General features: G+C 38.8%; 8 protein-coding genes across 18 annotated transcripts; 2 read left to right on the forward strand and 6 right to left on the reverse strand.

Moving 5' to 3' along the window:
- Positions 1-2,829: 2,829 nt before the first annotated feature.
- si:ch211-14k19.8 (mucin-5AC) lies at positions 2,830-17,295 on the reverse strand. 2 transcript variants are annotated; one of them, XM_042484578.1, is made up of 7 exons: positions 17,049-17,295; positions 15,578-15,964; positions 13,131-15,083; positions 12,957-13,045; positions 12,548-12,606; positions 11,096-11,259; positions 7,962-8,122 (listed from the first exon to the last, which is right to left on the reverse strand). In XM_042484578.1, exons 1-7 carry the CDS (start codon positions 17,089-17,091, stop codon positions 8,043-8,045), a joined length of 2,775 nt encoding a protein of 924 aa, XP_042340512.1. In that variant the 5' UTR covers positions 17,092-17,295; the 3' UTR covers positions 7,962-8,042. The 2 variants fall into 2 exon arrangements, with proteins under 2 accessions (XP_042340513.1, XP_042340512.1); XM_042484579.1 differs by lacking the exons at positions 12,548-12,606; positions 12,957-13,045; positions 13,131-15,083; positions 15,578-15,964; positions 17,049-17,295 and adding exons at positions 2,830-3,209; positions 3,689-3,848; positions 4,775-4,996; positions 7,663-7,854 and having other exon boundaries at positions 7,956-8,122; positions 11,096-11,231.
- Positions 17,296-18,527: 1,232 nt separating this feature from the next.
- LOC121941732 (perforin-1-like) lies at positions 18,528-23,355 on the reverse strand. Its single transcript, XM_042484595.1, has 9 exons — positions 23,084-23,355; positions 22,914-22,993; positions 22,599-22,644; positions 22,040-22,182; positions 21,742-21,880; positions 21,565-21,645; positions 20,882-21,378; positions 20,700-20,793; positions 18,528-18,939 (listed from the first exon to the last, which is right to left on the reverse strand). Exons 1-9 carry the CDS (start codon positions 23,351-23,353, stop codon positions 18,727-18,729), a joined length of 1,563 nt encoding a protein of 520 aa, XP_042340529.1. The 5' UTR covers positions 23,354-23,355; the 3' UTR covers positions 18,528-18,726.
- A 3,542-nt stretch (positions 23,356-26,897) lies between these two features.
- On the reverse strand, positions 26,898-35,365 carry pin1 (peptidylprolyl cis/trans isomerase, NIMA-interacting 1). Its single transcript, XM_042484601.1, has 5 exons — positions 35,210-35,365; positions 33,111-33,193; positions 30,254-30,362; positions 30,053-30,163; positions 26,898-27,873 (listed from the first exon to the last, which is right to left on the reverse strand). Exons 1-5 carry the CDS (start codon positions 35,265-35,267, stop codon positions 27,764-27,766), a joined length of 471 nt encoding a protein of 156 aa, XP_042340535.1. The 5' UTR covers positions 35,268-35,365; the 3' UTR covers positions 26,898-27,763.
- Positions 35,366-41,435: 6,070 nt separating this feature from the next.
- On the reverse strand, positions 41,436-81,071 carry LOC121941726 (proto-oncogene vav-like). Of its 6 annotated transcripts, XM_042484582.1 has the most exons (32): positions 80,796-81,071; positions 77,375-77,462; positions 69,051-69,164; positions 67,906-67,967; positions 64,720-64,839; positions 64,111-64,206; positions 63,888-64,004; positions 59,611-59,727; positions 57,999-58,057; positions 57,457-57,522; positions 56,334-56,442; positions 54,995-55,090; positions 54,799-54,867; positions 54,489-54,692; positions 53,116-53,211; positions 52,164-52,232; positions 51,995-52,081; positions 51,819-51,904; positions 51,598-51,733; positions 51,401-51,510; positions 50,749-50,850; positions 50,552-50,646; positions 50,419-50,441; positions 49,233-49,269; positions 48,950-49,128; positions 47,063-47,128; positions 46,726-46,757; positions 45,454-45,564; positions 44,242-44,329; positions 43,835-43,976; positions 41,733-41,884; positions 41,436-41,645 (listed from the first exon to the last, which is right to left on the reverse strand). In XM_042484582.1, exons 6-32 carry the CDS (start codon positions 64,195-64,197, stop codon positions 41,592-41,594), a joined length of 2,589 nt encoding a protein of 862 aa, XP_042340516.1. In that variant the 5' UTR covers positions 64,198-64,206; positions 64,720-64,839; positions 67,906-67,967; positions 69,051-69,164; positions 77,375-77,462; positions 80,796-81,071; the 3' UTR covers positions 41,436-41,591. The 6 variants fall into 6 exon arrangements, with proteins under 6 accessions (XP_042340516.1, XP_042340517.1, XP_042340518.1 ...); XM_042484583.1 differs by lacking the exons at positions 67,906-67,967; positions 69,051-69,164; positions 77,375-77,462; positions 80,796-81,071 and adding an exon at positions 66,969-66,987 and having other exon boundaries at positions 54,995-55,087; XM_042484584.1 differs by lacking the exons at positions 67,906-67,967; positions 69,051-69,164; positions 77,375-77,462; positions 80,796-81,071 and adding an exon at positions 66,969-66,986 and having other exon boundaries at positions 48,950-49,086.
- Positions 66,220-88,113, forward strand: sh2d3a (SH2 domain containing 3A). Of its 4 annotated transcripts, XM_042484589.1 has the most exons (20): positions 66,220-66,610; positions 66,800-66,891; positions 67,018-67,135; positions 68,763-68,792; positions 68,880-68,938; positions 69,063-69,220; positions 75,788-75,827; positions 75,965-76,081; positions 76,827-76,970; positions 77,976-78,262; positions 78,348-78,433; positions 79,188-79,307; positions 81,819-81,976; positions 82,109-82,306; positions 82,551-82,712; positions 83,300-83,415; positions 84,474-84,645; positions 84,744-84,855; positions 86,287-86,472; positions 87,383-88,113. In XM_042484589.1, the coding sequence occupies exons 2-20, from the start codon at positions 66,802-66,804 to the stop codon at positions 87,574-87,576; spliced, it is 2,547 nt and encodes an 848-aa protein (XP_042340523.1). In that variant the 5' UTR covers positions 66,220-66,610; positions 66,800-66,801; the 3' UTR covers positions 87,577-88,113. The 4 variants fall into 4 exon arrangements, with proteins under 4 accessions (XP_042340523.1, XP_042340521.1, XP_042340522.1 ...); XM_042484587.1 differs by lacking the exons at positions 66,220-66,610; positions 66,800-66,891 and having other exon boundaries at positions 66,902-67,135; XM_042484588.1 differs by lacking the exons at positions 66,220-66,610; positions 66,800-66,891 and having other exon boundaries at positions 66,902-67,135; positions 87,386-88,113.
- A 3,196-nt stretch (positions 88,114-91,309) lies between these two features.
- On the reverse strand, positions 91,310-116,451 carry trip10b (thyroid hormone receptor interactor 10b). 2 transcript variants are annotated; one of them, XM_042484596.1, is made up of 15 exons: positions 116,141-116,451; positions 106,085-106,200; positions 105,942-105,995; positions 104,490-104,637; positions 104,307-104,369; positions 102,983-103,087; positions 102,558-102,686; positions 101,582-101,728; positions 99,980-100,141; positions 97,546-97,569; positions 95,358-95,467; positions 93,614-93,746; positions 93,431-93,498; positions 92,423-92,529; positions 91,310-92,308 (listed from the first exon to the last, which is right to left on the reverse strand). In XM_042484596.1, exons 1-15 carry the CDS (start codon positions 116,162-116,164, stop codon positions 92,163-92,165), a joined length of 1,536 nt encoding a protein of 511 aa, XP_042340530.1. In that variant the 5' UTR covers positions 116,165-116,451; the 3' UTR covers positions 91,310-92,162. The 2 variants fall into 2 exon arrangements, with proteins under 2 accessions (XP_042340530.1, XP_042340531.1); XM_042484597.1 differs by lacking the exon at positions 97,546-97,569.
- Positions 116,452-119,248: 2,797 nt separating this feature from the next.
- On the reverse strand, positions 119,249-126,176 carry LOC121942514 (microfibril-associated glycoprotein 4-like). The gene is made up of 5 exons (XM_042485736.1): positions 126,085-126,176; positions 124,086-124,283; positions 122,549-122,645; positions 121,607-121,774; positions 119,249-119,650 (listed from the first exon to the last, which is right to left on the reverse strand). The coding sequence occupies exons 1-5, from the start codon at positions 126,100-126,102 to the stop codon at positions 119,388-119,390; spliced, it is 744 nt and encodes a 247-aa protein (XP_042341670.1). The 5' UTR covers positions 126,103-126,176; the 3' UTR covers positions 119,249-119,387.
- A 2,837-nt stretch (positions 126,177-129,013) lies between these two features.
- On the forward strand, positions 129,014-132,372 carry LOC121941638 (P2Y purinoceptor 14-like). The gene is made up of 3 exons (XM_042484464.1): positions 129,014-129,142; positions 131,211-131,470; positions 131,787-132,372. Exons 1-3 carry the CDS (start codon positions 129,014-129,016, stop codon positions 132,370-132,372), a joined length of 975 nt encoding a protein of 324 aa, XP_042340398.1.
- The last annotated feature ends 10,809 nt before the right edge of the window (positions 132,373-143,181 follow it).

Raw genomic sequence — 143,181 nt, forward strand, 5'->3', positions numbered from 1 at the left:
AGACACTAAACACACACACACACACACACACACATACACACACACCAAGTATAGACCCAGGGCAGGACAACCATCCCTTTAAGAGTTCCTTTGGATGACGTCCATATAAGGAGATATTGGAGCTAGTCACATGGGGGGAAGAATGCACTGCTCAGGTCATGTGACCAGTCTGAGGAAATGAATGAATCTCCCTTTTTAAGGCTGTGTGTGTGTGTGTGTGTTGCTTCAGGTTTCATTTCTCTATTCTTCACCAGTATCCACAGAATTAAATTTAAGGAAGAAGGTATCACCAACATATTTTTTTTTATCATCTTTTAAACTTTCTACTCAGCAACCCCTCCCTAACAGATATTTCTCAATGTTTCCCCTGGACACCCAAGCCATTTCATAACTCTGTGGCGTGCGTGACTCATGCATGCATTGCAACACGCACACATGTACACACTCCCTGCATTGCTCACTCGCACAGTCAGAGGAACTCACAGGCCTGGCTCTCGGCTCTGACTAAGACCGTATATGGAAGAAGCTAGCAGGTAGCTTCTGTCCACTTTTCACTCATCCCTATCTCTAATGCTCTCTCTCTCCCTTAAACACACACTCACTCTCTTCCTCTATTCGCCACATTCCCCCTCGATCCAAATCAATCACTCCATTATTCTTTTCCCAGGATAGGGACAATTATAGGACTGCATTTAGTGTGCATTTTTGCCCATTTAGCTCAGTGATTTATGGCATCACATACCAGCTGAGGTTCATAAAGAGGAAATGTTGCTTGTGTGTGGTTGAGTGAGATGGAGAGAGGAAGTAGTGAAATACTCACTGAAATGTGATGTTAGAAGATACACATTTCGAGACACAAATTACCCCAAAAACTCCAGTGTGACAAAGAAAAAGAGAACAAATGGCACCAATTCTGAGGAATCTTTACTAGTCTTCAGTGTGTCATAAATACAGTTATATTTACTATTACCGTACACAGGTTTAGGCAGAATATGCCTCTGACAGTCTTATCATATGAGCCCTGTTGGCCTCTCAGGCAATCTGCTGTCTGTTAACCATTTCCAGAGTCCAAACTAGACAGGGAGAAGCAATATTTGATCACTACGCACCACAGAGTTTGAACTGTGGCCTGATTAGGGGGCTGAGAGGCAGAAGGTGGGGTGTCAGGTCCATAATAGTATTCAGACTAGATTTTGAGCACAAACTCTCATGCATGGGAAGAATTTTGCTTGAAAAATGTATTTTGACTTAAGTTACTTCTCTTTTTTGAAGGCATACTGTGATAACAGTAACTCAGTGTTGGACAAATTGTGGCTCTCAAACTGAAAATCACGACCATGTTTTCTGGGAATGACCAAAAATAGAGAATTACAAGGCTATACAAACCATCTTAAACAAACATATGCCACTAGATTTCACTAGATTTTTGCTCCACCCTGGAGCAAAAGGTAGCCTACTGGCGGCAGGGAAAACAGCTGTGACCAGATGATGGATGATGCATGCTCATCCTACTATAAATAACTGGACAGAAGAATCAATAGAGAGTTACATGATGGAGAACATTACTTTCTCTTTTCTCTCTCTACACATCAAGATGGATATTTTCATACAACACTGGGGAAAATGGGTGCGATATGTCAGACCTCTGAGATGTGACTTCAAGGTAATGAATTTAAGGAACATCCTTAAATTTTTGTTTTTGTCTCCTTGTAGTTTCACCATGTCCAAATACCTCAAAGCGCTTTGTGCAATTATGTTAAGCCAAACTGCAACATGCATTTTTTTAGTATTTTATATTATTGTATTTTAGCCGTCACTTCTGTGAGTGTGTTTAGTTATGTTATGGCTTCTTTTTTCATAGCCAATCCTTGAAAATGTGTATTAATGGATTATGAGATATTATATTTGTGATATGTGATTCTTTCTTACAACTGTTTCAAAAACATCTTGGTTCTAAAAAACATTTTAAACTTCTTGTACACTGATTTGTATTGACTGTGGATGGGTTCAACTCTGAATTTCAGAAGAAAACAGAAAATGATTAAATAAATTAGGTTTAAACAACAAACTGGAGCTTTTGGGCTTCAGGGCAGTTACCAACTTTGTCCAGCTGGTAATCCAGTTCTGAATGGAACAAATTTTTTTTTTATTATTTTGGAAAGATAAGGAGAAATCAGTGCCATGTGTTTTAAATGTCTTCTATGTCCTAATATGTGCTTTAATAGTTTATGCTGTGATTTCTGTAAAATGTTTTATTATTATTATGTCAGTTGTAGTCAGCTCACGGCCCACTGATCAGATAACTTTCTAATTCACCACGAAAGGAAACTGATTCATAATGGGATTTTTTTGTACTTTGAATGTAAATGCAGTGCCAGAGTACACAAAAAAGCATCAACATAGAAATTATTTACCCTAAAAAGTATGCTGGGAGGATCCCTCGGACCTCCTGACAGAGGTGTGGGCTAACCCCGAAATGTCCTGAGATCCTAGATAACCCCTGCATATGCCTAAACTGTGCAGGTTGCATGGACAGGGCTGCTGCAACTGGATTTGCCTCTTGTCAAAGATAAGTGAGAGCAGCAAACACATTTTTACCATGTTATATATATATATTATATTCGTGTCTGTTTATTTACTTGGCCTCCTGTCATTTTGCAAAAGTGGCCCCTGGGCAGAGAAAGTTCAGTATCCCTGGTGTGTATAATGTTTCACACAAATAAATGTTCCTTGCTAGGCCATAAACTTAGACACGAAAGCGCAGTATGTTTAAATGCGCGCAAACTTAATTGCCAAAAATGAAAAAAATATAATAAATACATATTCTTGCCCTGAGTAAGACTAATGTTTATTAAAGCATTATATAAGACTGCACCACAGACATTTAGGCATCCTCTTTGTTTATGTTTTTTCCATCTTTACAGTGTAGCCTACACCCTCTCAGAGTGACCATATAAGAAACAGACTGTAAATTCAAGTTGGAACGATTTAACAAAAAAATATACATTTATATACACACATTTACACTTATTGTTTTACACATTTTATCAACAAAACAAGAGCATTTGAAGCCCTGCAATGAAAACACAAGCTGCAAATACCAGTGTCAGATCAGATTTGGTGTCTTGATTGTGTCAAGCCGTCCAGCTCTTCCCCAGGTCTACCAGCTCCATGCCTTCACAGTAGGACCGTGGCCTGGACACCCTCACCTGGTTTCACAGCGAAACAACACATGAGCCAGTTATGCATACAGTGTCTCTCTCCATTTCTCTTTCTCACACACACTCACTTGGGGTTGACCGATATTGGTTTTTCAGGGCTGATACCGATACTGATTATTAGTAGTTAATAAGACCAATAAACCAACATTTGGAACTGAAACATTCAGCATAATATACAGTAAGTTCCCTACAACTTTTTTAAAATAGAGTTTGGTGAAAATCTAAATTAAAAAATGAATGAATAAAAATAGCTTCCTGAGGTTTTACAAAGTAAAAGTTCCTCCCATGCTGAATTTTTTTTGCATTTATTGCAGACTGACTTACGCACACCTTTTAATTAATTTTATCAGCGATCATAAAAATAAAACGCCTGTGCAGATAATCGGCAAAATGCAAAATATCAGCCTTGATAATCAGCCAGGCCAATAATCTGTTGACCCCTAACACTCACAGTCATAAACACTCACTGTGGGGGTCCTGTGGGAAGCCAGCTGCTGTAGAAGTGGGAAGGGAGTCCAGTGAATGGGTTCCACAGGCCAGCTACACACAGAAAGGTCACTGGCCTTCCCTGAGTCCAATACACCGTCCCCCATACTCATCTCACTTCCCCTCCAACCATACTGAGAGCTACAGGGAGTACAGAGAGCCCAGGGATTATTTACACACACAGATATATTTACAGTTTACAGAGACAGTTTAGGGAACTATAAGCAGAAAAAACTCAAGATAAATACAAGGACCAGAAATGTAGTTTTATTTGTTGATGTTGTGCTTTAATGATTTATTCAGATCTAGTTTGGGTTAAAGGTCAATATTTTAACTGCACAATCACAAAACTGCATTCATTAACTGTCTTCTGGTAAATTACAAAATAAATGTAATTGTGGTCCATTGCAGTCATTGAAAAAAAAGTATGTAATTAAATTACAGTTACTTATCAATAAATATGTTGGTAAATACAAAGGGTTAAAATGTGAATACGTTTATATGTATAATATAACATTCATTCTGTTGCTTTGCATCTTTCTGCAGTGCAGGAATATATTTTCTTCTGGTATATTTCTGGACAACACGGGTCAGCAAAGATGTTAGGACAATGCCAATAGCAACTTGATACTGAGCTAAAATGTCAACATTAACATTCAGTGCATTAAGTAAAAGAGATCACATTCACAAATGCAGTTTAAAGCATGATCAGTTTTTCTGTTAGAGTGATGTGTAAAAGTGCAGACTGCATGTTTGTCTAAACTTCATTTGTAGGTCTAATCTTTACTTGGATGTTCAATAGAACCAAACTAAACATTTCTTTGGAAGCAAAAATAGACAGTTAGCTGCTGGACAAATCTGTCTGGACAGACAGAGGCGGACGGACGGACTGACAGACAAACAGAGATGGACAGACAGACAAACTGACAGCAAGACAGACAAACTGACAGCAAGACAGACAAACTGACAATAACATTCTCACTGTTATGGATATGCACCATGCATATGTAATACTGGATTTGTGTGTGTGTGTGTGTGTGTGTGTGTGCGTGCGTGTGTTTGTATACCTGTGGGGGTAGATTGTATTGATTCGTGTTCCATGGCTGGGGCAGGTGGAGGCCAGCGACAGCGTGTCGTCGTGGTAACAGCAGGGGCGGTCGAGGGCCCGCAGGTGCAGTAACTCATCGGAGCGTGTAAAGGCTGGATTATCCAGTGAGTCTGCTGATCCTGCCCACGAACGCAACCAGAACCGTCCTGACAGCTCATCAAAATGGTTGAACTTGCGATAGCTGCACATACGACACACAATGTGGGATAAATAAATATCCAGGGCACAATATTTTTTGTTGTATTTGCTTAAGTTTTCAAGTCTTAAAAAGGAAAAAAATGCAAAAAAATCAACTTATGGGGAAACAGAGTAAACTGTGCTCTGCTGTTGACCAGGCCTGATAGAAAAAGTAAAGCTCAGAAGAGACCAACTTTCTCTGCACAGAATGCCCACTCCCTGCCGTTTTAGACACTCTGGATTTAAGGCTTAACTTCAGACTTATCATTTCCTGTCCAAACTTTCTCCCAAACATAAGAAGTTAATCTCAGCAAGAGGATAAAACTACAGAGTTTCTTAGTTATGGTGGGTAAAACTCTTCTTGAAGCAAAACTCTTTGAATTAGGTTCAGAAAGGCAACCCGCGTCTCATTTTAGCCTCTCTCTAGTGGCTCACTGTGGCTTTGACCAAAAAAACAGGAAAACATATGAATAATGGTTATTTTGAGAAATTTCAATTTTAATTTATCTGTTGTAGGACTAGAATATTCCTTAAATTTTCCAGTTGTAAAAATGTGTATCCTATACATTGAATAAAAACAATTAATTTAATTGACATTTTGTCAATTAAAATGTGCATCGTACTGTACATCGACAGCCTGGCAACTTTTCCTCTAAATTTTGCTACATCTCAAAGCGATGGGTGAGTCTCCATAGCTCAGCTAGCTACAGATTCCAAAGGAGAAAAGTGTCTAAGAAAAATAGAGAATTTAATAGAGCATGAAAAGATGTTTGTTTTCCCTGCCAACACTGCAAAGTAAAGGCTAATTTTGATCTAAAAATTGTATTTTGAGGACTGCGGGGGGGCTTGGAGTGCAGATTCCTCCACTTCACTTGGAAGATTATCCATAGTTTACAGCAATATGGATGTGACAACTAATAATAATAACAACAACAACAACAACAACAACAACAACAACAACAATAATAATAATAATAAAGCAGAAGAGCCTGATCAAGTCCAATCCCCTACACTAAAAACAATTTATAAGCCATAATATTCATATTTGGCATTTATATATTTGATTGGTGAGGCTGATCTTGCATAAACCATGTTGTTACTAGATGATACTTGTTTAATGTATTTTGTTTGAATGTCATTTTAATATTTTTTTAATATAATTAATTTTAAATTGTCTTTGCAACAAATGTACCTTTGAGTACGAATAAAGTGACCTTAAACCTTGAATCTGAACTGCAAATGTCAGTAGACCGTCCTTTGAAAACCAAGGTAATGAGGTCTGAAGTCCTGTTTATCATCACATCTTATCCCCTCGTGGCTCGGCACCCTGACAGACTTGGCGTGATGACAGTGAACTCATCAGTGCCTGCCGGTCCAGACGCCTGACATTTGGATTCATCCAGACTGCCTCCACATTTTCCACGAGTCTACGACCTTCAGCTTCAGTATGTGGTTCAGCAGCCAGACTATGACACCTAGTGGGCATCACTTTAACTACAATTACTGTTTGTGTCGTCATGCCAATCTCACTAGTTTTCCCTTCAACACATCATCTCCCCCACGTGTCGACTGTGTTCTTTCTATGGATGTCACTTTAATTCAAGTTGAAAGAGGGTAGTTATATGCACATCACATAGGTGCAAGGCTGTTGAATATCAGCTTAAAACATTATATCAAAATACTTTAAATTAAAATCCATCATAAGTCAACATCACCTACATTCAAAGTTGTATAAATGTAAGGTAGTAATCTCCAATACATACAAAAATACATCTAAAGAAACAGATCGAGTTCCAATTAAGGAAAAAAGGGGCATACTCCAATAAAGGATGATGGATTTTAATATAAAGTATTTTGATATAATTGTAATATGACCTTGACATCACTGTTTTTCTTTCCCTTTGTATTTTTTCTATGTAATTTTTGTTTCAGACAGTTAACCACACCTGCAACCATAAAGCTCGTCAGCCTATTGTATTATGCATAAATATAGGCGTTTCATCTTTCAAAACATTTGACCTGGCGTAGATCCAGGCAGGATCAAAACGTTGTGTTCAACAAACGTTGTGTGGCATGGAGTAAGTGTGCAGGCGTCACCTTTTTCCTCATGTCACTTAAATTTGAGTCATGAGGTCAAATGTATTTTTATGGTTACCATGTGTGTGTTATCATGCGTGTTTCCTGTGTTATTTTAAGTACCAACCCAAAAGCCCAAGGGACTGTTCACCTCCCACACAAGCACAGCTGACAATTTTATTCATATTTGACTAAATGAATAAAGTGTCAATTTTAGTAAAGCCTTACATTAATTCAATAAATGAACTATTTCTTATTGGTTCATCCATTTATTTTATGCTGCTTATCTGGATCCAGATTGCATTAATTTAAATCGGTTATATCATTAAGAATTATAGTCATTTACTGCTTTGAAAGTACTGAAAAATATCAATCATCCCTGCATGATTTCTATCATATTTTCTTACTTCGGCCGGTATGAGCTTGAAACAGGTATGAACATGGTATTTAAAAGGTCTTTTAAAGTCTAATATTTGACCAGGTGAACCTTGCAGAAACCCTGCTTGAGTGCACTGTGTGCATTAATCTTTGTACTGTAGGTTGTGTGTTGTAAGCTGTAATTTACTGTGTGTACATGAGTGAGTCGGTGCGCACCTGCTTCGAGTCTGATCTACTCTGGCCTGGATCAGAATGGCTCGGTAGCGTCGCACAGCCACGATAGCCAAAATGCCTATCACTGTCACCATGATGATCAAGATGGCGAGACATGCGCCCACCAGCCGTGCCCGGGTCATCCTCACGTCACACCTCTGACCCATGTACCAGAAATCCTCTCCAACAAGACAGCTTAAACACAGACAAAAATCACATGCACAAACCTTTCTTAGATAGACGGAGAGATACCAAATTAGTGTGTGCATGTTCAGTGTACATCTGTGTGTTCTTACCGGCAGACTGGAGGTTGGCCCGGGTGGTGAGTACAGATGCCGTGGTGGTGACAGTAGTCAGAGTGGCAGACAGAAGAGCAGCTATAGTTAGAAGTGCCGGGCTGAGACACACACCCTGTAGCCTGCTGGACACTGCAGTAACCAGTCACACACGTCACCCTGCAGACCTGGAGGAAAGACATGTCCATAAATAGACAAAACCCCACAATGTGTTAGTCAGTCCCAGTACTTTCAAACCTCTATACCCTGTCTGTGACGCTCGCTCCAAAGTCACCTTTTTCAGTTCCTGCAGAAGAGGTAATTCCAGGGTACAAACACAAACAACATACAAATCAAATAGTTTTGTTTGTTTTTTAAGGAAAAGTAATGTCAAAAACAATTGTAGTTTAGTATTTTGATGAAACATGTAAACCAGTGCAACAGCGAAACTAAACTAGTTTTTCACAATAGTTTCTGGCGAAGAGTAGTAGTGGGAATCACCACAGGTCCCACAAGACAATATTATCACGATACATAAGTAACGGCACAATATTAGTGGGCTATTACATGTTTTATGATATGCAGAGTAATATGAGAAAATAAAATCACGATATATTGTGATTTATTTCCTTTTTTTAAACTGTTATTTATGTCCCCAAAGAAAAAAAACGTCTTTTGTTATCCACCAAGATACATTTTTCAGTCTGTTCATCTCATTCCAGTCATTTTTATTTCAGCGAAAGGTATGTTGTGCACTGCAAAAGCAATCAATTTTATTATTCCCATAGGCTACCAAAAATTTTGCTTATATTTGTAATGTCAATCATTTATACTGTAAAAGAATCAGTACTTAGCTCCCTTGTAATGCTACAATATTTCCACAAAAATAAGCACTGAATCGATTTTTCTCCCCGACACCAAGCCAACAACAAAGCACTGTGGAAATATGACAAAATTGACAAAGGCTAAAACTTAAGATATTTCCTGTATATTGCATTTTTAAGTTTTACACAATAACTTTCTAGCTGGATTTTTTTTTCTGCAGTCAACATTTGATTTTTGTTTCATTTAACTAAAATGTTGCTTTTATACGTACTTTTACATTTTAATTAAGTTTCATTGAACCTTCCAAAGAACAAGCTATATCAGGCTTTGTGTACAAAGACAATCATTGTTAGCAGGATGGTATTGTTGATGTTGTTTTATTTTTCAAGGGGTTTGCTGACTGTAAAAAAATATAGACTATTACCAGCATTATCTTTTAAATGTGTCTGCCTGTGTTCCAATTTTAAAACAATAGCTGAAACACCTTGCAGATGATGGAACGTGTGTGCTAGTAAATTAGAAAATAAAATAAACGTAGTGACTGCTGCTTACATGCAGAGTTGGCTGACTTTCATTAACGCTGTATAACTCCCTTAACCTAAGATTTTCTCAGGCTAACATTTGCCTCTTATAACTAATTCAATATGCTGCAGGAAATGAGACCACATCAGCTCTATCCATCAACCCATTCATTTCAATATAAAATTAAGCGCTTTATATATGAAATAAACTTGAAACTTATTTTGGATACTCTGCAAACAGATGTCCCCATTGCCCCAAATAATATGCTGAAAGAGTACACATGACAGCCTAATTTGTCACCCGCAAACATGCAGCCGAAACACTTGTGAATTTGTGTAGATGGCAGACCAAAAGTGTCAAAAGTGAAAGGAGTAAAGTAAGAAGATTACATGCCACAGTAACACGTTTAATATCAAAGTAAGTCTGATGTGTTAATTTGATTTCTCATAAATGGATTGTGATCTTAACTGAGTCAGTCTAACAGAGTTATGATGTTTACATGAGTCTGCCTAAAACTGGGTTAATAAGCTAAGCAGGTTAAAGATGGAATGTAAATATAGCCACTGTGGCTAACCGCTAACCTGGCAGTTTACCTTTTGTGCCGTTAGTAGAGTCAAAAGTAGAGCGATGACAAGAAATTAGGAAAGAGGAGGAAAACAACATGCAACTCAAGGTCCCAAATCACTTTTAAGGGACGCTTCAGATTTTTTGAAATGGGGTTGTATGGGGTTCTTATCCATAGACAGTATGTTAAAAACACTAGATGTCAGTCAGCATGCCCCGAGTACGGAGAAGCAGACAGGAGTCCCACATGGAAGCTACACAGAATAATACTATGCAATAAAACATATACAAAATATATTTTTGCCACCTAAAAAAAAAATCTATATCAGTGTAACTGTACGCTATACTGAATTTTTTTTCATTTAAATTTTGTTTTCATTTTATCTTATCTTATTCTATTATTATATATATATTATTATTTTGCTAGGGTTATTGTTAATGTTTTTGTTGTTATTATTTCATTTATTTACTTACTAATATATTTTTATATTTATTTATATTGTTTATTTTTTATGATTTAAATACATATTATTGTGATTATGTGTCTTTAAAATATTTGCTCCCACTGCTGGGATGCACTGTAGGTGTTTTCATGTGTGGACCTATAATTAACTCCACCTGTGGCTTTTCTTTGTATTATTATTGAATGTTCAATCTGAAGAAGGGCGTCTGGCCCAAAACGTCGGTGTGGCAATAATAAAAAATGCTATAATCGGAGTGCTGTCCTGATTTTGACTTCAGCAAATTTTGTGTTTAAAAGGGTTAGTTTGGATTCACCAAAGTCACAATAGCACAAACTAACTGACTGATCGAAGCAGCAGTAGACCAGCGGCTCCTGTGTTCAGCAAGGTAAAATTACTGTTTTTCTCAAAGGAGTCTGGTGGCTTTGAAGCGAAAATAGATGGGGAACTAACAGCTTCTCCATCAAAACAGACTGACTGAAAGGTAAAGTGGTGAAAATACTCTCAGTATAGTGTACACTTAAACTGATAATGATGTTTTGTTGCTGACACCCATCCCCAACACTTCATAGCTGAGCTTCTGTGTTGGACTCCAGCCTGCTTCTGCAAACTGGGGGCGAGCCAGCTGATATCTGCTGTATGTAAAACACTGACTTTGGATAAGTAATCCATACAACCCCACATTTAAAAAATGTGTACTACCCCTTTAAACCACAAACCTTGAGGATGCCAAAAAGTTCGTAATCTGGAATCAACTGTCTGTAGGTGGTCATCTGGACCCAGGCTTACCTCCCAGTGTGATGTTGGTGATCTTGGATGATCTGAAGCTTCTCCCATCCCAGACAGCCTGAGACAGTCCTGTTTGTTCCAGTAATGAAGTGGGTCCGGTCATACCGAGCCACTGCAGAGCCCCACTGGTTTTAAACTCCACCAGACTCTGAACTGCATGTCCACTGGAACAACAGTACATTCAACTTTTGTACCTGTTTTCACACAACCTCCTGAAACCTAAACCCAGTTTGTACTCTTGTATTACCAATACATTCAGGTCAGAGCAAGGCACACAATTTTCTTTTCTTTTCTTTTCTTTTCTTTTTTTAAATGACCTTTTTGCCTTTATTTGATAAGACAGGTGTAACGTCAAAGCGTGGAGAAAGAGGATAACATGCAGCATAAAATCTGCAGCTGCTGCAGCAAGGACACAGCGTTTATACATGGATGCCCACTCTACCAGGCACCCAGTTTTCTAAAAAAATACCTACCTGATCCTCTTTGTTAAATCTACAAGGCTGTTTAACACTTAAGCAACATTACACAAGAGGATGTCCTGTAACAACATTTTTGGCACCACAGTGATGTGGTCAGGACCGAGACGATTGTGCTGATGGTTAGGTTTTTGTGTTCTTAAAACTCCAATATCACTTTTTGTCTGTATTATTATGAAAAGTGCAGTCAACTCACTGACGGTGTAAACTACTCAAACTAACACAAAGTTGACAATAACCAGCATAAACCACCATGTTCTGAGCAGACACATTAAAGTCAGCTGAATTTGACTTTAAGCTTTTCTTTCTTAACTTACATGCAGTGATATTACTCTGAACAATTTTTGTCCCCCATCTGATGAACATGACAATGATCGTAGATTTTCTGCAACTGCTGCAGCGGTCAACAAATGGCAGAGTATTATTTTTAGTGATGAGGAAGGTATGCTGTCATGCTGACTTGAGCACAGTTTAAATGTCTTGTTGACCAACCAGATTGCTTGGTCAGAACTACCTGTTATATAATTATAGCTGTCCTGATGGTATATCCACAATTTAAATGGTAATACGTGAGACAGGGTTCCCACAGCTTAAAGAAAAAAAGGATTTAAGACTTTTAAAGACCCCTTTAATGCCCCTTGTAATGAAACTTAAGATAAATTTTACAGTGGCCAAAACTGAAGGAAAAAAATCATGAACTGACATCGTTTTAAAGTTACCCATTATTTTGAGCTTTCTCAGTGCAGGGTCATAAAACATATCCTCAAAATCCTGCTTCCTATGTCTTACCATTTTTAAGAATTGAAAGACTAATTTAAGAAATTTTAATACCAATAAGGGCCTTATTTTTTGATTAATGGATCCAATGCCTTTTAAAAGTTTTCAAGGATCCACAGGAACCCTGTGTGAAGCACAAACTGGGGCTAACTGCAGCTCATTGTAGCTACTCTACACATTTGTAGTGTTTAGACCTCACCTGCTCCAGACTCCCAGCAGCCTGCTGAACCCCGGGGCTCTCTGAAGGTACGGCTCCACCTGAAAGAAGCAGCAGGTGAGAACTTTGTATCAGCTACCAGAATGTCTGTCAATTTCTCATGTCTCATGTCATGTCTTTTTCCAACCTGAGGAAAATGACATTTCTATCTCAAATTGCTTAAAAAATAGTGCATATAGCTGCCATAAATGGGGAAAAATCCCAGTGGGAGCATATCACCCACCTACGTTTAAGAATGTTTTCAACTGGCACTGCGTCTTGCAGCTACTAAATAAAAATCTAAAGCTGTCATATAAAAACATGATTTATTAGTGCTTTTCTCTGTGCAAATGTGTGTGTGTGTGTGTGTGTGTGTGTGTGTGTGTGTGTGTGTGTGCGTATAATCTCTCACCCAGGCAACAGTGTCTTCCTCCAAACCAGAAGTGAAAGCCGATCTGGACTCCTCTACAACAATCTGCAGCAGCAGCTCAATCGACTCCACTGGACAGAATAAGCAAGTAATTATATCACAACAGGCCCGGACACAATATACACACAAATAATTACACACAAATATGTGCAGTACCTCTGATGGCTGCAGGCTGGTCGGGCACAATGTAGAACTTGGGTGTCTGAGTTGTGTAGCTCATAGTTGAGGTTAAAGCAGAAGGTGTGATTGCCAAGTGGTTCTCCTGGGTGGGATGTGTGGTTGGCGCTCCAGCTGTGGGAGTTTGTGCAGTTGTGCTGCTGGGAAACCGCTGCCAGGACTCGTCCTCTTTCTCTGCCTCTTTATCTTCAAGTTCATAATCTGATTTTGCAGTTGTGAGTGAGAGCAAAGGAGTGTGTGTCTGGGTATTATAGTTGTGGGGCTGTGTGTGTGTAAGTGGGACATTTGTAGAAGAAGGCAGAGGCAGGTTTCTCTGTGTGTGAGGTGTGTGTGACTTGACTGTCTGTGAGGGTATAGATGTTATTTTGTGGTCAATGAGGGGTGTGTGTGTAGAGGATTCAGTGGTAGTTGAAGGCAAAGGCAGGAGTGTGTGAGTGAAGCGTGAACTACCAGGAGATGTAGTGTGTGTCTTGAGCGTGTATGAAGGTGTGGATGAATGCAAAACAGGAGCAGGAGTCGGTGAATTTGTGGGCCAGTTGTTGTCTAAGAGTGTGTAAGTAGGACGCAGTGTGTAGGTTTCGGTGGTGATTCCTGTGGCAGTTGAAATGTGGAGTACATCCCCCAGTGTCAGCGCTGCTCTGGGTGTAGAAGAAAAACCTGTGAAACTCAGAGTCGGCTCTTCAACTGTGTTAACATTAGGCAAAGAGGAAACAGTTTCAGTTGTCATGTATGCTTTAGAAAGATTTCTGTCTGTACTTTGTGTTGCTGTTTGCCGCTCTTCCTTGCTCGTCTGAGTGAGCAGAGGGGATGTGTGAGGAGGTGTGAGGCTCTCTGTGCTTTGCGGAGAGTTCGTTTGAGTCTGTGTGGCAGAGGTGTGAAGCGTTTCCGTGTTTTCAGAAGTATCGGAGGTCTCAAACGCTGCAGTTTGATTGGTAGCATCTGAGGCGGCTGGAACAGATGAGTCAGTTTGACTAATGTTTAAATGAGACGAAGCAGCCTCCACAGTACCAACAGGGGTGTCGAGCCCTATGAGGTGGGCGGTGGATGGATGAGTCCTGCTGGGATTCTGTGAGGATGACGCTGTGGGTTCAGTGTCAGCGTGTGTGCTGATTGTGCCATCCTGCTGAGGGTCTGTGGGGGATTTTAAAGGATCAGAGGTGAAGGCGGAGCTCAGATCCAAGTTAAGTCTGTTTGTGCTTCGATGGCTCCTCCAGGAATGGGGTAGTTTCACTCCAGATACTGCACTAACAGCTCCACCATGTGGGATTAAGGTGGTACCACCTTCCAATGTTGTTAGGGAAGGTCGCTCAGGGGGAGAAGAGGTGAGAGGTGGGAGGCTGGAGCTGGATGAAGTGGGGTGAGCTTGTGTTTTTACAGATATTTCAGACGTCTGAGTGGCTGTATTTATGTGTTTATCTGTGCCATGCAAGGTGCTGGAGCTACTTTCATGTTTAAGTGCCATCTGGGTTTGAGGGGGCTCGTTTCTTGTGTTTGTTTGTGTGTTTGCTGTGTGAAACAGTGTATCTGTGTGGAGTGTATGCTGAAAATAGGGGTGTGTTCTTGCTCTGGCAGACAATTCAGCATCAGCGAGGTGAGCAGCTCCAGATGTATCCGCTCCATTGTTTGGTCTTTCCTCAGGAAGAGGGAGAGTTTCCCTATCGGCCCTCTCAGCCACACTGAGTCCCTGCAGGGGGGAGGTGGGGAGCAGCAGACCCTGGTCCTGAGAGGAGGGACTAGACGCAGACTGAGCCGCAGAACTTTGCTCTAGACCTTCGTAGAGGCGACCTGTGCCCCTCTCGGTCCCTCTCACTGCCTCTTGACCAACAAGAGCTGTGCCTGTAAAGCTGGTTCCTGTCTGAGACCAACGCAACAGGTCCTGGCCTGAATGTGGGCTGGTGTGGTCCTCCGAGGAATTCCTCTCATCTTCCTGGACTGTATGACCAGGAACAAACACAAAAACAGAGAGGGTGAGGAGCGACACAGTGGAAATCACAGCAACATAACATCGATCGGTCAAACTTTCCGACGGACAGATTTACAGCTCAGAGCACAGTTTGAACACATTTCCACAATATGTTTCCCACAGTTACACACTTCACAGCCACAGTGACCATAATATCCTTCTACTGTAAACAAAAAGTAATTTTCATTTATTCATTCAGCTAAAAAAAAACATAATAAAATATGAAGCCCCAAAAGGGACATGGGGGAGAAAAAAATAGATAATGGGAAAAAAAAACAATGATTTTTTTAAAACATTTTATTCACCACCTATATTTTCTCCTCCATGTCCCTTACAGGGCTCTGTACCAAAAAAAGTCAGATCTAAGTGTCATTAGTAAAATTAGATTAAACTCCCGTGATCAGGAAAGTGGGCCATCCTCGCTTAATAAGTCAAACAAGATAATCGAGTCATGGTTTCTCACCATAATAGAACAGCTGAATCACATGTGAGGAGTGTTTTGCTCCTGTCCAGGTGAAGGTGGCTTTGTTTCCATCGCAGCCAGAGAGCAGAGTCGCCCCCTCACTCTCCAGGATCTGATCTTTATCTTTCCAAACACAACGCACTGATACACCCGAGCCGCTTTCCAACCATGCTGACTCTAAAATTACGGTCTGACCCTGAGGAAGACTTAACGTCCAAGTGCAAACTGAAAGCAGTGGGGTTTCAACAGACTGGTTGTTCGTGAGGTTGAGTGTGTTGTTGATGTCAGTAAAAAGTCCAGGTAGAGTGAGATTGATGTGACCAGCAGGCTCTTTGTCCAGGCTGACATTTCCACCACAGTGGGGGAGCGACAAGGCCAAGGTTTTATCTGCGGAAAGACCAAAAAATGCTGTTACAGTTACAGTTTAACCTGTGTACCTTCAGTGTGCCCTATTAATTAAGATAGCAGATAAAAGACTAACAATAGCCACTTTGCCTGGGTAATACTGCCCGTTGTAAAGTCTGTTTTCCACCACTTTGGCCCAGACTCAATGATCTCAACTACAACAGGATGAACTTCTATGAAATCTGGTACAGAAATGCACTGAATAAAAATGATGAATATGACTGTAAAAGTCACCTGGTCCTTTTATCCTCTGCTGATAGTTCAGCTCCTGATAAACCTCCCTATCATTGAACACTGACAGGGAGAGATTTCAGATGGTTGTTATTGGTGGCAATCTGCAAATGTGATATAGAAGTGAGCCCTATGTGAGTATGTTATCTCCCCAACTGTAGATGACAACTATATTTCTGACCATTCCTTCAGATGGAGGTCCCTGCGGCAAAATCTTGTCATATGGGGTTATGTGACCTGATGTGTACAAATTTAGGGGTGCTTGACATGGAAAAGGTTGAGAGGCACTGTTCTTTAACATCAGTTAAGATTTATCATTTTTATCTTTACGTGTGTATACTCCATGACTAAAAATCAACACTGTGGTCATCATAAGAAAGTATGTGATTAAAAAATGTAAAATCTGTGGCTGTAACATCACTTCCAGAGGCATGGCACACCATATTGAATAACCTTACATTGAAAGCAAAATGACATTGCACTCTGAGGTAATTCTTTTAAGGTTATTAAAAATCATATTTCTTTTAAAATGTTTCTTTCTTTTTCCCTCTTCTTCTTCTTCTTCTTAGTATATTAGAGCTTTAAGGGCTAAGCTATTCGGGTCATAATTAAAGACTTATTAATGGATTTCGATCTGAAGGCGTTCACTATACCACAAAACTACATAAACCTGGCTACCCACTAATGCTTCTCATATTGACAAAAGAGCAGTGGGCTATTATTAAGCAGCAGATAATGATTTAGCTCGTTCAGGTAAAGCGTGAGTCCAATACAAGGTGATACTGAAAGGAGACTCAATAAATTCCAGTTTCCAGGGGCTGGCAGATTTGCTTACCTGTTGTGATAATAAAAAGCAACAGCCAGGCGTGGAGCTGCATTTCCAATCCTGAGACATTTCAGTGTCGGAGACCCTGTTATTCCCAAATCCATACAGATTTTCAGATTTACAGTATCTGTGCCGAGGATGAGCAAACAGAAAAGGAGAGAAATGATGTCCAGGTTTCCTGCGGGCAGTCCCGACCAAACGGAGAGGCGTCAGAAACTTTCCTTCTCCATCATTTCCTTCTAGCGGAAACCACCGTGCTGTCAGGAGCGCACAGGCACCAAATGAGACACACGTGTGTTAGACGCTGTGTCCTGTAATGTGGGTGGACTGAGAGGCAGCAGGGGAGAGGTTTTTTATGTTATTTATTTATTTATTTTTACACCGCCTGCAGGCTGTTCCGTGCACTCGTTTGAATAAATCATCATTTCCAAAGATGAGAGGAAGGAATCCAGCGGTCGCGGCAGGAGCTGGTTTTTACACACATGCTCAAACGCAACACAGGAAACCTTTACCACAGGAGGCATGAAGACATGACAGGGCGGGGGCAGGTCATTAGTGCCTTTACATTTACACCCCACTGTGTGTCAGACAGGCAGGGTGGAAGGAGTATTCAGTTAATAGTGTGAAACAGTGTAAAAATACCTTGTTACAAGTAAAAGTCCTGCAATTAAAGTCTTACTCAGAGGGGCACACCACCTGAATTAAGAATTGCAATATGCTGTTTCCATGGAAGTTTAAATATATTTGTGAACCTGAGCAACACTTTCTTAAAGCCAGAAACCAAAGTCTCAAAATTGTGATCCGGTATAAAGTCTGGAGCTGCTCCATAAACAATGAATGAGAGACAGGGAGCCATCACCGCAGGATGTTTGTATTTTTTTTTTTAGTATGGATACTGTTGTATTCTACAAATTAGCTAATTATCTTTATTCTATTGTTGTGTTTTCAGTTCTGAAAAAACGTCAACCCCCAAGGTTGAAAAATGAAGCTAACACAGAGGTGCCAAAAACTGCAGTTCATCGATTGTCCACTTGAGGCTGGCTCCAAAACAGAGTTAATCCACACAGATCCTCATGTTAAGCTTCACAGAAGAAACATATTTACTAATTAATTTCACTTTACCCACCAGTGGTTTGCTTGAAGAAGCACAATGGCATCATTGCTCCTATGGTGCTCGCCAAATAAAATAAAACAAGACTATGAAGATTTACGGACCTTGCCCAGATTATACTGAGCTCTCCAGTTAAGGCTGTTTGGTTTCCATCCTTTAAATGCCCTAAGTCGTCAGTTTGTGGCCGTAAAGTGTCATGAGGCAGCATCATCATACATTAATACAATTGGACTCACTGAATTCACAAGAGACTAAACTCTCCTCTGATACATGATTTATGCAACTGAAAGACTGTTTAGGCACTGTGAGAGGGCAGAAATATCCAAACACACAGCCATGTTTGTTTCTTGTATTAAAAGGATTGTATACAACAGGTTTTTCAGGAAAGTATTGTTGATTTGGAAGACATGGAGGTCACAGAAAGTCGTGTCTAACATGATACAAACGGCATTATGAATTTTAAACAGATAATGACTTAAATTTAGACTACAAATGTGATGAGTAAATGTGATTTCAGTTGTACTTTTCGGAGAAGTGAACAACATTTGTGAATAGCGTGGCCCCAAAATACATTTCTCACTGTGGAGATGGTTTGTAACGGTTACACCTGTCTCCGGTTAGGTGACGGTCGCAGGTCAGAGTGTATTGGACCTCAAAGCCGCCTCTCTTGGCCCAACAGGTGAACCTGTGTGTCCCCTGCGACAGGTTCTTTGTACATGATCCCAGACGGTCATCGTATTTCAAATCCTCGTCCCAGACCTCAACCTTCAAACCAAGGTGTGTGTCCACCTTCAGTAAAAAAGATAAAAAAAAATATATCAATACCATTAAAAAAATATCATTATTGTATTTGTATTGTACTTTTTTTTTGATCCATTGGTATGTTCTTATAAAAAGTGTTTGTCAGTAAGAACAAAATCTTTGAGTGGTCAAGTCGTAGAATCATTCGATTGGCTCCTCTAGACTTCACAAATGTTAATCAGCTAGAAACCTTATTTCAGGTGAGCATCTTTATTGGAATTAATAGACTCCGTCTTGGCACGTTAGCTTCCAGGTTTACTTCCACGGTAGTGTCTCTAGCTATCGTGCATGCGCACCTACACTTTAGGAATCCACACTGATAACTCAAGTTATTGTGTATCTCATACTGGATTTATTATTGTGCAATTTGGAATTACTTTGTATAGTTCAAGATATAAGCATCGATCACTTTAATTGTGGTTGTTGTGTGTTTGTGCCTGCTTCTGCATTGCACAGTGCGTATTGTTTGCACAAGTAACTTGCTCACTGGTGGTTTCTGTTGGCATATTAATCAGGGAGAGGAGTTCTGAGTTATCTAAATGTACAGTGAAAAACAAAAGTGACATGAATTGTAAAACACATGAATGTTGCAGCTATTAAAGCTAAATCCTTTAATGGATCAACTTCAGTTTTCTTGTGCTGCATTCAGAGGCTATGTTACCCTTTTGCTGTGTTTTGTGCTCTTGTGTCCTTTTGATAAATGTCACAAATTACACTAAACAAAGCTGGTTCTGCGCACGTTACCACTCTTTACATTGTGATATTATCACATATTTTTAAAATGCTTTTGTCAGCTTGAGTAAAGTTTTACAAATATAAAACCATGGATCAAACATTCAAAATATAAAGAGTCATAATTGACCTTGTTTGCAGTTTGAAGTGTATGGTCAACAGTTTTACAGTCATCTCTTTTATAATGGAGGCCTATTAGGAAAAGCCATTTTTTTGATTTACAGGATTTTTTTGCTGCAATACCACAAGTGGCCACTGGGAAAAATTGGCTGCAGCAGAATAGCAATGAAACAAAACTTTGATTTCTTGTCTAAGGATAGCTTAAGTCTCTCTCAGCTTTAGGGGTGATGACAAATTGAAAGCAATTACCCTTATTGTAGTAGAAAATAAAGTGAATAATCCTATATTTTTACTTTTTGACCACTTTGGCTACACACAGATGGTGGAATAGTATCTCTACAGCCTGCATCAGACATAGATTTCTCTGAGGCTGAATAATGCTTTTAAAGTTTTTTTTTCTGTGTGTGTGAAGTGTGCTGCTCTGTTGAGCTGGTCTTTAAAGTCGGTGTAAAGTGAATTCAGAGATTTGTTTCATTATAAATGTTGGAAACTGATTGCTGAAAACATGTTACAAAGAAACTTTACTATATTTTTTCACCATTTTCCTGTTTTAAGTTTTTTTTGGGCGGGCCTAAAACCATAGCTGATGACACACTGGAGCTATACTCAGCATAATCCCGCCCCTGACAATATAGCTGTATAAAAACGAGAAGGACAATTAGCATAGTCCCGTGTCTGGGCGTGGCGTCCACTCCCCCAGTAGACACGCCACAGCATTTCAGATCAGGGAATACTGTGCACTTTTTCATGATTTTGAGACCTTCTTCTACATACTTGGCGATTTTTTTGGTCATTTGGTCAACCTGGTCAGGTGTTTAATAGCACATCTTTCTGTGATGTGACAAACACATTTTAATTATCACTTTACATGGACATTAAGGCGAAGATTTACTGACCTTGCCCAGATTATAACGTGCGTTCCACCAGGGATAGTTTGACCGGATCATATGAGTCCTGCGATAGAACGATCCGTACCACATCTTAGCATAGCTGTAACCAGGAGGAAACACAAAAACAGATGAATTAATATTGTTACATTCGACACCATCAATCAATCCCTGACCCTCACTCTACTCACCTCTCTGTCTGTCCAGTTAAATCTCCTTTCAGATCCCAGCCTCGGACAATGGTCACCACCAGTGTCCCCCTCCAGGCGTTCAGAGGACAGCAGTTGGAAGCCAGGTTAGGTGTGTGCGACCCGCAGTTGGGTTCTTTGGGTGACTTCGTCACAGCGTTTTCCTCCAAGTACTGCTCTATGGCCGCCTTCATCCCTGCCTTCTGTGACTCATTTGGCACCAGCTCATACAATGGTCTAAGGGAGTACGAAACAACATCTGGATGGTGCTTCAGGGTCTTCAGCCAATTCATGTAGCCGAGGGAGTCATTATGAGTGAGTGAAAACTCCCCCAACCAACCAGTGCCTCCTGCCACCTCTGTGACGTGCTGGTGGAGACCAGAGCTGTACGAGGTGGAGAGGTCCTGGTTCTGTAGGACCTTGTTGCAAGACTGTCTGTTACTAGATAATTTCACCCTCCCCAGGCCTACAGAGACACCCAGTGATAAGCAGGTGTGGAGCTGGAGGACAGGAGGAGAAAGGTGATGATATTTATAGTCAATGGTCGATGGACTGCATATACTATAAGTATTGTCTTCATACTGACAGCAGTAATTAATTCAGACGCTCACACACACATTCATACTACAGTGTTGGATAAGACCCGGTCACTGTGTGTACTGGCCTGTGTGTGCAGGCTTGTGTACCTCATTTGAGGAGAGCCCATTCAGTGAGGACAAACAGGTCCGTGCCGCTGTGACTCGCCTGAGTCGCCCCCCGAGGTAAACCTGACATGAAGTACAATGTTGTTGAGACAAAGAAATGTTTTTGTTTTTTCTTTTTAATTTTGTAAAGTAAGTGTGTCTGTGTGTGCGTTTTTTTACCTGGCGAATGTAGTGTGTGCCATAGATGTGTATGAGCTCACTGTACTGAGCCCTGGTGGAGGAGTTGTAGAAAGTCGGCAGCCTTTCCAAATCCTCACTGAACTCGGAGCTGAGGGGCGGTTTGACTGATACACGGTAACTAGAGGCAGGGCGACAAATCTGTAAATTATTTTAAAATAATATTTTATCCACACAATTTCCAATCTGGATATCAACTACTCAAATGTTATGTTGAATTTGTGACAAAAACCTGACTGAAAAAAACATCTGCAGTGACGTGTGGGTCTTCACATCCTACCCATAGTGGCTGCAGGTGACCCTGTGAGTGCTGAAGACATAGCGGTCCTCTCTGGTCCTTTCTGTAGCAAATTTATACGCAGTGGAGCGTGTTCCTCCCACCTCCAGCTTGGCAGACACAACCTTATCTAAATCTAAGCCAACCTGGAAAAAAAAGAAAGAAAATGAATAAACACGGCTAAATGTTCACCCACAATGACCATGACACAGTGTATTAAATATCACAATTTATCTATAAAACTACTGATTTAAAAACTTACTGGTACTGATTCTGTTAGCATTAAGGACTCACATTAAGGATAACAGACTTAAAAGTAATGAGCCATAAAACTGTAAATACTGTATGTGTTTGGGTTGCAACTTGCTTGTAAATCAGAACAGAAAATGCGGTCAACGGTTTATGATTACTGTGATGTCTTTGTTTATTTAAAGCAAATTAAGGACAAAAGGTGACACTCCAATGGTAAAATAAGCAAAAGCATCTACACATAGATCAAGTACAATTTGAATATTAAGAAATTGAAGCTTCAAGTCAACAATAGCTATGATAAGTTTCCTACCTTCCAGTCGTTAGTGTCGTGGGAAGTGTAAGTGTTAATCAGTGAGCTGTGGACACAATTTACAGGAAAGAATTACTATAAACTCCTTCATTTCAAAGGTCAGCTTTGTTTCACAGGAAATGTTTGGACTGGTGAGGTGACGTTAACATAAAATGTGATCTGTGGAGAGTAAATAGGGAGCTGAGTTCAAGGAGCTGCAAGATACATTGTTGAGCTTTAGAGGCATAAGAAAAGATCAGAGGAGAAATTATTCACAAGAATTTAATGACCCATCTCGAGTGACAATGAAATTTAAAAATCGCTGATACACAATACCTCACAGAGGTGTGCACACTGCTGTAGAGGTCTGCACTGCATCGGCTGAATGAGCGCCAGTCCACAGCAGAGACTGGCAGCTGAAAATGAAGAGGAATACACTGTGGTTAACACGCACAAATGAAGCTGTGTAACTGTTACAGCTGAGTCAGTATTTTTGTATTAGTTACTTTCTGCAGGATGTTGCCTTGAAGAGGATTGGCGCAGAGAGTACAGGTGTCATCTGGGGTCAGGTAGGTCTTCATGTCAACCACGTAGGCTCCTTTTCGCTGCAGGGTGACCACATCAAATCCCTCCCCCGCCAGGTTGTGGCCTGGCACAAAGGAAGCAGACTGACACTCACTGCTGTCCCCGATCCGGCAGCAGAGAGCAGGTGAGTGGCTCGACAGAAAGAGCAGGAGACTCAGGTGGAGAAGGGGTGCCGCTGAGAAGGAGAGCATGGCTGGAGTCAAAGAGACACTGAAATAATTTAGAGCAGAAAAAGGAAATCATTGAGTATCATTTAAGATATACTATGCAGAGAGACTGGCTTTATTATAGTAAAACACAACAAACAAACAAACAAACAAAAACAGCACAAACCACAAATTTAAATATTTATGGGAAACTCAGTGTCATGAAATATGCTCAGAATGATACCTGACCTGTTTTTAAAGGTTAAAATGTTCAGTGGAATTCAATAAACTTGGAGATTAGTGCTGCAGACAGAGTAAGGAGGATGGAAAGCATTAAAAGACGGACTAATTTTGGTCTTTCGTCAGATCTTGCACAAAGTGGACCTCATGAAAGAAACGATACACGAACGAAAATTTATTTACTTATTTTTGCTTGTATCCAGGATTTGTTCGTATTTTGTTAGTACCCATTGATTTTTGAGTTTTTTTTTATTTTAGTTTTGCTCTTCTGTTAGGTAAGAGAAAATTGGTTGAGAGCACTCATACCAAGATAAGGGAAATACATATTTGCTTTCACAGTCCACAAATTGCTGTTCAACACAAGGCAAAGAGTTTTATACTTGAGGAATGTTTAAAAAAGCACATGAATATCATTTTACTAAATTTAGATGAGGATTCAGAGTATTTATAATGACCAGAGCCGGAATGTAACTAAGTACATTTACTTACTGTCTGAAGTACATATTTGAGGTTATTTTTCATTACTTGGGCATTTTAATCTTATGCCACTTTCTACTTCTATGCCACTTAACGTCAGACAAACGTTTGACTTTTTACTCCACCAGTATTATTACATATTTTAGCACACAAACCAAAAATATGAAAATATAAAAGTGCAACTGGAAAAAAATGGTCAGTTAATTTAAAAAAAATAACTGGAAACTATTTATATCATCATGTAAGTCATTTTTCATGCAAATAATACATTTTATAGTTCCAGCTTCTCATACATACTGTATGCTTTTAATTATTTTGATTTATTAAATTTATTTAAACCCTAGTACATGCGTACTTTTACTTTTAATACTTCAATACATTTCCCTGAAATCACATTTGCTTTAAGTTTATTTAACAGTATGTCAGTTTCACTACTGCATAAGTTCTTTGTCTTTCAGTCTTTTTTGGTGTAATGCAGTATTTGCACACAGTACCACACCTGCCCTTGTATAGTGTTAAGGGGGTGTTACCTATGCTAATATGTGAATTATAATCAGGTGAGATTCAGCATTGAGCACGCCTTGGTGAGAGCAAATTTGGGTGGTTAAGAATGTTTGCTACAGTTGGAGTTGACTTCTCTTATATTTTCTCCCACCGGAAAATTAAGAGAAAATCGAATTTAAGAAATTTAAGAGAATGTTGCTGCTTGAGGCCCAAAATATAAAATAGCCTTTACCCTCAGAGCTGTGGCTTTTGCTATGTGTACGTATTTAATCGTGATTATGGTGTTTATCATCCTGACTGATTCAGAAACTTGACAGCTGTTACTGTCTGGGGAAGTAATGGCTCACTAAGTAACTGCTCGTTAATGTTTAACACATTTTACAAATGATAACATGTTGTATAAATACACAATTTTATGAGCACTTTTCTAGAAAGACTGCCCAGATGAAGAATTTGATTAGTATGGTGATGAAGTTTTGTTGCTATTTCCTGGCATTGACACACCTCATCAACTGTATCTGCACACGGTGTTTATTATAATTGTTGTCTCATGTTGTGAGTTAGAATTGTTCTACTATTGGCACTGGATGGATAACAGAGTATAAAAATACATTTATAGCAACATTTTAAGCTCTAAGACCACAGTGGAGATAATTGTAGCACCTTTGTGGACTGTTGAACATGTCAAGCGCAAGATATTTTGGAAGTATGATCACTTAAAGAAATGTGTTTTTTTTTTTAATGTTAATTCATTCAGAAAAACATAATGCAGGATTATTGTCGACTGCTGTCATTCTGTTTCTATCCTGAAGCACTATGTTGCTGACTTTGATAAAGCTGTTATAACCACGCAGCCTCAGAATAATTTACAGATGCTGGCCTGCTTCAGGTATGATTTTCACGTAAGTGGATCCAAGTGAATATAAAATCACACTCTGTAGACACACACACCTGTCATCTGCATGATCCTGACTTAACAGGAGGGAGGCGCAACTTGAGAAAATTACGCACGACATATAAACTGTGATTACAACACTGGGCCCACTTTGCTACTGTACAAGACGTTCATACAGTTACAACTTTTACAACCTGGGAGCTTCAAAAGATTTAACAGTAGAGATCTTTAAAGGGTTCAGCATCACTAATAATCTTGCAAATCCATACAATCCCAAGACACAATAAAGTAAGGCTTTTTTCATATTACAGCTTTGACCTTTGAAATACAAGAGTCGGAGGAGCAAAAAAGCAGAAAAAGAAACCCGAGTGCTAAAAAGGGATAAATTATTATATACACATTAGATAGAACAAAAGTAAAATAATATAAAAACAATATACATTTTTCACTTAAACAAATACTGTATATCCAAAAGTAATAGTTGCACATCTGAAATACTCACATGGTACGTAGTGTATTTCCTGTAAAGACATAGAAATAAGTGGTCAAATATTGCACAGTAGGATGATACACAGGCATGTTACACAGTATAAATGTTTAAAAAATATGAAAATGTACATTTATATGTGAATATTTATGACTACGAATTAATAGAATAGAAATATAACCTGGGGTGGAAGTAGTGTCACGCTGATCGCTGATGGAGACAGAGACAACAACAGTGTTACATGAAGGTATGCCGTCTCGTTAAAGACCCTGACTGCTGCTGGACTAAAGGACCTGCTGTAACTTGCTCTGTAAACTTTATTAAGTTTTCATCTTCTGCTCTTTCTACTGTATCATGCAGTGATGCATTTTTTAAAATCAATTCTCAGTCTGATCTATTAAAAACTGTGAAATGTAAACTGTTTTCTACCTGTTGAGGTTTCTTCTCCTCTTCTAGGCGTCAAAATCAGAACCGGTGAGACAAAAAGCCTTTGTTCTGTGATGAGAAATTAACGGAGGATGAAGCCTTTTATCCTCTATCTCAATGGGGCTTATAAGGAAATAAAGGAAAAAATAGAGTAACAAACCAAAAGAGATAAGGATAGTAAAAACGGAGAGGGGAATGGCCCTCACGTCCAGGTTGAAGGAAATGACCTTGAGGTGAATTTGTGGGATATAAAAACAACACAGAGGAAAAACACGCTCACAATAATGAATCAAAAGAAAAATGCTAACATCAGAAATCACTGGTTTCAAAAAATGCATAGTTGAGTTTGGAAATTACGACTTGAATATTATTTTGAAACATCTGGAGGATTTTTTGTACCATTATTCTTCTGACCAGAATACACTTAGTGATTTTAGGTTGTTGCATCTGTGTATTTACACATGAAGCACTTTGAGCTGCACAACTTAACAGAACCATTTCACACAATGACTCCGCCCATCAATTCATTCTGTTCGAAACAAGACCCAAAACAACAGAGTTACAAAAAAAAAAGGAGATTTTTATTGACGAAAGAAAAACTCAGATCACACAACAGTGTAATAGTTCATCTGAACTTTGATGCTTTTAAAAGCTGCAGAGCTGATTGTTAAAACCTGGAAGTTTTTTATCCGTGCCATCTTTGCATATCCTATGGAAAGGGAAACATGCACTTTATAAAGTGTATTATGAAAACAAATGATTCTATGTTACTGGATATCTGCAAACGACCATCCCATGAAATCAGAGCTAAACACAGAGAACTCAGAACAGCGGTGCTTTCTTTAACTTTAGCTGTCAGTAATTGCTCGAAAAGCCTTTTAAACTTCCATTTTCCAAAACCAGATGGAGTATCTGCTTTGGCACACATACAGCAGAAATGATAAAGGTTGCAGGGAAACATACAGTAAATGGTCCTTCTGAAGACATGCACATACAAAAACAAGCTTTTATAGACGCATTCTCAAACTTTGCTCTTCGTGTGAAACTGTTTCCACTCCAACAGATTCACAGGCACTCATGTTTCTACGTGATGGCATCGCCACGGTTAATAAAAGCTTGAGGTCTAACAGGAAAAATCTGCAATACTCTTTAATGTTCAGTGTGATTTCAGTATTCATACACGTTAAATAGTGCTTGGAATAAAATGATCCCACTTAAAATAACGCAATTCAGCTCATAAGCTTTGTTTATTGGGTGCTGCGTGTCATTAAAATAAATTCAGGTCTGGTTGGGTTGGACTGTGTACGCATGTGTGTGTGTGTGTGTGTGTGTGTGTGTGTGTGTGTGTGTGTGTATGTGTGTGTGTGTGTGTATGTGTGTGTGAGTGAAGACATAAGCGGAGAGTACAGTGTGTGGCTTCTTCCTTTCAACCAGTACGAAGGATGATGTGGACTCCAGAGTCAGTAAAAACAGGACCGCTCATGTCTCCCACTTTGAGAGCAAAGGAGGCATCTTCAAAAGGCTTCTGCATTTGACCTAAAACATAAACACAAATGTTGTACATTAAACTAATAACACGATTATCCACATTCAAATAACCACTCGCACATAGAAAATGTTGTTCATTATCATCTGTGACCTGCATGTCCCATGTTTTCTTTTTTTTTTTAAATCTTTTTTTTATGTTGTTTGTCCCATTCTCGTGAACCTGATGCCCCATTAAACCCACTGAGGGATTTTCTTCTAATGTGGCACAAACGTACACTTGTACTCCACTGACTGAGGCCACTGTGACCTCATCATTTGTGATATAAATCACAAGAAGGTCTAGAAGCAATCAAACAAATTTTATTCATACAGCAGCTTTCAAACACTTCGAATGCAAATTCAAAGTGCTTTATGGTTTGATTGAGAAAACAAAAACAAGAACTACTTATGAAAAAAGCAAAAACAGATCTTAAAAAACAAAACGTGCAATAATAATAAACAATACGTAAAAACCATAACATTTTGATACTAAGACACTACATAAAATCCAGACTAAAAAGATTATTAGTTTACATTTAAAAGTATCAATATTTACAGCTCCTCTTATAATATCCTAAAATTTGGCACAAACTCTCTCTTGGATGAATTAATTAACAAACTTTCACTTTAACTGATGAAAATTTGGTGGTTAAAGTTCGCTGTGACTCACAAAACATGTTTTTGTCTGTAACTCAAGAATCCATGCGCTAATTATTACAAAATTTCGCACAAATGTCTAACAGAGTGAGATGATGACGTTTCAGATCCAAAAAGGTCAAAGGTCAAACTCACTGTGACATCATTATATTCTGCAGAAACACTGGCCATTATTTTGTATCACAGAAGGGGAGACATTTGGTCAGTTACTGAAATGGTGACACTAACATTCGTGATTGTAACTTCTGTGTCGCTGGGCTGAAAGTGTGTGTGAAGCTTCCACGTGCTCGAATCAGGGTTCCCACATTTTTTCACAAACAAAATTTCAAAACTTTTCCATGAGTTCTCAAGGACTTGTAGTATTTTTTTTTTCCTGCCACACTTGCTTAGCATTTTTAAAATGATCAGAATCAGTCTTTTTAGACATAATTTCAGCTGGAGTCCACACATGAAAAGAGACATATCGCAGGAAAAAACAAGAAACATACATGATGATGGCGAACAAGCTGTCACACATCGACACATATTAAAGCTACGTTGCACCGTCAGCTCCAGAAAATAAATTAATTTTTACGTTACTTTACGATGAAGGTTATTAATGAAATTTTCATTACACACACTACAAAATTCCATGACTTTTACAAAATTTTCAATAATTTTTTTTTTCTAATTCTATGACTTCTCCAGGCCTGGAAAATGTGCTTGGGAAATAGGGAATTTTCCAGGTTTTATCTATGACCATGGGAACCCTGTATGATGTGTAACTTCTTTGCAGCAACATTTCTTATTGAAAAATGTCGTCTGTCGTGGGTACGAGAGTCTGCACAGACGTGGATGTAAACTTAAGCTGCAACTTGACGAGTTGGTGGAGGCATACAACCGCGCAGTGATAACTCTAGTTATTTTATCATTATTATCTTTCACCATACTTACAGTCGCACTATACAAAGACTAACATTGATTCTAATTATTCATTTACTATAGTTTATAAGCTTTCACTTTCATCTGTGGCTGTGTCACATGGGCATGGCAGTAATGACTGTTAAGTTGGGAGCTTGCCAGCGCAGTGCTGGGAAATAAGAGCAACGCTGCCAGAAATGACAACGCAATAAAAGAAAAACAAATAGGAACTGATCAACACTGAAACTCTGTGCATGCACAGAAAGCACTGACCTTTACAGAATGCTCATGAACCTCATGATACTGCATATTTGCATATTTTTGTTCTTAATTCTTTGCTTATGTTAATAACTACAAGTGCCATGAAAATAACAAAACCAACATTAGTCAACACACTAAATCATTTCCAGCTTCCCTCCCTAGCTTCAAATTAGCACACGACATGTTTGGCATTTCCATTTCTTATGCAACAGTGTTTATCTGCGTTATCATGGTAACTCAATTAATAACAACAACAACATATTAACACACACACATATTTAGTAACCTATGGCACATGTGTACAACTCCTGTGTTTGGGTTTTCATGAATAGGAAGTTATGTGAGTTTGTGCATGTGTGTGAGTGTGTACCTCTGCCAAATAATCCCAGATCGCCACCGTTCTTAGCTGAGCTGCAGTCGCTGAACTGTGAAGCCAGAGACTCAAACTTGTCCTCTCCAGACTTGATCTCTTCTATGTACTCTGCACAGAACAGAGAAATTAGGAACAAACTAAAGATGCTGATCTGACCTGATCGCACCACGTCCCCTCTCTCCCTGATGCCTTACGTACTCTGAATGAGCTCCAGGGCCTCGTCTTTAGTTCGTGTGATAATCTGTTCCCGCCAAGAAGATGGACGACGTGACTGATTATGTTTCACGAGCAGGTGAGAGCAGCGTACCTGAGTGAGTGCAGAAACAAACGGATCAGAATCAATGAGACTTGTCTATTTCACTTCAATTTGTTTTATAAGAACACACATTAATCAACATTTCTGTACATGTGCCAGTGTCAGCCAGCTGGCAAATGATAAAATTCACATAACAATGGCAGCAAGACATTATAAAGACAGAAACAGCTACAACAAACAGGAACACCCAAGACTGAACACAAGTCACGCAAACCAACAAGAAATAGCAGAACAGTACAAAACAACACCACCACCAACATATATATGCCAGTGTCAGCCAGCTGGCAAATGATAAAATTCACATAACAATGGCAGCAAGACATTATAAAGACAGTATTTAACATAAGCCAGACTGCTGTCTAATAAAACATATAATGTTCAAAACATATAATTTGTAAGTAATGCGTTATCATTGTTGATAAATTATTAAAATAAAATTTGGGGTTTCTATTATTTATTTTATTCAAGTCAAAAACGTTATTCTTTATGGTTTACTAACACAACTTTAAACTTTATGCGTCACTGGAAAGTAAATTAATTATTAATGAATCATTTTGAGATTCTTACTCCAGTTGTAAAAGTAAAGTTGTTAACCCCTTAAACCTCACAGATTCCCCTATACAGTAAAATAATGATGCATAATATTATATTTTTTAATTGACAGAGTGAACACGTAAAAAAACATCAACCCTAAGTTGAAATATTCTTCTTATTTTGCACAACGAATGATTATTACATACACTGAAAATCAGTTTATGTCTCCATCTGCTGGCGGGTCATCACAATGAGAGTATGCATTTTAATTCCACTACTGAAGAGACTTGATGGTCATTTGAATTCGGTGGGAAAAAAAGGATATACTTTTATTGTTTATTGGCCAAAACAGTTGTTTTATATAACTGCATATCAGATATCGTCAAAAAACAAAATCAAAAAGGTTCTTACAGTCGATCACTCCCTGTTTCTGCATTTACAGACTCATTGCTTTGCATGATGCTTGTTGCCATGGTTACCATTCTGTACATTGGCTGTACGGTATACTGAACATTCAGGCAGATAACAGCACAGGAAAAAAAAGACTGAATTTAGGGTCTCATCTTACCCAGTATCTCACTGTGCTCAGTACATTTAGAGGCATTTCTATTTATTGTCATTGTGAATTTGCACCTTCAGCTCTGAAAAATTGAAATAAGATGATGTAGCAATGTCAAGTACACAAACAGGCAGTAAACTGACAAATGTTTACTAAATTAAGAAAAACAGACAACCAGCAATGTTAGAAGTGACGGACTTTTGTTAAAAAAAAACAAAAACCCATCAACGACAACAACAATAACACAACCATACAAGGCCAAAAAGTGACTGCATCATTTTATCTCACTGTATTCATGTACAAGTAAGAGAAGCGTCTGTTTACGTCGGGGAGGATGTGCCGTGTTTAATACTGTACTGAAAACAAGAACAGTCACGAAGCTGAGTTTTCAGAAAATGAAACTGAAAGTTCATTAAAACTGAAATCTTAACATTTTTCAGACAAATTCCAATAACACGTTTATTTTTAAGATCCGAGTCCTGACAGCCTGTCTGATCACATGTAAAGACAAATTCTACAAATAACAAGAAGTCCTGGATATCCACGTGCCATTTTAAATACTTTCACTTTTTCTGCGTTTAAACACGTGAGCCGATGGTTTCTGATAATATGAGGGGTGAAAGATTATGAAAAAGATGTGATCATCACAGTGTGTGCCAACAACATTAGTACTCGTCATTAATGCCACAGGCTGTTAGTAACACAGGCTTCACACAGGGCTGGGCTCTGTGGCCTATAAATAACACTACAATATTTTCGGCTATATTGTGATGCACAATATATTTGTCTGTATTTTGAGATCTTCTCCTACTGTAGACTAATATGTTAAACTACTAAATACACTTCTGTTACAGTAAAGTTAAATAAAGGACTGAAACCACAGTGTAAAATCAGCAGTGTTGTGGTAATTTGACTCAGCACATTAAACCGGCTGCTATTATTTCTGAAAACCGCCCAATGTCACTGTTCCTTCTTTTCCCAGAGCTTTATAAAGGCCCCGTCCACCAATTACCAGTTTTAATCATCACATCATTAAAAAATTAAAAATATGTTGTTGTTATGTTCTGTAAATGCTCTTTTTACACTTCCTACTTTGACCCTCAAAACTACAAATCTCTTTTATTTTAACTCAGATATACCGTACATATCTTATAGTATTTTTCAGATATTGTTATTATAATTTTATTCTACTCTGTAGTTATGTTTCTTGACCTTTGCAACACCATTTTTTTTCTTTTTTTAAGTTTTTGTTTTTCTCACCATGAGTGCATTTACGTGGACACGAATAACCCATCTCTGATAAGGTTTTTGGAGCATCCTGTGTATGTGTTTGAGCATGTAAACACCATATTCTGTTTATGAGAAACCCAAATATACTAGCTAGAGTAACCAGGATGTAAAAATCTCCGTATTAATGTAGGAACTGTATACTGAATATGATCATGACAAGGACAAACCTCATAACTGGGTTATTCACGTCCATGTAATCACATTATTATTTATTTTGTGCAACAAAACACCAAAGCAAATTCCTTAGATGTGAAAACCTACTTGGCAATACAATGGATTCTGATTCTTATAAGAGTTTAGAGTTGTAATGAAAATTAATAAATAAATAAAACATTTAAAATATTTAACATAATAACCTTGTCTGGCTCTCCGCGGCCATCTCCCACCGGACGCTCCCACTGGCTGCTATTGGTTTTGTGGTTGAAGTAGTATACTTTGCCTGGAGGGCAAAGAGAGCAAAGTCATTAAAACAGCACGATTTCTGCAATCATTTGAATTAATTTAGTCACAGTGAGCAGCCAACTCAATATTAGCGCACAGCAGCAATCTCTGGCCTCATAACAGCTCGACATAAAAAGTGATTCCACTAAGTTTTACATGGTGAGATGTACAGAATTTAAATACGGGGAGAGGAGAGGGTTGGTATTTGGCGGAGCTTGAGTTGAGGTATCAGAACCAAACTAAAGTCCAAAATTTACTCTCCTTTAGCAGATCAGAGTGGAACAAAATGGATTTCTACACTGAGAAAAAAAATCTGATCTGTGTCACATTAAGAGCAAAAAAACTTGGGCCACATATGCTAATGTGAATGTACGAGCCAATCCTCGCACATTAGACACCATCATTTAAAGCTTTTTAGCAGTTTGAAGGTATTGATAAGGATCTTTAGAGATAGGCCACATTGTGAGGTGGAATGGAACTAAGTATATTTGTTCAAGTACAAATTTGAGGTATTTTTACTTTACTTGACAATTTCCATTTTATGCAACTTTAAACATCTACCCTACTTCTTCAGGTTCAATGGTGGAGTATTTATAGTGGCATTTAGCTATGAGGCTGCACAACTGAAGCATTTACATGTGCCAAGTGTGCAGAACTATGGTGGTCTACACAAAAACACAAACTGCTCTAACTAGAGACAGAGTTTAAGGTGTCCGTACTGGACTACTGTAGAACAACATGGCAAACCTGCTCTGTATGTAGATATGGTATATATAAATGGCTCAGTCTAAGGTAACAAAAACAAAACTTATTTTCAAGTGACTTCAAAGTAATGAAAACATAGTTATGAAGATTACAAACAATTTCTACAAACAGATTTAAATTGAACTTATTTCGATTTGATAGGGATGATGCAATTTAACATAGTTCCTATAAAGAGTATAAAACTGATGTGTTGCATAAGAGTGTTTAGCTATTGTCTTTCGTTTCAGTTGGTAATGTGCTGCAGAGTTGACAGCCCTTTATAGAAAAAGCTGAAATTAAGCCAAATTTAGATTTACAATATGTCATTTCACAACTGCCATTCACGCTACTCCTAGTTTCTCTGTTACTGTCTTGTTTTTGGATAACTCTGGAATGATCTAGAGCTAGACTGTGAATGCATTTGAAAACTATTTTAAAAAAAAAATAAAGCTGTCAAAGCTGAGAAGGCTTTATTGTTCTAATATTTGACAGTGATGCCATCTGACAGGCTTTTTGTCCATTATTGCCTGATTATATAATGATGCGAGGTGCCTGATTGTAGATGGTGATGCTTGAGCCCATACTGTCATGCAATATCAAAAAATAACAGTAAAACACTGACAGGGAACATTTTTCTGCAGAATGAAGTGTGTCAGCTTATTTCTCTTTTCTATCCTTCTGTGTGTGTTGTTTTGTTTGTTTGTTTTGTAGCTGTAAAGTCACCATTGTTTAAATTCTGCATAACTAAAAACAAAAAAACCCCTAAGGTTTTAATGCAGGACTTTTACTCGCAGTGGCTTTTTTCCACAGTGTGGTATTAGTGCTTTGACCTAAATGATCTAAATACTTCTCCCACTACTGCTGTGCTGCGACTTATAGGCCATAGTTGAGTGGAAGAAAAGTAAACTTAAAAAGATCTGTGTTTTAACTAAATAATAAATTAGTAAAATCCTGCTGAGGCTGCACGTGAGGCTCTGGAGCAGAATGACGTCAGGCAGGGCCCTTCAGCAGATCAGCTCTGGCGCGCGATCATCTAATAATAAACATAATAACAGCTATTAATCGCATTTAACAAAACACACCATCAACACCGAGCTACCATCACTAATTTTAGCATTTCTCCATTAAAGTTAGGCCTCTACCGCCCTCATTTCGAGAGTAATCCACGATGCTGGGCTGCTAGCTGCTGAGCTAAGTTTACTTACATTTCACCATCTAGCTAGGTAGCTAACGTTAGTGTCAGTCTGCTCTTGGGGTTTTGTTTATTTACCTGAATTGCGACTCATTCTTTTCTCCCACCCCGGCGGTAACTTCTCCTCGTCTGCCATTATTTTGTTCTGCTGCAGCGTTTCACAAATTTAATTTCAATGAAGCTACCGTGTGACAGGTCTGGCTGCAGCTTAGGCAAACCGCGACAGATAGCACGGTGTTTACGGCACGCGTTGTTTTCAGAATCAAGTTCCGCCTCGGACTGTCCTGTGATAGGCTGATTCGGACTGTCAATCACCGCTGCTCGCATCTGATTGGTCGAGACGCTAATAACACAAGCAGCATCAGCAGGACGCAGAGCCTTCCAGAAAATATTACTGAAAATATTCGTTATTCTGTCGTCAAGTCCCAGGTATGGATGTCACATTAAACTCCCAGTTATTGTAGATGGAATTTAAAGCTCGGTATTTTCAAGAGGGGATGTTGGTTTACGCGTGTGCTTTGTAACATTATCGGTCTCTACAATAATGTATGTAGCGGCGTTGTGAGTGCTAGCTAGCTGTTAGCCAACAAAGCAACATGTGTGATTTTAACTGATTCAAAAGCTCTGTTTCTGCTGTGTGGCACACTGAATAATCCACATTAGCTCTCAACTAGCTGTAATGTACTAGTATCAACGCCCTGAGCTGTGTGGATCACGGTTTAGAGCGATTCCACATACACACACACACACACACACACACACACACCCGGTGTTCTACCTCTGATATGTTGTCTTGTGCTGTCAGGAGCTGAAGATGATCGAGGTGGTCTGCAATGATCGTCTGGGCAAGAAAGTCCGCGTCAAGTGCAAGTATCCTTCACTGAAACTGTGGAAATAACCCTCATAATGCGTCCTGACACACGTGTAACACTTGGGCCCACGTACGTTACTGTAAAAGTAGAGTTTACAGTGTCGTGCACAAGGGACTGTTCGTTATTTATGCGAAGGGAGAGGGTGCTGCAAAACGGGGGAGGTATGTCAAATAATTTATAAGCACTGGGAAGGAGTTGTTATTTTTTTCAGCTTAGGTGAGGGACATACAACTTTAAATGGTTTTATTTAGCATTTATTTTGAACATTCTCTGAACTAAGGGTGGACACTATGACCCCAAATAATATCACTATATTTAAGGGTATTTTTTGCAGTAAGATATTCTTTATTATGTGACAAAATACTGAAAAATATAATCAATGTTTTTGTACTACTAATTACGAGAACTTTTTATCATTGTCAACCTGGTATCTCCACATTGCACTTTTACATAAATGAATTGTATTGGTTCCCTTCTACGTCTATCAGTGGGTTTTACCATTTCTCAACTAATGAAATGTGTTATTTCTAATTCCTGAAAAATAGCAAAATTTCTGTCATTTATTTCGTTTGTAAAGAACAACAGTGACCAGCAGCCAACTTGCCCTCAGCCATGCTTGTTGCTGCCATGTGTAACGATATGACATCATTATGTGAACAAGTTTAAATATTACTATTATCACGATGTTGATTGTTTTATCATATTAACAATTATACTGATATTATCATGAATGATTTGCACTGAGCCCCAGATCCCTCTAGCAGGATTGAATGACATGTTTATTAAAAAAAAAAGAAGAAAGAAATCGACAAAATTATACCAATGTGTCATAACCAGAATCGTCATATTTTCAAATTTCTGACAGCCTTGGGGAGGACTTGTAGTTTGCTTAAGAAATATGTTGTTGATGGATATCACTCCAGTGCTGTTTGCTTGTTACATTGGCTTCAATACTACCTACATATCGTGTTAATATAAAAAAAAAAAAAAAAATAATATATATATATATATATATATATATATATATATGTTTTGTTTTTTTTCTGAGTTACCACGTTGTTACTTCCTTAACCCCCATGTTTCAGCTCTGGGGATACAATCGGAGATCTAAAGAAGCTGATTGCTGCCCAGACAGGAACGCGATGTGACAAGATTGTATTAAAGAAATGGTAAGTTGTTTGTTTGAAATACTAACTGTAAAAAGTGTATCTGTCACTGTCCACTATTAGCAGCTAACTGTTCCTCCTCTGTTCCCACAGGTATACCATATTCAAGGACCACATATCTCTGGAAGACTGTATCCTTTAAACAATCGTTTCATCTGTTCTCTCACTGTCACTAACAAGCATCAGATAGAAATGCCATTAATATAAATTTATCTGTCAGTGACATTATTACAGACTTTTTTCTGTTATCAGAAAATTTCTAAGACATGGGAAGTAGGATATGATTTTTTTTTCAAATGTTGCATTGTAAAATCTCAATAACTTATTTTTAAAAATAATTTACCGAATGTCACTTGCATTACTGTCACAGGATAAAGGAACAAAGTTTTCAATTTTTTTTCAACATTTGAAGTAGATCCTCCAACTTTAACTTGACCAAAAAGGTCATGCTTTATGTTACAGAAATATTTGGTTAAATTGTCCCTAAGACAATGACATAAAATACATCAGTAAATAAATACTGGAAAAAAGAAAGGGGAGAAATGAGACTACAGAACATCGTCACATCGAACCGTGCCGAACCTTACAGCCTCCGAGCCGAGTGGTGGCAGCACCGCTGTGGTGTAGTTCTTTAATAACTTACCATTAGCTTTGTACTTCCGGCTTCCAAAATCCTGAAAGTGGAGTTCATTTGTGAAGATTATCATGCTGAACAAAACGTGTAAATTTTGTCAACCACAGAGTTTATTCCCTGGAATAATCAAAAATCCATTGAAAAAAAATCCCACAAGCTTTTTGACGAGGGCGCCAGGGCGAGCTAACGTCCTGGTCATTCTGCAGAAACATGTCATCCCTGGAGCACTCTGGCCCATCAACATGTTTACAGCCTGGACCAAAAACAGTTTTGGTCTCTTTAGCTAATTTCAACATTCATGACAACTGTACATGGGGTGAATATCTATATAACTAGTTTGATTTTGGCTTCATTGGGCAATAATCCCGTGTTAAACTTCAGGTGGAAACAAGACTTGTGCGCCTCTTTGCTCAGGCTTCAGAAACTATCCTGATCTGTTGAACTTAACCACAAACTCTGCAGATGAAATCCACGACGGGATGAATCTGGAGCTGTACTACCAGTAGACCAGAGCAGGACCACAGGCCAGCTCCACACAGATGACCCTCGTCCCCGTTAAGACACACACGCAGACGGGATCTCTCGTGAAAAACCACCATGATCACACAACACAGTCAAAAGAGAGGAGTGCTATCTCCAGAGCAGAAAACAGAAATTACATTGCCCTTAGTTTTATCTTATGAGTTTTGCCCAAAACTATGTGAAAGAGATGTTGTTGTTCTACAGTTATTGTTTTGATATTTTGGAATTAAAGCAGATATTTACCTACCTACAAGGCTGAGTGTTGGTCATTGTTGTCCATTAGTTGTGTTTTTTTTACTCATGCAGGAAGGGACTGAAGTAACTCCTGTATGTGTAACACTTCTTCAATGGACTTTTTTCTCAACATTTAGATTCGTCATAGTGGGAAAAGCAGAGTAAATTTCCCAGTTAGCCAGCATGGAGAATGCCAGGGTCTCCTCTTAAGTGGAATGCTGCTATTATAATTTTATATTTTTATCTTACATACTAGTTTTTTTATGTATTGCTTTGTAGCATTAGGCGCAGTTTTACATTTTACACATTTTACACACCCAGCACATTATCCATATTATCATTTAAATTGTCACATATTAGTGCTAATTGTCTAGTACTGTGTTTTTTACGTTTATATTTTTACATACTCAGCATATTATACATTATTTTATATATTGAAAATTTATATACTGTGCTAATTGTTTACTCTTACGTATTTATATTTTAGATTTTAATACACTAATCTGACATGTCAAAATGTCTGCTGTAAGAAAGGTCTGTTAATGTCAGTAACATCCATGTTATCTGTACAAGCAGGTAATTGAAAACTGTTCATACATTTCACTTTATTTTCACGTCTTCCACTGGTCCAGGATGAGGTAAGTCTTTGCTTTCTAGTTTTGGAGAAGATTGCCATGTGCAAAAACATTTGTTTTTTAACCCTTTGAAACCTGGAACGGTTTTCTTGTGCTACATTCAGATGCAATTCACTTGTATTTAAATCTGTGAACTCTGATTTGTTTGTCTTTTGAAAAGACAAAAAAAAAAAAACTCCCAAAAGCAAATTTCAAGAAATTAGTAGATTTAGAAAATTATTTTAAAAAAGAAAACTATATTTAAAAAAACTATAAACTATATTTAGCTATATTTTTTAATATATTGATTATTATTATTATGCCAATTTCCAAGTAATTTTCTTGTACTTTTTTTCTAATGTCTTGCTAATTTCTGGGTAATTTTTAGCGCATTGCCATGATTTCTTCCAATGTTTTGAAAGAAATCATGGCAATGCGCTCAAGTTTCAAAGGGTTAATTCTGCCAAACTACAGAAATAACATCTGAATTAAATTTAAAGGGTCGAAGTATGTTGACAACGCTGTCAGCACATGATTTTATACTTTTGTTCTCAGTGGTGGAAAGTAAATATATTAATCACGTATTTACCGCACAAACTTGATACTATAATTATTCTTCTACTCCACTACATTTCAAAGAGGGAAATTTTAATCTTGATGCCCCACTATACGTATCTGACAGCTGATACACGTGACTTGACAGGTTAAGATTTTTCATGCAAAAGATTAGTTTTTTAAAACAAATACACCGTTACAAACTGCCCGGCAGCATGTAAAGCTGTTAAAAGCTTTGCATCAACCAGCTTTAACACTTCAGGCCTGCATACATGTCACTGTATTAATAATAATAATAATACAGTATACAAAACTGCTGATGGCTACTTTTAGTTAAACATTTGAAACCTGGAATGACAGTTTTCTTGTGCTGTGCATTTTATCATTTGAAACCCAATTTTGTGTCTTTGTTTGTTTTTGACAGCATGGCTGTCGAGCAACTTGGCAAGAAATGTCTCACAAATAGCAAGAAATTAGGAAGAGAATATGGCCTGAAAATGTGTTTTCATAAAAGACAGCTGGATAGATAAATTATTGGAAGATAACTAAAAAACTAGGAAAATGTCCACAAAACTATATTCATAATTATTATTACTATAAGTATTATTAACTATTTTACCTATATATTTTAGTTTTTGTTAGTTTTCTACCTTTTGTGTTTTACATTCTTGTCATTTTTGCTAAATTTTAGGTTATTTTCTGGCAATTTCATCCCATGTTTTTGAAAGAAATCCAGCCAGTTTTGAAGTTTGAATGATCTACTTGTATTGTGGTATTGATTCCTTTACTTACAGCAGTGTTTTCAAACCTCTCTTCGAGGATCACTGGTCCTGCACGTTTCAGATCTCTGCTGCAAAACAGCTGATTGAAATGATCAGTCTGTTATCAAGCTGCTTCAGAAGCTCATAACGAGCCGATCATTTCAATCAGCTGCAGCAGGAAGAGAGCTGAAACATGTAGGACCAGTGATCCTCCAAGGACAGGTCTGAGAAGCTGCCTCACAGTCAGTGAAGGCTGTGAACAGTGACACCAGAGACAGAAGGATGCTCCCAACTTTGGGGCAACAGTCTGGAGAAGACCTTTAATAAAAGTATTTGAAATTTATCCAAAATGTCCCAAAAACCATATTCATAATGCCACTAGTTTTATTATAAGAAAACATTTTATAAATAATATTACCAAATGCCAAATGTAATAAAAAACAATATATCTATCTATCTATTGCTTATTTTCAAGCAATTTTCTTTTGAACCTTTTTTTGCTATTTTTTGGGCCTTGTCTTTAGTTGCTGTCTTCTCCCCATGTTTTTGGAAAAACAAACATTTCTTCCACGTTTCAAAGGGTTAAGTCACCAGACTGTTTGCTCTGGAGAGCAAGAGACTTGAAATGATTTTCCCAATATGCCGTGCAAGAGCTTGACCGCACTACAGAGCCCCGACCTCAGCCCCATCCAGCATCTTTGGGATGAATTAAAACAGAAACTATGAGCCAGGCCTCATCACCCAGCCTCAGTTACAATCTCACTGATGCTCTAGAGCAAATTCCTGCAGCCAGGTTCCAAAATGTTGTGGAAATCCCTCCTAGAAGAGTGGAGCAGCAGACTAATGCACATATTTTTGAAAACAGAAATTTAAGAAGCGGATACCGGTGCATATTTGATATTTGCTCCCAGTTAGTTCTACAGATATGAACCAGACATCCATCAGGTCGGCTGGACAAAAGTTTTATTCACATCACTAGACAGTCATTGGATCACAAGTAACAGCATCGTTCTCACACGCACACAGCCACACTCGTGCATATGGGTTAATGCAATCGCACAGACCTCCAAAAATGGGTCTACACATCTCCTCAGGAGCCACGTCAGCAGTAGTCAGAGTAGTCCTCCTCCACATAGTTGGCTGGAAAGAACCCCACCTGGAGACACAAGAGCAGAGCAGGTTAGACGAGACGCCTTAAAACCTGTAAATGTAGCTCTTTTAATAACGTTTCCAAATTCCTCACCCGGCCGTACACCTCTCCTTTCCACCAGCCACTGTGACCTTTCTTGGAGAGGATCTTGATGGTGTCTCCTTCCCGCAGCGACAGCTCGGAGCGGTCTCTGGCTGAGAAGTCATACCTGGCCCTCACTACGCCGAAACTCCTCATGCTGCCTCCTGTCAGACAGGACCAATGGAGCGACATGGATAAGTCCCAAAGAAGTCATTTTAGGAAATTAGCATATTCATTTTCTTTCCGAGAGTTTGGTGAGGAGATACCAGTCTCATTGAGAGCCTGGGTCTGTTCATAGGTGACAAAAATCCTCATGACCCCACTTCACCCCACAACTAGTCATTTTTATGCTTCAGTTTTGACAGCTTTACAGGTGCTGGTGGGAGGATTTTTTATGAGCAGCTCTATGAATAGTAATGTCCATCTGTCCGTGTTTGGCTGGTCGACCGTTTTAGTCCAGACTGAATATATGTTTCAACAACTATTTCATGGACTGCCATTATTTTTTATAAAGACATTCTTGTTGCCTGATGAATCCTGCTGACTTTGTTGACCTCTGACCTCTCCTCTAGCGCCACCATGAGGTGGACCTGTGTGGTTTTAAAGGTGGAGTTTGAGATTCTGATTTGAAGATTGTTGATATTTGAACTCAACACCCAGACAAATACGCCGTGCACATGCACAAAAGCCTTTCTCTTTAAACATCCATGGCCGGCCCCCTGCCCTGTGCACGAGCACCAGCACCCTGGTTGTGTTCAAAAAACGTATAATTCATACATTTTTTGGAAGTCTCATGTTTTGCTATCCAGGATAAGCTGGTCCATCTCACTTTTGCACAAGTCTGATTAGATCACCCGCAAACAGGTACACAAATGACTAAAATGACCAAATCTGGATAATCAGTGCTCTAACTGGGACTACATATCACAATGTAGGCTGCCAGCTCTGTAAAGAAGACCGTAGTTTAAAACAGCTTTAAGATAAAGTCACGAATTAAAGTTAAAATTCAAGGAATTTTCTCAAAAATTTTCATGTAAATGAATGTCTATTAAGTTACTGTCACCAAATGAGGTTACACGTTAGTCATTTAATAATAATGACCCACTGATGAAAGCCTGTGCATTTGCAGTATCAGGAGCTGGATTTAAAATAATCACCGGACTTAGTTTTCTAACAAACACACTACATTTGCCACCTATTGCCATAGGTGCCACCAAAGAGAAAGAGAGTGATATCTTCTTTATTGTAACTTTAAATCATTCTTGTTAAATATTGACAGCTATCTGGAGATTATTTATGGGGAGCAGATACTTTATTTTTTTATATTCACCTCTCTGAAGGGCTTAATAGGCAGCCTAATGTCTACTTTATCTTCTTTATCACTGTAAACAAATCAAGTGTAAAATACATATTAATGTGTATATATCTCACCAATTTGAAAGTTTTGTATCATTTTGTCACTGAAATCCACCCTGAATCCACCCTGCTCCTGGGATCAGGATAATCATGATTTTTTCTGGATTATAGATATCTCACTAAAAGTTTTAAAAAACATAAACTGAAAGTTTGATGTCAAGCTTTACAGCAGAAATAAACATGCAGCTCGGTATAAAAGGGTTTTGGTCTTTATAGCTGATCTCCTCTTTCATGACAGCTGTTTGGGGGGTTCATTTTTATAAAACTCACCCATTTACATTTTTATTAAGGCTTAAAGTGACTCATAATTAAGGATGGGGCCACTTTGCCGGACAGGCTGTCTGCTGATAGTGTCCTTGGACTCATTCAGATTTAACCTCTGCTTCTGCAAAGCACCAGCCTCTCACCCAAATTTGGATGCTTCTGGCTCCAAAAAAATCAAGATGGTGAAATGCCGAACTAAAGGCTTCAAAACAGCAGTCAACAAACCAATGGGTAACCTCATGTGGGCTACATGAATTATTTTATACATTTTATGTTTGTGACCAAATACTTGCACAACAAAGTTCCATGTAGCCTCAGTTGTACTGAGCGGTGTTTAGCGGTAAGAAGCGAATGAGCACATTTCCAAAAATGTTGAAGTATTCCTTCAGTAAAGATCATAATAAAGAGTATGCAGTGACAGAGATGTACTGTACCTGGTGTGGTATTCGGCGTGGTGTTTGGCGTGTTGTTTGGCGAGTTGCTTTGCTCAGGTTGTTTGTATGGCGTACACAGCGTGGTGTCCACATCCTTGAAATACTCCTTCAGAGAGTTCTGCTGATAAAACTGAATCATCTCCTAACGAGAGAAGAAGGACGACAACAGGAGAAGGAGAGTGTTACGGACATGCGAGACAAATGTTGGATGTGGACTGACTTGAGGAAACGACTTACTTGCAACGTAAAGGGCAGTTTCAGTGTATTTTTTCCGGTCAGAGATGTTTGTTAAACTCAGTTTGTTAGGTTTGGCAAGTTGGCGGCACACAGGGACACAATGGCTTTGAGCTTTATCTCATATATATCTCATAGTTTTTATACAGTAGCAACAAAGAAACTTGACTTACAATTAAACCCTTGAACGCTTTCTTGTCATTAATGCGGTACAGGCCGTCAGTGGACGTGATCTTAATGTGTCTGATGTCCATGTTGAACCTGGAAAATCAGACAGAGTGCTATGGATGAAACAGATAACAGAAAAACAAGACGATCAGTGTTTTTATAATAACATTTTAATAACACTGATGGGAAAGTTCAGTGAAGAGGTTACTTTCATAAAGAGGTTAAAAGTTGACCTCGGTCTTGCTTAATCAGACTTTTCCACTTCTGCAAAGATCAGTGTCATATGACCATGGTTTTATGGATGATGTACTTGTCCTTTGTTAGAGAAGACGTGTTTTCCTGTTTCAGAGACGAAGCGATATCTGAGCTCAGAGAAATCCAGCTCTTTATCAAAGTTTAGCAAAGCTCGCTGTTCAACATATCTGAGCCAGCATGAGTTTGGTCATTGACTGTAGGGCTGCACAATATGCAAACAAAATCTTATCACTGTTTTTTGACAGATATTGTGGAGTGAGTCAGAAAATTAGTAGAAATGGTCATTTTTGCATTTTGTTTTCATTTTAAAAAATGATGATGTGATTTTTGTTGAGGTCTGTAACAAACAATCTTGTACCCTTACATGTGGAGTTTGATTTGAATGAATTAAATGATTAATCAGTCATCAAAATAGTTGCTAGATTTTCTGACAGTCAATCAATCATAGTTATACACAGCAACAGCTTCAAATGAATTTCAATGACTACGACCTGCTTCAAACTGAAATATTAAAACAATATATAATGCTATATACAATAATACTGAATATAACCACATCTAAATAACCTTTAATTTTAACCAAATTTATCCCAGCTTTAACAGAACAATCTAGTATCTTTTGACCTGCACATGAACAAATAAGCGTTTACTAGGAGGCCATCTTCAATATGTACACTTAAAGTAAAATAAACTATACATTTTTCCTGATAAAAATTCTCTTTTAAGGCGCCTGTTGGGTCAGTGGATAGAGCGGCACACCATATACAGAGGTTGTATCCTCGCCGCAGCGGCCGCTGGTTTGATTCCAGTCTCTACCCTTTGCTGCATGTCGCCCCCTCTCTCTCCCTCTCTCTCTCCCCCTTTCACGCTTAAACTGTCCTGTCCATTAAAGGCATTAAAAACCAAAAAAAATAATCTTAAAAAAAATAAATCTCTTTAATGAGTTATCTGCGAAGGCTTACTTGATGCTGATAGCAAACTCTCCTCCGTCTTTCTGCCGCACAAGGAACGTCCCATCAGACCGGGACATCAGCAGGTTTTTGGCAGCCGTTCTGTCCATATTTCCCGCGAACCTTCAAGCACAGTGAAAATCAGAACCTGACTCTTTGCTTAAAGCAAGACTGTAAATACTTTTGAAACAACACAAGGCAAAAGTGTGGGTTTCAATAAGTTACAACATGTTGCTTTAGAGTTGCTTGAACATTTTAAGTACTCTTATTTAGAATTTATAAGCAATATACAATAATATATTTGCAAATTTCTTTATCATTTCTTTATCAACTCTAATGCAGCTGTACTCGGATGAGAGGATATCAAGTGTTTATTAATGTACAGTATTTGTCAGCAGCTATACCTTCCACTATTTATTAAATGTTTATTTAAAAGGGACACAGCATATTAATGAACATCAGTATAAAACAGAAATGTTAATATGCCCGTGTAAGCAGGACTGCAAAGTGCAAAATTCAACACGTGTTGGTTGTGTGCATGAAAGTAAGGACGAGGAGCTATATTGCATATTTCATATTATTACTACAGTATAATGCTGTATCCATCATTAATTATCTATTTATACACTAACCTCCACTTAGGGTTGGAAGAATCATAGTTTTGACATTAACACATATATCTGCTTACAACTGTGTTATAGTGTGTTGTAAATCATGTATTAAATGTTTTTGTATGGCTATAAATGCAAATGGGGGGGGCAAGTAAGCTGTCAACAAAACAGGTTTTATTTACGACTGCTGCGCATTTCAAATTACTCTGGTGATGTAAGTTTTTGTTTGCAGAAAAATCTGGGTGTAAATTGGTGCAGTCTGAGGGCATCTTGTGTTGTTTCATTTCACAATGTCATACTTGATGATACCACCAGGTGACACCAAAGGAAATCATTTAGATCCTGCATGGTGACTTAGAGGACAACACCTGTGTTTTTACATGCTGGTTTTATTTATTCATGAGAGCAGCAATTTCATGACCAGCAACTAATATCTAAAGGTTAATTTATATTTTGCATTCAATGGTGTGAGGTGATAGATCCAATCAGTGTCACAATGATAGTTTTATTTTTTCCCAAAAGAAATCTGCTGGAGGGGGGCTATAAATAATGTTATTTTCCATCACCTTTGATGTGTTAATCAGTGTCTGTCACAACGCAGTACAATACAATATGATATAAAGCTATGAGGTTGGTGACCGACTGATTAAACATAGTTGCTGCTGATACTCACCAGCTGAAGCCAGACAGGTCAGAGGTCGGCCTCTGGAAAAAGGTGAAATCACACAGAGGTTAGGTGTAAGACTTTGCAAAGGTCCGTGGTCTTGGTGGTGACTGTTCTTCAGTTCTCATTACTGCTAATGTTGGTTTGAGCAAATGGTGTAAGCTGACACAAACCACTGAACTTAACGGAACATGTCAAGTTTGTTTTCTTGTGCTCAGATATCTCTTAAAAAGTATTTGAAAACTTATCAAAAAACACACATCAAAATACATTTTGAAAAGTATGTCATTTTTGTGGAGGGTGTGTGTTGTTTTGGAGCTCATGTTGGCCAGTGGATTGTACTCACAGAGATGTACGGCTGAACTTTTTGGCAGGGGAACCATCCCATCTGACCAACAGTTAGGTTTCTTCCCTGAGTGACACACACAACAACAAATCACATGGACTGGGCAGACTAACCAGTCATTGCAACACAGAAATGAATCATCAGATCAACATGAAGAAGTAACTTGGAAACAAACCACCACCCTAAAACAAATGGCTCATATGCAGCAGATATTGATCTGGGGCAATTCACACCATATTTGTATTCTGAGGAAGTCTCCCAGAGCTTTAGACAACTAATATGATGATTTATGGCTAGAAAAAGGCTTAATTAAATATTGTGGATCCACCAGTTCCAGAGTGTGGCTGATTAAAGCACAAAGCCAGTATTTCTCAAGCTTTAGCCCTTTTACTAACAAGACTTCAACATTACACAACAGTGTGTAAGATTTAGTGGCATCTAATGGTGAGGACTGCAGATTGTAACGCACCGAACCTTCTCCTGTGTGTCAGTCATGAACTCCTGGTTAAGATTCTTTCAGTGTTTTTTGTTCAGGAGGTTTTAAATTATCTGCAGAGGTCTCTTCCTCTCCAACACAAATAGAGAAGGCAGTACAGGCAGTTTCATGCTACAAATCAATGTTTCTCAGACGTTGTGCAGCATGTTGGAGACAGAGGGCTAGCCTAGCATCTGCAAATCTTCACTCACTTTTTTCCCCTAATAACTTAAGATCCGGACGCTTATTAAGTTTTTACCGGGAGCCGAATTGTCCGTAGAGGTCTCTGTCTCTCCAAAACAAATGGACCTGATGGACTGGTAAAAACACTGAATAAAAGTTTTAAACATCAGGGTTTTTATGAAGCTGGTTAGCTTGTCGCAAAGGGCCTGCTTACTACTGTGGCGGACATGAAGATATGAATGGCCCCATCTAGGCCAGTGTTTTGTTTTCCCATTCTGGGCTACCGTAGAAACATGGCGGTGCAACATGGATGAGGACCTGCTCCCTCTGTAGATAAATATGACTCATTCTAAAGCAACAAAACATAACAAATCTTATTTTCAGGTTATTATACACCCAAGAAAACATACTTCTTATTTCATATGCATTTCTACAAATATATCCTCCTAAATCCTACACACCGGACATTTAAGACAAATGTCTTTACTACCCTCGAAATATGTTCATTTAAAATAAACTTCACTCGTCAACTTTAAATAATCACAGCAAGCAATAAAGAAATAAAATAACTTTTGCTTATTGTTGTGAATGACACTTCTGTGAATCCAAAATTGTGGACAAGTTTCCCACAAACAATCCACCGAGTCAACAAAATCTAAACTGCTTTGTCATGCAACAATAACAGAACTGAAATATAAAGTGTGAGAAGTAGTAAAACATTCACTCACCAACCTACAAACTATGGTTTGCTTTGTAAAATTGATCAGCAACAGGGTAAGTTTCACTTGATAGGTCTTTTCTCAGCAGATTTGTCATTGTAGGAAAAGCACAGGTGTGACTTATAACAGTAACTATCGCTCCGTTCCAATCAGATATCCCAGTGGACCGTGACAGTGTGAAAATGAGCCGGCATGCACAATAACCCTAACCCTGAAACTAAAGCAGCTAAATGGTATTCAGCCACTGAGTGTGATTTATTTTTCAAATCAAAACCTTGTACATGAATCACATATTGGAGGTGTGCTGGTTGACGCAAGGGAGGAAGCAGAATGAGATACAGAGAGGAAAATTAGAAAAGAGACTCAAGGAGACCAAAGCACCTCACACCCACTCATTAACCACATGAAGTAAAGCTTGAAATGCAACAGAATAATGTGTGACCCCCCCCCCCAGCCTTACACAGTACACAGTACACAGTGTGTATACTTCTGTTTGTTTTTTAACGCTACCTCCCACCATGGCAGGTCGACATCTGCCCGGGTCAGCTCAACGATGTCCCCTTTGGAGAGGTTAAGTGGCTGGCCAAAGCCCACTGGGGGCGGAGGCAAGCCATAATACTCTTGACAAACCTCCATCTTAGGAAATCCTGAAGCCGAGAGCGAGGAGGAGATGTTTTGAGGAGGGAGATCTGACAGGCAATTCAAAAACTTTTATTCCATCAAATATTTCATTAATTCCTAAACATTTAGGAGGTTGTTTTGGGAAAATGTGCTGTTTAAAGATATTTCTTACCAACGTTGGAATGTCCGGAGGACCTCTGTGTTTTAGTCTGAAGGAACAAAAGAAAAAAAAAACTAGAGCAACTGCACTTTTCTATTTACACAAGTTAAAGGCTCTGTATGTAACTTTCAGAAAATCCTTGTTATTAGTGACACCTCTCTCTAAGGCTGCTCAGTGAACTGCATCCTTTGTAACCACGAGCGAGCACCTGTGTCGACCACAATGGTGACAAACAAGAGACTGACTGTGATCAACCAGCTTCATGTTGATAAAATTCTGTAAAATAAATTGTCATCATATTTAGAATAACATTACTATCTGTGTGTTTCTGTGTTTAATTTGAACCATTGACACCATGAGACTAAGAGGCTTGCTGATTGGTACTTACTTCATCATATAACCTAAACTTAGGATACAGTCAGCCTTACCTATAACCAGTCTATGGCTGTACCTCAGCTTCACTAGATTTGCCATTCAATGCTTCATAGCAAAGCTGCCCCAGGAGTCTGGATGAATTAGTTCACATTAATCACTCGATACAGTACTTTGCTAGCTGGAAATTCCTCTGCATTTCAAAGCGAGCCAATGTTGGGTAACATCCGCCAGCTAAAACCACAATATCGCAAAATATTTCAGTCAGTTTTTTCTTCAGGGTTACTGTTGTTACTGTTTGTTTGTCATACCCCACAAATGAGAGACCCCCCCCCCCGAGGAACGTAGACAGCAACTCTGGGGACAGACCTTCAGTCAGCGGCTAAAAAGCTCAAATTCAACCAGCGCAAACCTCAGCTGTAAGTACAAGTCCATCTCCGGGCTGCTGCTGCAGATGCAGCTCGCCATTAGGAGACATTTGCCACTAGGGCTTTCTGCCAGAAAGGGATTTTTTGGTTAAGGTTCATCACATTCTTCACATTCTTTACATAGAGGTCAGTCCACAGGCTGTTACAAGCAACTGACAAAGTCGGGGGAGGTCTCAGCTTTTAATTTACTGTGACAATCCCTTCACCCACTGGCTATTAAAAAATAAATAAACACGTAATTCATACATTTAAAAAAATACATACAGAATCTTTAGATATAAATGTCAAAAAATTACATATAGTATACAGACAGAGGAAAAGATCCAACAGAGGCTTATTTACCTTGACAGAAATAATATAAAACATAGCCACAGTGTCAAAGGTAAATGCAGACTTACCTTCCTTACAGTACCAGCATGATCTGTAATTTGAAGAGCACAATCAATGTGAGAAATGAGAATTACACTAATTCATGATAATTTACCAATATGAAAGTAATATGTAAACACATGCGCACACACGTAAACAGACCTGAGTTTCGACCACAAGCAGAGACTCTGCCTAAACACTCTTTATGTGCTGCCATTTTACAGCGAGTGCAGCGATAGCCCTGGAAAAATATTCCTCTGCAGACGACAGATGGAGAGATTCAGCTTCAGAGGAAAAACCTTTTTTAAAATTGGAGCTGAGAGATGAAATGGAGAGAAACAGCCACTGAGACAAAGTACCTCAACAGCATCGAGCAGGCCTTGCAGGAGGTGGTTTCCTCGAAGCAGTGCATCTGGAAGTCATGGTTGTTGGCCGTGGAGTTATCTGGACACATATTCGACCTACAACCGTGATGTGCAGATATTTAGACATTGCTTGGCTAACAAGCATTTACAGAGTAGGTCTTCACTAGAAGGTAGTTTGACTTCAGAGAAAGTAAAAAACTTGCTGTTGCCCTCTGCCCAGAGACCATCTGTTTGGTATTCCTGAGACTGAAGAAACCCACAGCAGCAGCAGCCAGTGCAGAATGCAAATAACATAATCAACGAATCATGTTCATATCCTACAAGGCTGAGCAATCGGCAAAACTGCGACACAAAACAAATAATGACAATTGGCTGCAGCTTAACTTGTAAGTCAGTGTCTGTCAACAGAGTCAGTTCTGTTTCTCTTCTCGTGTTTTACATGAAACAGTTTACTTTTCTAAATATTGCCTGCACACAAAGTTTCTCTTTTTAGCTATGTTTCTGACATAATGACACAGCTTTCAAACTCCTAAGATGCTTCTATTACCTCTACTCTCATCTTTGGCAAGAATTTATTGTGTGTGTTTCCATGTATTATATGTGCACGTGAGTGTGTGTGTGTGTGTGTGTGTGTGTGGTAACTCACAGTGCCATCTCAAACTGTTCCAGCCATTTCTTCTTCAGCTCTCTGGTTTTGAAGAATAAATCGTATCCACACCTCCCATAGCAGTCCAGCAGAAGGAACAAATAGGACCACTGTTCACATACACACACCGTTAGCTTTATGTACACCTAATAGATGTACTGTCTGGTATCATTTGTGCTACAGATTAGCTGAAAGACCTTCTTATTGTCCTTTTCTCCTGTGGTTTCGTCTCGTATCTGGTAGTGCTGTAGTTCAATGATCTCCTTTAGCTCAAATGTCTCTCCGCTCTTCTTCTTACAGATAAACATGGCCTTATCGAAGAGGAATGCATACCTGACAAACAGCCACAGATACAACACAACTTTGCATACATGGTGTTGATGCATGAAAGTAACATTGAGACAGAATCAAAACACACCTGTCCTGTTTAGACTTTTTCTCTGGGCTGCAGATCTTCAGCTCACCGTCGATCTTCGGGCGACCGTAAAAAGCTAGAGACTGAGTCTTTAGAGCAGAGGAGAGTGAGGATGACCAGTGAAGAGAAGAAAAAAATTGAAATCCAAACAATAAATTCCAATTGAAACATGACCTCACCATGTTTTCTATGGACAACTGGAAGGTGGTGATCTGTCTGATGATCTCATTGTCTCGCTTCACCTCATTCACACACTGCGCCAAGTCCTGTAAACACACACAGACGGATTAATGAATGTTTAAATACACTACATTTAAGTTAGTGATTGACATAAACACACACACTTACTCTCATGGCATCAAGACCTGAACGAAGATTGTCCTTCTCTGCAGGGTCTGTGGTGTGCTTCACCAGCTCCTGCAGGCATATACAGAAAACATCAGGGGCAAACTGGTAACATTAACATGCAGAGGTGTAATGCAACTCAGTGGTGGAAGAAGTTCTTTACTTCCTTTTATGAAGTAACAGTACTAATACCTGGCTATAGAAAAACTTTGTTACCAGTAAAAGTCCTGGATTGAAAATGTGATTAAAGTAAAACTATGTAAGAAAAAACAGGAAAATGATGTTCTTAAAGCATTTAAAGTAAAAGTACTCAATGCAACTAAGTGAGTATTTCTATTATGAATTATTGTGCTTATTATGTTCTCAATTATTCAATAGATTTTCTGGTTTGTAAAACTTCTGAAAATAGTGAGAAACACCTCCAACAAGTCCAAAGTTACACAATTTTGATAAACCAAAATGCTTGTTTTGAACAACCAATGGTCTAAATCTCAAAACGATTCAATAAATTAAAAGTATTAAAACAATTAAAAGGAAAAGCAGCAAATCCATTATTTTTTTCATAAAATAGTTGTCAAAATAGTTGCCAATTAATTTTCTGTCAATAAACTTATTGCCATATGCTGTACTTGAATAATATAATAATAATAATAAAACAATAATAATAATATTAGCACTTCGTGCACTTTGAATGCAAAAAAAAACCCCACAATATGTAAAGGTACTTAAGTTGTAAAATACACGTAGTGGACTAAAAAGTACAATATTTGTGTGTGATGGAGTATGAAGAAGAATAAATAGAAAATACTCTACCTCTAGAAGTACCTCCAACTTGTGCTTTAGTGAAATACTTTGAGTGTAAACGTACTTAGTTACATTCCAACACACACACACACACACACACACACACACACACACACACACTCATATTAAACACACACCTGTGCAAACATACCTGCAACAGTAGGTGATATTTGAGGACCCTCTGCATAGGAACCATGAGTAAATCTCTGAGAGAAAAACGCCCACTATTTGCTCTGTTCGAACACTCCTGAAAGAAAAGGAAGCAAAAATCTGCAGTTAACTATAAATGAGTGAAGAGGATCCTGCGTGGAAGACTTCAGCCTTCCGGCCAGTTGTCCTTTGCGGCAAAATGCGGTACTAAAACCTTTTGGCCAGAAAGTATTTCCCATTTAGACCATCATTAAGAAAGTCTGGTAAAGCACAGATGGGACACCTAAAACCAGGGGCGGACTGGCAACAAAAAGCAGCTTGGGAATATGCTGTCATGCGGCTCCAATTTGATACCCCAAATACAAACACAGAACATGTTTGTCTATCAACTAATCATAGTGCTGAAAGAAAACACAATCTGCCAATTTGTATTGCTTGTGTTAGGTGTATATGTAAAATAATTTAACTACTTTTCCAAGGTCTTCCTCCCTATGGTTGTGAGCACAGAAAGAAAAATTTCAAAGCTGAATCATACAACATCAATAAATCGACATCAATAAAGCAGATCAGCAAAGTCGGCAGCCAACTGGCTAAATGAAATTATTAAATAAATATTAAATAATTAAACTTAACAGTGTAATAGTAATGAAAATATAATAAAATACTGTTTTGAACAGACACATTTTAAGGAGTGATTTAAAATATATAAACATGATATAGAATATCAAATTTACACATGTAAGCATCAAAGCACCTGCTCCCTGCTCACTTCTCTTTGATATTTATGCTTCTTCGTCCCTGTCCTCGTCATCACCTGTAGACCGCTTTAGTAAATGTGTTATCTTTGCACCTAACTGTATGCAACGACAGCCAGCAAAGACCCTTTTCTTGTTTTTGGCACATCTTCTCTGCACTGCCGAGCATTGGCTTCTCTCGTACTAATTTGGCAATGAGTGCTAGACTTAAAACAAGTGCTAGATAGGCCTGCTAACTGACTAAGTGATACTTGCAGTTTCTTTTGTAATCGCAATTGCTTTCTCGGATTGCATCAGCCATGTTTCTAAGACCTTTTGTGTATTAATTATGCATTTAATCTTATATATCACACATATATATATATGTAGGGTTCTTGTACATGATGTCATCTCAACATACACTGAATCTACCTTCAGTTCCATACTGAAATTTCAACCTTGAAATAACCAAAACTACTTCATTCCTTTCTCCAAAAAAACCCTCCCACACAAACAAATACATAACAAAATACTTCTGCTCACTTTGTGCACATTATAATACATCTATAAATAATTACTGTTCACTGTAAAATCACACATCTCCTGTGCTCCTGTGTTTTAACGAGTGTGTCTTCCTCACCTCCAGTTTCATTCTGATGTCCTCCCTTGTATTTGAAAGCTTGTCCAGGTGTTTTGTCGCCGTTTCCACCTGACTGCAGTAACGACCGTACAGTAAGAGCTTCTCCTTGTAGCTCAGAAACACCTGGTACAGGTTCTTGGCTCCGTAATCTAGGATAGAACTCCGAACCTCTTCTAACAAACTACGATGAATGATGGCCAACTCCTACGAATAAACATAGACAGAAAACACGTAAACAAGGCGAGATACATAAAGGTATATATGAACTGCACACGGTTGGGATCGGTTGGGAGATCACCTCCTTCCGTACCTCTACGTTGATGAAGATACTCTCTATGTCTTGAGGCTGGAGAAACTTTTGAAGAGGCTTCATAAAGTGCTGCACAAAAAAAGTTGTTAATCTCTCTTTGAATGTGCACATAATTAATTGTCTTTTTTTTGTGTGTCTGTGTGTGAGTGACTTTTCCATGTGTGATTAATGTGTGAGATTACAAAGGTGTGCACACCTGTAATATAGATTCCAGTGTATCAGTGTATTTCTCTTCTGTCTGTCTGATCTCCTGCAGGCAGCACTCCCGTTTGTCTACCCCGGTCTTCTGCTGCTGCAGAAACGCACACAAAAAAGGTCAAATTAAGCATAAAGAGATCACACAAGAGGATATTTAAGATTTGTTTAAACTTTAATCTTAGTGCCAAACTGAACATTAGAGGCAGATTTTCTAGAAAAATATCTATTAAGTACTTTTTTTAATTTCTTGATTACCAGTCTGTTGGCAATCCTCCTCCTTCTACAGTGGAAACAGTGGGCCAATTGACGCACAAATATTTGCCCAAAACATTATAGAAAGAACAGGATAATGCAGCACTTTTCTAAAAAGCAATGCAGAGACTCAAATAAAAGTAATCCCTCTTAATCATCATTTATGATCCACTAGATGTGTGTTGCAGCATATTCTTCTACAGAGATTCCTTCTTCTGTATTTTCTTTTTTTTGCTGTGTTTGGGATATTCCAGGGCACCGCATGCAGGTAAGGTTGGGAATTTAAAAAAAGGTAGCACTCAGTTAGGAGCGGCATGTAAACAGAGCACAGAAAAAACACAAATGTAAGAAAGGGAAAGATCAAGCGGAGTGAATCTGGGGCTGGCCTTCAGTTTCACGTGCAATAGTGTTTACAAACATTAAACCAAAAAATGTATACTGCATAGTTCACATTTAAATACAACAGCTTTTCATTTTTTACTGTCATTTTCTGAACATTTCTGTGTCATTTTTCCCTTGACGCCCTATTAATTTCTAACCCTGACTCTCCTGAAGCCTCATTCACACCAGCTGGTGTCGTGTCTCATAGCCAGACTGTGCTTTTATGAATTATGTAGCTGGGTGACATTTACTCATAATGCAGGATGGGTCTGCTGTCTGAAGTTAAAATGGCTCCAGTCTGCAAATGGAGACACATTGCAAAAATCTCTGCACAACTTTGGGTGGTTTGGATCACTGGTTCTCAAACTGGGGGTCATAACACACACAAAATAAATCTGAGAAGATTTAGAGATATAGGAAAGCAGAAATCTACTGCACCAAACCGTGTTTATTTTTTCAGACTGTCTTCTACACTTTGCTTTCCTCTGGCAAATTACTGAATAATTTTTCCTACTAAGGCATCTAAATGCAACCAGTGACAAGAGGTCTCAAGTAAAAATTGTTTCGCTTTAGGGATCCACTGGTTTTGATGATCAAACAGAGACTTTGACCTTGAATTCTGAACTCCCGTGGTCAAACACAGACCTTCAAAGCTTCCAGGTTACCAAAAGGCACAGCTTCCTTTTTGTTTGCGGTCCACTCACAGTTTCAGGTTGTTCATCCGTCCTCATCAGGTCTTCATAGATCTCGTCTCCTTCGTTCTCCTCATCCTCCACAAAGTCGTACAAGTCATCATCCTCGTCCACTGTGTCACTGATACACACACACACACACACACACACACACACACACACACACACACACACACACACACACACACACACCACTGTTATCATCAGAATTTTTGCCTTGTCTTCAACATCACTTTCTCGCTTCACAAAGAGGTCAGAGGTCACAGTGTGTAGGTGGTGGAGATTCACTATGTTGCTTGAGGATAAATAAAGCATGATGGATACTTGGAGTGCTGAAATGATTCTGTTTTTCTTTTTTGGCTGACAAATGTGCTCCATAATATATAACAAACTATAGATTAATACTTAGTGTGGGCAGAGTGTTGCCATGTTTAAATTCTGATGAGGAGTTTAGGAGAATATAGTTAAAATTATTAAATGATATTCAAAATTACTCTTTCCTTCATTTTATTGCTTAAATAGGAAATTGCGTGGTAAATCTATTTACTAAACTCATCTACGAAAGGAATATATTTCTCCATGTGCATTTATAGAAAAAGTAACATTTGGTGCATTAACAGCTGCAGCTTCATATTTGCATTAGTATCCAGATATGATTCAATTTTAAGTTCAGTGGGTCCCAATTATATATTTTTTTCTTTTAAATATTTAAGATTCCATAAGATTTGCATTCATTTGAAACCGCTTCTTAGAAATTATGCTGGCAAACTAAATTTATTTTTAGTCAACACATCTGCTGTCATTTGTAGATATATTGGCCTCAGCTGGGTACAAACAAATTATAAAGATAGACTGGTATGATGGGTGCTTTCTCTAATTGTAGGTGCAGCTGTCATTTTTTTTTTTTTTTTTTTTTTTAACATGGAGTCTTTAAATGAAAGGGTTAAACAAGAGGTTTAAAGGCCTTGATGCTGAAAATGCAGACCAAAAGGAGAAATTGCTATTGACCTGTGCTCCAATTTGTTTAAACCAACAAAACAATAAAACATTGATAAGAACAAACAGGGCACTTTTTAAAACCGCCTCTCCTTATTGTCAACAATATTATTTTTAAATGACTGAAAAAAAGACTTACTCTATCTGGTCAGACAGGCCACTGTAGATCTCATCATCCGGAGCGCATCCACCCAAAGGAAAAGGCCTGGAGATGGGGAGGTGCATTTGTAGGTGATGGTGTAAAAAGGAAGAAAAGTGCAGGGAGAATGAAAATTACATGAATGTTGTAATCAATTAATTGATGTTCTTATAGATAAAGCTGGGTTGTAGGCAGAAGCAGACAAGCCACCATTACTGTAATGAATGTAAAGTATTTCACTTTTTGAGCGCCTTTGCCAAGAAGATAGTCATGGTGAAAATATAGTCATCATTAAAATTATGGTTAGAAACCAAATATTTTAAACTTTTTAGCAGTTTTAACAGACAGACGTCTTTTCTGCTGTTACCAGCTCCTCCAGCTTTGGGACAAACAAACACATTCTCTGCTGCATGAAAACAGTTTTACTTTAAAAATTTCTAATAAATCTTCTTTTATTTAATGTTTAAATGCTGTGTGTAACTGATAAAAAAGTGAACTGCATTAACACTTTAAATATGCAACAGAGGAAGGATGTTACTTACTGGAGTCTTCCTTGTGTAGCAATGGGTGAATGGGAGAGAATGGACAAAGTGTCTATAACCTGTGGCACACAGGGACACAGTTTAAAGTTAGTACTTCCTTTACAGAAAGAGAGACAGAATCTGGCAGAGAAACAGCAAGAGCTGTTTCACACTTTAATCACTGACACTGAATAATTCTCTCTGACCTGGTTTCACCCAGGACTGCGGTATCATGATGAGTGATCTCAGAGAACCAATTTCATGAGAGATGTGACCAGATACAAACTCAGAGATTTTTTTTCTGATTATGCAATAAAGTGCTTCAGTGAGGTCTAATATCACTGCCTAACTGGACTTGGTTGTTGTGTTAATGTTTCATAACGTATTCTCCCTCTCCAAAATTACCCTTGACTTTTGTTGCATTTGAAAACATTCTCCAAAGTTGCAGCGAGAGACAAATAAAAATTCAACAGCTGCTTCCTGAACTAAGGTTGTTCTCTTTCAGAGAGAAAAAGAAAGAAAGAAAATGGGCCTGTCATGACACTTGTGGTGATATAAAATAAAAATACTGTCCAAATAAGGAGTGTATCTCTCAGTCAATACTGCTGAACCATTATTTTTACTGTCATTCAAGATAGAGAGAAGAAGCTGTGACAAGAAGTGAAAGTCTGAATGAGAATTAAAAAAAAAACCCAAAACATTTGAATGGACCGATTTACAATCATAATAATCAGCATATCTTCAATAAGACTTATAAGGAAGATTTTTGGGAAACACACTTATAGTTTCCTTGGCAAGAATCAGATGACAGGATCAGTACCGGTCTCAGTTCTGCACAGTAAATATGAAGCTACAGCCAGCCTTTGTGTCTGTGGTAGTGGGCATATGAAAATGCAGAAGAATAATCTGTAGTTTGAGCAACAGCTGTAGAGCCAGTGAATCTTTCAGATATTCGAAAGATGAGCAAGGATATCTAGGTGCAGGTAAGACTGCAGTAAGTTTACAACGCTTTTATACATACTACCCACATTGTTATGATACAAGCTGGTTGAACATCTGTAAGTATCCCTTTACGTAAAGCTTCTGAATACTTCTTACAACACTGTAAATCACACTCTTCTGATAACACTGCACCTGTGCATTTTATGTACTTTATTGCACAGGTTGACTGACTCGAAGCAGTAAAGTGAAACGAAAAGCTCAGTGACGGTAACACTCTGTAAACAAAAAGGACAAATATTGTAAAAGGACCCCACAGTCAGGTTGGTGTCCAGCTCCTGCTGCCTCATTTAATTTTCTTCCTCTTAACTTTGTACATACTAATCAGAAAAGTGCACATTTCAATCCCCTGCTGTTCAAACTAAAGTGCTGTGGCTGCACTGCACTGAAAGTGAAAGAGAACTGTGAAATACTGCATTCGTTCTCTCAGCCGCTTCAATTATAAAATTACCAAACTACTTCCTGTTAGAGCTGTGTGGGTGTCTGCAAGCTGCAGTAAGGAGTCAGGGCTCTTCACGCTTCTGACTTCAACCATTATGACAGGAGTATGAGTGCACAATCTCTCTCTTACTGTACTGTACTGAATAAGATAGATAGATAGAAAGATAGGTAGATGGATGTGGTGGGGTGATACCTTTCCGAAGTCTCGGACATCAAACAGGTCAAAGGCCTCAAACAGTTCACTCTTTTTGAGATGAAACTTCTCCTGACAAACTCCCAGAAACGTCCGGATATTCTTCAGGCACAGGAACTAAAAACAAACACGAATGTTACTTTACTTCTACTGAAACGATTAGTTTATCATTTGATGACCAGAACATTTAACAACTACGATTCTGATAATCTATTTACAGTTATGTGGTTTTTCAAAGAACAAGCCTCTACAGCCACACCAGAGGTTCAATTATCAGCATGCATGAAAGCATGACAATTTTAAAGAGACAGTTCACTTTAAACTCAAAAATACATATTTCTCCTACCTGTAGTACTATTTATCAATCTAGACTGTTTTGGTGTGAGTTGCTGAGTGTTGGAGATATCAGCCGTGGGGATGTCTGCCTTCTCTCCAACATAATGGATCTAGATGGTGCTCTGCTCTTGGTGCTCAAAGCACAAAAAAAAAATACATTTTAAAAGCCAATAGTGACGTCTTTTTCCAGAAATCCTGACCCCCCAGAATCCTTACTAAAGATACTCCTTAGACCATGCTGTGAGCAGTTTTATGTAAGAACTATTTTTTATCTAACTATCAACTGAATCATCCCGTAGAAGGAAGCGGGCATCTAGTCATGGGCCCTTTTTACACAGAGACTGCCCTACAGGGTCACTACACAGTCACTTCTTTATGCCTCCTTTGCATGTTTACACAGAACCCAACTACAGCAGAATTATTCCTCTCCAGTGTGTGATTGACTGAAAAACTGCATCCTGGCAGCAAAGCAGGTGTTTTCAGAGCTACTGTCTCAAGCACTAAGCTTCTAGTCCATGAGCAGTTGCATGCTTCCTTCTGCATAGTGATACAGTTGGTGGGTGTGGTGTTTTTGGGTTTTTTTTGTTGCTTTGAGCGAGTGCCTAGTTCAATAAAATTTGAGAGAAAGCAGACATCTCCATGGCTGATATCTACAACAATGGGTAACTCACACCAAAACAATTGAAACTGATAAATAACACTATAGGTAAGAGAAAAATAATATTCTTGTTTTTAGGATGAACTGTCCCTTTAACTGTGTTTAGCAGGTTTCACCAAGTGTCAGCCTTTTAGTGCAGCTTGTCAGCATTCTAACTTTCATTAAATCTGGAGGTATTTGGTCTTATTTTTGTGCCAATTCATCCAGCAGATGTTGACATTTTTCACAGGATGGTGGCACTAGAGGAAAAGTCATGTGATTATCAAATTGATTCATCCTCAGGGGAAGATGGATGTGTGACATCAAGACAAGACATTTAATTTTAAAAAATCTGTCATAATATTTCTGTATGTACCGAAATGGTGGTTCAATCAACATGTCACTGGTATAGCTAGAAAAAAACACCAAAAAAGGGAGGGAACAAGGCTGAACCAAAACCTGTAGCAAGATAGACCATAAACAAAACCCTTAAAAACCCTAAAATCTACAAATAAGACAAAACGTTTCAAAGACAAAACAAAGCAGGCTTACAAACATAGAATATCAATATAACACATAATAAATACATTTGTAAGCACATACAGTGTTACACATCATACATTTCAAACAGACTTTAAAATTCAAACTGCATATCATGTTGGCTCTGCTGTTTGTCTAATGAGCTTTTCACACTTAGTGACACCAAATAAACTTGCACTTTATTTTAAAGTGAATGTAAATTTTGCTCATGCAGCCACATGGACCACATGAACACGAAGAGCAGTGAACCAACACAAAGACATGTCTGATGCTAAAATAATCAGTACGAAAGGGCATAACTAAAATATAACTACAAAAGAAACCAGTGAGAGCGCTGTGCACAGTATGGCTGACATGGTGGTCAGACATATGCCGTTTTACATAACTTCCTGAACCTGCTGCTCTTGTTCGCTCTTTGTGTGTCTCTGTCTGTTCAGCAGTGGGAAATGAGGAACTCTAATTTGAGAAAAAGGGGAAATGTTGAGTTTGAACTGATACTGCTGCACACATCACATCACTCTGTCAGGAGAGTACACAGACATACATATGTGCATCCCTGCAGCAGTAACTCATAGCGTAGCATTGCAAGAGTCCAGAGAAGATCCTCCACTTTTGTAATATCAACTGCTGCGTGTGTGTGTGTGTGTGTGTGTGTGTGTGTGTGTGTGTGCATGTGTCTACACGTCAAAGTGGACTCTCATATTCTGTTAATCACCGGATGTTTCTTAACCACTCTTGACCTCATAGGATTTCCCAAGGTTTCACATGCACGTGTCGAAGCACATTAACCCCTGCATACACACACACACACACACACACACACACACACACACACACACAAACTTTAAAACATCACGGTGAGTCCTGTCTGAGGTGATCAAGGACTTCCCTTGAGACACTTAGCTCAACCTTGTGATAGCCTGTCTCCTCTTCTCTGTCATACTCTCACAGTCCCCGTCTTTCTCACGTCTTCATCTTAAATTTCTCTAACATTCAGTTTATTTGAGCACATGAGAAAAGGTTTCATGAGAGATGATTCATGATCCAAGTTTTTAGAGTGGATCTGGATCAAGGGGAACCCAGGAATTTTCAGAAAAGATTTCTTAGATGAGAAGATCGATGCCACTCTTTAGTTTGTACTGTAAATATGTTGGAGCCAGCAGCCAGTTAGGTTAACTTAGTTTAAAGTCTCCACGAAATATAAAATACATTTTTCCAGTTTTAATCCTGTGTCCCTTTGTTACCTGATCATTTATCTCTTTTTGTAATGCAAAATGTATTTTCACAAATCTATATTAGAGTATTTTTACAAAACAAAACAAAATCCCTTCTTCTTTCTGTAAAACGGTTTTAAATGCTGTGATGAATAATCTTGCACTCAACCACGTTTACAAATGATCATGCAATCACATGTGATTTAAGAAACTAGCTAGCCAAAGTGGTCACATAAAACCACACTTTATCATTTATGAGTGGTAGTGGCTGACTGACAGAGCTATATGGAGAAAGACATTAGGCATGCATTTGGATATCAGTGAGCAAAACCTTTATGTTTTTATTTCCAATATGTGGCTTAAGGTCACAGTCATTCATCTCTCCCTCGTTCTCCTCTTGATGTAATGCAAGGGAAGTGTGTGAGGAGCCAACACTCTGCTGTAGCCCCGTGTAATGCTAAACTCTAAGCCAAACAGATTTTCAGCAGTGGAATCAATTTTAATTTTAAATCCTTCTTGTAAACTGTAAACTAAAATATTCCATTTCACTGAGAAACATGTAAAAGTCCTGAAGCTAAAGATGCTATAATCTCAGTTTCATGGGAACTTAAAAGACTGTGAAAAAGGGAAGCAGTTATCTTGGTTCTGTCCATGCGATTTATCTCATTTGTGTAATCCATACAAAAACCAAAATGTAAATATGACAAACTGCTTGTTTCACTGGGAGTTATGTGTTGGGCTTTATCTTAGCTAAGTAGTTGCCAGGCAGAAACAACAGAACATCGCTGCTTGCAGAGAAGAAATACACCGGAAACGACGTTACTGTAGGCACCATTATATCAGTATTGTTAGTCCCGTTGTACCCCGTGCTATAGCACTCCTCTGTGCAATTTCTCAAATGTGCAATCTCCGTCCAACTCTTGAATGTAGGCTACATTTAACATGATAAACATTACATACTTTACTTTTAAATATTCAAACATTTACATACGGTGCTAATTGTTAACTCTATATTTCTCTGTATTTCTATTTTATATTTTCATATACTTGCCCTGGTACTTATTTGACTTGCTATAATTCTTCATGCTGGCATCAGAGTGACTGTGACGAACCACAATTTCCCCCTGGGGATCAGTAAATATTTCTGATTCTTACAACAGATATAATGTGTAAAGCAGTCAGCTTTAGAGGTGCCGGTTGGCAGATTTTGTTAGCTTTCAACAGAGCCGGGCTAGCTGTTTTCCATTTTTACCAGTCTTAATACCAAAGTAAGTTAAAACATAAAATCTTACTGCACAAACAGATTTTCTTTTTGTAAAACAAGACATTTAGAGTTCAATAAAAGAGTGAGTACTCTAATCGTTTCTCTCTGTCTGTTCTTCATAATCATCATCCCCTCCACTCTCTGTACCCTCTTTCCCGACGTGACCAGATACAGATCACAGTATTTCCCTATCGGAAAGCCTCGGGGCTTCAGTGATGCCTCCTGGTTGTGATGAAAATGGCTTATGGAAATGGATCAGGAAAAGGTGTGTGCGTATGTGTGTTACCTGGGACATCTGTGGACGCAGGTTGATTTCTCTCAGGTTGACGGCCTGAGGCAGCAGGTTGTTGAGCAACTGGCAGAGCAGCACGCCATCTCTCAAAGCCTGAGCCAGGTCGCACACCTGGCACAGCAAATACACACACACACACAAAATCAGGCTGAGGAACCAAGACACGGTGAGTGCTAATGTGCAGGAGTGTGTATTGCATGTGACAAAGCTGATTTACCTGTGCCCCCTCCCATGTGACCCGGTGGTTCTCGGGAAGAACTCGACAGTCGATTAACCACATCGCACACTGCCGCCACAACTCCATCTTTGTTTTCTGATAGACAGACAGAGAGATCAATGGGTAAATTAATAGATGGAAGCATCCAGTAACAGTAAAATCAAATTTTAAGTTGACCCTTTCCAGTCCAATCAGAGAGGAGTTAGCTTAACAAAGAGTTGGGAGCAAAGTTTTCTAGATTATCTGTGAAATTTACACTGAATTGAAATGAAATGTATATTCATCGTCTGAAATCACACAAAAAAATCCTGAATCATGATATAAATAAACCAGCTCTGAATCTCACGGTCAAAATCTACCTTCTGTTTTTTGAAGTACAATAAAACCTGGATTTTGAAAGTTCTGAAGAATGAGACTTAGACCAAATCAGTAGCAAATCTGTCGGCCTACAGCAAACAATGAGCAGTCACTCTAACTTTGTCCATTCAGTGAAATATTGGCCTTCTTGAAACCCAGAAAATGAACATAAAAAGCCACCACTCCTCTCAAAAACTTAATAAATTTCTAACTGCATATCAGTGTGGGATGAGTATTACAATCAGCTCTCACCTTCAGTTTCTCCCGGCAGCTCCGTGTCTTCTTTCTCAATGTTCTCCTCCTTTCATTATCTTATTGCCAAACTTCAGCGCTCTTGTTCAGCCTTTCTTCCGTGGTGGGTGTTCTGCAGAGCTGCACCGTGTCAAAGACTTTTAACTTCATGCCGCAACTTCCTTTTTCCTCTGACGCACCCTCATAGTCGCATTCACACTTGCAGAAGCACACACACACACACACACACACACACACACACACACACACACACACACACACACAGTCACACACACACACACACACAGCTGCACACACACACACACACACACACACACACACACACACACACACACACGCGAAGCTGCTGCTGCTGCTGCTATGAGTGATACAAGTTGATAAAAGCCAAGTATGATCTCTGTGTGAAATGTGTATTATATATGTACAACAGATCAGAAGGGGAGTGAGTGTGCATACTGTAAATGTGTTACAGAACACAAGTTTATCAAAAGATAAATGTGCTGCAAGCACAACATATTTTAAACAGAGCCCTAAAACTTTTAATGTGGTAAAATTACCTCATTAGGGAGATGTAGTCCATGCATATGCAAGTTTTATTGAAGTTTGTGGGGCTTATTTGCACAATTTAGACGAAGCAAGGTGAACATTTCTGTACAAAGATCCCCTTTTATGTCTCTAAAATGATGTAAGAATGAAAAACAGAAGACCTTTTACTCTATTTGGGGGGGGGGGCAAAAATAAAAATCCTATATTTATACAGTACTGAACAGCTCATATTTAATGTGTGAAGTCAGTCTTAAAGCTGGGGAGTAAAGAGACAGACTGTCATGATATCATTAAACGAAAATTCCTGGAGCCGCTCTATGAATAATGGAGCAGCGGCTCGGACACTGACAGCACCCAGTGGTGATTTACTTGGAGGTGGGCACATAATTGGATTCACAGCAGAGAATCTCTACAATCAAACCGTCTTCACATGTAACAACTCAAACTAAATCTCTGTAAGTCACATGTGTCACTGAATCAACAAAGGTATTGCGATCAGTTATTCCAGTCATCAAGCTGTTGTCTCAGAAGAAGGCTTTTTTCTAGAATGCATCAATCTCAAAAAATGCTTGATCCTACATTTCCCCTAATGCTTCAAAGGCATCCTCTGTTAGAAGCTCCCAGCCTACTAAACACCAACATCTTTTAAACTCAATACCCCTAGTTTGTCATCAAGATATAACACAACTTAACACAGGCCAAGCTGTAGTTGTCATGACTTAACTGATCTATATGTGTAAAATTGGCGGCATACCCCTTTAAATCACCCTCAGAGAAAAGGCCTGTGTCAGTTTGTACTTCAGCACTAGGTGTCAGCCTTATACACATCACCATTTCTCCCGCAGATACTGTATCTTCTGATGTAGTGCTTGGACAGACAGGTTGCCAAACACACCACCGAGCATGCATGCCTGTCTCTGACTTGACATGTTGACAGCTGCCTAACAGTCTTACATTTTTATAACCCCTCTTCTTGTTTTTCTGAACTCTATCTCTCTCTCATGGCATGCCCTGACCTGCGCTCTCCACCTCCTAGGAGATCATGCTAATTCCTGCGCTGTGATTTGCTGTTTTCTGTGGGGCGCTGTGTGTCCACTGTACGATCTGATTGGCTTTTTGAGGGACCCTGCAGGTTTGAGGGGGAGCGGGCTTCCACTGTTCCCACAAAGAAAAAGTGAGAGACGGATTTAATGACAGAGGTTACAACTCTGATGAGAGCAGCTGCAAAGAAGGGAAAGGGGACAGAGGGGAAGTGAGAGCTGATAGAGGCATTATGAGATAGAAATATTACAAGGGGAGGGAGAGAATTAATATCCCAGAGTGCTTCGGTGGACACTGCAGACAGGTAGGTGTTACATACTGTAACTGCTGCAAGGCAAACAACACAAGAGCTCTCTGCTGGTGTGATTTCTAAAAGTAAGCTGATGTCACTTTGCTCTTTCATTAGTACTTTTTACAGAAACTTCTTGAGAAAAAAAACATGTACAAGCATGTATGTGTATGTAATCACTATCTCTTCTGCTTTGCTGTTCAGACATGAATAATCGCTCCATCGCCTGGTGGCTGAGACAAATCGGCCTGCCCCAGTACACCAAGACTCTTGAGAGTGAATATTATGGTCTGGAGGTAGGTGAATATATGAAAATCATCTGCATGTTCTTGTTGATATCTTGTCTTTTGATCTGTGCATCAATCTACATTACCCGAAACTACTCTTTGTTACATTCTCACCATCCTTGTCTTTGTGTCCAGGGTTTGTTGAGTGTAACGGATGGCGAGCTGAAGGATGCAGGGATAGAGGATGCAACACACAGAGAAACAATCCTTAATCAGCTGTCAAGACACCGACAAAAACTGGACCCACACTCTGGTGACCCTCACAAGCTAAATGCAAACACACATGCACACAGAGGCTGGACAACAATATCTATATTCTATCACTATAAAAAATATTCTAATTAAATGTTTGCCATGTGCAAACATATTGTATTGTATTGTATACAAAGCCTATGAAATTGCAACCAGCCTAAAAAAAAGTTATTGAAGGTTTTGTTTTAAAGATATAAAGAATTTTGTCTAATGTTTGAGGTTTTCATATATTCGCAATATTGTGATATATACTGAAGTCCTGGCCTGAGATCTACCTGCAATCCTATTCTTACATTTTGTGTCTAGCAAAACTAAAATATCTGAATTTTGATAGACACCAAATCAATACTTAAATGGATACCTTTTAGAAAATATTAGCATGTTTTTGACAAATTCAGCAGCTAGTTATGGATGGCAACTTGTTGATCCAGCACTTTGGTCCAGAATTAAATATCTCAACAAATATTGGATGACATTTTATGATATTTTATAAAAGCATGCAGGTTTCCCACGATCTGAATTTAAATTAACTTTAATGATCCCCCAAGTTTTCCTTCACCTCTATCATGAAGTCAGAATCGCACATTGTCCAATTCTTTCCTTTATGACTGCAAAACTAATGGCATTCCCATCAGCCCCAGCTGTACTTTATTTGTAGAGATAATTGGCAAACTAAAATGGTAAACAAGGATAAACATTACACCTGCAGCATTTAGCTCCTCTACACCCTTTAGAGAGTTGCGTGCATAGAGACTGTTGTGTTTCCATTACCTTAGAATGAGCCCTTTATATCTACTGCACTGGTCCTTGTCCACACAGTCCTCCATGTTGTCCTACAGTAGCCCAGAACAGAAAAACCAAACACTGGCTTTAGATAGTGCCATTAACGTTTTGGTCAACCACCATAGTACCTGCACCCCTGACACACAGAAGTTTCAGTTCTGCAATCTCACCGTGAGATGCCACTAAGTTTTTCACACTGGTCTTTCAGTCTAAAATTTGCACTGATGATTTAGAATAAGAACTAAGAATGAGTAAACAAGTGTGAATCCAACCAGATGTTTAATACCAGCTCTCAGTATGTGATACTTCAACATACAACCACATTTCAGTCAGTAATACAGACAGACACCGATTGCATGCTCATCTTGGGTATTTGATAACTCAAACTGTTTATGTGTTCAAGTCTGTTATGAAAAAAGCCTTAAAATGAACTGTCTCTTAACTTTTAATCATCCTTCTCAACTTGCAAAGAACAGTATCTGTTAAAATCATTCATGCTTTATACATGCATGTTTGCATGCATCAAGTGAAAGCGGTCTACACTAAAATGTATTTGTCATGTTTACTGGCTTGTTCCTGCTAAGTGTAATTTCAAAAAGTCAAAAGTGAAAATCTAGGGAGCATGAATAATGATGACACAAGTTAGCAATGTCTTGCAGATAGGCGTATTTTGTTTATATCTATCCATGCAGACCAATTAATGAAATAGTTCAACATTTTGGGAAAAAAAAAGAAGCTTATTAGCTGTGTGGCTAGAAACAGGTCGATACAGCAAGCTAAGTGAAAAAAAACTATCAACACTTCTAAAGCCCACTTATTAAGAAGTTACATCTTTTTTGTTTCAGTTTCATATTTACCGGACAAGCATGAGAGTGGTAATAATCTTCTCTTTTAAGACAGAAAATATATATATTTTCCAAAATATTGAACTACTCCTGTGAAGTTTACTTTTGTCTACTCAGGTGTGAAAGTGGAGCGCAGGGTGAGCCGAAAGTATTCCCTGGGATCGTCTTTGGATCTGGTGAGAAAACCAAGTTCACACTACATAGCATCACAAAACAGTAGACTTCACCTGTAACTCCTCCAGCCCCCTTTTTTTAATAAGATGATGTAACTAGCATCTCACGTCATACCATTTCCTGCAGGTGAAGCCAAGCAAGGATTTGTTTCGTCAGAGTGTCCTGCCCCGCCTCCAGCGCGCTGATAAGAAACAACGCCTCTCCGCCTCCTGCTCCCAGCTACGTCCCCTGAACGAGAACAACACTGTCAGTGAGGCGGAGCGCTGCGAGGACAGCAAACACAGGTAAGATGACCCCCAATGAGTGGTGTGTGTCTGTGTGTGTGTGTGTGTGTGTGAGTGTGAAAGATTATGACTGTGTGTGTGTGTGTGTGTGTGTGTGTGTGTGTGTGCATGTGTGAGAGATCAACTTTCTCCAGGTTGGCTAATAATTAACTAGTGCACCATACAATGTATGTCGGAGTTTAAAAGGTGAAACAGGTATATTCAACAATCAGTCATCTATAAACAGGCTTAAAAGATAACAGGAATAAAACCCCCTTGAGGATATAAAATAACATCATGATCTTTACTTTAATTATTTCGTTCAATCAGGAGAACAGCTGCATTTGATGACTAACTTAGTAAACAACACACCTTGGGACTTTGATATTTCGGTCACACTTCCCCCCCAGTGAGCGGTCAAGGACTGAGTGACAAATACCAGCGTGTGTTTGTAAGATGTTAATCCTGAAGTGTGGGAGTAAAGAAGATGCTTTCATGCTGGTTCACTTTCAGCATTAAAGGACCAGTTCATCTACATTATAAAAGGTCATGCTCATTTCTACTTTACCCCTAGTGCTATGAAACCATGAGCTTTGGTTTTATGTGCTTATCCAGACTTCAGGTTACTGCTGCCACAAGAATAAAATGGGAGTGAATGGAATTCAGTTTGTGGTCCTGAAAACACTGAGAATTTACATTTGAAAACCTCAACAGAAACTCGACTATCCAGAAACAATGTTTCGCTTCCACTGTCTTCTTTAGTCTTACTAAGACAGAAAAGCCTAAAAATGTTAGTTTACTATGACAGTGGATACAGAAAAGCGCAAATCCTCAGAATTTTTGATGCTAGTACAAGGTAGTATTTGGTATTTTTGCTTAAAAAATTACCCAAACAATGTTCTTACAGTTGTTTCTTTAAATAATTTTGCAGCTCTACAAAATACAATACAGAGGTCTTCACTGTTTTTCAGGCCAAGTACCCTTAGCTGAAAAAAGAGACAGAGCAGGGACCCCCTACGACATATATTGTATAAAACTGTGTTGCACATAGCGGGCAAATGGAGGTTGTCTGGTGGGCCAATGAGCCTCAGGCTACAGTCTTGACCTGCGTTTGCTTTACAAGTAGGTTAGGAAGGAAACTCTACCTTCACAAAGATAAGTTGTTGCAAAAGGCAAAATATGTTAGATTTATGTTAATGCGTATTTTAGGCATATTTTAATTTTTGTTGACACAAATACGTCAAAAAAATTATCTGAGGACCCCTGTTGAAGTCCCAGGCTATAGGCCATTATATAAAAACATCAAAAAAGACAATATATATTTTCTTAATGCAGAGAAATTTAACTGCCAAACACATTTAAAATGTTACTGAAGCCTGAGTAAGTATATACGTATGTAGCTTGGCAACCGGCGTCACTGTGGGGCAGCCTGCCACATTGTGATGCCATGGACAGACCAAAACAAGCCTCCAGACATTTCGATATTGCACTCTGTATTCTATTGCTTGCATTATGGTTAAAAGTAGTTGGATTTTTTTCAATGTTACTTTTTTATTGTACATTAAAACCAAAACTATAGTCATGACGAAGAGGTAAGAGGGGTAATACTGGTGGTTTTCTTAAATTGGGCAAACCTGCCATTTAATCTTGTTTTAACTGTTGTTTCCTTTCATACATAATTGAGTTATACTGCTGACAAGCACTGTAAGTGTATAAATGGAGGGTGGCTGTCATGTTCAGGCACATCTCTGTTCACCGGTCAGAAAGTGCTGAAAGTGAAAAGCCCCAGAGGTTGTGAACCAAACATCTCAACAGATACATATTAATATGCAATATATAAATATTAATACACTTACCCTAAGTTGCATGTGCAAGCTCCAATAATCTTAATGGGAGAAAACATTTAGAAATTATCAAAGTAATTATTTTAGACTGATCAAATTATTTAAAGATTAGGCCTAATCAGTGGTGGAAAATAACTAAATACATTTACTTAAGTGCTGTACTTAAGCACAAATTTGTATTTTAATTGAATATGTTCTTTCATGACACTTTATACTTTACTCTGCTACATTTGGGGACTATTTTACTTTTTACTTCACTACATTTATCTGACAGCTGAAGTTACCAGTAAATTTAAAGATTAAAAATCTTGCATAAAAAAACACGAGAATAGTGTGTGAAATATGATGTGTTGTTATTAATGAAACCACCCAGCAGTTGTATAAAAGTACATCTGAAGTGATTAGTTGATTAATCAATTAGCTGACTGACAGAAAATGAACCCTAACTATTGTGATAGCAAATAAAGTAACCCCCCCCAGCAACTATAGAGTGCTCCATTAATAATGTTTTTCTGTAGGCCAACCCAGAGGCCAAAAGCATATGGCATTTTTACATTGGATTTTAGATTACTGCAGAAAATAAGCTCCGTGGTTAACAAACATTTATGATACTTTAACAATTTGTTCAGGAAGGTAATCTCCCCAAATTAATACCACTTTTGGGATTTCTGAAGCCTATATGTAATCACCAGAAGTAAAAAGCCAATGTCAGGCGCGCCTGTATGAGCCTGTGAAACCGCATTGGGCGTGATGACAATCTGTTGTCTCATATAGTCACTTGTTATCAACCACCTTTCACAAGACACATAAAAGCTTCAAAGTTTGCAAGTGGGGTATTTACGGATGTATTTTATGTTGTAGAACCAACTTAAAGAGTTAAGCTTGTGTTAACCACAGACCTTATTGAAGTCTTCAAAACAAAACAAACCATTGACTTAGCGAATCAGAGGTGCTAAATTGCTAATTCATTTCCGAGGTTTAGGACTCATTGCTGGGGTACTTAATTTCGAAAAACATTTATGTCATTTTCTTTTTTTTTAATTATTTTTGAGTTTTTGACTGTTTTTTTTTCTAAATTTCTTTCTTTTTTATAGGGTTTTACCGGCTTTTTTGAATGTATATGTTTGTGTGTGTGTGTTTATGTGTCTTTAACATTTTTTTCTTTTTAAATAGTTTTGTAGTATAGTTTTTTTTTCTTTTTTTATTGGGTTCTTTTACTTTTCATAGGCCTACTTGAAGATTTAACATTTTCATGATTATACTTAATTACTATTACTTACTAGTAACATTTTCAATGTAGGACTTTTACTACTAATACTAATACTAGTACTAATACCACACTAACGTAAAGAAACTGGGTTGAACTGGTGAGAATTTGAGTGGCTGCTGCAGACTAACCTGTTCTGACCTGACGACAGCTTGTGTTTGGCAATAACTTTAAGTTTGCGTGATAAAAAGTCAAATCGACATGTCAAAATAGACCGAATTAAGACCATATGTTGGATTCATAGTCACATACCACTCTGTTCAGCTACCTACCATGTAACGCTGACAGCAGCCAGGTGATGTGTTAGCTCGGCTTGTGTCGGTATCCGAGGAATGCCGGCCAGATAGCGGCGTCTCAGCACCTGGGGCCTGGGGCGGGGGGAGAGGGAGAGCTCCGGAGAACTTGTGGGAACTCGTCCGAAACTGCGCAGGGAGGAGGGCGAAGAGGAGAAAGGGGGGCTGGGAGGGACCGGCGCGGACACGGCTTCAACATTACGACTCCTCAGCTGTTGTCTTGCGGCGTAAGTTTGGACCACCGACCGTAAAACATGTCCGGGACAACCGGGCTGTGAAGCGGATTGTCAGGTAGGACCGTTGGCCGAACGAGAACAGAACGTTTTTAAAACAACGGTTAAGTTTAACTAACGCGAGACTTCCGAGGCTGTTCATACTGACGGTTTCAGAGTTGATTTAACTTTTAGTGTGCAGCGCTTTCTAAACATGTATTACTAGTTATGGCATTAAGCTGTCAAAATCTCAATTTTTAGTCTTTTTGGAACAGGAACGTCGAGAGTGGTTGCTTTGATTATGACTTTGCTATTACATACCTGTGGCAGTTTCACGTCAACTACCTGTTGCACAATCTTGACTCAGAAGACTTCATGCTCATGTTAGAACAAACATCAATTTAAAGAAGCTATCAGTTTTTAGGTTATCAGATTACACAGAGGAATCCCAGTAGGATGCTGAAGCTTAATAAAATAGTTTAAAACATGTGGTGTCAGGTTGCATGTCTCAATAGTGGTTCTGCAGCACATTGCACAGGTGTTTCTGTTGTTTAGCCTACCTGCTGGGCCAACGCCCCTCAAACAGGATGTTGCCCACTCTTACCTCATAAAAATCTTTTAGCTGTGATTTATCTGGGTGTCTGTGCATTTATATGTGTCTGTTAGGGTGTATGTTGTTGCTGCCATGTTTGGTTTTGATTTTTTTAAATGTGAATAGGCTACAGCAATGCTTGCTATTTTATTAGGCACACCAAGCTTTACCTGCCTAGTCTAGTGATGGATTAAATACTCAGAATTTGTAGATAAGTAGCCTAAAAGTTGCAACATGACAGAGTAAAAGATACTTTTTTTGCAAGTAAGATATACATACATGGTTTTACGCAAGTAAAACGTAGATTACAAAATGATAAGCATCAAAATAAATACTAAAAGTAAAAGTACCCGTTATGTATAATGATTTATTTCAGAATAACAAATAGCTTGTTGTTTATTGTTATATTATTGGATTATCTAGGCCAGATTATTGACGCATTAATGTGTTCATCACTTTAATGTTGAGGCTGGTAAAGGTGGAGATAATTTCAACCACTTATGCAGTGTACCCTTCTTTTATCTGGTGGGTAGCATGTGCTATTCCCCCTGGGAGTCAATAAATTTATCTTAATCTATAATATTAGCCTACATAATGATTCATTGTTTGATCACATGTTGCATTGTTAATCTGAATCTACAAAGTAACTAGTAACTAAAATGAACAAATACATGTAATGTAATGTTGTGGAGTAGTGTATAAAGAGTGTACAGTATAAAGAAGCTTAACAGAAAATGGGAATAATCAAGTTAAGTACAAGAACCTCAAAATGTCTTATTCAGTTTGACACAATGCCAGCGCTTTATAAAGGTTGTAATGTTGAGTTTTAGTTGGACATGTTTTAAAGAGGTGTTGTTTCAGAGCTTATGGTCATTTTAGATGCTATAGTTTGTAGTTGTTTTGACTTCTTTTTAATGTTTTATCCACCCTGTTAATGTCAAGTGCAGACTAACTATTGGAGGCACTTGTCAATATAACACACATTTAATTATAATAATGCTTTTAATTCATAGTGCTTTTTTAGATACTTCAGGTAACAAGGTCGGTCACTACACAATATGGTACAAGCACAGAATACTAGTACAGAGCAGAGCTGGAATGATTAAGTCAATAATCATTTAGGCCATCAACAAAGAATGAATTGGCTAATAATTTAATAACATCTTTTTTTCAGGCACAAAGGCCAAATGTTGCCTTGTTCCAGCCTCACAGTTGTGAGACTTTGCTGTTTTACTTTGTCTTGTGTGAGATTATCTGTATATTTGTGCTTTGGGGAGTTTGTCAGACAAAACATGCAATTTGAAGACACAACCATTGCTACAATACCACAGAAGACACCGAGGTCCTTGCCTTGTTTTCTCTGAGTTTGAAGTTCGAAGGTTTTAACAACCTTGGGGGCATTTTACAGTTAAAATCTCACATGTGTTTTTTGGACTGAATTTTTAGACCTTATGTTAGAAAAGATTCAGTATTTCACCACTAAAATATATTCCTGGCAGCTTTGAAAGAGCATTTAGACATTTATGTTGGGAAACAAGATGGTCTTATGCCTAAAAACAAGTTTATAGACGATATCTGATATCCAGATAACACTGAAAGAACTACTCCAAGTCTTCCATAAAATGGAATTGACTGCAAACTTAATAAATGGCATGAAAAACAAAAAACGAAAAATTTAAAAAATGAGTCACTGGTTTCTAAAATCCTAGTACAACCTGTTTGTGTGGTAACATGTGGCCTGGTTATGAATGGAACTGAAAATGAAGACATTCATTTTAACAATAAGTTACGGCCTCTGAAACTAATTTCTTAAACAGTTTCAACAAAATCTAAACATTAGAGCCTATATTAAAATAAGATTTATTGAAGAGCTGTTATATTTGACTCAGTTAGTTCTAACTGAGTGTACCTACAAAAATGGCAAATACGGAAGTATCAGAGTTTGTATTGTTCTTCAGTGGATGCTAATAGTTGTATTCAGCGTCACATAAACAAGTGAGCGTCACACAGCACATCCCTTCGGCACTCCCAACACACACATGATGTGCTCCACATTGTTAACCCACATCCATACACAGATGCAGATTTTCTAGACTAACAGTTCATGAGATGACTGGGTGTTATCCCTGAGCTCATCTGTACGCCGTGTGTTTACAGAGGCAGGAAGGTGGAAGCTTTGGGAGGAAGGAAGGAGGAAAAAGAGGCAGGCTATTAAAAGTCCCTCAGTTTTTGTGTGGTGTTAATGACAGATCCAGACCTTGGCAGCGGCCTTCCATCCTTGTACTGTTTATGTTCAAAGGAAAAACATGGCACAGTCCTCTGTGGCTCCCTGGGGTTGAGTTAAGTAGCTCCAAATCACCTCTTCTCTCTTGTTTTTCAGCAAGAGGAGAAGTGTCAGCGCATACCTCAGCCAGCTGAAGGTAAGAGGTTAAGCACACAGCTCTCTTTATAGCTGCCCTCTTTTTCTCCAGATTTTCCTTCATAACCTCATACATACTAAAAAGTGAGCGCCGAAAACATGCAGAATAACTAAGGTCACTGCATGGCTGTGTTTTAGGTGTTTGGTGGTCGGAGTAACATGGACTCATTAAAGAAGGAGCTGGAGGAGGAGCTGAAGCTCAGCACAGATGACCCGACGAGCCATGCGTGGTACCACGGACCACTAGGCAGAGAGGTGCTCAATGGACCATACTACTTTAGCTGTATTTATGCTTAAATTAAATATGCTGCGCAGGATCTTATGATATTTTTAGCATATTTATGATACACTAGAAGTGTGTGGTGGTGTATTCTTCTGCAGAGACTCTGCCTTCTGCCTGTATTCTCTTATTTTCTTTTTATTTTCTGTATTGAAGACGTTTTGGCCTTGTACGCCCACAGCGCTCAGGTGAGGTCAGGGCTTTACAAAAAGGTAGCAATCAGGTGCCAGACCGTAAGCAGCATGCATCCAGGAGACAAAGTACACACAGACATGCGAATATAAACAAAGAATATAAACAAAAACGCCTACAAAACTAGAGTTTATCTGGGGTTGGCTTTTACTTTTACTTCACCGGTAAGTGTGTTTACAAAGTATTCCTTTAAATGAATTGATAGTTGAGGCTACCATACATATGTATCTTGCCCAAGGATACTTTGACATGTTACCAGGAGGAGCTGGGGATTGAACTGCTGATCTCCTGATTAGAGGACGACCCGCTCTACCTCTGAGCCACAACCGTGATGTTTCCCCTCATATCCAGTATTATTGCAAAGCTAAGCTAACCAGCTGGTGACACTAGTTTCATACAGTCAGTTGCTAGTTTATGAGGTACACACAGCTAAAGCTTCTGCAGCCTAATACCACTGTCTTGCAATAAATCTTTACTTTGTAAAAAGGTTATAATGTTGATCAACATAGCCTGCTGACTTGTCTCCAGGCTGCCGAGTCTCTGTTTGAGAGGGACGGAGACTTCTTGGTCCGAGACTCGAGCTCTGCCCCTGGTGACTACGTTTTGAGCTGCCACTGGAAAGACGGGCCCATGCACTTTAAGATCATACGAGTGATCCTTCGTCCTAAAAAGGTGCGTCTATGTTATGTGTGTTCATGTGCGGCAAGCAAGGGTTAATCTATGAATTGTTCAAATAATTTATGAAGCGACAGTGCCAAACATTCACAGGTCTCAGCTTTCTAAATATGATGTTTTTTTAAATTTCCTCTGTTTTATGAGTGTGATTACATGGACCTGAATAACACATTTATGAGAATTATGCTGGTCACTGACTATCACTGTTAACTTAATCTTTTGGGGTTTTTGAGTGTTGGTCTGGCAAAACACAACAAACATTTTGAAGAGGTCACCTTTGCCCCTAACTTTTTCTAGGATCAGTCAGATTTCTGGAAAATTTAGCCTAGATAAATATACTGTAACATTTTCAGCGCAGATCATCTAACCAAAAAAAATTATTGTGTTTATTAAACACTCACCTCCTGTAGGTTGCTCTGAAGTTTGTATCTTGGCAGCTGTAGTCAGCTTTGATTGACACCAGTTATGACGACTGACTCCAACAAAAACCTAAAACAAACAAAAAAAAAAAACGTAAAAAAACATCAGCATCAAACAAAACTTCTCATATCACAAGTAGAGTATAACCCACTTCTCCGCCATTTATCCTTATGTTCAGTGTGCTCCATATACTCACAAATTCAAAATACACACGACACATGTTCTGTTTCTGTGTTGCACTACTGTCCACTCATCACTCTGAAATTCAGGCAGAAATATTTAGCAATTCATTGACAAAGTGATGATTGTTCGGAGCACATACAGATCAGCAGTAGATAATTGTATTATGCTTTAAGATTGGTATGAAATTTTTCAATTCACTTTGACACTTTTTTGACATTTTCTGCTGACTCTGGGTCACTGTTGTATCAGCTTTGAATCTAAGCTGATCTAGGCTGAGCTGCAAGCTAAAATAGCCACCTCTGTAGCCTCTTGAGGATGAGGATCTGAAAATATTTTTGTCGTATTATTCCTTTAATGTCTGCTTGATTTATAATGTGCGTGCCTCCATCTGTGTGACAGGGCTACTCTCGGGAGCTGTTCCAGTTTGAGGAGGATCGCTTTGACAATGTTCCCGCTCTGATCCGATTCTATGTGGGCGGGCGTCAACCCATTTCCAAGGCCTCGGGCGCCGTGATCTTTCACCCTATCAATCGGACCCTTCCTTTGCGAGTCATCAGTGAGCGTCACACAGAGTCCACAAGCAGCAGCAGAGGTGCGGGGAGAGAAAAACAAAATGAGGCCAACAAAAGACGCAGCTTCAGCTCTGCACATGCAGACACACTGCAGGTCATCAATCCACTGCTGAGGTGGGAGGAAGTCTGTTGAAATGTAGTGCTGAAACACACAACACAAATACAAATAAACTCATAAATGTTATTTTATGTGTGGCAGAAGTGGAAGTCAGCCTGCTAACTTGGAGAACGTTGGACGCAGGCCTTCGCTTCAGTCTGCACAGTCTGACAGTAACCTACGAACAGGTACATCGCATGTCTGTCCCTGCTAACCGCTAATGTCCACAGTTCTGCCGCCGCAGCTGGAAACAGTCCGCTGTCATTCCTGTCACAGTGCTGTCATGTAGCAGAGCGTCTTGCTTGCATACATATCCAATTATCTGTATTTACGCCCCAGGTCTATTTTTGTCAGAGCAGCTCGTGCCCCTGAAGCGTGAAATTCACTTATTAATGTATAGAAATGCTAATATTTACTGGCAGTTGACATTAAATGAATATTCAATGATGCATTTTCTTTTTTTGTCTTTGTCAATATGTACATACAGCAAAACTGGTTTTCCTTCTGCTAATATGAACTATTTGGGAGGAAACAAAAAAATTAAAATAAGTGACTGTGCTGTGTCTGGTTGTTTAAACGAGTTAAATACAGCCACAAAGAATCTGTTGCCACATTGATTATAAATTAGCTGCAAAGTTGTTTTCCATATGCTTGTAAAACACCAAATATATCAACAAAAAACTTGAAACAATATTAGATATGTGGCTGCCGAAAAGTTCCAATAGACACCTTAATGGCGACAGAGACATGATTGAGCTGTTGTGCAACTGGAAGACACACTAGATGGACATTTGTGGTCAGTGAAGTCTTTGTCCTTCATAGTCAATCGATATAGTTTCTCCAGAACTGATTTAAGGAAGAGATAGGTAGAAAAACAGAATCCTTGGCAAGACACCATGTTGTTTATTGTTTAACTTCTTCCTGTCTTTCTCTTTTTTCCAGGTGTCCCACAGAAGATTCAGTCAGAGGACACTGGCCACGCCCCCATCTCTCCAGTGTTTCGCACAGGCAGCGAACCCCTGCTGAGCCCCCGACCACGACACACACGGCCCTCCCATCCAGGTGATACACACAGAGCCTGTTTATGCCTGGTATTAACATGTCTTTTGGGTGATCTGATCACTAGTGGACAGCACTATATTCAGTTGTATACGACTTCCAATTGGGAGGTGGTCAGGGACACATTTGACCACTTATGTTTTTATATGTAAACTATAATGCATCCCTAACAAGGACTACGTTATCAGCTCTGGACGTAGTGGTTGTTCTGGTGACAGCTCACTAAATGCTCTAAATTGTGCCTTTTTTCTGACATGTTGGACGAAGCATCATGTGACCGTTCTCCTTTTTGCCCTAAAACATGCTGAATTCTGCTGACAGCTGCACTGACACTTGACTTACGAGCATGCAAGCAGCAAGTGAGTGTGGACGTCACAACTGTGCGAGGCCCTTTGATCTTGTAAGGGACGCGGGCAGTAACAAAATCTAACCACATAAGCACTCAGTTTTGACTGTCCACTTGTGTTCGGATCACCAAAACACATGTTGATACCAGGTGTTAGCCTCACATACACACTTTAAAACTTAAATGTATGGTCAGATTTAGACTACTGAACAGCAGAAATATCTGTCTGGGCTCCCTGCTCTGTTATAATATGCACAGTTTGTGGATTTTAGTGATGTGATGGAAGTTTTCACTGTGCAGGAAAAATGTAATAGCATTTTTGTACCCATTTCGCCACTAGAATTTTAATTCTGGCAGCTTGGGAAAGGATTTTTAAGCAACATTTTGACCTTCATGTTGGGAAATGAAACAATGAAATCTACATTATGGTAGGCCACTCAACAACAATGTGACTGGATTGTCACGGTGAGCCGCTCTGACACATCCGGAAATAAATAGGCCAGATCTGGTTGACGAGAAAACGTTTGGCGGACATGCGAAAATAAAGAGTGCATGTCTTTGTCCAGCATTTGTTGGACCAAAAGATAATCACCCTGTAGCTCCCTTATTTGGTTCAGTGAACGCATTTACCACTACTTTTACTTGCATTCCCATTGTCTTCAGTTAATTCACTGATTTCATCAAACCCCTCAAAATGCAAAAAGATACAAAGAAGCACAATTATACAAAACAAACTATAAGAAGGACAGTCTACTATCCGAGGAGAATGCAACCTTTCGCTGAAGCATAAATTGAAAATGTGGGGCCGTTCTTTTATTTTTGGCAAGCGACATTCATCACAAGTGTCGGGTGCCTTACCATAAATCAGCCTTAATGCTTCATTTTAAAGGTCTGTCACTTCAGAATAATTTCCTGTTGATATCTGGCACTATTTACAAGTTAAATAGAGACAAAGTTCTGGGACAGATATTTTACTTCATTTAGTTTATAGGTAGGTGTTAGTTTTCAGAGGAATTTCTTTGAAAGAAGAGTTCGATTTTAATGAAACTCTATATAACTGAACAGCTAACTATAAGAAATGTCTTTTATGTGTTTAAGATCCAGGTTACAGCCTTTATGTTTTTGATACAGAGGGGAGTACTCACACATCAGAGCGAAACTTGCTGACTGTGGTGATGTCTTGAGAGGTCGGGAGCTTTTCTCTCGGAGCTTTGGAGGCGTGGGTGAAGAAAATGAAGACAGTCAAACTTTGCTTTCCGACTTAAAATCAGTGTATTCAGTCTTCTTTAACAAGTGAACTTATTTCTTGCAGACAGAAGTTAAACAAAACAAAATCAAATATTTAAATCAAAATACTAATTCACTGTATTGGTAATATAACTAAAAAGTCATTGTTTTTCTCAGGACACCTCAATCATTGTATCTCCTTCACATGCACTAGTGCAATCAGCTGATCTGTTTCAGCTGGGAATCAACCATTGTCCTGACTGCCCTGATTGCTTACTATGGGCCTTGTAGTCTTTTACTGGATGCCATTATGGTGTGTAGTCCTTGCTGCAAGGTGTGTCTCCCCTCAATGTGTCTACCTCTCATGACATCACACTGTGAAATCTGACACTTTATTTTAAACCTTTCTGGGACTCTACTTGTGTCTAAGAATGAACTGGCAGCTCAAGGTTTTAAGTCCAGTAGCACCTGAAACAGTGATACTCCTCGGAAGGCCAGCGGCCCTATCTGGCCCCTGATAGGTTGCCAGGTGGCCCCCCAACCACTTTGTAATTTACAATTAAGAAAAAAAAACATCATTCAACACCAGTATATATACCAGAGTGCGGCCCTAAAATACTAGAAACATCCTTAAATCCTAGAAATGTGCTGAAATACTAGAAGCATCCTTAAATCCGAGAACTGTTCTAAAATCCCAGAAAAAGCCCTAAAATCCTAAAAACTTTCCAAAGTCCCAGAAACATCCTAAAATCCTAGAAACATCCTAAAACCGGAGAAATTACCTAAAATCTTAGAAACGTGTTAAAATCCTAGAAATATGAATGGGACTGCTGTTATTTTGGAAGAGTGGCCCCCAGTCAAAGCAAGTTGTGTATCCCTGTCCTCGAAATATCAGGGCTGCCAGTGACACAGACACATAACTCCCTCCTCTCTCCCTGCAGGTGGTGGTGTAACATTGCGAGGTTCAGATGGACAGCTGCACCCGAGAGCTCCTCCTAAACCTCTCAGGGTCTCTGCGGTCTTCCCTAACGCCGTCCCTCCCCCACCCACAGATCAGGACGTTGACCCCTCGTCTTTCTACGATGAGCTGGTCGTCCAGGTGATGAACTCATCTCAGCTCAGATAGTCTTGTTTCTTCTGTCATCTCTCTTTGTATCTGAGGAACAGACGAAGACTTTAGCAGTTAAATACTGCATGGAGAGCTTATGTCCTCTTGCTGTTGTGTGTCCAGGTGCCACAGTCTCGACGGAAAGGTCATGTGGACCGACTGCGTGCGGAGGAGAAGTGGCAGAGTCGTGCCCGCCTGACAGAGACTTCCTTCGGCTTTCTGGAGGCACAGGAGAAGAGCGAAGCGTCATCACAGCTGCCACTGCTGCCCCAGAAGAAGGCGGCACTGGAAGCTGAAGACTGGCATTTTGAAAAGCCACATGTTTGTATAAATTATCTATTTGTCACAGGTTACAGTTTTCACATTTGCTTCTCTTTTAATAAACAAAAATGTTATATAATGTTTTTAAGGACTACACCAGTGTTTTGCAAGAATTAGCCCATTTTCACTTGAATAGTGCAACATAAAGTTTTTTTTCTGTTTTTCTTTTAGTATCACATTATGCATCAGCAAAGAGGGTCAGCTGTGCAGTAATGCTGCAATATCTGTTTTACTCTTAACACAGGTGGAGTCAGTCTCCTGTTTCCAGCTGGATCAGTTTGAGTCTCTGCTCTTGCCGGAGAACAACCGACCTCTTGATCCCAGCATACTGCTGACACTCAAAGAGCTCTTCAACCGCTCAAATGCAGAAAGCACCGCTCTGCACATGCTCAGTGTTGACTGCCAGGTAGCTCCCATTTCAGACTTCAGAATCAATGTTTCATTTTTTTATTTTTGCACACCTGATAAATGCACGTCAAAAGAAAAGCATAACATCCTATCAGGTGTTCAGATCAAATGCATTTTGGATGATTCATATTGCTTCATATTATTCATCTTAAACAATGATATTTGTATTTTCAGTCCAGAAGTCTCAGGTTAGTGAGTCAGGATGTTGAGGAGTGATCTCCACGGGTTCCAGTTTATCTGAGAGGACACAAAAAATCTTGTCAAACTTCTCGTAGCGCTCCTCTCTGTCTGCTGTTGCCCCTGACTGACCCCAGAACAGCCGCAGGAGTATTTTTAAGTCAGAGGAAATTTCATTAACATCTTTTGTCCTCATGTTTTTGAGTATAAGTGGGAATGTGTACTTTTCACTTTAGTCCAATATTTCCTTGTTAGTAATTTAATAAATATGACCCCAAGTTTATGACATTCAGTAAAGTCAGCAAACCAAATTCCCACAAATCATGAGTAGCGTGAATAATCACTCACTAATGAACTGGATGTAACCCCTGTCTGGCCATTGATCTGTCATTTGTTATGGTGCTGCAGGTCGCACGCATCGTCGGCGTGACTGATGAGCAGAAGAGGCTTATGGGAGTGGGATCAGGGCTGGAGCTTGTCACTTTGCCACACGGACACCAGTTACGGCAAGATTTGTTAGAAAGGTACATGCAGCTGACACAGACAGATTAAAGGTGCATTATGTAAGCTCCAGTCAACCAGTCCAAAACGAATGGGGGGCAGTATTTCACCCTTGAAATGATTGTAAGCCCACAGTTTTTTTTTTTACACATTTTTTTACTCTCCAAGAGCTGTCTCCAGCATTGGAAAGCCACACCAACATTTACTTTCATTTTGTTTCTTCTTACATCACTTGTTTTCTTTGCTGTGGAACGTTGTTTCTTTTCGGTAGATGCTTGTTATGGTGATAATGGTTGTTTTTCTGGAGCTTCTGCCATTCCTGTGTTTCTTACACAGTAACTAATTCACTGAAGCTGTAAACTCAATGCTTTTCGATGGACTCTACGCTCCGGCAGGCTCAACTTCTTCATCGTCTCCTGCGGCACACTAGAGGCTACAATGACTCACTATTGCCTCTCAGGCCAGGATGTATTATTACAGAAGGGACGGCCAGTCCTCGGCTGTCAAGCAGTGTATACGTATCTCTGCAATACAATACATTGACATCTTGGACATAACATAAAAGGTGTTACTTCTTCACACCCTGTTGATAGGGTTAGTTCATTTTTGAATTTTTTAAACCAAAATTATGTCCAGATCTTACATAATGCACCTTTAAAGCATTGGTTCACCCAAACTATGAAAAAAACATTTCCACACTTATGTAGCCATACAGATATCTTGCTGACATCACCACAAACAATGCACGTGAATGAAATTTCGTGTGTGCTGCAGAAAGCATCACGAAGTTAATGTGACAGCAACATCTTTTTCTGGGCTCAGTGTTGTCGCCACTGTGGATAATACACATGAAACACTGTTAACAGTTTTCAGGGGGAACTATAGTTTTGTGGATTATCCAGAGTAGCTGGGATGCTGTGGAGAAAAATGTTGCTGCTTTTTTACATGTCAATTTTAAATTCCATTCTCCTCTATGTCTGGGTGAGGAGATGCCGCTAGTGGGAAGTGATGAAACTGTCTCTCAACATATTCAATATTCTGTCTACTCACCTCTCTAATCCATTAATCTTTCATTTTTTAGGCACCATCTAATAGCATTGGGAGTTGCAGTGGACATCCTGGGCTGCACAGGGACTGTGAGCCAGAGAGCAACCGTTTTACATAAATTAATCTTATTGGCTCAGGCCCTGAAAGAACACGCCCACAACCTCTACTCCTTCTCCGCTGTGATGAAGGCCCTGGAGATGCCTCAGGTGGTGTAACTGTGACACTTGTATGCTTGCTAGAAGCCCACTAAGGCAAAGTGGAAACTGTTTAAGGTTTTCTTACACTTTTTTTTATGCGCCTACAGATAATGCGACTTGAGATGACATGGCGAGCACTGAGGAGGAACCACACAGAGACTGCAGTCTTATTTGAGAAGAAACTCAAACCCTTCATGAACATGCTGAACGAGGGGGACGGTGAGTGGTGGGGTCAAGAGTGAAACGTTACATCACATTAGTCATTTGGCAGATTTGTCCAATGTGACCTTTTAAACTCAGATGTTATTTGAAATTGGAAGTGCAGCTCTTCCAAATAAACAGCTAAAAGTGTCTAACTGTGGAAGTGCTTAGGGCTTCTTCTTTTTTTCTTTTTCTTAACAAATGAAGTAACTGCTATCAATGGCTGTGTACTTGGTATAGACAAAAAGTGAAGCGCCAAACAACTGATTGGAGCTGCAGTCAGTTTGTTTGTCACTTGAGAGACAATTTATCAGACCTTCTGCAGCTCCCTCAAGAGCCTCAAAAAGTGGGAATACCTCATTTGCCCCGTGTATAAATGCTGTGTCCTTGCTGCAGTGGCTACAAATTCAACTGCAACTTGTGTCCCTTCGCTGCATGTCATCCCCTCTCTCTCTGCTTTCAGGCTTACTAATCTGTCCTGTCTTATAAAAGCAAAAGCCCACAAAATCTTGAAAAAAAAGAGCCACAAAAGGCTCTGTGCATCTTTTTTCACCTACTGTAAGTGGTCGTACTTCTAGCCCTATAAACATACTTGATAGTTTAGCACCCTTCTCTTTAAATTGAGTGAAGCTTTCTGCAAAAAAGCACCTGTTACTCGAGACAGGTTAAAACAAGTGCTAAATAAATACCTTTATGACCCACTTTTTAAAGAGGACCTATTTTGCAAATTTTCAGATACCTACTTGTTCTAATAGAAACCCAACATGCATGTTTACATGCTTCGGTGTTAAAAATTTTTTTTTTAAATTTTCCTCATACTGTCTGTGCTGGAGCACCCGCATCCACCCTCTGTGGCACATTTCTGTTTAAGCCTCACTCCCGAAAAAGTCCAGTCTGCTCTGATGGGTCTCCATTTTGGGGTCTTCTGTACCTCTGCATCGCTACAACATTAGTGCAGTAAGGGAATGACTTTTTCACTAACAAATTACCAGTAAAATCTTTGAAACCAAAATCAGACATGTTCAAACACAAATATGATCTGAAATTGATGAGTAATCAGCATTTTGTCTCTTTAATATTGTGTCTGCTTTTATGTTGATGATGTAAGGTGACCTTGGGTGTCAAGAAAGGCGCCTATAAATAAAATGCATTATTATTATTATTAATTCTTGCAACTCATATTACATGTTTTTCTGAAGTTAGCATGTAGCTACATGCCGCAGTGTAGGCTGCATATTGAAAATTCATGCAGTAGCGTGTGTGGAGCAGAGGACCAAATACAAAAATTGCTCTTGAGCTGAAGTCATTTCACTCAAAATTAGAAGAACATTAGAACTGGAGTATTCAGAGCAGTCTAAAGCCTGAGTTTTTTTCTCACAGGGATTACATTTATCTACCTCATTATTTGAAATGTTAGCCACATTTGATATGTTATATGTCTTTCTGTAGACTCTGTAGTCCACGGTCCTATCGCTGTGCCACACCTGGTTCCCCTGCTAATGGCGATGGAGGGTGACGACCCCGTGGAGAACAGTGAGCGAGGCTGTCAGCTTCTCTTCGATGTCCTTCAATCAGCTCGCAGTGCCGCGCTTCATGCACAAGATTATCAGCAGCATGCACACACTCTGCTCACAGGTACACACATGCATGTAAAGTAATATCCTCTCTTAACAAAGCTACAGATGATAGGCCTCATGCAAGCATATTACCCTCCTCTTTATCCAAAACCTCTCAATTTGTCTGTGAGGTTTGTTGATATTAATGTTTCATGTCAGATTCACCAAACACTCAAATTAGGTCTGGGAGATATGGAGAAATTAAATAGAGAAATTTTGACCAAATAGCTCGATATTGTGACGATACTGTGGGTTTGACTATTGGTGCTTCCATCAATATTTTATTATTAGTAATGTGGATATAATGACTAAGTGGGTGAAATGTAGACATCCAGAACAGTCTGGTAAGATCAGAAAATTACACCACTTAACTGAAATGTGGCCTTCAAAACCAAGAAAAGACAACACTAACAATATAACGATGTCTAGTCTCTTTTAATACCAATATCTTGCCCAGTGCAAACTTGTCGTAAATCGCAGATAATGTCACCTGTTCATGTCACTGTTCATGTGGAGGTGTGAGTTAGGGAGATTTGATAAGTAGCATTAAAGACAGCCCAAAATTGTTGTAAAAGGCAAACTCTTCTGCTTCGTTTGTGGTCAAATTGCTCACAAATGTTTTTACCAACAACATTTTTTACTGAGTAAAAACTTGATTTTCCAAACAATTACTGATTATAAGATGCCATGTCAAAACATGCCAATAACGTGATAGAAATCTGAGAAAAAAAGCCAAACATTGAATTGACAACTGAAAAATGATATATTGATCAGAATATTAAAAGACATAGTATGCAGGATTTCCCTAAAAAACAACAAAAAAAAAACAATGTACTCTGGACATTTATGTCCAGTGTGCATTGTGAAAGTGAAGTGACGATACATCTACCGTGGTGACTGATCTGATGTCTGTCACACTGTTTCAACAGCAGGCTGGGAGCCCGTCCCTGAGTTGCTGGAGGCTTTCCGGACAGAGTTCGCCCTGCGGCTGTTCTGGGGTCAGTCAGGGGCGACAGCAGACAGAGAGGAGCGCTACGAGAAGTTTGACAAGATTCTTTGTGTCCTCTCAGATAAACTGGAACCCGTGGAGATCACTCCTCAACATCCTGACTCACTAACCTGAACCTCAGGGCCTGTTTCACTAAGCGGAAGGTGAAGTCAGCACTTTCTTCACAAGGAAATAAAGGTTAAAGGTTAAATGTTTTTAGCTGAGCCTTGGTGAGCTGCGGCAGCCAAGGCAGAGATCTCCCCCGAGATCACACAGACATAAAGAAAAGGTTATTGTTGAGATGAGGGCGACTTTCAAGTTTGTTGAGAGACAACTTAACTTAAAAAAATGTGGAATGCGTCTGCTGTCCTTTATTGTGAAAAGGGCTATGCTGTATTAATTATCAGGAAATCTGAAACCGTTTACCCAAAAACTAGAATCTGTTTACTTGTTCAAATGTGCATTTCTGATAGACGCTGTTTTATTCATTGACACTGATTGTTTGATACTTGAGATTTCAAAGGACCAATATGAACGTTGTTAAAACTGAGTTAGTCCCCTTTGTACATAAACTGCTGCTGTAAGGGACCACAGTGGAAATTGTATTTTTAATGTCAGTGTTTTCTAAAGCAAAATGTGTAAATGTTCAGTTTTTACATTAAACATTTCTCATAAATGATGCTGCAAAGAAACAAAAAAGACAAGAAATGTTTTTTTCTTTATACTTTATGACTCAAATAATACACGTAAATACATACTTTTCTTTTTAAAATTGGATCATACAATAATACCCCTTAAATGTTAAGAAAACTAGTGCAGGACAGAGTGGTAGAGAAAGAGATGGTAAACCTTGTGTGGCTCAGTGAAAGATTTTCCCCATACACTCAAAATATGTTTTGACTATTGTTGCCTCTTTTGGATGTTTGAACTTCACAGTGCAGTGATGTTTTTACAGAGTTTGACACAAGAAGTCTGATGTATCTGCTGAAAGAAGAGCGGTTCTCTGTGCTCATTTTTAATCTGAGTTTAAGGCATGTGCTAGTCAATGTCCTCTCAGTGGGGCGAGGTGTGGTTCAAAATATTGATAAATGTACCCTAATACCGTAAATGATAAAAATATCCTTAAAATGATTCCGACACTTCATTCAATATTTATCATTTGAATAGAGTGGCGTACAGTACAGCCGCACTTTTGAAAGTTTTGATGGCATCTTGGCACACTGAACTGCAAACTCCATCAATTACACACCGCTCGACTGATTACCACCGCTCGACACCACGAAACAGATTGTGGATTGTAGCTACTGCTGCAGGAATGTGAGCTTAACGTTAGGGGCAGTCGTGACAGTCTTGGGTTGCGTTGTGTTATTTAGCAGTTATAAATGAGTTTAATGACAAAGTCGAGCCGTTTCGTTATCGGTGTGAGTTTGTTATGACTGTGTTGGATGTTATACGTTGCATCTGTGTTAGCTCGTGCTAAACAGGCAAACGCTGAGCAGACCATTTGCCAGGAAGAGAGCAGCAACTGAGATACTGGATAAGTCTGGACAGTACTTGGTACTGGGGTATTTTGGTCAATACCTTTAAGTTGTCATGTACCAAAACTCAGCCCTAACAAAGTGATGTGAATCTTGAAGCCTCACGTGCACATTCACTGAAAATGACTTTTAAAAAGCATATTTATAGACTGCAAGAGGGAGTAGAAGTCATTTTAAGAATTTTTCACCATGTAACTGATTGACAAAATTATTTTTTGAAGAAAGCGCTATTGTGTGTCTTAAAATATGTCTTGAATGGGTCTCTCACCCTCCAATCAGATTTAAGAGTACTTAAACATGCCAAGAGGTCATCACTCTTGGCAGTGATGCAGTGAGACTCTGAATCATGAAACTGCCTCTTTCTTCCACTGAATCCTGACGTCATTATTCTTTGGAAATTTGTTTGAACAGGTCATCTGGATTTCATTTCAGAATAATGATGTTGATGATTCAGAGGATTTGAGAGGGCTCATAAGAGTGAGATTCAGAGGACTGGGGACTCGGAATATGAAAACAGGTGGTTAAACCATGTAAAATGAACCAGTAAACTAGAAACAGAAAAACCATCAAGAAGAACCAGTTGAAGACAAGAATTGAAACCGCTCTGCCACATTTGTGCACAGTTGGAATTCGAAAGGGAAGAAAACGAGTTTATAATTGCTTGTCATTGACTTTTGCACATATTGTTTTCTGACATCAGTGCTATGTGATGATCTCTGAAGCAGCAACCTCAAACACAGGCAATTCACCAAGTATTTGTGCCAGGAATTATAACATGGCAAATGCTGTATTTTTTTACTTACTGCCACTGTGCTTTTTTTTTTGGTTTTTACCAACAATGTCTTGAATTTACATGAAACATTGCAAAGCAAGTTTCCTTGCAAATTTCGCTATAGTGGAGAAACTAAGATTTATCATATGGCTTTAAAATATTACGTTCATATTTTTTTCCAAAGTTTCAAAACATTACGCACATGCTCATATGTACATTAAAGCAGTTTTTGCTTGCTGTAATTATTCCTCATGTTCATTCTGGACATTCAAAAATCCATCACAATAGTGCTTCTAATGTACGTTATGGGCGACAAAACCTGTAGCCACAGACAGACTCAAGTCACTTATATCAAGAGTAAATCTTTAAACATTTCAGTCTTTTTAGTATTGTTTGTGTTTTCCCAAACAGTGATTCCCTGCGTAGCTGCAGCAGGGAGACAGTAACGACAAGACAGAAGAGTAAGACAGAATTTCATTTTTGATTTGTTAATTTGTTTTTAAAAAAAGAAGCTTGCTTCATTAGCCTAGATAACTTAAAGGAATATTTCACACACATAATGTCTATTTGTCGCTCACTAAGTCATACTTTCAATTTGTGAAGAAAACTCACCTTCACAGAAAACAGTGGACATATTGATATATTGATTGTTTGGGGACCACAACAGCAAAACTATCACAAAACACCTGTTTAAAAATTCACACATCTCTTGCAGTAAAATTCAAGTCTCATTAATCCAGCCACATGCAAATCACTTCTGAAACACATGCATTTCTGCAAAAACCTTATTATTCAAAAATGAACTAAAAGTGAAACTTGCTACTATCACACCAAACACAACCCGGCTCACATGACACTTTTACTCTCTTTGAACACTCATACAGGGCTTCCCGGGCTTGGCTGCCTGAACATATAGAAAAGTGAGTGTTCAACTGCCAGTCTAAAGGTGAAGGGATGTGGGCCTACCTGTTACCTTGCTGTCTCGGCCATCACTCAGTCAGCTCGCTCTCCGTGATCCAACACGTCAGCACTCCGCTGACAGTTTATTTGTAGACATTAAACGCACACACAAAAGAAAACAAAACTTCTTGGGAAAAGAGGAAACTCCAGCACTCTGTCTTCCTCATGGAGAACAGAAAACATCTCATCTCCACTGCGACTTCACACCTGGTCTGAATAATTTCTCTTAATTACTTCTGCCCGCCCCCTTTCAGACTTACACAGGCTCTAATTCTGGGTAAACCCACCCTCCCTGACAGCCATGCAGGACAGCCAAAAAGGACAGTGTGCTGTGACACTGCTCTCTTCAAAGCCTGACTCTGGTACATTTTTAATGAAAATGAATGTGTTTGGGAAGTACTAAGCATATAACTGGATAAATGAGACTCAGATTATACTGCACAAGGTGTGTGAGAGTTTTTGAACAAAAGTTTTGATATAATTCTGCTCTTGAACATGGTCCTCAATCAATCAATATGTTCATCAATATTTTTGTGGGGGCGTGCAAAAAAGTTTTCTTTACAAAATAAAAGTAGCACAGCATGACTAACTGATTTATAAATGACCAATTTGTGTGTGAAGTACTCCTTTAAATTGCGAAAAAGGCTCATTTTAGTTTCAGAAAAACTTGAGATGTTCCATCATCGCTTACATAAAAAGCACATTATGAAGGGTCCTCTCAGGTGCAGTATGAACAAGAGGAATTATCACAGCAAGCAAAACCTATTTCAATAACCATATGGGCATCTGACTAGTGTTTTAAAGCAGACATAAAAAAAATGGGAACCTGTGCTTTACCAAGAACCTCCACTGAAAAAAATATTATCTGTTTTGTGCACTCCCTTTAGAGTAGTGGTTTTCATCCAGTTATAAGTCTTAAAACATCAATATGATAAAAAAACAACTCACATTATTCTGTCAGGAAAGAGGTTTTAGCAGAGAGCCAAAAAGGAAAGATTCAGCAGGTTATTGGAGAGGGCAGTGGGAAAGTCAAGTGAATGGATATATATGAACATAAAGCAATGTAGCGTTTAAGCTACTATGATGCTGAATATGTTACATGAGTCGTCACTTAACACTGTGACAAAAGAAAGTTCAGGTATACATTCATAAAGTTTGTATTTAAAAGAGCTGAAATATATAGAGATGAGACGGTCTGCCTCTCTGTCTGCAGCGAGCGGAGAAAGCGACTGTATGATATTGCAATCAGCCTCGATAACAAGCTTTCTAATCGCTCACTTTCATCTCACTATACACGTCACTGGCTGAGATAAAAGATGTAGAGAACAGCTCCAATTATCGAGGATGACTTTGTATTCACCTTTGGCTCTTAACTTGCTTTCCATCACAAGATTTTTTTTTTTTGTGTGTGTGTGTGTGTGTGTGTGTGTGTGTGTGTGTGTATGTGTATGTTACGGGGTGAGTTTGACATAGGATGAAGGTATATAGCCTTCTTCTCCAGAGGCTCTAAGGACTCTCATCCATCCATCTCCTTTATCCTCTTCCATTACACTCAACAGCTCTCCCTCCGTAATGGAAATGGTGCCCTCGCTGTTGCCTGCACACAGACACACACAAACACACGCACACACACTAAAGTGAGACACATGAAAAGACTAAAACAAGAAATACTTTGGGGCAGTGTGAATATAGTTTGAATATAACAACATACCCTCGAATGAGTACAGAGCCGTGCACTGGCCAACAGGAGTTTCTATGTCGTCAAACTCGTCTTCAAACTCTGTGTAGATGTTCTGACACTGTTCGGCTGCTACAACACTGCAAATATCCAAAAACAAAACTTAGGATGTGTCATTTCCTCAGTGTATTCTGCTAAACACATTCACATTAAAAGAAATAGTGTGAATCTTGGGAAGTTTTATTTGCAGAGTTTAGATGATTTGATTGACACCGCTCATCTGTGCAAAAATAAAGCTAAATCCAGCAACTGGTTATTTTAGCATAAAGACTGGAAACAGGGGGATATGGCAAGCTTGACTCTGTCCAAAGGAAACAAAACCTGCCCCTAATAGGCACTAATTAACATTGATTTGATCCATACACTGAAGTGTAAAAATGACAAGATGTTTATCATGGATGTATAAAGAGAACTGGATACGGCGTTGGAGGCAGGGCCCCATTTATTCATATGAAAGTTGCTCAGGGGCGCATGAGGCCAAAAACGTTTGTCTTTGATGTGTAAAATGACCAGGATCTTCTGCCTCATTGGGCCAAAAGAGAAAGCACGCTCTGACTTCACCAGCCGAGCAGATAACTTCCGGTTATTTTTTCCCAAACACTTACATTTTTTTTTTTTTTTTTAAAGATTATTTTTGGGCTTTATGCCTCTACTTGATAGGGCAGCTTAAGCGTGAAAGTGTGAGAGAGAGGGGATGCCATGCAGCAAAGGGACAAAGCTAGAAACAAACAAGGACGTAGCCTCGGTACATGGAGCGCCCGCTCTACCAACTGAGCTACTAGGTGCCGTGATTTCCATGGTTAAAGAGATATCTGTCAATCAATGGATACATTTTTGTGAGCGTCAAAATGCCTACCAAAAGTAAATTTGTTTTACAGGGGTTTATCATCTCTTTTTTTCAAAACTCCAGGCAAGAAATAAATTAGCATAGTTCCTTAAATGTCGAACTACTCCTTTAAATACAGTAAATACAGATCTTACCCATGTTGAGTATTATTGTTGATGGCGTTGGAGGATTCCTCTCCTCCCACTGCTTCTGACAGCCACGCCTGTGATGAACCAACAGTAGATGTTATTGCACAAATAAATACTGTAATCTGATCTGACATGCACACAATATTAGCGTGTGTGTGTGTGTGTGAGAGAGAGAGAGAGAGAGATAACCTCATATTTGGCGAGCTCCCCCTTCAGGCGTCCAATATTCTGGGCAGTTTCTGAGATCTGAGGCTCCAGACTGCTGGGGTCTCCCATCTGTGGATTGTGTTCATACACACCCTTCATCTTCTCCAGTGCTTCACTGAGGTCGGACGGAGGAAGAAAAGTGTCATTGTTTTGGAAATGTTAGCACTCATTAAGGAAGTTTCTCGCCTGTGCAGCAGTGCTGATAAGGACAGGAGAGATGGGCAGACGTTCTTTTAGAAGTTGGGAGACGTGCTGTAGATACATGACGCACTGCTGAACATGACAGTAGTGAGGTCGGACGACGATGATGGGTGAAAAAGCCTCGCTCGCAGTTACATTTCAGGTGATGGATGGGGTTTGGAGGGGTATTGTCATATTACAGCAGGAATTAGGAGAATCTGTTGTCTAAAAGTGTTACAGCTTTCAAACTGAAACCAAGAACAAATCATGAACAACAGCCCCGAACATAGGAACAAATGTGACAGAATCAATTCATTAAATTTATTTGATCACTTAAAAATATATGTGCGTATGTGCCTGTTGCACACACGCAAAAATCATACAAGGATATCACAATAAAGCAATATCCACAAAGGAGTTTTCGTCCACAGAGTCCGCTATGTTTCTACAGTAGCCCAGCCAAGGTAGTAGCAGCCCTTCAGCAATGAGCCAAACAGCAAAGCATTGAAAAAACACTGATTTTTAACATGAAACTGCTTTTTCAATGTTTTTAACAGTTTAAACTATCTAGATTGTTTGCTTTGGAGAGGGAGAGACCTCTGCGGATGATTTGGCTACTGAAAGAAAAACCTCCTGAACGTCTGGATCTTAAGTTATCAAAGAAAAAAGTTGAGCAAAGTAGCAGGTGCTCAGCTAGCAGCCTGTCTTCAACATACTGAGCATTGGAGAAACACTGATTTGTAAGGTTAAACCGTTTTATCCATTGCTTTTTTTTTTTAACCTATTCCAATCATCTAGTCTGTTTGTTTTGGAGAGGAAGAGACCTCTGTGGATAATTTCGCTCCCGGTAAAAACCTCCTGAACAATGAACACTGCAGGAATTGTAACATGGATTTCATGCTGGACAGATGGGAGAAGTTTCAGCTCTTTGAAATCTTCAGTCCTTACAGCTTGAAGCCACTGAATCGTACACAGTGCTCCTCTAAAGCCTTGAAAACCAATTTTATCAATCAGATTTTCAATATAGGCAGTGGAGTCCTATACTGACACGCACTTTTCTGCCAAAGTTGAAACTAATTTGGTTATTTCCCATGAGATGTGTATATCTGTGTCCTTATCTGGACTCTTTTATTACAGATTTTAATACAGTCCTCGGGTTGCTTGCTTATATAGCCAAATTACTGTCAATCAAATCTGAACAAACCACACCCACACAATCCTGATGAAGCAGATTAGCTCAGTGTTAAAATCTTGATAAAAAATAATGAAGGTATTTTTTCTCACACTTTTACCACGACTACATGGGCAGAAATGAAGTTGTTCAGTGTTGAATAGAAATGCTTCAGGGTCTTCTCACATATGCAGGCTGAGCTAACCAGGAGATTTACTGATATTTAAAACACATACAAGTTCAAAAAAAGGACAAAGGTATTGTTGCAGTTTTAAACTTGCCATAGGAGAAAGAGGTTGTTTCTTAACACCTTCACCTGCACCTGATAATATTTTCAAAGTAAATGTGAAAGCTTGCAATTGATGATTTTGTCACCTTTGGTCCTGCTCCCTCTGCAGGTCTTTGTTGATGTCATCAATCTTCGACTGCAGCCTCTTCTTCCTTTGCTCAGGAGGAAGGTGAGAGAAATCTTCCGCAGGAGGCGGCTACACACACAATATGAAGATACACACATACACACACATTAACCATCATAAGCATCATGTACACGCCAACCTTATCACCACCAGATGTCACTCCTCCCTGTTTCTATCTCTCCTTCCCACTGATCATAAGACGTCCACACACAGAAAGAAACCTAACAAGAGACACACATGATTATTCTGTGTTAAGAAAACAAACTGTGTCCCGGGTATTCAAGTAGTAATGGGAAAAAAGACAAAACATGCATGGTTATGGACAGAGAGAGTGAGGAGGAGGACTGTTTGGAGCCGTATTACATCCTGTGAGAATACCGCTGTTTTGGATTGATGCAGTCTTTCTCCTGTGATGCCATGCAAATGCACATTTAGGTCAGTGCAAGAATTAAATTTGATTTACAAATGATCATTCAAATATAAAATCCATATAAAAGGAAAACTATAACAAGTGAAAATAAGATTTAATTCACAATGTTAAAAAAAAGAAGTAATTTAGGCTCTCTGAGATTTTGAGACAGGTTCCTTATCTGAGACGTAAAAATGCAAAAAGCAAAATAAGCTCTTGAATCACCATCTCTGACCCCTAAACTGCTAAAACATTTTGGTTATGTTAAAAGCCTCGCTGCAGACTTCTGGACCAGTTTGAGTGGCGCTCACGTCGACTGACTGAGGTAGATAAGCAAGGTGTGACATCAGAAAAGCATGGGTGATTTTCTCAAATCTTCAGTTCAAAAAAAGAGCCTAGTTTTTTTCTCTCCACAGAGACAAAGTTAAACAACAATATGAGATTACAGAGTTAAGAGGACATCTTCTGAATGACAACAAATTATGACTATTTCTTGAAGAGACAGACAGAAAACTGTTCACAGTATGTTTGTTTAGATACTGCGTTGACACTTCTGCTGAAAGGAAATGTTACTCTTGAACTGTTTTTTAAAAAGCCAAGTTTCCTCCACCATTCTTCTCCATTACAGGTCTAAATAGCGTTTTTCCATGGCTAGATACCATTGGAGGTAAGGAGGAAATATTTGTTTTTTCATAATTTGGGTAAACTTACCACTTACCACAAAAGATAATATTACTTTCTGCATATAGTGACGTTGTTATCGGAGTTATTTTCTAGTTAAGATGGTAGTGGCTCTGCTTACAAATAAAATAAATATGTTAGACATTGCATGTGTGCATTTGCAAAATCAGTCTTGCTTTTAAAAGTTAGTTTGGCATCACAGAATAAAGTCATCATTCTTTGATATTTAGTTTAGAGAGAAAGTTAATGATGTTTCCCTCATGTGTTATGTCTGTGTTATGACAACAAGGTATTCAATTTTGTAAATTAAAGAGTAACTGCACCCAGAAAAGTAATCCTGCTTGAAGAGCCAACGTGTGGTGAGAACATGCACTTTCAAAACACTATGAAGCATCACAGCTGGTTCAAGCACATTAGACCTCAATGGACCACATCCAGCTGTGATCAAAGGTTTGGTCATGTGAAACGCGGTCACACCTGCATTTAAAAACGGCAAAATGTTGCGGCAAAATCAGCTAATTTTAGTGGAACTGATGCGATCAGTGCAGCACAGAAAATCTGCATGAATTACTTGCATCAAGTTTAACTTAAGTGAATGCGAGAGATACAAATTTGTACTGTTGACCAACTTCCAACTGTTTCGACAGTGCTGACTTTTAAGTAAATGGAGAGCAGAAGGGTCCAAACTGGAGGAAGCTTGCTTAGGTTTTATTTAACCTCTGCTAATAGAAATTAAATGCCATAGTACAGAGAAAATAGAACAACCTCCTGTTATGCTGGCGTGTTCCTGACTGGCTAACCAAACAAACTAGTTGCTTACCCTGCGATGTGACTAACCTGTGACGTTTTCTCAAAGACGCGTTGATGAATTTCAGTGCGTGTGTTTCTGGTGTGACCGGGTCTTTATACCTTTTTACCTACAGAGGTCAGTGCAGCAGAACTCAGTGTGGAGTTACTCTTTAATCAGTATTTCCCCTTCAGAAGAATCCAGCACCAAAAACACTGTTATTTGAGCACCTTTTAAGTCTGCCCTCTATGTAACGTTAATAAGTGTTACCATTTGCTTTTCGGCGTGCGATGTCTGGACAGAGAGAGATGAGCATGAGTTAGGTGTACAGCAAACACACCACGTAGGAAACACACTTTCACAATAACAAGCTTGGCAAGACCAGGTACAACAGCTTATTTAGATGAATATGAGACATAAAGGGGGACACGTTCACAGACAGCGAGGGGGAGGACCTGTGCAGATGTCGTCACTCACCGAGTGCTGTTTGTGTAATATCTTTAAGGTGGAAATCCTGGGTTTGATAGAGCGATTAAACTCTCTGAGGCAGACAGAGAGAGGGGAGTGCTGCAGCTTGGAGAGGGGGAGGGAGGGGGGGCGGCTGGCCGGTGGGAACGGGGACGGGGGAGAGAAAGACGGCGGAATAAACTGAGGAAGGGGAAGAAGAGACAAGGGAGCAGAGGAAGAAGAGGAAAGGAGGGAGAAAATGACACTGGTGAAGAGAGGAAAAGAAGAGAAGAAGAGAGGGGAGAGAGTCAAAAAGATGGAGAAGTTTTTGTAATAAAGTGGACACAGAGTTAAAGAGAGAGAGAGGGGCGTTTTGGGGCAAGTCTGTGCAGCAGACTGGAATTAGAATTGGCCCCCGAGGGCAACAGGGTGGTGGAGTGAGACATGAGAGGAATGTGAGTTGAGTTTTGTGTGTTTTTGTTTGTAATGCATTGTTACGAGACCATGTGAGCATCATTTTGCACTCCTAAAATGGTCAACAAGAGGGAAATAAGAAGAGATTTAACTGGGGGGTTTTAAGCACTCTCATGGGGCATTTCCACAGCAGGTTGTTACGGTTTTAGTTCAGTTCGGTACGCATTTTTTTGCGTTTCCATTATGAAAAGTTGTGGATGGTACCTTTGGAACTGTCATTTTTCTGCTTAGGTTACCTAGCGCACAGATCTGGTACTAAAAGGTGGAGCTACGAAGAAACCCTGTAGTCCGTTCAATGGTCAGTAGAGAATCAACTCTCTGTGCTCAGGGCTGAGCTGTGGTTGGTTTAACCACTGTTCATTCACGTTTTTTATTCATTTGTAAACTATTAATATAAAATGAAAGGATGTTTGCAGCCTTCAGCAGCAGCTGCAGACTGAAAAAAAATTCATTCAATGGGCCGACTGCCGGCAACTTTTAAGGTGCATTGTTTACTTGCAATGTTACTCAATGCATGAGACGATGCCGTGAATCCATCAACACACCTTTAATTTCAACAAGACAACTTTGTGGATCTTCAAGTGTTTAAAAAAAAGTATATTCATTTTTGACAGGATTATATGAACTGCATATATTTTAATCCTTACTTGGAGAAAAAACTTTGCACAAAACAACTGCACACATTTATTTATTTATAAATATCCCATAGAGAGGCAGTGGGTGACAACAACCCTGTTCACATTTAAAGTACTGACTGCAGTGGAAACGCTTAACTGATCTAGGATCTAGGTTCGTCTTCGTAGGTTTTACTTTTGGTCAAGCCTGTCATGCCTCTTTTGATTGCAGGATGCTGCAATGCAGAGTTGGTTCTGTGTAAAAATTAAAGGGTGGTATAAAATAGGGACTTTGTTGCGGTCCTATAGTATCATCTCTGTGTAAAAATCGCCTATGGTTATCACACAGCGATCTGCATGAACTACAGGTCCTTGTCTAAAAAAATCTAACATTGTTTGGATGAAGCATTAGATCCTTTTAGTTTAATCAGAAAGAGCCCCAAAATCATTGTCGATAAACCTTCATTTAAATAAACTGTCATTTTAGCGTGTGTAAGGACAGCATTTTTTTAAACTTCTAACTGGGTAAATAAGGGGTTTATTATACATAACAATAAGATGCAATCAAATACAACTCAACTTTGGGAGAGCATCTATCAAATGTGCATGTATTAAAATGTATTAAATGCATTTGCATCATGTAATGCATTTTTAATTTAGGTAAGTTTATAACTATGACATAAATCTGACTGATGATTAATCTCTGTTATTTTTGTAAATATAATTTGTTTTAACATAGATTTTGTCGGGGTTAGGGTTAGGGTTTCATGAATTAAAAACATTAATGCTACAAATTAAAACTGTGAAAGTCTCTTTGATCAGAACTTAAATATTTGGGAGCTCATTATTGTCCCCAGTCCCTACTCATGTTGCCTGTATTTCAAAATAAGAGCATGCAGTGTTTGAAGACATACATTATCCCTCTTAACTGAGTTCAAGGAACCAAGTTTTGAACATGACAGGACAATTTTAGCCTGACAACAACTTGTTAGCCCGGATTAGTTGAGCCATGTTTGAAGAACAGGACAGGGAGGATTTTCAGGTTATCAAATGCAAAAGCAGGTGAAGCAGAGAGGGAAGAGGCAGTGAATATCTTGTCCTTGAGACGCTGTGCTTGTCATGCAAACTCTGAGAGAAACAAAGCTAATGTGAACAGAGTGCAGATTCACCTTGTGCTTCTTGCTGAAAGGCCAGAGCTTGGCGCGCACTTTGGGGGGGTTGAGGCTGGAGTCAGAGGTTGCTGGTTTGATTCCATGGCTGTAGTCTTCAAACTCAACATCTGCAGGTCGCTCAAAACCAGACTTGTGCTGCTCTATGAACAGTATCGAGTCCTGCAGGGGGACACACAGGTTCACACTCGATTTTTTAGGTTGGTAGGTAGGTTTTTTTTTTTTTTTTTTTTTTTACATGAACACATCATCACTTAAAAAGTTGTACTCAACAGGAAATTTTACAGCTAAAAACAAACTCAAAGGACCCATGTGTAGGATTTAGGGGGCTATATTGGCAAAAAATAAAATATAATATAATATGTTTTCTTTGTTGTATAATCACCTGAAAATAAGAGTTGTTGTTTTAATTACCTTAGAATGAGCAGTTTATTTCTACGTAAGGAGTGGATGCTCATCTACGAAGTCTGCCATGTTGCACCGCCATGTTTATACAGTAACCCTGAACAGACAAATCAAACACTAGCTCTAGATTGGGACTTTTCCGTTTCTGCCTCCGCCACCGTAGTTAGCAGCCCTCCGCAATGAGCAGCACGGAAAAAACACTGAATTTTTTAAACCTGAAATTGCTTTATTCAGTTTACAGGTTTTATTCACTGCTCTGTTTTTTTCAGAGAGGAAGAGACCTCTGCAAACATTTCGGCTCTCTGTAAAAATCTCCTGAACAATGAACACTGAAGGCATCCTAACTGGGAGTAGTTTTAGCTGGTTGTTATTTGCAATCGACACCACAAGATTTCACATGTGCATTTTTAAATTCAGAGAATGTGACCTTTAATGTTCCCTATGGAGTTTTAACATGCCAAGAAATGCAGCAGTTTGCCAAAACAGACGGGGATGATAAACATAGATGTAAACAATGCAAGGTTCAAAATGTTTTTTCTTTAATCGCCTAAGGAAATGTATTCACCAGATTTGTTAGATCTCATGGCCAATTGTTTGACAAATTAAGAACTAAGTTGATCCGCTTTCTTGTCAAAGGTTAGATGAGAAGACAGATACCACTCGGATCTCTGTATAGTACAAATATCGCCTATGTTTCTGTTACTTCAGTCACTGTAGTTGGCTGACATTTCAACCTCCCCTTTTGCTATGTAGGCAACATGGTGGCTGAGGGTGAGAAGTGTCCAATGTTCCACGCTCTTTGACCGTTGTGAGCGTGTCCGGATACTAATAGCGCACTGCATTTTGCCATTCTCCTCAATATGAACACACATACGCACTCAGTTCATACTTGCTACTCATACTAGTGAGTATTAGTAGGCCTACAGAAGTATCCAAATTGAGACACAGCACAGGTGATTAGCTTAACATTAAGACTAAAAACAGGGGGAAACGGGCGAGCCTGGCTCTTCTCCAGAGGAAACAGTCAGGGGTTATGTGGGGAACATTTTCTTGGCCAGGTGGAGTGATTTCCTGGAGTCTATGCTTGACAAGACCTCAGGAAGTGGATTGTGGGAGGTATGTTTTTCTTGTTTGTACTAATCAAGGGGAGAATTCAAAACTTTGACGTGTATAATCTAACAAACTTCTAACATTCACCTGTTTCTCATCGATTTTCATCCCTGCTGCAGAAATTCCCTCTAAACATTTGGAGATGATGGGCAGCACCTTCTTCTCAATGTCTGAAAACTGACAGTAGCCGTTCGCCAGCCGCCGAATCCTCCGCTCATCCATGTCCTGCATTTTCTGTTCAACACGCAAACACACAACCTTAAATTTCATTTTATATTCACAGTGTCTGTGGTTATAAACTGCATATTCAATTTTGTATAAAAACACTGGAGAAGGATTAATCTAATCTGATGTAGTTTGTTAATTGGGGGTGGGGGTGGGGGGGGTGCAAAGAGGGGAAGGCATGTAAAAAATGTTTTGAGCACAGGGGAGGGGAACACAATTTTTTTTGGATTTATTTTAAAGACAATAATTAAAGACACCATGCAAAAAAACTTCCAAAATTACACCATTTATTAAAGCTACAAATTGTGAAAAAAAAAAAAAAAAAAGGAATTTAATTTAATTTAATTTCCAACAGCCCTGGACACATCATGTGCCACAAACTCTTCCATTAGAAGAAATATAACCAAATCTAAGCTTAATATTGGGATATTTCATCAAAATGACTTTATTCCACATGTCTCATTTAAAATATGGCCAAAAATAAACTGTCTGCATGATTTAAAAATCATGCACGACATGCAACAGTGAAAAACTGATGTTTTTTCCAACTCCAGAATTTTTCTTCAACTTTTCACTTCAAAACATCAAAGGGTACGTTTTTTCAAAATCTAATAACTACTTTATGGCGGAGGGAGGGTCATGTGTTTTCCACTAGTCATTCAGGCAAGCTCATGGAAAAATATTTGTAGCTTCAGGGAGGGTACAAAATAATGTCTAACCCCAGCCATCCCTCTCCTCTGAAAAGTAAAAAATAGTCCCTAACATCCCCTAAGCAGGAGTATGAGCTCTGCCCAGCTGCAATGCAATGTGTGTGTGTTTATGTGTGTCTTTGTCTCACATTGAAGATCTGCGGTATCTCTGTGTAGTAGAAGAAGTTTTGTTCCTTGTTGTATTTCTGGAGCTGTGCTGCATAGTCGCTCCTGCACTCCTCTGCCGTGTGTGTGCGGGCATGGGCGTGTTGCTTGGCCTTTAGAGCGAGAGATAGGTGGAGCGATGGAGGAGACAGGGAGGGAAACATTAAAGGATGCAAGAAGAGGGTGAGATGATGCAAAACAAAATGCAAAGTGGGAACGATGCACGAACAGACGCAGGGAAGAGGTGGAGGGAGGAGAAACAAGGAGAGAGACCAGAAAAGTTGAAGGATTTCTTTTTTTAACTGAAAAATTGAAAAATCAAAGGTTAAAAAAATCTGCACTCAGATGCTGGTGTTAAAGTGTGTGTGTGTGTGTGTGTGTGTGTGTGTGTGTGTGTGTGTGTGTTTACTTTCTCGACATCGAGTTTGGTAGCATTGAGGTCGCTCTCTGTTTTCTCTGCTTGTTGTGTGGCTTTTTCAGCCTCCGCCCACTCCTTGGCAAAGCGCTTCTTAGTCTGCAGACACACACACACACACACACACACACACACACACACACACACACACACAAAAACACTTTAAATGAACAGAGCTTCGTATTAACAATGCATAAGTCCCACTTCTGTCCCACTAAAGATGCTAAAATGCAAGTGGACTTTCCACCAAATAAAGCACATTATGTTTCTGTATGTTAAAGGGTCAGTTAACACAATTTAGAAACAATATATACATTAACTCATAAAGCTTTGCTGGTATTAAATGCAGACAGATTTACTTTAATTTGGCCTGGCTTTGAGATGTCTGTCTCAGAGATTCTTTCGGTCAATCCCAAAGTTGTTTTAAATTATGGCCCACAAGGGATCCTTATAAATTTATAAACTGAATAACTACCTAATAATTAATACATACATTTAAGAAAGAGTGACCTATGAGACAGAGGTACCAAAATTGCATTTAAAATATTCAGCAGCAACAGACCTTGCTGTGAATTCTTTGCACTGGATTTACTTTCTGCTAAAGAAAGAAATAAAAGATGTTGCTGTTCAATTTCTTTAGTATTTTTTAATTGTTTTTTTTCCCTCAGTATCTAAAAACGCACCTCCATTCATCTCTTTGTACCGTTAACGGGTCTGAAATCTCAGAGGCATATAATACGAAACCTAAAGATAAAAATAAGTAACATTCATTTACAGATCAGCAAATTTCCAATAATTTTCTAAGTTAGAGTTGAAGCAAGAGCCATATACCGGTAACTGGTTAAATCTATGTTAAAACAAAGAGTGTTTAGTTTCTTGAAAATTTCCTGGGAATGTTTAATTTAGTGGAAAACACAGCCCAGCTCAACTTTTGTTGAGTTCAGAATCAGTTTTTGACTGAGAAACGTCATTGACAAGAAATTCAAGGAAACATTTCTTTATCATTAATTTATAGTTGAAGACCTTATTTTTCATATATGATGATTTGAATGTTTGCCTTTAAAAAACTGCACATTTTTGCACGCTCAGCCAAGCTGCTGTGCAAGGACTACAAGACTCTAAGTTTAGCTGGTTTAACAAATATTTGGAATTAATTAATTGGAGTGTCAGAAATTAAGTGTAAGAACTGGCGGGAAATGATCACACCTGTTTAAAATAAGCTTTTAAACTAAAACAAAACTTCTGCATGACCACAAGAGGCAAGTGACATTTTTTCTCCTAATTTATGCAAGTTGTAAACAAACAACACATCACTTACACTTTCTAGATGTTTAAAGCTGCTCTCTAAATTCTGCTGGGCCTTCTTGATGTCAGACAGGTGCTGGGAAAGAAAGATTGTTCAGTTTATGTGCTGCAGTTTGTGATGATTACACCAAGTCAATCTGCAAAACGTCCAACTTCCCTCCTTCCCTCCCCCACGTGATCTTCCTCCCTCTCTCACTGTTTTGCGTTCCTGTTTGATATCCTGAAGGTACTTGGTGAGCTCCACACAGATGCCGGTCATCATGTTTTCAGCGATGAGCTCCCGCTGGCCGGCGTAATCGTTCAGCTCGTTCAGGATCTCCTGGAATGATGCGTGGTTGCTGAACCTGCAGCATGGAGGGAGAAACAATTTAGAAAATATTCACAGCTGGAGAGACCAATATTTTATTAACCCATCACTGAACCCCACCCCCCAAACAGAAATTGTTCAATTATATCTTCGCAACTATAACTAAGTGGACAGGCCTTTTCTCCACAAGCATCATAGATGGTGTGCTACTATGTATAAAACATGAGCAAAAGTGAAAGGAATAAATAACTGTGTTTATCTGCAAAAGTTTCAAACATGAGCATTGTCCTCCTAACTAGATTACCTACTGAAGTAAAAACCTAGAATTATTTTCAAGATGTTTAAGTTATGTAGTGGGGTTCCAGGTTTTTTTTTGAAAAATGTCTTTTCAGGACTGTAACATCCACCTTGTGGGAGCCAAAACGCTCCTTCAAAGTTTAAAGCTTAAAGTTCAGAATGTGGCAGCTCTGTCCTCCTCTTTTTATGGACTGGGGAAATTGTCATTGTTTGTTCCTCATCCTTAAAACATTTTCTCTTGTATAAGTGAAGCATACGTCAGCGGCAGATATATATATATATATGATTGATATGAGATAATTGATTGATTCAGGTTGTCTGCACACAGTTTTCAAATAGGTGAAAGGTGGCTGAGCTGGCAGCTAGCAGTGGTATAGTGTCAACGGTGCTGAGAGAGCTAACAGCATTAACCTGGGGGGGGACTGGTGGATTGGCGCCATGCTTCTGCGACAATGTTGTGGGTTGGGACGGTGTTATCAGGGACAACTGCTGTATGAGTTCAGTGCAGTGGGATGGGATTCACACACAGGACTCACATGCACTAATATGGGTCTACACACTCGGCTGGACAGGCTACCATAACAAAGAACAGAGAAGCTCTGATTACAACACACACAGAGGGAGCGTGAGCGAGGGACTTCATTTTTAGATCAGGATGCCATTACTCCACTACGTCTTCACATAGCGAATAGTTGTTTGCTGCTATATTTTAAACTAGATTTTCAATGACTCACAGTGAATTTTGGTGTTAATGTTACCTTGTGCTTCTAAGCTACACTTCTCATTTCAGCGGAGAAAATGTGGTTGTGAGCATGAAATAAGAAGCTGCTTTTGTTAACATCAGTGTGAAATCAAATGCCTTTTGTTTCAAAATTTTCTGCAAATGCTGAGTATTGACTCTATCATACCTACTGCATATGTGTGGTGCAAGAATGTAAAGCTTGAGAGGCTAAAAGCAACTAATGTGGTTTTGTGAAGATTTGATTGTCATTTTTAAATATGCAAAATAAAAGCAGGAAACTGGGAATTTTTTTATTCTCTTACTTGCAGTCTTGCTCCTCTTTGCTCCCTCGTTTGGCATATTTCTTTGATAGACTCCTGTTAGAAGAAGCAGTGTGGCTATTACACACATGCATAAATGCACAAAGACACATGAATAAAAAAGCTCATATAAACCAAAAGCACACCTGAGTTGTTTGGCGTAGCTCTGCTCTATCTCTGTCCGTTCCTTTACGAACTTGATGTAACGCTCCACCAGGTCGAGGCCCGACTGCGTGTGCTTGTCGATGTGATCACACTGGTCCTAAGAGAGAAACAGCACAGAGCAACACATGTTTTCATACATGCACATATGTGCAATGCGCTGCAGGCATCTGCTGAGAAACACACAGCTGACACAGTGCAGTCTACAGGGTTTTTGGACAGTGACACATTTTTCATTATTTTGGCTCTGTGCTAGTTGCTAGATCAGTGTCACAATCACTATAGTGCATGGTCCAAATTCAAGACAATTCAGCAGGACATTGACCCTACATATACACACAGAAAGACAGAGATTGTTTTTTTTTGTTGCTGCTGTTTTTTAAAGGTCAAAAGGTGAAATGTTCTGGACTGGCTGAGTCAGTCATGTGTTTCAGCCAGACTGAAAGCGAAAAACCCCTGAAACAAGAAGTGAAGGCGGCTGAAGTCCAGCCTCTATAGGAAGCACAGCAAGTTTTCGTAAATGTCAGTGAGACTTCAAACTAGAGCTAAAACACTTGCTTGATTAATCAAAGAGCTGACTGATTGAAAATGAATCTGCTATTTTTGATTAATCATTTAAATATTTTTTTCCAGCACTGTTGTGTATCCACTAAAATGTGATGATTTATTCTTTGCCACATGTAAAATTTAACAACATACTTTGGGTTTTAGACAATTGGAAGATATCACCTTGTGTTTGCAGGATACTGTGATGAACACTTTTTTTTTAATATATATATATTTTCTGACATTTCATTGACCAAACTATAAATCATGATAATAATCAGAACATTAATCGGAAATTATCTTCAGGGAGACAGGCACTGTCTGGAACATTTATTTCAATCCATCCTCTGCATTTTATCTCCCCTAAGCCACACATGCATCACTAAATGCGACAACCAGGCCAAGGCCCAGGGACCCAAAGTGTCAGGGGCCACCCTGGCATTCACCTGCAAAATGTCACTGGAAGAGACACATACTGATTAGGAACAGACTCAAAATGACCACCAAAAATGATGCTAAAGAACTACACACAAAATACACAGACACACAAAACACAGACACAAAATAATGACAAAAGGGGCTATAACAACCACATACAGACACAAAACTAACAAAAAAAGACACAGAATGACCTCAAAGAGACAAAAGACAACAAAAAAGAGAGGCAAAACAACAAACTATGTGTTTTCTGGTCCTATAGGTGGGGTGGTGGGGTTGTTTGTATATCTGTGTCCACGGGCCGATTGTCTCATAACCTGCTCATGCCTATAACTGGAGAACTGTATACAAAAGGCCACAATTCCTAAATTGTTGTACTGTATGTTCTTCTGTTGAAATTCCTGGTTTTGTGCTCCATCAATCACAACTTTCTCTTTGTTAACCTTTTACTATTTTGTCAATGAAGATGAATAGATGTATCTGCTTCCATGATATCTGAGTCTCCTACAGTAGGGTGTCTGTCAGTGGGTGATAGAGAAAAAGAGACATACTTCAGGACAGCAACTCGTCATCATTTTCATTAAAAGATTAATCTGCTGATTATATTCTGTCAATGAACCATCAGAGAAGTTGAAAAAAAAAACATCACTACATCCCAAAGCCCAAGGTGATGTCATTAAATTGCCTGTTGACCAGTCCAAAACTCAAAAAGGTTCAGTTCACAATCACATTGAAAGTTTTCACAATCAGAAGCTTGAATTAGCTCATTTAGCATTTTTTTGCTTCAAAAGAAACATAAATGATTAATGCATCATTGCATTTTTAATGCGCTGTCTGACATCTGTAGACACTGAGAACAGCCCTGTGTTGGGTTTAGGCCTGCAAGTAACAATTATTTTCAAGTTCCCTGAACCTATACTGACCTCTAAAAAAATGCCATATTGTCTGACATAGACATATGAGCATAGGCATAGATCTACATGACAACTTGATGCAGAAAAGGCACACATTGGTGCAAAAAAAATGTTGAGACTAAACCTGAAAATATTCACATTTGTGCAGCAGGAACCAGGGAGTTTTTGCCATTTGTAAGAAATTGATCAATTATTTATAAAGTTGCCGAATAATGTTCAATAGTCGATTGACTATTTCATCAGGTTGTGGATCTGACACAAATGGAAAGTGGAAGTCTAAGAATAACCCTACTCACACACACACACATGCGCACACACACACACACACACACACACACACAGAGTAACCTCACTCCTTTCAATTTCTATCACATACAGAAAGCACAAAGGCGTAGCAGAGAATAAAGGCAAACTCTCCTTTCAACATTCCTCTCTCTTTACACACATCTATGCCTCCACACACACACACACACACACACACACACACACACACACACACAGCCAAACCAGTCGGACAGGTAACATTTACGCTACACAGAGTCATGACTTACAGTAGAGGGCTCACTGAAGGCAAACGTGAAAATGAAAACAAAGACAGACTCCACTTTTTGGTTGTTCAATATTTGTGTGTGTGTGTGTGTGTGTGTGTGTGTGTGTGTGTGTGTGTGTGTGTGTGTGCAGTGGCTGCTGGGTCTTTTGGAGCCAGAGACATAGATATTGGAGTCCTCAGAGGAGGGGGAAGCTAAATGGAGATCACACAGTAACACAGATAGCAATGTCCTGGATACGCGAGGGCTGGGAAGCAGGAAGGAGGAAGGAACAGCATCAGAAAATATCGGAGGACGATTGAGTGAATCAGATGGACGAGAAACAAACTGCTACGATGAGGTTTAAGAGTGTGTGAAGAATCTTTGATACATTCCTGCATGCATTTCACCACTTTTGTTGCTACGCCCCATTACTTTACTGTAACACATCTGCATGTTTGTGCGAGAGGAGGAAATACTGATAGTCAGCCGGAGAGGGTTCAGGAATGAGATAATCATTAGCTCAGTGCGAACCTCCGCCCTGTGACTGACGGTCCCAGGGGCCTCTACAAACCCTGAAACCAGTCGGACTAGTCCCACCCCTCACTGTGACGACACACATATGTTTTCTGATCCAGGCTGATCTGAGGTCAGACTCAAGCTCACCTCAGTCATAATGTAAGCTGTAAAACTGGCTGCAGTGGCTATCAAGTTCTTATTAACTACTGTTTCAAACTAGTGATTTACTAAATCAGATTGCACTATCAATAAATGCCAGTAAAGACTTAAGTAGTGTGTGTTGGTGGTTTCTAGGAAACATCTGTAGCCCTAAAACCATCAAGCATGCAAACAAGAAGCATTGCAACCTTGAGCATATCGTCTAAAAAATCCTTTATAAATATGGGATTTACTTTGTTTTCTTATATGCATAGAGAGAGAAATGTGATTCAGAGTTAGAAATATATAATTTATCTGCTGATCATTTAGCAAAACATTATTGCCATGTTTTGTTTTGTTTTTTTAACTGAGGTATGCTGTGGTTTATTTTTCTGTTAAATGTGATTTTAAGCCTTCCTTCTTTTTGAGCTGCCTTTTATTGACACCGCTTAAGCCCTGACAGGACCCCCCGTACTACTATGGCTGACTATTGAATTCATTTGTATTTCATTATTCTCTTATTATCACCTACACTTTAATTACTGTTTCAGTATATGTTATTGTTATTATTATTTTTATTATTATTATTATTATTACTGATAAAAGTACATTTATTAATATTAACATTTAATTTATTTGTTTTTCTCTCAATTTTTTCCATTCTTTGGTAACTGTATTAAATAACAATAACTGAAAAATGTTAATAACATATCATACATATCATAATAGCTATTTTTTATATATATATCTGTGTTTGGTTTGTGCCTGTAAAGTCACCGCTTTATTGATTTTGCACCAACACATTTTATTTTAAAAATGAATTAACAGCTTTATTTCAAGTGTCAGGTCTGACCAAATTATCTCTCTTTTACTTTTTAATCTAAACATTTTACTTATTTACATAAGCCAACCTATCAAGTCATTTAGCAAAAAAGTTGTAGCTGTAACTTTTTGATGCTGAATTTTCAGTATTTCCATGTCCTGAAACTTCAGACTTATACTCCACCACATCAACCAACAAACAGAACTTCCCAAAGTTTCTAAAGATGCCACATATGTCGGGCAGAATAGTGCACTAGAATAAACAGTCATAAAAATAATCTAATCCAATCTAACCATCTAATTTTAGAATAATCTCTTAAAGGGCTCTGGGACAGAATTTTGGGGAAATGTGTCTTAACTGATGCAGTGAAAACCATAAAGTATTGTTGTAATTTCACTTTGTATGAACAGTAGCTGCATATCACGCTGATATATCATAAACAGTGAGACATTGTGGGATGACAGGATTATTTAACCTTAAAGATACAAAAGAGGAAAAATGTATGATATTTAACTGGGGTTAAATGAGGACATGATTCACTTCACGTTTCACTTTATCAAATCATCTTTCGTTTGTGTACAACACGCCGTCTGCTTATCAGGAGACAGCTGAGATCTCTACTAACAAAATAAGAGTTCTCATCAGGAGCATCTTGCGAGGAGGGAGAACCTGTTTCAGAGGGGGGACCAAGCCACAAGTAAGTCTCCAGTCTTTACACTAGGTCTCAAGTCAAGACAGGCAAGCACCGAATCAAGTCCTTAGTCCACACTGACAAGGTCCAAGTCAAGTCCCAAGTCCTAAACGTCGACTTTTGAGTTTACAATTTATAAAAATCATAATGCTTCATACAACTTGTCTGTATTAGTTAAATGCAGGTTGTTAAAGGTTGTTGCATCCCTGTCTTTAATTTTCAGCTGACTCTATTTGCATACTGCAGTCCATTTTTTGGTTGACCATCATGTAGTTTTTGTACACGAATGAAATTAACTTTGGTATCATATTTTTCCAGGTGACGCTCAGTAATAAAACGCTAGCTCCTCATTGTTCTTCCCAACACGCTCCATTCATTGTTTTACATGTAAGCCTCAAAAATTACTGACTGATTATTAAAATAGTTGCTCACATAGTTGAAGCATTTTTTTATGATGAACTTTTTTGATAACAGAATAATTATTTATCAGTCAAAATTACCAGAAATTCACTGGTTCCAGCTTCTCAAATGAGAGCATTTTCAGTTTTTATTTGTCCGATGTGATCATAAACTGAATATCTTCAGGTTTTGAACTGCTGGTCAAACAAAATAAACAATTTTATGACATCACTTTGGGTTTGGGAGAGTGCAATGGACTTTTTTTCTCAGATTTTAAGAAAATAGTTGCAAGTGAAAATAAACATTGGCTTTTTTCATTTTCTGACAACTGACTAATCAGTTAATTAATAGCTTAAGCTCTAGGTATGATTAACACACCCCCGAATAAAGTCTGAATAAATCACCGTTTATCCGATGCCATCAAACAACAGCACACGCAGCAGCAGTTGAATGATTTTGAACTTGCTGGTGTTAAACAGCCTCACCCAGTCTGTTTTTCATGGTGGAATAATCTCAGAGGCATGGACTCTGAACAGTCACAGCAGGATTAAGGAAAATTAGTTGCGTTTACGCTCAACCGCCAGCTATTAAACCAACCATCGTAAACAGGGCGTTTTGTTTGAGCCAAGACACATTCTGTACATAGCATGCGTTTTCCTCAGGTCATCTTCCACATCAATCTGTCTGTGATCAGCTATTCGGACAATTGATTAACCTTTTATGAGGCAAAAATGCCAAACATTCTCTAGTTTCTCAAATGTGAGGATTTCCTGCCTTTCTGTGGGCAGTAAACAGGATGCGTTTGGATTTTGGACTGCTGGTTGGTCACAATAACTGCTCTTGAAGACATAATCTTCTCTTATTTTGTATTTTTTTTGTTACTTATTTCTGGTGTTTTCTTAACCAAATGGTTGATTGAGAAACCAGGAGACTAACAAAAAGGAAAATAATTGTTACTTTCTGCTAGGGCTGGGCAATAAATCAATACTATGACATGTGACTAGATATTAGGAGTGGGGAAGAAAAATTGGCATAGTTTCAAAATATTTTTTGTGAAAATATTTTATCAATACACGGATGCCAAATATCAATTTTTCATTGTATAAATTATTATTATTGCAAACACAAATACAACTTTGGGTAGACTACTAGAACAATAAAATCAATTGCTTTGTCAGTCCATTAGAAATATTTTTTTGCAATAAGAACAATTTTCTGGGAGACAAAACAAATACTAACAAAGTTTTCCCTTGAGGAAAATATGCATTTGAAAAAAAGGTACTACATCTTAATATATACTGCATTATCATATAAGAGAGAAAGGTGACGGACTCTTGGGTTGGACAGATGTTAAATTTTGGTTGGAATGAAAATATGAGTGACGATATTTTACACGTCTAACAATTTCAGTATTTCACGTTTTCTGGAAATTAACATTATAACCTTTAAAGACGGTGGGTTTTGTTCTTGATACCTTCCAACTAATTATTGTCATTCAGTGTCATGATAACACTGGCATGAGGCGTCTGGATGTTGGATTTTGGTTACTTAACAACACAACTTAAAACCAGACTGCATAAAAACGGACGTAGCTACAGTGACAAAGCCAGCGGTTTGTGGGCTGCCGTCTAGTTTGCCATTTCAGCCATGCCATCTTGGTGTTTTTGTAGCCAGAACTAACCATATTTGAGTGAGAGGCTGGCATTGTGGAGGAGCACAGGGTGGATCTGACTCAGAAGCTGAGGACACTATCAGCAGACAGCCTGTAACTTAAAGCGGCCCACCCTATGCTTAACTTTGAGCCTTAATAAAATGTAAACGGGTGAGTTATTAAAAAAAAATTCAACCCATGTACATTTGTTATGAAGGGAGAATTTGGCGATATAGACTGAAACTGTTCTTTGTACCAGGCTGTAAACATGTTTATTTCTGCTGTAAAGCTGGGCATCATTTTAACATAGGGGTCTTTGGGGATTGAGTCACTTCTGGAGCCAGCCTCCAGTGGCCATTAGAGGAAGTGCAGTTTTTGGTACTTCTGCGCTGGCTTCATTTTCCAGGGTCTGAGGCTGCTGCGTGATCACTCCCCAATTCGTTGTTGTTACAAAAAAGGAACTTTGTGTTCCAGGTTATGCGTCTGTAGGCTTTCAAGGTTGCTGAGCAGTAGCAACAAGCAACAGTTTGCAGATTATACAGACAAAGACGGGTCAAAACATCCATAAAAACTTCTCGTAAAGAATGAATAATTCAATTTACACTCTTCACCTAATGGATCCAAACAGTCATACATTAGCTAAACACTTTAAAATCATTAAATGTAATAATATATTGAATTAAGGGACACACAGCGTGGAATCTGCATCCTGAGCACTCTTTTGAACAAATATTGTATTGTGACTTAAGTACTGTATTGTGGGGAATCTGGTGATTCCCATGCCTACTATACATCTATTGTCTTAGATTTTGGATATCATTAGGGTTGTTTTTTTCTAGTTTTAAAGGCTGCATTTAAATAAGGTGATGTAATTTTGACTGTTCTAGCCTAGCTGTTCTGTTCACCATATCATCGTCTATGGATTTTGAGGTTTGACTTTTTTTCCCCTCAGATTCCTATCATCTTATTGCCATATTTTGGCAATGCAACTTACACAAATCAGTAATTGCTAGGAAAATAAATCTGAGCGAATGGACCACAAACAGAGGATAATAGTTAGCCTTATGCAGCTATAGGGCTGTCATCTGTGCTAATTATCAGATCTCACTAACTCAGCCCTCCACATGAACAGGTGACATTTATCTGGTTAAAATAAACAATTTACAACAACTTCACTGATATTATATCTGTATGATGACATGAAACTAGATATGGTGATATCATTGGTGAGTGTTATCTTTCCCAGGTTTTGAAGGCTGCGCTACAGTAAGTGATTTAATTTTCTGAACTTATAAGACTGTTATAGCTGCTCTATTATCGCTCTATTATTTACTTTTATCCTCTTAGTCATGGTGTTCACTTTAGTGATGAGTATTTATCATAATAATAATAATAATTATAATAATAACTTTACAAAGCAAAGGCAGGAGCTCTGGGAATAATAAAATAAATATCAACAAATATACCAAACAGAGAAAGGTCTAAAAAAGTAGGACAAAATGACAAGAACAAAATACGTATACAAAAGGTCAACAAAAATAAAGCAAATAAAAGGAATGAAACAGGCAGATCCTGAAAGGCAATCAAAGTATTACATGAATAAAGTTTTAGAAAATATTGAAATAAATGCCATCAAAGATGCTAAAAATAATATAAGAGGACGACATGACATCAGTGGGGATCAAACAAAAGAAAGAAGATAAAAGCAGATGAATGAGAGATTAGATAAACAAGTAAATAAATAAAAAAATAAAGAGATGGTAAAAACAGGACATTAGAAGGATAAGGAACAGATAATTGGAGTAAGAGCATCAAAATGAATAGAGAAGGAGAGATAAAAAAAATGAATAGGTAAAGGTGACATCACATAAAAGCAAGTCTGTAAAAAGGAGTGATTTAACCCTTTGAAACCTGAACAAATTAGCTTGAGTTCCTTCAAAAACATGAGGAAAAGGCAATGACTAGCTTAGGAAGAATGTTTCAAAAATTTGCCGAAAAAATACAAGAAAATAAGGACATGATTTTAAAAGTGCTTAAAAATAATAACTCTGTAAAAACAATTTTAAATATATAATTAGGTAAATTATAAATATGGTTGTGAGGACATTTTTCTCGAGCTTTTTTTTTTTTTTTTTTTTAATTGCAAGACAGTTCTTGCCAAGTTGAAAATTTACCTTTTTCCCATGTTTTTAAAAGAAAGCAAAGCTCAGATTTTGACAATTTAAATACTTGTAAAGGCATCTAAATGTAGCACATGAAAAGTGATGTCAATCCAGGTTTCAAAGGGTTAAAAGATGTATCTGATTTTGCACCCTGAGCACCCTTTTTTGTTCTCATTGTGTAAATATTAGGGGTCCACAGATTAACGGCCTGGCCGATTATTGGGCTGCTATTTGGCATTTTGACGATTATCGGTTTTGGCAATTTATTTTAATGACTGCAGATAAAATGAATAAATAAAAAAGCGCAAAGAAAGTGTCAGCATGGGAGGAACTTCTACTTTGTGAAACCTCAGGGAGCTATTTTTATTTATTAATTTTTTATTAAAATTTTCAGTTAAAAAAAAAGCATTTACCAAAGCTTTGTGTTGCAGTTTGTTATATTCAAATTCTAAATATTGACAGAAACATTTTCATTTTTTATTCATATCGGTTCTAAATGTTAGTTATCGGTCTCATTAACTACTAATAAAAAGCATTGGTACTGGTCGTGAAAAACAAATATTGGTCGACTCTTTGTAAATATTTAAGAGCACCAAGTGTCAACCCTACAATATCATTGTAATATTAATATCAAGGTTTTCAGGTAAAAATATTGTGATATTTGATTTTCTCCATGTCACCATCAGAGGCCATCAGAGGCCACTCCAGCTGAGTCCCTTTGACTCCACACAGGGTCCTGGAGTGATGATGAGGTTATCTGACCTGATGAGTCTCACCCAGTGATCCCGGCTGAGAGAGGGACACTGACCAGATGCAGTGACAAGACACGCAAATGAGCTCTCAACACTTCCTGAGAGGTGTTGTCACAAAAGCAGAGCACAAGTCTGAGCTTGAGGGAGGAGAAACAAGGTGGCTGAATACACCTTTAGCCCACAGTGTGCAGATAAGGCTGGCTAAAAAAAAAAAAAAAAAAAAAAAAGAGAGTTATAAACATCTCCTCTCCCCTCTGCTTATGATAAGGTATGCAGGGAGCAGGGGTTGCGAAATCCTCTGGCTGCAGGGTTTACAGATAGACTCCTGCGGTTGTCTCAAGATTACTTAACCCAGGCCTGCCGTGGAAAAACAGGAGTCCCGTGTACATATCGTGTCGAAAACAACAGCAGGGCAGCTTACTCTTTAGGTATTTTTTGTAATGACCCAGAGGGCTCTACTTGTGTCAGCTGTCAACTTACCCAAAGATCTGTTCCCCAGTCCATGTCTGCAAAAAAGCTCAAATGTTTGAGGAAGAACAGGAATCCTTTTCAAAGAAAGAAACAACCAGGTGGTGCAAGGAGGAGGAAAAGCCAGATAAAAACTCCTCTTGGTAGAAAAGAGTCCTCAAAACTTTGAGTCTCGAAAGCGGAGATGGCGGAGGAAATGTTTGGAGGAAGTCTACGCCTTCTCCTTGGCACGGACACGGTCGTCCTGTTTCTTCCAGCCAGCGAGAGAAAAAAATATGTTCAGGCGCTTTTTCCTGAAACAAGTTTGGGTCCCTGAGAGAGACAGAGGAGGGGGGGAGCAGAGGAGGAGGAGGAGGAGCGGTGGGAAACCCTTCCAGCAGCGTCTGTTTGTTTTATCTTAAAGGAGCAGCTTGAGGGGATTTTCCTCATAAATTTGCGCCGGAATTTTTCAAAAAATATATCGCACCTAAGAAGATAAACTAATGTTAATAATTAACTATGTCGCACAATTGTCGTGGATAAATCAACGCCCTCTAAAATATTTGTAACCCCCTGCTGATGTCTACTCGACTCAGCTGTAGTGTGTCTATTAAAACCAATGCACACCTATTAAGTAGTTCCGGTGAAAGGGTTGACTCACCGTTCTAAATCAGTGCGCTAGCTATGAGTAACCAGGGCAACACGGAAACCTTTTTTTTTTACTATTTTTTTAACTTTTTTTTTTTTTTTTTTATATCTATATATGAATAACAATGGATTTTTGGTTTTATTTAAATTATCATTTTTTTTCTATTACTGTAATGTCACTCATGATTTTATCCTTATATATATTATTATCGTTATTATTATTATTGTTATTATCATGAAACCAAGACACAAATATTTGAACTGTTTAGCCTATTTTAATTTTTATTTTGATAGGGGGATTCTTCTTCCATTAAAAAAACAAAAAAACAAATAGGACTACAACCCGATTTTTCTTCTGCTTTTCTTAATTGATTTCAGTTTAACCCTTTCCTCTCTTGCTCTTACAAATAACAAAAAAGCAACAGATTTTCAGACTAAGAACACAAAATGCAAAATGACTATGGCTTACTTGGCGAACCCCCCAGATGTGATATGCATATTAATTTGTTTTGTTTGTTTGGTTTTGTTTCTGTCAATGTTCATTCTTTTAACATATTTTTTTATTTTTAGACTTTTATTAATTTCTGTTTAATATTATGGTCTTTTATCATTATTAATATTAATTATATTATTTTTCTGTGCTGTCATTATGTACTGTGTAGAATTTTTAAATTTTACCATTTATAATATAGTGAAAATACCACATAAAATATGCAAGTATGAAACAAAACAACAACAACACTAATAATAATAAAGTATAAACTAAAGCTAAAAAAAAACCCCTCCAAAACAGTCAGAGAAAGGAGGAATTCAAAACAAACAAAAAAAGGGTGTGTTTTGCATTGTGCTGTCTTTGTGTTGAATACAATTTAAAATAAATAATTTAAAAAAACTTAATTTGACATTTTGATATCAACCATTTGAAACTTGAGCAAATAAGCTTGATTTTTTTTTAAAAAAAATTAAAAGTTAAAAATTAAATCAAATTAAAAATATGTTCATTTCTGTAACATTTTTTAAAGATATAATTTGCACTTGACTTTTCCCTAGGGTTTTTGCTTGTTGATTTGGTTTTTTTTTTTTGAGAATCTTTTAATTTTCTTTTTCTTATTTCTTACAGAACATTTCTTGTCAACTTGCTCATTGACTTTTCCCCCCATGTTTTCTAAAAAATCCAACCAGTTTGTTCAGGCTTCAAAGGTTTAAATCTTTGCAAAATGCATCTGAACGCAGCACAAGAAAACTGATGTCGATCTTGGTTTCAAAGGGTTAATGAATCACTCCCACTGATTTAGCTTTCATGTAGCGCCATCAGGAGGTCAGAATCATCTCTTATCCAGTCAAATATCATTATTTATACAATATAAATTGGCATAAAATTTGGTACAGACGTTCATATTCCAGACAAGATGAATCTTAACTCTGGTGAAAGCCACTGGTGGAAAAATCTTGAAAATCTTTTTAACACTTACCACTGATTTGAAGCGATTCCCTAGGTCCTTTTGCAAGTTTTTTTTTTTTTTTACAATCTAAATTAGCAAAATAAATCGTCTGTTGCATGATCAAGAAATCAAACATGAATGCTTTATTTTGTGAAAAAATAAAAAATTTTGCAAAGAAACATCAGTTGAATATATAACTGTGGATAAAATGTCTAATTTTGATTCAGACTGAAAAACTTATCTCCTAATCGAGACCCCAAATAAACAATCTATCATAAATCGATATTATATATATATATATATATATATATATATATACATTTTATATTATTGTATATCCTTTTTTAAAATTGTATTTTATTTTTTACTGATATTACATTTAAGTGGTGTCAAAGCTTATATGAAAAATGTGCAATAGTCTAATAATAAAATGTTTGTATTGTAAGTATTAATTAAGTATTTGGAATATGGCAATGTCTTGCTCAAGTCCAGTATGTCCTCAACTTTATGCACCACTGTCACTCCATATAAGATGACGTCAGCCTACCTGTTGAGACCACATCCGTCCTTCCCATGAAGTTGTGCAGCACAATGGCGACACCATGCATCCACTTAGTATGCGTCCTGTCTGTTATTAACTTAACAGGCTCAATAGTCTAACGTTTAACACTTTAACTGCATAAACAATGTGACGGAGTATATTCATCTGCATAGGTTCATTACTGTTATTATGCATGTAGCTGTCCCCAAAACATATAAACAAGAAAGTCTGTTTTTTTTTTTTCTAACTTTGTCGATGTCATTCTGTAGTATATTTTTAATTGCCTTCTACTTTCTTCTTCCACTCTACTACATTTCAGGGGGAAATATTGTACTTTTGACTGACTTCACTAGATTTATTTGACAGCTGTAGTCACTAGTTGCATTACAATTCACACATTGGCATGCAAAACAAATGAAGAGTTTATAAAATGTGTTTTTTTATGAACTACCCAAGAAAAATACAGATGAAAAGATTAGTTTATTAAAATTATTATTAAAATACATTTTCTTTAAAGACTACTTTTATTTATAATACTTAAAGTACATTTTCCTGCTTATCGTTACATACATAATATTTCACATGCAGGGCTTTTATCTGTAATGGAACATTTTTTACAGTGTGGTACAGCTACCTACAGCTGATCAGTTTAATTTGTGCATGCACATGCAGAGGCTGGTCTGATCTTCATGGCAACAGTTTTGAGAGGCGAGCTCCTGTACGTGTTCCAAATTATCTGGGTGCTGTCATATGGGATGACATGAGGTGCGAACATGCCGTTGGGGTTAGCATTGTGGCAGTTGTTGTACCAGAATGCACCGAGATAATGCCGAGCGCAGTTTTTATCCCACCCGTCCTGGTCTTTGTCAAACGTGGTGAACATCATTTTGTTGTGGTGTGCCAAAGCATCTCCTGAAATAAAGACAAACACAATGTTAGTTGATGTTTGAAAGTCTAACGCTTCTTCTACTGCTCTTGTGTTATAATTTTGGTAGTGGATGATCTCATTTACCCTGTGTGCACTTTACAGCAGTAAAATGTAACAAAGTTAATTTACCCAAGTATTGTATGCTACTACAATATGTCGCACTAGGACTTTATTTGAGTCTTCCACTATATGCAACATTACACTACATTGTAGCGTAACTCTCCATATTTTACATTAAAACATAAAAACATGCTTTACAAACATCTTCCCCCTGGCAGCACAGAAGATCTATTCAATCAGCCCAATTTCAAAGTGGGACACCAAAGATTAGACTCAAAAATTCAAAATCCGACCAAAAGTTTCCCCTTCTGTTCCTGAGATATGATGTTGAATAATAGTCAGAAAAGTGTTTTTGCAGGACATTATGATGCCACGGTGAAGTTGACCAACAGATCATAAATCAGTTTATTCTTGAGTCAAAGTGGACATTTGTTTCAAATTTGAGGAAACTCCCTTCAGTCTTTGACATAATGTATTCACGAGAATGAGACTGACACAAGGTCATAGTGATGTTGAGCTTTGACCATCAAAATTTAAATCAGCTCATTGTAGGGCTGGTCAAATAATATTTTTTAAAATTGTGATTAATCACAGAATTTCTGTAGTTAATCATGATTAATTGCATTTTTTAATCATGTTTTCAGTCTCATTATTTTGTGTTACAAAACAGTTCCATATTGACAAGGTGAAGCAATTCTTACAAGACTGTCTTTATAAGGAATCAAATGCCAGCAAAGAAATGCACTGGGACTGGTGTAAAGTGGGCATGTCCGTACAGAACCCATTTTCATTTAACTATCTTGAGGTCAGAGGTCATGGGACCCTTGTTACATGGCCATGTCAAAAATTTTGCCTAACGTTGAAGCATTATTTCACCCGCTTACTTAGAAACTAACATATGATATGCTGAATACCACAGATTCCCAAAGTCCTCTCATTTCATGTAATACCTGTATCATCACTTTAACTTAAAAACTCAGCCTGGCACGGCCTCTTAAAGACGAAAACGTCAGCTGGCAGTTAATGTGATTTAAAAAAAATGAACGCGTTAATTATGGACCTTTATCGCATCGCTATCGCCGGCACGGAGGCCTAAAAAGGTGTGTCTAATTTTGATTTAAAATGATGAGTGTTCGCGTAGGACTTAAGTCCTTAAGAGAGTTTTTTTAAGTAACCACCTATCAGTTTCACAGTCTTCCATGGTTTTTGTGCTGTTTACTCTGTTTTTGGCCAGTCTGTGACATCAAACATAACACAGGAGAAAATAAATAGATAAAAACAGAAAGACATACGCATCTGCTGAATGGCTGTGAACACAGCTCTGTTCTACTGGCAATGGGAAAGGAGTCTATCACCTGTTTTTGTGTGTTTAAAAAACCCACACATGCTTATTTGGGTGGGGAAATGGTACAAGATTTAACTTCCCCACACTAATTTCTGCACAGACCTTTACCAGGAGACCACTCTTACTATCCTCTTGCTTAATAAATAAAGCTAAACAAGGTGTCTCCAAATGAATGAGCATGATAGGCATATTGTATGAAAAACATCTTTTTTTCTTCACTGAAAGAGCATTAATGTTTCATTTTTCATGAATCTGGCAGCAGTTATATTTGTCTCTGGAGAGACAATTTTCACTCTTACCTAAAAAAAAAAAAAATCAATGTGAGTTGTCATTATGGTTTTCTAGACTGCTAGTCCACAGGATTACATCCAGCAATTCAAAACTCTAGTTGGAAAATAAATGATTTAAAAGACCCATTTTCAGTCATGATTGTAAGAAAAAGGGATAAAGAACCAACACTCGTTCATTCATCAAAACATTTCACTCATCCATATGCCTTAACATGCAAACCTTAACTTCACAAAGTAATTCTCACCTGCAGATCCACCATTATATGCGCCCAGGTGAAGCTGATAACCAGTGCTATCAGGACCAACTGAGAAGGAGGCGTATTGGGCAAAGGCCTTATCTAGTTGCCAGTCCTCCATGTCAACCCGCAGCATATTCTTCTTCCTCACAGTCAGCAGGAAGATGTTCTCCAGGCCTGAGAAGGTGCACAAAAATCTGTTTCATTTCAGCCCCCGCATCAAGGCCCTACATCATTCTCTGCATTTCGTAAAGTGCCTTTGAAACCTGAAAAACATGCACGATTCCTCTCAAAACCATGAGCAACGGAGGAGGAAATGACCCCAAAACTAGGAAGAAAATAACCTGAAAATGGAAACTATCTAGAACAGCTGTTTACAATGTATAATAACTTTGTAACGTAGTTTTAAATATGTGATTTGTTAATTATAAATATAGCTTTTCCTTAGCTTTTTCTTTTTTCCCCTTGATATTTTCCCCTAGCTTTTTAAAAATAATTCTTTAAATTCACATTTTTCTTGCAATTTGTGGAACATTTCTAACCAAATTGCTTGTTACTTTTTTCCCGTATGTTATGTAATAAATTGCCTGAATTGGCTTTGGGTTCAAAGGTTAAAATACATGTGAAAGATGTCTGAAAATCCACAGACCTTGTTTTAAGCAGTTTAGAAACAATTTTCTTTCTACTGAACTGCACTAGCTCAATTTTATTGGAGGGAAGGCAAAAATCTCTATGCCACCTCCATGATGACAGTTCACACCAAAACAATCTAGATTAGTGCATTACAATACAGGTAAGACAAAAAAATATGCATTTTTGATTTTGGGGTGAACTGTTCCTTTAACCCCTTTCCCCTTCAGACTATCGCTTAACTTCTCATCTGGTTTAAAATTCAGATGGAAAGCAGCACAGGCCCCCCGTGTTTAATGTATTTTTTCCTCAAGAACTCACCAAGCCAATACTCTCCAGCTGTGTTCCCAAATCCAGTCTTATAGTGGCTCCAGGGCCTGAAGAAGTTTTCAGTCCCATCGATCCTCCTCTGAAACACCTGGAGAATGGGATGAAGAGAGAAAGGTTAAAGGTTTGCCAACATGCAATGCCATACATTCAATTAGCAAGACCCAAGAAAGCTTTATGAATCTGGACAACCTCCACTAGGTACAGCTTTGATGACTGTCTGGATAAATCTGCAGTAAATGTATTTATGGGACCAAACACTAAATATAACAATGTAAAGCTGCATCACCTTTCAGCCACTTGGGGGCAGCAGCAAAAGCTCAAAACACAACATCCTAGATGTTATCACCTTAGGAAGTTAATAGTGAGCTGATTTTTACCTGTCCAGCAAACAAGAAGTAAGATTACCAGTTATCTAGAGACGTGCCCCCTTGCCACACATTGATTTTGGGAGGAAAGAAGACGCAGGAGAAACATCCCTGTTAACATTTGGAACTGGTGTGTTTGTCCACTGCAATAAAACATGGAAGTGGACTTTTATTTTAACAAACTATTAGAACTCACAGATAAATAAATGTCCCCTAACGTGTTTCTAAAGCTCATTCTCATTCATTCTTTGAATACCGAGACTTTGTCAAGCCCCTTAGTGCATGATACCGCTGCCGAAGGTACCCACTGGCATCTCTCTGTGACATAACAGGCTTTGAACTAATTTCGATGTAAACCAATAATTGACGCCCAGAGCAACTGATGTGGTATAAAGAGCGAGAAAGTTGGTGTTTTGTGTGTGGTCAAACACACACATACTTTCATCCAGGGGACCGCTGTCCATGTCCTGTATGAAACCAAAAGTCAGTGCTGTTAACATAATGTTGAGTAACTGCGGTCGAGTGCGGCTCTTTGCTGCACGTCATCCTCCCCTCCATCTTTCCTGTCAATCTACAGCTGTCCTGTCAATAAACACAAAAATGCAAAAAACAATATTTTAAATAAAAGCAACTTTTGTCCGTATGTCACATACAGACATCTCACATGTCTGTACATGACAGACGGACATGTCACGTACTTATTTTATCCAGGAGTTTATTTCCCTTTTATAAGTCATTACAGAAGTGAGCCCAATGTAAGTGAGTCATAAGAGACTATTCTGATTGCAGGTTTCACTTCCTCTGCAGATAACTCCTCAACTCCTCAAGTTGACAGATTTTTTGGTCTTAATCAAATCTAAAAACCAAAATCTTTTCAGATGGAGGTTCCTGAAGTGAAATCTTATCAATCATTGGCTGTTTGACAACTTTCAGCTCGTGTTACATGTTCCAGCCAGGGGGAAGCTGTGTGTCACATTTAGACACCACAGGGTGCTTTTGGTGTAGGTATCATGACGATTAGTAGAAAGCTTTAGTATTTGTCAACCAGTGCTGAGAATGCAGTGGTTTCTATGAGCAGGTTTTGCAGGTTCAAATGCGGCACACAGTCTCGTTTGTTTTTGTTGATGATACTAAAATCTGATAAAAATTGGAGGTGTACTGACCGTCCATCTGCCCCCGTCAGTGTCCATGTCACAATACACATGCAGGGGTGAGGTGGGACCTCCTGGGTAGATGGTGTACACCCCGCTGGAGCTGGTGTTGTCACGGCGATAGATGTCATCACAGTCGATGGGGAGGTAAAACTGGGAGTCAGAGAGATCTGAGGCCACAAGAGCCAGCAGGGCCACAAACACTGTCACCTGGATGCAAATGCAAAGAGATTAATAACTACACCTTTAACTGTGATTTCCTACACTCATCGCTATACCAAAACACATTAAATAGTGAATGTTAGGTGGAAGGAAAAAGGTTTTGTGACAATGGAAGATATTTTTAGTTGCTTTTAGGTTAGTTATTCATGTCACTGCCTCAGTGACAGCTCGTGTTACAATCATCCTCATCTGCAAAATACTCGTTGGCACACAAAAAGCAAAGTATTGAAATAATGTGTCAAGTCAATAAAATGTATGTTTCTTTCTTTGTGAAGCCAGACTGAGTTAAAGTGAAATTTCACCCAGAATACATTGTCAAAAAAAACATATATTGAGCCATTCAAATGTGTTTTTGCTGATATTTGGGATATCGGCTGCTGAAATTTTCACCTCCATCCCCGATACTAAACAGTTGGATGGAATTTAATTATTAATGCTTAATTTAATTTGTAAAAATTAAGGAGAATCCACTGACTTTGCTCTTCTGGGGTGCCAGCACAAGTACTGTCCTGAGGATATCCGAAACCTCTTTTTGACCTCTTTTGACTGTTTCTTCTCTCAGTGTACTGTGCTACAACATTTGGGTTTTTCCTGCTGAGTGAGTCTGAACATGTCCCACTGGATATTTGCATTCCAGCAAGGCTGTGTTTATCATTAGTCTCAGCATCTCCTGAGCAGAGGTTGTTGACTCAGGTTTGATTAATGAAATTAATTTTAACAGTTAAGAAATCATTGTAATCTAAAAACAACTGTCTACATTAGTTTCATGTGCTGTTTCATTTTTGTTTACTGAGTTCAGAGTCTGGAAACAGATAATGTGTGTTCACCCAGAGAGCTTGTTAATAATTAACAATAACTAACAACATTACACAGTCCTCAGTAACATTCATCAACACCAATAAATATGCATCATTATAACAGACAAATACACTATCAGTTGTGTATTTTGGCAGAACTGATGTTACGTTTTTTTTATTAATTAATTTAAACACACAATAGCTAAATTTAACAGCTAATAGTTTGCCCTTTGATTTTAATCTATGAATAAAACAAACTTTTTACTTTATTTAAAAACGAATATATCAAAAACATACATTTGCTTCACCAAATGACATCAGTAGATTTGTCAGTGAAGGTGAAAGGTTTTTTCTTTTATACACAGTGCTGTGAGATCTGCTCTCATTTGTGTTTCCAATTATACTTGCAGAAGTTTTGGTTTTCTAAATTTTGTCATACAGTGCTTCCTCTAGCACTACTGTAAATGTCACTAAGAGATAACTAACACCACCATTAATCATTAATATATATAATAATTAGTCTACTCTGGACTCTTAATAATGTGCAATAACTAATTTGATGTGCAATAATCCAGTGCAATAACTACATCCATTTGTAATATGCTATATTCAAATGTTGTTAATCTGTTTTTTTATTTATCACATGGTAGAAACAAGAACAAAATGTACATTATATTTATACTGTTCAGATATATTTATTTTATATTAGTACTTGTAAATGTTTAAATTTTATTGATATATTCTACACTTTCCTACTTCTCTTAAGACTTTTGAATGGGAGCATCTGTAACTAAAGGCAATTTCCCCTCGGGGATCAATAAAGTATTTCTGATTCTGATTCTAATTGTGATTTTTAATTATCTGCGCAAGATATGAATCATGTCATTACATGATAAAACTATTTCATTTTTTCCACAATTACATTTTCAATAACACTTTATAAGTATAAAGAGCATTTTTCTGTCATTATGAAATACAATGTTACCTCTTACCTGCATCATCATCATCATTGTGAAGAGGAATACTTGTTGAGCTCTCTCGGGTGCCTCTGTTAAAATATCTCACTCTGGCAAACAAAGCATATTTAAACAGTCTGTGCAGGGAGTGTCTGTGGAAACATGTGACACTGACTTTTTTTTTTTTTTTCAAACACAGTGTCAAAGTTTAGGGAAATTCCAATTTACATTTCACTCCACACAGCCGACCCATTCCTATGTGGAAAACCCCAAAATGACGTGACAAAGGCAAGCAAATATGTAGCAACTCTGGAACGCTCTCTGTTTTACCCCTGAAATATATAGTTTCTAGAAAGCCACGGTGTAATCTGAACATTGATCCTTTCTATTCTTGAGTTGTGTTAAGACAGAGAGTGAAGACTGTTTGTTTATTTGACCCAAACAGCCACTTTACTACCTGCACACATTAGCTGTGAGATTGCCGGCAACACTCCCTGTTAACGGCTGTATGTGCTCTTTGCTGCTGTCTCTTTTCCCTCTGTAGGTCTGCTCAGGTGTGCTGCGTCACCTGACGAGGTGGCTGGGGCAGGAGGTTCTTTAAAAGCTTCTTTGACAGCAGCAGAGGAGGGAGTCTTCTGTTGTTGGGACCACAGACGTATATACAGTACGTAGACACAGCGTTGACTGTGTTGGCCTGTTGCCGTGATACGTCAGTGCGTCAGCCATATTGGATGTGGCAGGTCTGCCCTGTAAACAAATACAAGTGAACATAAAAACTGTGGGTTTTCTGAATAAAAAAGCACTTTTACATTTAACTGATTTTGATGAATCACTTTTATATTCAATGATTCATATCCATTTAAGTACTAATATTGACAATCACTGAGACAAAAGAATGAACAAAGTCCGCAAATCGAAATGAGACACTGCAGCTGGCAGTGAGTCTGAGGCATTAACACAGACTCACTCAGGTAGGCAGGACAACAGGGCTCCCACACGGATCATCCTCAGAATCAGATCAAAGCTAAAAACAAGGCCCCCCAGTGGCTCAGATGGTAGAGTGGGCACCCATGTACAGAGGCTGTGTCCTCGCTGCAGCAGCCGTGAGTTCGAGTCTGGCCTTGGCCCTTTGCTGCATATTATCCCCTCTCTCTCCTCCCTTCATGCTATATCTAAACTGTCCAATAAAGGCAAAAAAGCCCCTAAAAATATCTTTAAAAAAAGAAAAAAAGCTAAAAACAAAAGACAGGCAACTGAGTGTGCAGTGTTAAAGAGCGGACTGTCCTGTAAAGTCTAACTACATACCAGTGTCAAACAACCAGCTACAACATGGACAAAAAGACAGAAAAGACTGAACTCAGTCAGCAAGGGTCTAATATAATCTGGACCTGATTAGAGCAATAGTTTAGGGAGGAGTCAGGCCTGAGGCTGCATTCAACAACACTACATTATTACACTAAATAAACTTTTAGGAGGTTCCCAACAGATGCACAAACTGTGCCTGCAAGGCCTGTGAGCCTCCAATGCAACGCAGCAGAAACTCTGATACTTTGTGTTATTTCAGTCTCTGCTTTTTATGCCTCCGTGCCAGCAATAGCCGAGGCCAGAGCGATTATGTTTTCAGTTTGTCCGTCGGGCTCATTCTTGTCAACACGATATCTCAAGAACACCATGAGGAAGTTTCTTCAAATTTGGCACAAAGGTTCACTTGGACTCACTGATGAACTGATTTAAAGGTCTTTGAAACTCTATAACTCTAAACTTTCACAAACATGGATGGAAACTGTAAGTGCAACTTGACTGCTGTATGGAGGCATACAACCATATGACTGTATTTCTAATTCACTATAATCTCTGTACGTTCATAAAGCAGATTCATATAACAGAATTCATACTGTACTTTACAATTAATTCTAAAGCATTTCCATCTGGACCTTTGCCCCGAGGGATTCAGTTTTTGGATAGCCAGAGTGTGCATGGTGCACCCAAAAGTCGAGCACTTGCTCAGTCGCTGTTGGGCTCAGCCAGCGTTGTACCTCCTTGTCACAAAATATATATATATTTTTTTTTTTTTCAAAGCTTATTTTTTGGGGCTTTTATTGCCTTTAATGGACAGGACAGTGTAAGTATGAAAGACAGAGAGAGAGAGGGGGCGACATGCAGCAAAGGGTCAAGACTGGAATCAAATCCCGGCCGCTGCGGTGAAGATACAACCTCTGTACATGGGGCTCCACTTTATCCACTGAGCCACCAGACACCCCACAAAATATACTTATGACTTATGACTGTTTTGATAAAGAAGAGACTGAGAACGGATTTAGTTGTTCGATGTTTTTACCAGCACTCACTTACACTCACGAGCTTTAGTTAGCAAGAGAATGACATCACAGATACAGTGGATGAATTTAGTTTGGGTTAAAATGTCTTCAGTGGTAATGGAGGGGTGGTTATCAGATCTAGAGAGGAAGAATTCATCTCAACAACATTGCGTGTGTGTGTGTTTCTGTAAACGGAAATGTGACCCTGCTGTGAAGCCATCATAACCACATAAGTGGTTACCGTGAAAGCTGCATCGACTGAAGCATTGCACAGCATTGTCTTTTTATTAGATATCCACTGACAGGAACTGGAAGGTAAATGCTGCAGGTATTTCATCCTCTCTTTTGCATTTTATCTGTTTTGATGTGGAAATTTGATTGTTATTATTTAATATCAATGAACCGAAATTATGATCATATTAATTACAACCATATATATAATATTTAATTCAAAACCATCCACTGATTCATACACACAATATATCTTGATCTTTCATTCACAGTTTTGTCTTTTTGGGTGACAGGTTGCTACAGTTGTGTTACTCAGACTGTTGTTCAGTGAAGCTGTTTTGTCCAATAGTGTGTTTGTGTGTATATGCTGTTCAGAAATGTGGATTTCACCTCTGTTAGATCAACCACAAAAAGTGATGGATCGAGCAGGAGAAGAGCCTACCGGACCTACAAACCAGACCGAATTCAATAGTTCAACTACCTGTGAATGGGATCGAACTTCAGCTAATCCCTTCTTTATGGTAGTGCTCAGTCTTGTGTTTCTGGTGAGTTTTAACACTATTACTTTGTTTCTTTAACAAAAGTCAGTCTGTTCAGAAGTTTCATGTCTTTTTTTTTTTAAATAGAATTGGTTATTAATTTCTTGAGGAAATGACACAGTCATAGTCTTAGTGGTTAAACCACACTGGTTAGCATACCCTAACTGCAACATTAGCCAGACTTCTGCAGAAAATCTCAAAGACAATCCAGGATGGTACAACACAGATTCTCAGACAGCTATTTAACTGGTCATGAGTTAGCAAACAGAAAAAAATGTTTGTTTCTTTGGTTTGGCAAATACAACTTTTAAGTGTGGTGATAGCTAAATGTTTATTAACCAGTAATGTGTCCTATAACCCTGAAATCTGTTAGCATTTCATCACCTCAAGTTTCCTCATCTCAAATGCAGTTGTTTTTTTTTTTTGTTTTTTTAATTTATTTTTATTTCATTCTTTTATGGGTTTTTTGGTGAGAAGCCTGAAATAATGTCTGTGGTTAACACAAGCTTAAGAGACTTTCACTTTTTGTTCTACAACATAAACTATGTCAGTAAATGCCTCAAACTTTGAAGCTTTTATGATTCTTAAAAAAGGTAATTGTTAACAAGAGGCTAAATGAGGCTAAGTGAGGCTACAGAGCGTCATCACACAGAATCATGTCGAACACAACTTTCAGCCTTGTGGCGATGGTGACACGATCCTAGAGTGTTTTAGCCTAATATTACCTTTTTACTTCTGGTGATTACATTTAGGCTTCAAAAATCCTGAAAGTAGTGCTCATTCGTGAAGGACATCTTGCTAAACAAAACATGTAAGATCATAAACATTTGTTAACACAGAGCTTATTTTCTTCAAATCCAAAATCCAATGGGAAAATCCCATAGGCTTTTTTATGAGGGAATCAGGGCATCGTTAGCCTCTGGGTTGTCCTGCAGAAAAACATCATTACAGGGGCACTCTATTCACAAAGCTTCCTTGTACAAAGAGTTGCTCCACAGAGACAAAATTCTTAGAATTTAAATTTGACTAGTTAAGACTAGGTCCTGGTAAAGATAAAAACTTATTCACAAAGGGTCTACAATCTCAAGAGAGCTACTACGGTGAAAAACTGTAGAGAGGACGACTTCTTTTTAAGCAAAGGAGAAAATGGTGCTAAGACAAAGAGGTCGAAGAAAAATTCTCCAAACACTGAATAACAGTGAGTTAATGAGATGGTAGAGATTAGATGGTGCAGAGATAATATTTGTGGTCGATCTCATTAGAAACTGGCTCTCATCTCCCACCCAACGCAATAATGATAAATGTGCCAGAAATGAAAGAGATCAGAGCAGTAGGATATTTGGCAATGGGAAAAATGCAGCAGTGCAAAAGTGTGATCACACAAACAGGGTTTTTTACAGCTTGATATTGGGATGAAGTTAATTTCATTTCAACTGGGTGTCCACTCCTGGCAGGCTCACTAAAGAGCATCTCTATGACAACCAATCACATCTTTCAAAAGAATGAGTAGCAGCAGGGTCAACCACATCTCCTCATTAAGAGAAAAGATTCTGTCTCTTCTTACTCAGAGCTGCTCTGAGACCTTTCCTGAAGCTCTCCTAAGCTAGGAGTTTGTGCTAGAAATTTTTAGGTTATATTATTAGCTCTTTGAGAGTATTCTTAGACTGATTTTAACTGGTAAAAACACAAAAGAAAGCAGTTTCACATTCTGTTACACAAATTCTGGGCTACTGAAGAAACACGGCAGTGCAATGTGGTAATATCATTGTAAAATGAACTGCTCCCTATGTCTCATGTGTCTCAAATGTTTCATTCTGAAGTAACAAAAATGCAAGAATTCTTATTTTCAAGTAAAGACAACATACTCATTATTTTACACTCCATTTCTGCCAATTTACCCCCCTAAATCTAAACACACTGAACTTTTAGATGACAATTCAATTTTACAATTTGCTGTACTCATTGGCGTGTAAATTATTTTCTGTCATCTGGTCAAATCCAGCTCAAAATTATTTTGACTGACTGTGAAAGTTGTAAATTTTGAATTTCCATCCTTATCCTCTTATCTCTCCAGGTAGGTCTCCTCCTCAATGGCTTCATCATTAAGTTTTACTTATGCCGAGCTGAGCAGAAGGCGTCCAGCAGCATGATGGTCTACCTGAAAAACTTGGCAGCAGCTGACTTCCTGCTCTGCCTCTCTCTTCCCATCCGCATCATCCAGTATGCCAGCAACTCTGTCACCATCCGCCTGCTCAACTGCAACTTCGGCGTTGCCATCCTCTACCTTAACATGTATGCCAGCATCATGTTCATGGGGTACATCGCTGCTAACAGGTAGGCCAGACAGATTTGAATCTCATGTTTCATAAAACAGACTTCTTTTATAAAACAAATAGATAAAATATACAAATTTTATGTGTTTTCTTGCTGTGTCAAAATAGCAGAAACAGAAAACTACTAGATTCAAAGTATGGTTCCTTTAGGAGAAGACGACGAGTGCTCTCATCAGTTGCACTTGAACCCTAAGCGTGTTGTGACCTAGTGCCCCGCATAAAACACACAGACTAACAATTTTGATTTGAGTGCCACAGAAGATAAATTTACTTTTATTTGTTGAATCTATTTGTTGACACCTGCCTCCCTTATCCAGGTATCTGAAGGTGGTCCGTCATTCAGGAACTCACATCCTGCAGACTCTGCGGGCCGCTTACATTGTCTCCACAGTAACCTGGGTCTTCCTCCTGACTGTGATGAGCGCCTATGTCATCCTGTCGTTCACCCAGAAACCTTTGACCTCTGTCCCGGTGAGCTGTGATTACTTGCTCGGTGGACGCTTCACCGTGTTCTTCAAGATCATCCACGCCTGCTCCACCGCCCTGTTCCTGTTTGTCCTTGCCTCGCTGTTCTTCTTCTACTACAGCACCTCACGCAGGGTGTCGCAGGCCCAGCAGAGGCAGCCGGCGTCCTCCAGCTCCACGAAGCTTGCAAGGTCGCGCAGGAACATGTTAGTGCTGGTCAGCGTCTTCAGCTTTTGCTTCATCCCTTACCACCTGGTTCGCCTTCCTAAAGTTTTCCTGGGGAGACACTGTTCATGGGATAAGATTCTCTTCTACATGATGGAGCTGACTATCATAATGTCAGTTCTCAACGTCTGCCTGGACCCACTCATCTACTTCATCCTCTGCAAGAAGTTCAGGACCCAGTTTAGGCTGCGAGGGTTGTGTGGAAATTCATAATTACTGTTCATAACATTTTAACTGCTAATTGTAATAAGCAAAACATAATGAAAACTGATAATGTATTAACTACATCTATCACAACAGCAATTAGAACATAAAAATGATATTTAAAGCTATAAAACCTAGTATAAAAATGGCTTAATAAAAACTAGAAAAGAAAAAAAAAACAAAACAAAACAAAACAAAAAAAGCACCAATAAATAAGACTTGAAAGTACACCCTTTTTCTGCAACGTTCACTCAGCCCCTTCTTACCCTTCTCTCTCTATATATGTATCAGACCACAAATGAGACTGGAATTAGCCAGCTAGCAACCCCTGCAGTCCTTCTGCTTTGAGCCGCTTCTACAGCTGTTGCTGTTTAAATTTGGCTGGTGCAAACCCCCCAGACTCACAGGGGGCTGGTGGCCAGCAGCAGCACCAGGTCTAACCTGTGTAAAGGCAGCAACAGAAAGTTTGCTGATCTGGCAGGGAGTCAGGGCTGTTCGCTCAACATTTTCACTCTATCTCTGGAACACTTTGCCGATATTTTGTTTCATTTATTGTTAGACTCACTTTTAGACTCTCTTTTGATAAGTCCAACATCATTTTTTTGTGTTGCTTTGCAGTGTAAGCATTTGTGCCAATGCTAGGATAGCAACCTTCTCTGCAGAATTCTCCAGTATTGTATCAGGCTATCATCAGGAAGCATAATAGCTATAAATAATGTAAAAACTTATATAACTGCACCTAACATAACTGCAAATCGTGTGGTGAAATACTTAACAATAACTCAGGTAAAATGATATATTAAAAACTGATAATGTGAAAACTGCAAATAACATAAAAAGTAATGTAAAAATGCAGCACATAACTTGTCGATTTTTTCCATTTTTTAAAATGTTAATAAAATTGAAAATGTAATATATGCTTATGATAAAAATGTTGAGCACATAATAAAGACAACATTCTGCATATAAAGTCATCACTTGTTACTTTTTTTCCAGTCAAGTCATGTCAGTTTCACGGGGGACTGCCGAGATGAGCAGCATCAAAATTAACAATAGGAAGACTGACAGTAATGGTGACTATGCTTTATCATTATCTTGCAGGTATTTGGTTGTAAACTGAAATATTGGACAAATTAAAACACTTTTACTTGATGATGTCAGATGAAGTTTTTGAATCATCACATTACAACAAATCCTTTGGGAAACATAAATGTTGTATGAAACTTTATGAGAATCCTTTTTTTTTTTTTTTTGGCGACATTTCAGTTAAATATTTTACCTTCCTTATCTGTAAATCAATGACTTACCCTATGTTGAATTTGTAAAGATTTTTTTTCTACACGAGGGCATATAGATTTTGTTTCAACATTGGGGGCCACGCATTTAAAATAGGGGGTTTGGGCATCCTCCGCCAGGAAATTTAAGCATCTTGTAGTGAAACTTCATGTACCAATTTGTGCCTTTTTTCCATCAATTCATGGTGTGGTTCATGGTTTGTCAAAATAAAAGTCCTCTGCTACCTCCATGTTTCTGTTATAGTGCACAAATGCACCTGTATTAAATATTGAAGTGGATATTTTCCTTTCGCCGCCCAAAATATACACACCTGGACCATATTTTTCCATGTCTATGTGTTTAAGACACTGATGTGAGCCACCACCGAGCGATTATGATGATGTAAGCATTGGGAGCAATTAAATACTGGAACATTATCTCCAATAAAAGTTGTTATTTTTGCCCCAGGCTTAGATTGTTATTGTATGTCTGAATTATTTCTTTACCATTTGTTTGACCGGTCTGTTAGTTACTGTCCTGTCAAGCTGAAGTTTAATTCAGAAATCTCATCAAATGTCACAACCACAGAAAAACCATATCAAAATATCTATTTAAAAACTCTCACAAAACTTGTGCAGTATAATCCAAGTCTCATTTATCCAGTCGTATGCTCAGTACTTCCCAAACAGACAGCCCTTTCCAACAGGGACCTGACTCCATTGAGAGAAACAGTAATTTTACCTCGCTGAATATGGGAGCTGCTGGTCTGCTGCCGCCTACATCAGTTAATTTGTAATATAGTGGGATGTTGGTGTATTAAATGGTCAGTTTGGATTCAGCAAACTCACAAAATAACACAAACAAACTCATCCATCTATCCGATAGTTTTTGAGATATTTCAGTCTGGATCAAAAGAGGTTGAAAACCCGACCAACATGGCTACCCAATAACCACGATTGTCTTGAAAGGGGTTTAGTTTACTTTGAAGTCCTGTACTTCAAACACACACCCAGAGACCTTTTTGAATACATTGTTTGAGTAGAGAAGCCGTTATTATACAAGTACAGAGTTACCTGTACTCTCCTTTTTCCCTCTCCTCTCCTCTGATCTCCCTACCAGAGGACTTGACTTTAACAGCGCAGTTATTGATGGCTCATCTCAGACACAGAGAGAAATCAAACCCAGGGCCTTCTGAATGATGAACCAAGAAAAGGCCATCGACAGCCAATCTTTCTTCTGTTCCCACATATTTCTCTATCTTTACTCTCACTCTCTTTCTTTTTATCTCAATCTCTGTGTCAGGTTCAGAGGAAGTGAGGAGGAGAGGGAGAGAGGTGAAGCCGCTGATTTTCTGCCAGGTTTTGTTCCTGTCGACATATAATCCATGTTAATAAATGGCTTTTGAGGTCATCACGATGTAGCCGGAGGGAAAGTAGGAGAGATAAAGCAGCAGGCTTAACAGAAGTTTCTGTGTGTGTGTGTGTGTGTGTGTGTGTGATAGAGAGAGAGAGAGAGACAGAGAGAGAGAGCTTTGAACCAGGTGCATGCTAGTGTGCTATGTGGACAAAAGTATGTGGACACTTGAACATTTCACCAAGGTTGTAGGTTTTGTTGCAACATTTGGACGGGGACACATACTAAGCAGAGGATCTGGGGGTCCTCCCCCGAGACATTTTGAGTGTTGAGCCCCTAAGGCTGAACAGACAGGCAGTAAAGCAGGTGGAGGCCTTCAAATACCTAGGCAGTTAGATTGATAACCTTCTGTCTTTCTCCCAACACACTGACTCAGTGTGCAAGAAGGCACAACAGCGCCTGTTCTTGCCAAGGATTTGATGCCAGAAAGGACATTTTAACAGCTGTGTACAAATCACTCATAAAATCTTTACTCACTTTTAACATCTCATCCTGGTTCAACTTCATCTCTGTTATGAATAAATCAAAGCTATTCCAGATCATTACACAAGCAAGTAAAGTAACTGGTAAAACTCAAACTCCACTGTCAGTACTTCATACCCAAGCAGCTGAAAGGAAAGACAATTACATTACAAAAGATCCCACTCACCCTCTGCACAAGTTTTCCAGCTACAACCATCAGATTGCAGCTATTAAGTCCCCTTGGCCAAGAAAAAGACGTCTAAAAATTCCCTAATTCCAACTGCCATAAACATCTGAAATAAAAGGTAAGGATCCACATGTCTACATAAACACTATGCCACTTTGCACAAAGGAGTTTATTGTTATTTTTATTATGTCAAAATTACTTTATTAGGTATTTATACTGGGGCTCTTTTTGTTTTGGGTTTTTTTTTAGGAACACTTGTATGTTCATTGTCCAAATTTGTTTTACACTTTATGTTGGGACATGTCCAAAATGATTTTCTGTCACAACAGACAATAAAATTTTCTGAATCTTTCTGAATTATCCCGAAGTTTTCTCCATCAATTTATGGTGTGAATTGCAGGGTATTACTGATTCAGTTGTGCATAGTTACTTCTTGTTCTGTTAGTTTTAAGGTAGACTGCATCCATTTTTGCACAAAGCCATCACCTACTATACCTGAGGCATTGTTACGTCTATAAGTTGCGTTCGAGCAGCAACCTCCAGGGCTAAAAAGTGAAGACAATGCCAAAGTGCCAAAAACTGTAGTTCCTCTGCTGTCCACTTGAGGCTGGCTCCAAAACAATCATGCCCCATAGACGCTCTCTGTTAAAATGTCCAACTTTACAGCAGAAATAAACATGTATACAGCCTGGTAAAAAAAACATTTTTTTTGTATAGTTAATTTCAACATTCATGACAACAGTAAAGGGGGTGATTTTTAAGTAACTCACCTGTTCACGTTTTATGAAGGTTTAAAGTTGCAGATAATCACAGCTGGGACTGCTCTGAGTGACAGGTTGTCTGCAGTACATCACCTCAGTCTTTGAGTCTAATCCACCCCTTGCTCCTCCACAATTCCAACCTCTCATCCAAATATGTTTTTTGTTTTTGTTAAATATGGTTAAAAAATGGCGGAAATGCTAAACTTTTGGTTTAAAAGAAAATGGCGCCCACAAACCAGTGGATGACGTCATGGTAGCTACATCCATTAACTAAACATTGCATCTTCAGGTTTGTTGAAATAAAAATCCTCTGCTACTTTTATGTTTTTACTGGGGGAGACAAATGCACATTTGTGGCATCATGGCGGTATGAAATGCACTGAGTGGCGTCAGTTTTTAACACCACCAGCAGCTACCGGGATAAAAAGAACAAGAAGTCCATAGGGCAGGTAGGAGGGGAGATGGATATGTCCAACAAACTCTGACTTTCAGCCTGCTGTATGCTTCCTGTGTGAATGCTGAAGTAGGCCATGCTTTTTCTAAGCCTTACCACATGCTTCTGTTGCCAAACGAAATAAACATAAAAACATGTAAGGTTATTTTGAAAAAGACTGTATGCATGTAAAGAGCACAAACTGTACATTTGCGGTAAAAACTGAAGTGTATTTTGAAAATAAACAGTGCATATAACAATTGTAATTTGATATACAGCCTCAGCACGTCCAAAAAGATGCAGGAGGGTACCTGTAGCACATCACAGTTAGACAGAAAAGTTAACCGACAAAGCAGCAGTATTCGATTGTTGGGATAAGAAAGTGTTGGGGAACCAAGGCGATGTCAACCTCCGTGTTTGCCTACAAACGTCAACCCTGCAGCACTCTATTTTCTGTGTTTTCATCACTCTGACCAACAACTTTCAGATAAACACAGTCATGTGATCTAATGTTAAAATAAAAATATTGATTAAAGCTGCTTTAAGTTCCCACAGCTAAAGCCAAAACATAGAAAACAGGCCCTGAACAACCTAATGAAAATAAATTAAATTTGGCCATACTGAATTATGTTATATTATCAATTTATTTGTTTTTTAATCTTTATTTTTTCTCATAAAAATAGAAAACAAATAAAAAAGAATAATCTTGTAAACTAAGCAAGGCAGATAAGAAAATGACGACTTCAAGCAAAACACATCAGAGCAAACTCTGGAAAATTCCAACCAGACCGAGCTGAATAGTCCACCTTTGTTAAGATATGGGGGCGTCTTATAAACTTTCTAGCAGGGGAGAAAGCTATAGAAGTCTTCTTAGATGACGCATAATTATGTATATTTGTATTTACTGTTTCTCTTTTTTTTCTATCTTCTGGGCCATCAATTGTATAGGTAGCATTTTAATTCACTGATTATTTATTTTAGACCTTAATGTGATGGCCTGTCTTAGCAGTTTTATTAAGATGATAGCTTTCTATGAATTTTCTGTATTGTACCTTACTTGTTTTATGTTTTAAAAAAATCTAATGAAACTACTTGTTCAAAAAATAAAATAAAATAAAATAATAATAATTTGACAAGACTTATCATTGGACTTAAAAATCTGTGTTTTGTGCAGGTCTTGAGTCCCAATGTGCATCTAAATGTGTATTTGTATGTGCCACAGTCCCGAAATAGCAGACTCAAGGTCATAGTGTGTCACAGGGACCATATGTTCACTGTTTTTAGCTCTGCTTCCTCTGTGCCAAAGGCCGAGAGGCTGAGAGGAGTCTGCATGTTGTGCATTGGCTTCGTGTAGTTATGAATGAGGAACTACCTTTGTTAACACTCACACTAACACAGATGAGCACACACTAACAGATGTTTATCAATGAAACAGAGAAACCCTCAGCGCTGTAGCATCTCTCTGAACCACTGGATGGCACTGCTCCTCCTTTCTCCTCTCTTTCTCCATCACTCCCTCCCTACCTCCTCCTTCCTTTCTCTCTCACCCTTTCCCTGCGTCTCCTCATCTTGTGTAGGAGGAAGATTAGAATCGCCAGAGAGCACAACGAGGATTACCAGATCGATATCGGAGACAATCTCTTTCTCCCATCTCTTTTACATGGTCTATCCCTTCATTTCCCTCTCCTCTCTGCCTCTGCCACTCACTCGCTCTCTGTGGTTAATTTGTGTTTTCACCCTCTGCCCTTCAAGTCAGTCATTGCTCCTGGGTGTATAAGGGAAAATAAGAGAAAGAGAGAACGGGTGGAGAATGGGGGGTGGACAGATAAGCAGACAGACATGCTGAAATATTGGAAAGAAGAAGACAGATACAGCTGCAAGACAGAGATGAGAGATTCTGTTTCCTTTCACTCCACAGATACTATTGATTCATCCTGACCTGCTTGCACTCACAGTCATAATATGCAATGCTGTTAATTCATTACACAATGGCACGCTGAGCTGAGGCTCGGGGAGAGAGACAGGGTAACCCATTTCACAGACGGACACGGATTCATAGCTGAGTGCCGATGATGAAAACACCTAGAGGTATTTTCCTGTCCTCTCAGACAGACTGAGGCCTGAGAGGAGAGCAGAGCAGAGGAGAGGAGAGGAGAGGAGAGGAGAGGAGAGGAGAGGAGAGCAGAGGAGAGCAGAGCAGAGGAGAGGAGAGGAGAGGAGAGGAGAGCCATTTCCCTCTCCTCTCTGCCTCTGCCACTCACTCGCCCTCTGTGGTAGAGAGCAGAGAGGAGAGCAGAGGAGAGCAGAGGAGAGCAGAGGAGAGGAGAGGAGAGGAGAGGAAGAAAAGACAGAAATAAACACAGGTGCACAGATCCATGCAGGTTTAAAATAGCAAAGATCGAGGAGCCTTGTTTGTCCAGTTCCCGGGTATACAGAGAGGAGCTAAATGAAATCCTACAAAAAGAAAGATTAGTCAATAAACTCAGGTAAACACTTATAGATATACTGGTGTGTGTGTGTGTGTGTTGTGTTTGTATGTGAGAGGAGGGGTAGAGAGGAGCTCATCTTTTATGTATGAATGTTTGTTTAGCTGCACTTGCAGCTGTGCCTGGGTTACTTCCCATCTCAGTCACACACAGCTGACTAATAAACCCTCTCACCACTTTTAAACACACCACTCGACTCTGACTCCAATTAAAACAGTCTGAATGTCACTATATTTACCATATTATGTCCAAACAATCCTTTCTGCAGCTTAAATTAAGTGTATTGGTGTGTAAAATTTATATATTAAAAAAAAGAAATATTCTCATTTGGTCTGGTGTGGTGCTGAGTTATTCGCATGAGCGGACTTGTACTTGTGTGTGTGTGTGTGTGTGTGTGTGTGTGTGTGTGTGTGTGTGTGTGTGGATAAGAGGAGTGGGTGTGTGTGTGTGTGTGTGTGTGTGTACTGGCCACCTCCTGCTACAGAGTTCTGCTTAGGACAGTGTGCTTCACAATCATCTGTTCCCGACCAAACACGCATTTCCTGTGTCCAACTGAGATCCAAGCTGGCCACACACACACACACACACACACACACACACACACACACACACTTTTCTCTTGCATGATCGACCAAAGTAAAGTCTGCCAAAACTCATGGCTGTATATCAACAAATACCAAAAAAACTAATGTGAGTAACACATGTGCATGCCGACACACATGCACACGAATCAAACATGACTCTACAGATGTGCGTGTGTGTGAATCTCATTGATATGCATGAGCGAAGGCGTGTTATTGGTTCCTACGGGCTCGTTTGGGGCTAATTAGAGAGAGTAATGAGATAAGAGGAGTGGGAGTGGGAGGCGATGCTCTGATGGATGTGGGGAAGGGGACGGCATCTCAATGAAGAGAGACTCCGAGGGAGGGAGAGCGATCAAATTAGAGGATGAAAGGGAACAAGAGGGAAGGTAGCGAGGACGGAGTAATGCAGAGAATCAATAATGTGGTTTAAAAGGGAACCTCGGCGTCTACGGGTAAACGTTCCCAACAAAGTAGATCATCTCGACTCTGCTGCAGACGTGTTTCTGCTCAGTTAAACTTCAGTTGTGCGCATACTCACGATCAATTATTTATTTTCATGTCTGTCCCCAGTACTTAACACTGGGAACCATGCAGTGAGACTGTCAGCGTTAGGGTTTACTCCGTAAAATCTGTTTGGCGCAAACATAAAAGGAGCCATTTCAGGGGAGCACTGTGATGTTTTATGGCTTCTTAAAATCATTACACAGCTAAAAATGACAGGAATAGTGTGTTCGAGAAATGGTGTATTTGCTTTCTTGCAGAGGTTTTGAAGAGAAAATCTACACCTCCTATGTCTGTTTACTAAACATGAGGCTACAGCACATGGCCGGTTAGCTTAGCTTAACATTAAGAATGGAAACTGTACATGGCAGAGAATGTCTTACACATAACCCCAAAAATGTTTGTTCTTCACACTGTGTTCAGACAAAATGTAAAGCAAGTTTTGAGGTCAAAGTCAATGGGAATACAGGACTAGCACCGTGGGCAACGCCAGTTAACATGAACCCGCTCTTGCCTGCGTTAAAAACATGTTGACTTGAGAGAAAAAATTTATGTGAATCCCAGGGCTTAATTCATCTGCATAATAAACATGCAGAGAGAGAGAAGAAGAAAAAGAAGATTGACGGGATGAAAACAACACAGTGGAGCGTCTAGAAACAGAATGGGTTGGGTTTTTTCAGCTGAGTTCAGTCGGAGGCTGAGCTGAACAAAGACACATAGACACCATGTGTCCAATATTAGGTCGCTTACAGCCAACGTCTGTACAGTCATGTGTTTGGAGCAAATATATTACACAGACTGCACAAATGGTGCAAAGGACAAATTTGTGAAAATGATGGGTGCCATGCCAACATGTTACCACTCCAAAAGCGTCACATGGTGCCGCTCTGTCAGGACCCTCCGCATCCACCTATGACGTTTTAGGTATCCTTCTGCGTGATCTGCTTTCGCTCCGGGATGCCATTACAGTGGTGTCAACAAATGCACATGGTGGGATGACGCAGCCCGTTAACGTGATGTCACAGCCTGCAGAAAGCAGCATGCTCCCTATGTTTACACAACAGCACGGAACCGTCACGATTTTTAGGATTGGGCTACAAAGTCACAGATAGTTAGGTTTAGGCAAAAGAGGCACATGGTAAAGTGTTGAAAAAAATACACACACATCCAAGCAGGAGGTGAACTTCGGACTTCTACACAAAAGGCAGTCGTTTTTGGGATCCATCAACCTCCCCACTTGTCCATCCTATAAGCACACTCGCACTCCTTATCTTACGTGGTCACCAGCAGCATCTTTACCTGATGCTGTCTTTCAGCATTTCATGCGCATGCGTGCGGTTCTGTTCGGCTGTCTGGCAGTGTATCGCATGAACACGTTCTCATCCGACATATTGCAGCCGCATTTCAGTTAGTTGCTGAAAGTGACTTTTGGTTTCACACCTAAAGCACTGACTGAGCGGAGCTATTGGATGAGTACTGAGTGAGTACGGGCTGGTCCTGCCACTGTTTCGATGGCCAAACATCCGACATTGCCCACTGCTCCAAAGTCCAGTTTCTCCAAAAACACACTCCCTGCAATTATTTTAAGTTCCTCAAAAAGGTGTTTTAAGCCAAATCATGATAACCTAACCAGGTGGGTTTTGTATCTCATCCTAATCACACCCTCACCACATCATTGTGGAGAAATATACTGACTCTATGGTTTACAGAAATGTAATGAAAGCATTTTTTCCTGGCAATGGGAATGGGAATGGGAATGTCAGAGGAATGGGCTTCCGGTTTAATGGGACATTTTTCGGATGTCATAAGCAGTGTCGCCATCTCTTTTCTAATGAATTAACCAAATTAAAGTAGCTAGCACTAGCGCCGAAATTTGATATAAGTTGCCAAATGATGTCTTTGGCAAATTTGTATATTTGTGATGTCATTATGCAGTAAGTAAGTAAAACTTTGCTGACTTGGATTCAATAGAAAAATCTTCAACAAGTTATTTGAATGGCATGAGAGTCAGGGCACTTACAGTGCACCACTTTCACACCCTTCCAATCAAAGCAAATTTCCCAATATATCTAAATTATTCCTTGAAAAACAACATCACTGAGCCAAAGAAATTAAATTGCAAACATGAGCTCTGGTATTCTTTCTGTAGTTATTAATATTGGAAGATAAGAAGAAATTCACAGGTGAAAACAGATTTTGCGAGCTGTGCCATTTAACTAGAAATAGAGCCCCCCCTTTCTCTTCTGTGTTGAAAAAACTACTGAGTGTCAATATTTCATGAAATGACAAATCCCTGAAATAGTGTTAGAAGACCCAAAATTGGAATGATTTTAATTGTATCATAAGAAAATGTTTGCACTGCAGTCTTGAGCTACTTTATATTAATTTGTGGTATCTGCAGGCTGAGCGTTTTTGTATGCGAGACACAATAATAAAACCTTCATCATCATCAGTCATCTGAGCGGAGAATACTGCTGTCTACATTAAGTTTATGTTTCCCAAGTGATTCTGCGGTGCAGTCTGTGTGTAGTTTAGTTTATGTATGCAAACGTTTACGTCGTCATTTAGGCTTTATTGCTTTGAAGATTCAAACTATGCTGACACAGCGGTTAACTTTCATCAAAGTTTAAACGTCCCAAATGCAGCTTCACATATTCAAGGTGACTTTTTTTTTTTGTTGTTTTGATTGATTGATTAGGTTGATTTCATTTTAGCG

The sequence above is a fragment of the Plectropomus leopardus genome, chromosome 4, assembly GCF_008729295.1.
Source record: "Plectropomus leopardus isolate mb chromosome 4, YSFRI_Pleo_2.0, whole genome shotgun sequence".
Taxonomy (NCBI): Eukaryota; Metazoa; Chordata; class Actinopteri; order Perciformes; family Serranidae; genus Plectropomus; species Plectropomus leopardus.

Excerpts from the sequence above, each read along its gene's own strand:
- pin1 (XM_042484601.1), bottom strand. The coding sequence starts at position 35,267 with ATGGCAGACGAGGAGAAGTTACCGCCGGGGTGGGAGAAAAGAATGAGT. Across the intron at positions 30,363-33,110 it reads GCCGCGGAGAGCCAGACAAG|GTACGCTGCTCTCACCTGCT; the intron begins GTTATTATGTTA and ends GCACTCACTCAG. Across the intron at positions 30,164-30,253 it reads GGCCCTGGAGCTCATTCAGA|AGTACATAGAAGAGATCAAG; the intron begins GTACGTAAGGCA and ends TGTTCTGTGCAG.
- LOC121941732 (XM_042484595.1), bottom strand. The coding sequence starts at position 23,353 with ATGCTCTCCTTCTCAGCGGCACCCCTTCTCCACCTGAGTCTCCTGCTC. Across the intron at positions 22,994-23,083 it reads AAGGCAACATCCTGCAGAAA|CTGCCAGTCTCTGCTGTGGA; the intron begins GTAACTAATACA and ends CTTCATTTTCAG. Across the intron at positions 21,646-21,741 it reads GCACACACTACATTCGCCAG|GTTTACCTCGGGGGGCGACT; the intron begins GTAAAAAAACGC and ends ACTTCATGTCAG.
- si:ch211-14k19.8 (XM_042484578.1), bottom strand. The coding sequence starts at position 17,091 with ATGCAGCTCCACGCCTGGCTGTTGCTTTTTATTATCACAACAG. Across the intron at positions 15,965-17,048 it reads GCTTTTTATTATCACAACAG|ATAAAACCTTGGCCTTGTCG; the intron begins GTAAGCAAATCT and ends GTCTTTCCGCAG. Across the intron at positions 8,123-11,095 it reads CACCAACATCACACTGGGAG|GTCTGCAGGGTGACGTGTGT; the intron begins GTAAGCCTGGGT and ends TCTTTCCTCCAG.
- trip10b (XM_042484596.1), bottom strand. The coding sequence starts at position 116,164 with ATGGACTGGGGAACAGATCTTTGG. Across the intron at positions 103,088-104,306 it reads GCTTTAAACATCTAGAAAGT|ACTAAGAAGCGCTTTGCCAA; the intron begins GTAAGTGATGTG and ends GTGTGTCTGCAG. Across the intron at positions 93,499-93,613 it reads GGGAGCTCGCCAAATATGAG|GCGTGGCTGTCAGAAGCAGT; the intron begins GTTATCTCTCTC and ends GGTTCATCACAG.
- LOC121941638 (XM_042484464.1), top strand. The coding sequence starts at position 129,014 with ATGGATCGAGCAGGAGAAGAGCCTACCGGACCTACAAACCAGACCGAA. Across the intron at positions 129,143-131,210 it reads TGCTCAGTCTTGTGTTTCTG|GTAGGTCTCCTCCTCAATGG; the intron begins GTGAGTTTTAAC and ends TTATCTCTCCAG. Across the intron at positions 131,471-131,786 it reads GGGTACATCGCTGCTAACAG|GTATCTGAAGGTGGTCCGTC; the intron begins GTAGGCCAGACA and ends TCCCTTATCCAG.
- LOC121942514 (XM_042485736.1), bottom strand. Across the intron at positions 121,775-122,548 it reads AGCTGGAGAGTATTGGCTTG|GCCTGGAGAACATCTTCCTG; the intron begins GTGAGTTCTTGA and ends GCACCTTCTCAG. Across the intron at positions 119,651-121,606 it reads ATATAATGGTGGATCTGCAG|GAGATGCTTTGGCACACCAC; the intron begins GTGAGAATTACT and ends TCTTTATTTCAG.
- LOC121941726 (XM_042484582.1), bottom strand. The coding sequence starts at position 64,197 with ATGGAGTTGTGGCGGCAGTGTGCGATGTGGTTAATCGACTGTCGAGTT. Across the intron at positions 58,058-59,610 it reads ATGTCCGAGACTTCGGAAAG|GTTATAGACACTTTGTCCAT; the intron begins GTATCACCCCAC and ends TGTGTGCCACAG. Across the intron at positions 49,270-50,418 it reads ATGCTGGTACTGTAAGGAAG|ACTAAAACACAGAGGTCCTC; the intron begins GTAAGTCTGCAT and ends TTGTTCCTTCAG.
- sh2d3a (XM_042484587.1), top strand. The coding sequence starts at position 66,904 with ATGAAAATCATCTGCATGTTCTTGTTGATATCTTGTCTTTTGATCTGT. Across the intron at positions 69,221-75,787 it reads TGCGAGGACAGCAAACACAG|CAAGAGGAGAAGTGTCAGCG; the intron begins GTAAGATGACCC and ends CTTGTTTTTCAG. Across the intron at positions 83,416-84,473 it reads CGGCAAGATTTGTTAGAAAG|GCACCATCTAATAGCATTGG; the intron begins GTACATGCAGCT and ends TTCATTTTTTAG.